This window comes from Grus americana, chromosome 25 (assembly GCF_028858705.1).
Source record: "Grus americana isolate bGruAme1 chromosome 25, bGruAme1.mat, whole genome shotgun sequence".
NCBI lineage: Eukaryota > Metazoa > Chordata > Aves > Gruiformes > Gruidae > Grus > Grus americana.
This window is the reverse complement of record NC_072876.1, coordinates 5,263,345-5,368,170: the sequence shown is the minus strand read 5'-3', so window position 1 is coordinate 5,368,170 and position 104,826 is coordinate 5,263,345. Positions and strand designations below refer to the sequence as shown.

Sequence of the window (104,826 nt, the reverse complement as noted above, 5' to 3'; positions counted from 1 at the left end):
TGCAGGTCGCTTTTTTTTTTTTTGCACAAAGCATGGTTATGGTCAAAGCTGCATCCTCCAAAAAGAATCAGTGTTCTGCAGTGAACATTCTCCTTTATTTTTGTTTGTTCTTTGTAGAAAGGCAAGAACAACATTCCTCAGTTCAGGATCCGCTAGACACCCAAAAGCAAAGCTTAACCTTTCTGCTTTAGACGGCACCAAGACACTCAGGAAATTTCAGTGGAAGGTCTGTTGGTGACACACAGACTGCAGAAACAGAGCAGCACTGCCATTACTGCAGCTTTGTAGCTCCCGTATTATATCCTTATGACTAAAAGCAGGCTACAGGGAAAAGATTTGGTTCTATTTTCAAAAATTCTTCCCTGTCCACAATCAGCTTTTCCAAAGGGCTCCTGCATGGCCAATACTACACGCTCAAAGCAAGTGGAATGCCGCGTCCACAGATGTTGTTCCAAGACAAAGCCTTTTGCAGCAATAGCCCTGAAGGGCTGTGTAAAACAACTGTCACTGTGTTTTATCTTTTAATCTTCATCCGACAGCCTCTGATTTCAGCAGATCAACTTTAGCATGTCACATATTAACCACCACTCAACTTGATGGCAATAGCCAAAGGCTTCCACATTAAGCAGATTTGCTAATACTGTTCAGACTGAACAGCAACCATTGCCAATTACTCTTTAATTAAATTCAAATCAAACCATAAAAATTCCTGTTTAGGCAAGACATACTATACCTTATTAAAAGATCCCAAATAGCTTCTAAGCAACATGACTGCAATTCTAGTGGATTTTCAACTTATTTGCCGAGTGTAAGGTCCCGTGGGGCTCGGGCTGTTTGTTTGCAATACTATGCTCCGTGATTATTAAGACAAAATAATCTATCCATACCCATGACCTCAGAGGCCAGAAGGAACGTATATTTCTTACACAGGAGAACTGAGGAACAAAATAGAACAAAATTATCATGGACACCCAGAACTTGAACATCAAGTTTTGAAATACCTGTCAGCTTTGACAATGTTCCTTAACTACTGACGTAGTTTATTTTCATAGCTGACAATACCAAGATAGCCTCTTGATACAACACTGAGATGTGTCTTGTAAACAAATATGCATTAAAAATGGAAGAGGTTAAATTGTATAGTAAAACATGAGTACATACAAAAATGCTATAAAACAGTAGCAAAAGGTAACTAAAAGATATATGAATAAACCATGGGTAGCCAACAGATTGTCAGAATTGTAGGTTCTGACCTCAGCACTAGAAAAATGCTACAGAAGTGGACCAGAACTCTGCGCCTGTGCTCACCTGAGAAACTGCATCAATGTGCTAGGCTAGCTCTTTCATCCGATCTCAACCTGCAGAAGTTCTCGCATGAAAGTTGAAGTCATGAAGGAATCTGACATTAATGCATCTCACTGCATTTTGAAAAGCCGTGTAAAGGAAGATATGCACTTAAGCAGCCTTCACTGTGGTTAAAATGAACGCTAAAAAAACCAGGAAGAATCTATTTGCTAGATATCTGAGGTTTGAAAACATACCAGAGGGAGAAATTATCCCGAACAAACCACTGAACAACCAAAGCCTTTCATATTATAACGCACGGTCCATTATACCAAAGACTGCATGGATACCAAAGTCTTAGGATGCTCCAAGTTAAAACAATGAATTCTCAAATTCAAGGCATTTTATCACTTCCTGACCTATTGCAAAACGCAACTTCAATGTGCCAAAGACAGTGCATAGGAACTACATTCAGCCGTCACTTGCTGAAGACAGATTTCTGAAACAAGGATCTAGACTTAAGCTGCTGTTAAGGAAAAAACCAAAACACTTCCCTCCATCATTACTAGGATCCCATTCTCTGCAAACAGGTAAGACAGAACAAGTATGGTTCTCCAACCGCAGGGTATTATTAACACATTTCTGCTTTCCATGGATTGTTTCTGCTAGCTGCACGTGTCGCTAGTGGCATCCTGACAGTTCAGGATCTCAAACAAAGCCAGACATAGCACACACAGCAACAGCAGCGCAAGCTTTTCAACTCTGCAGTACTATTATACAGCAGCAGTGATATGTAAAAGATTTCCAGAAGCAAGACAGATGTTCAACTTCCGTGCTCATCCAGTCTAATTCTACCACCATCTATGAATTAACCAATGCAAATATTATCAAGCATTCAACAATACCATGGCTAATTCAGCAACATGAATTGCAGTGTAATAAAATGTTTCCATAATGCTGCGTTATTATTTTTGTAAACCAACACAGTACTATACCCATATTACAGACTGCTAACATGATAATTAAAAAAGAGCCTATATTAACCCCCGCCTTCCCTACACTAAATTAAAAACAAGTTGCAACGAGCTGCAAACTGCTCCTGAAGTGAGCTAGTGAAAGTACCAGCAATTCACATAACCAAGCTCCAAGAAGCCACAGCGACACTGTGCTCTGTCAGGAATGTGGTCCAAAAAAGCTGGCAGTTCTATCCTTGTTAGTAAGTGTGTGTTTAATGAGGCAGCATATATACAAGATCATATTACCTTAAGTGACCTGAAAGTTGTAATGGAGAAAAGGTGAGCAAGCCTCTCCTCTCACACCTCCCCTCCCTTTCAACTTGCTTTCCCAACTGCCTCCTGAGATTACAACCCTAGCTGGGACTTTCATTTTCCAAGGCAGGTGCTCAAGAAGCAAAAGCAATCCTCTTCTCAGTGCTATCTGTCAGGAAGTTGGATCTTACCAGACTGAAACCAACACGTACAGGCTGCATTTTCATATTAACTTTCTCTGAAGAAGGTATTCCCAAAGGAAACGTGTATCTCATCAACCAGCTATGGCAGTGCAATCTTACGAAGCTACTCGGAGAAGAGCGTGAAATTAGGCCAAGCACAACTGACAAGCTATTAGCATTTGGTTCTCTTGCATACCTATGCTGAAAGTGATACAGTTTACAAAAAATTAAGTGCATGTGTGCACATACACAACTTTTAAACAAATAAACTTGGCTTTTTTCCATAGGGGACAAGGAAAGGGAAGCAATTAAATTGCAAGTCTTTAGTGCTCATTAATTATTTTTAAATTCTAATCCTAGTCTGCAATGTTGCTCAAGTCCACACACGTCGTGGGCATAAAATTGGCCAACCTAAAACAACATTAAAAGTGCTGCTATTTATACATAGCTATATATATTTTCTAGAGCAGACTCACAAGCTATCATGCAAACCAGAAAATTCCAGGTGCCTGCTCTTAATTATGATCCACAGCTTGCTTTCTGCATCTAAAAACAAAAAAGGTCAATATTGCACATTGTCATTTTAAGAGCCACTGGCACAAGAACTTTATCCTGCATCTGCTGCTGTCTAAAACGCAAAGCAGTATTATACCCCTGGCATAACCGAACAGGAAGACAGTTCACTACACGAACTCACTCCCTGCTATCTCCACCTAAAGACAGGCATACCCTTTTCTCCCACCGGGCAGGGGACTTTCTGGATGTACAATGCCCAAAAAGCAACTCCATTACACCCACCTGCCTCGGGTGGCATGTCAGGAACATACTAAGTGGTTTACATATTTCAATGCTATAATAGAAAAAGATAACGTCACTGCAGTAAATTAAGTCTTGGGTATTGTCATACGCTTTAAAGTGAACTCAGAGTCTGCAAAAGTGGCAAAAGGAAAACTCTGGAAAGCTCGAGTTCACCACTTATCCGTAAGACAGGTGCAATATATACAGCGTACACTGCCAGCTCCTCCTGCTGTAAAGGTACAATCTTCCTCTGCTCATTAAAACTTTGAGGACAGCCAGTGAGGATGCCAAAGGAAAGAGATGGTCTCCATCTGTCTTCTAGTGCGCATTTTATGGAGATTATCTCATGTCACCAACTCAATGTACACAGTAGCAAACAGAAGTTGCTGCCTGACTTCAGATGCCCAAAGTGGAAGGGCACAGCGCCCAGCACCAACAGACCAAGACATGCAGTCTCCGAGGGGCCATGAGAGGAGAGCGTTTCTTCTTCCGTGCCTCAGTTCTCTTAAAAGGCCTCCTGAGGTCTAAAGATCTAACTACAAATTTCATTTCATCAGTGTTTCAAATGCCTCTGGATACTAATCTTGTTCTAACCCATACACACACGGCCACCAAGAAAAGCAATGCAAGCACAAATTTACAGTAAGGTTGATATGCCGTGGTACCTCTCTCAGCTAGCTGTACACACTGAGCCTAACTTTGGGCTTGAGCGCTTCTTCAAATAAGAAAAGCAGTAATCTGTAGCAAAACTTGAGATAAGACTGGTAGAAGAGGAGCTTCTCCACTTCGACTGTGGGAAAAGAGCAGTAACGTTAATGCCGAGACGTTAGTGTTCTCACCCACTGTTTGGGTCTGAAACTCTAGCATCAGGCAGCAACCTCAAATACAGACACACCCTCAAAACCTCATGTAAAATCCACCATCCTGCTAATCTTCTAGCAGTGAGATTACAGGCTTTCTAACAGGTCTCTGGCACAAGAAATGTTTGGACTTCAGCATTCAAACTTTCTGAAAACTGAAAGGAATTAATCACACCATTCATCCATCTCCAGACCTCGCCTCCTCACCGAAGGGAGGGCAGGGAAGCATCCAGAAGCTAGCCAGACAACTTCTCTGAGGGGCTGGACTGTCGGTATACAATGCCATTCAAAAATTGTCCATATCTCAATAACACAATCATTGAATATTCCTTGAAAATTTCTCCCTGCAAAAAGACAAGATGTTTTTACAGCAGAAAAGACGCAGGCTGTTTTGTTGCTGCAGAAGTTATCGGGCCCCAAGGCAAAGCCGATGCACACACCCCTTTCCCAAAGCATTTCCTGGAATGCCAGCTTCGATCGTGATTAGATTTCTTCTTGCCAAGCACAGGAAGCAGAAGAACAGAGGGGTTTTCCAAGAGTCACAGAGAAAAGACTTCTCTGATACTGTTTACTGCAATCAGTGCAGACTCAGTTACTGCAACACCAGTCAAAACTCCATTAAACCATAGTGAAGTCTTCCAAACCAAGGAGGGAAGAGAAGAGACCGGAGCTTCAGCTCCTATTAAGGCGTTTGCATAATATACATTCCCAACCTGGGTCTTCAAAAAAGGGAATTTTGCAAAAAAGGCATTTTATTTGGGAATGGCAAAAACTATGATTGTTGATAATCTCTGTGGAATTATAAATTGTTCATTTAAAAAAACATGGTTAAATGTAAGTGTCATATCTTTCCCTTGCTTGCCAATATGTCCTTTCCATGAGTTCATGTGCTATGTCTTCTGCAGATCAGGGGAAAACGGGCCAGGGGTAGATGGTCCATCCAGTCCAGACAGAGTAAATGGGCCATGACTGTTCAGCACTGATGGAAACTAAGAGACAAAACAAAAATTATTAGGGAAGAAGCCATTTTAATTTACTGTTCCTCTCATCTGTGCATGTGGCAGCTACCCCAGAAAAAAAAACAACAACAAAACCGACACACAACCACAACTGAAACACAACAACAAAAAAAAGCCACCCCAAACTTTCAAATAATCTTCTTGGCTTCCCCCAAGTAATTTACTTTTTAAATGACACTGCATCACCAACTGCACCGATGCAGCTACTATAACCAGTGTCACCACGGGGACCCACTCTGGAACCTCTGCACTGAGCACCGCCTATGTCCTAAACTAGTGTGTGACTTTAAAACAGGTTGGTGGGAACGACGATCTAAATTGTTCCTCAGTTAATTATCAGCTATTTATAGAGAAAAATGTCCAATGCATTTTCAGACCTACTTGTTTATTCCCTATCCTCATGGTACATGTAAGCTACTTCCTTCATCTCCATGGTGATGACAGAAAGAAACCCAAAAGCCAACTAGTTAAATTTTACCCTTTCCCTGTGCAGACTCAGGCAACAGATATGGTTATTCCAATTCCAAAGTAGAAGGTGAAGGAAGAACATGAGTAATTACAACTAAAGGTTTTTTTTTTAATATAGGGGATTTTTTCTTATTAAAGAAAAATATTTATTAAAAACAGTGAAGCTGACAATTTCCAAACAACAGAAAACAGCAGAATATAGAGATCATAAAGAACTGTGCTATATGTTGCCACAGACATCACACACACAATCTTCCTTCTTACTAGTACTGAGATTTAATTAATATCTTTCAACAGAGGAGACTTAACAAATGATTAAAACCACCAAGAGAGTAGCAAAATTCAATTTCCAGGAAAATCTCAACCAGTGAAGTTACAGGGAAGCAAGTTTTATGGGAAAGACAGACCTAAAAAAAATATATCTAACTATAGCACAGACTACTATTACTTTAAAACATTTCTGAAATACCAACATTTACAATACACTTAAATAAAACTAGGTAAACACTACAATTAAATGCTCTGAAAAGCCAACATAGGGGACAGAAAGGCTCAAAGGGAGAGATGGGCTAACCTTGCTGGGACTTACCTGAAAGAGTGTATTAGCACCTTGCAACCTTGCAGGACTGAGAGGAGCAACCGGGCTTAGCGTACTCCAGAAGTGAATGCTGGAGAGCAAGGGACTTGGGGTCAGCAAGATGGGAGTCTGCAAAACACATGAAGATTGTCAGCTGCGCAAGACCTGCCCTGTAACGCACAGCACATGTAAATCCAGCCACGATAATCTCAGCTCCTACAGCTGCGGAGGGCTGGGTCTGAATTTCAGGAACTCCCATTGCCTCCTTCCACCTCCTCCCTTCAAACCCCACAACAGCAGCAGCAGCCGCCACCGCCGCCATCCGGCTCTCCCTCCCCTTGCTGAGCAATTGGCCCTCTTTTCCCAGCAGCTGCCAAATCCTGTGTAACCTACAGCAAATCGGCTCCTCCTGCAATTCAGTACACAGCACCTGCAAGTGACTTAGGAAAACTCAGTCCATGAATTTAAAAAAGAGCAGACAGCGGGCACACACATGGTCTGGGTGACACTGACGGTGCAAGCCACAACAAAAGACATTTACATCCAGCTTCCAAATATTCTGGATGTTCCAGATTCACCGGCCGAACACTTCAAAGGGTGCCAAAAGAGCAACTGCACTTGCTTTTTTTCCTGTCTTCAACCATTTTAGTTTTCAATCAGCAGTTTCCCTACAGTTTCACTCTAATTCAAATTTATTACAGGAAAGAGATTAAATATATACAGAATAATTTAACAGCCTAGTTGGATTCAGTTCTCTTCCAAATTTTCCATGAGGCATAAAAGCTTTCCTTTTCCACTCAAGGCTAACAACCAAATTAAGCAGCTGTTCTTATTGCTGTTAAGACACAATACTCTGATCTTAAGTAAATGACTACTAAATCAAGCAACAGAAAGCTGCTAAACAGACACTGCCGTGGTTCTCTATTTTTAAAGCATTTTCAGAATCAGCCTGAAGGATAAGGGCAGGGTTTGGGGTTTTTGAAATAATTCAATACCACCCTGGCAAGGTTTACAAAGGACCCTGCTGGGGCTGGTTTGGGTTTTGCCTCCACATGCTAACGGCGTACAGACACGTACAGCCGACATACCACTTGGGCACACTTTGGGGTGGAAGCCAATGCCAATTATGAATAAAGTTTCTGTTTTATAAGAAAAATGGGAGCGACATCCTGAGCTTCAGAACTCCAAATACAGTCTACTGACTATTCATTTTCCACTTGCCTTCCCTTACTGTTTTAAAATATAACATAACCACTATTGTTACTAAAAAAACAAAACCAAAACAAAACCAAAACCAATCAAAAAGCCCAACAGGAAGGGAATTAGGTTACCTGAGAGAAAAGTGCTGGAGTAAGAGAAGCAGTTGGGAGAGAAGGACTCAGAATCCCCAGTGGACTTGGATCACTGCCTGTAATGACGAGAGTAGGAGCCAACTCCAGCCCTTTGGGTTTTTTAGATCTGGAGAGGTGATTGGCAAATTCCTTCTCCAGCACAGAAGAATCCTGTTCTTTGGGCTCTGGGGATTGATGCTGAAGGCTCTGAGCCTGCTCCAGCTGCTGAGAAGCCACAGACTCTATGTCGGTGTCAATGTCCAGGTCAGGATTAGAGCTCAGGGGCGGCGACGGGGGTGTGGAAGGAACTTGCAGAGTAGGAGAAACTGAGGATATGGGTGGAGTTGGGGTGAAGCTGGTGGTTAAGTTTGGCAAAGGTGCTGGAGCTTCAGGGACAGTTAACTTGGGTAGAACAAGCGTCTCCAAGGTCTGGAGAGTTTCTTCCGATCCCATGGGAAGAGAGGATGTGGTTGAAGTGGCAGAAGCAGTGGAAGTGGCAGAGACCGTTGAAGTGGTAGAGACCAGGGGGACAGATGAAGGCTTTTTGGAGGGCATGGTTACAAACTTGATGACAGAGGGCGTTGGATCCTGAGCAGGTTTCTTCTCTGTTAGTTTCTCAGCTGGATTCTCAATCTTGATGGACCTGAAGAGTTTTATGCTGGAAGAGTTCAGGGAGTTCAGAGTAAAAGAGGAGTACAAGCCTGAGTGGATATAGTCATTGCGGCTGGAGGATTTAGCACAGGACTGAGACTTCTCCTTCCCGCAGTTTTCCACATCCTTTGGAGCACTGCTAACTTCCGCAAAACCAGTCATTTCAGGGTCTCCTTCTATACGGCCCACGACAAGTGGATCCATATTTAAAATCTCCGGATAAGAAACAAACTTGTACACAAACTTCTTACCATTCACTTTTTTAATGATATTCTGCGGGTAAGATAGATAGATATATTTAGACCTTCTTCAGATTAGTTTTCTTCCTACAAACACTGCCTAAAACAGACTGAGGAATTAGATAGTCTGTAATCTTTCAAAAAGTTGTTTTTTTTTTTTTTTTTTAAAAACACACTGCATTCTTGCAATCCAGTTATGGTCCCGAAGTATCACTACCAGAGCTCGCAGACAAAATGCTAAAACCAGGTGAGCTTAACCTGATGCTAAATATACTAACAACAGAGTTAAAACCGCCAAGCAATTCTGTTTAACATTTTAAAAGATGAGCTAAGAAACAAAAAAATACCCGATACCCCCAAAGATCACTGACCTGGGTACAGTAAGCATAATCTAACAGGAGAACCTGCAGAATTAAAGCTTACAGGTTTGCAGAATTAAGAGCTAATACTTCAAATCAAGCCACCTTTATTCTTAATAAGAATAAAGCTGAGTAGCTGAACTAGTCAGCAGAATGTAAACTAATCAGCTATTTCAATACCACAAAATAACATGTGTCAAACTTGGTTTGCTCCTAAGCAAGATGCCACACACAATTTGGACCTAATAACTGTATGACAAATAAGAATCATCTTATTATTGAGACCTCTCAGTACAAAGTCAGATTTGTGCTACCTAATAATAAACTCCAAGCAGCATACCACTTGCTACAACTGACAGGTTCCTCTGAAATTGTATTTTATTTTTTCTCTCCTATACTCACACAGTAACAGTTGTGGGATAAATGGCTTATTGACACAAAGGTAAGACTCCCCCACTGTGGTTCTAGTTCAGCTTTTGGACACTACCTGTACACTAATGAAAGGCTCTCTCAAGTTATTAGAAGACACTAGCTAAACGGTAGCATCTTATTCTGCTGGACTACACTCACTGACCACATCAGAGGTGAGATTCTGAATACACGTAAAAAAGAAAAATACTTTGGGCTGCTTCACTGAAAATCCTTATTTTGATAGCCCCTTTGTAGAGACAATTGCAGAAGAGATCTCAAGGTGGTGCAATATTCACCACCTCAATCATCATAATCATTCTGTTGCTTAAAGTGGAGTGTTGAGGATTTTAACTCTTGCAAGGGCACGTATTTTTGGAAAGGGGATTAGCATTCAAAGACAGATTTGTATTAGCAAAGACATAAATCACAGACAGTAACATTTTGCACAAAGCTACCCAGAACCTTATGAAATAACCACCGTGAAGGAAATGCAGCACAATAATAATGTAAAGAAAAAACAACACCTCTACACATACAACTAGTACACCTTACTTAAGTCTGGGAGACAGAAGTGACACCTATCTCCTTGAAGAGAATGAAAAAGGAAACAAAGCTCATTAGGCAGAAGCTGGTAAGATGGATAAGGATTTGAGGTGGATTTATGGACTCTGTTACCTTCACATAATAGTATCTGAGAGCACGGCTGAGTTTATCATAGTTCATACTGGGCTTGTTCTTGCGGATTCCCCAGAGTCTGGCCACCTCCTCTGCCTGCAGCAGTTTGAACTCCCCGTCGCTGGAGGTCCAACAGATGATATTCTTGTTCTGAGGCTCCTGGAGGAGTTGGAGGAGGAACTGCCACAGGGTGATAGCACTGTCCATAGCAGTAAGCTGAAATTCAGAAAGGCAGATAAAAGGCAACAGATTAGGACTAGCGCATTTTCTTCATCTCCCTAGAAGGGGGTGATGGAGCAGAGATGTTATTTCCAAAGCCAGCAAGAGTAAAAATTATTAGTCACCAGTCGTGAAAGATGTTCCTTGCAGAACAGAGAGGCTGAGAGCCAACTGCTGTCGTCTCCTCCCACATGTCAGTACTTTTCACATGGGTTATATTTAGATTCATTTAACTAAATCAGGTCACTTTGGGTAAGTTGCTATGAGTCACTCTCCAAAAAAAATTTTCTAAGTTGTTCCATGCTCACCCACTCTGACTTGTACTGCTTTATGAGAAACAGCTCAGGTGCACCCAGGTAAAAATCAAACCACCCACTCACCACCTCCTTTCCTTACCTGCACCTTCCTCCAGCCTCCGTATCTTTAAGAAATCAGAGAGCAAATCAAGTAACTGCTTAAGTTACCTGAAGATGCCACAGAACAAGCCCATTTTCCTTCAGTTCACGTTTGTACTGCCTCTTCATAAGCAGCCCTCTCTACCAACCCCCAGCCTCCTCTTTCAAACCTCCTTTCTTTGCCAGTTTTTATCCCTGACTTTTCTAAGAGAGTAAACAAGAAAGTAAAATGATTTCAAATGCTGCCTTTGCTTTTCTCTTGATTCCTGCCATCTCTTACCTACATCAGTCATTTATGCTGAGACTTTCTAGGACTAGTATCTGTCAGTTGATTCATGCACTTCCAGCATGGTTTTCTTGCACTGAAGCTGTCGATGTATAAATTCATCAAGGACAGACAAGGGAGTAGAGATGACGTTTTTCCTTGACCACATGAACCAGTACTTCCACAGATATTTTTAGGCAGAACACTAATAATCCTGTCTGCACAAGAGAAGTATATGATACATAGTGAATTAAACCAGGTAAAATTATATTAATTCAGTATCCCATACACATTCTCTTATTTCAGAATAGAATGGCTTCTATTAGTGCAGCTTAAACTTCTTCCAATGAAACAAAAACAAACCCAGCCACTCTGGAATAAGAGCCAGCCTGATATATTACACTAAAAATGTTTTGATGTGCATAACCACTAGATAATTTTTTCCCCACGCACAGTTAAACCTCAGTATAGGCAAACGTAAAGAGTACAGGGCTTTCCATCGGGGTGAACCTGCAGCCCAAGCAGGGCTACTCACAAGCACAAGCTCCAAAACAGCGGCATCAAGTCTGACTTCAGCAAGCAGGAGTCGCGCTCGTATTGTTTGAAGTCCATGTATATGCAGGGATAAGTTTAAGATTCAGTTGGGACTGCCAGTTCATCTTCGTTACCAAAGCCTTTTATTCCAATCTCATTACTGCCCAGCACTTATCCAGCCCTATATAAGGAAGAGAACGGGTCTACATGTCAGAGCTTCAGAATTTACTCAGCCCTGTAAAAGGATTACTGCTGACAGTTTACACAGGGCTAGGTATTCTTATTTAAATAAGGTGCCCTAGGGCAGGTACTTTTTTGGGCAGAGCCCATTGCATTTAACCTATTTTTAAGAATACCTGCCTAATGGCATGCTTACATGACTACACAGGGGTGTTACATTGATCAAGTCAGCTAAATTGCTGCAATTACATGGAACAGTCTCAAAATGTAGGACACCCACACCACCTTGTTATGCTGGCCTAAGGTGCTTTCCTTGTTAATTACTGTATGCATACAACTCCATGCTTGCCCAAATTAATTGCTCAGTACTCTAAGAAAGTATCAGAGACTCTTCCCACATTGCACCGTGGCACGCCAGCTGAACCTTACAGGAACTCGGGACCAGGCAGCCACGTTAAAACTCTTCCAGGATTTCTCCTCTGACTTGTATTCACATTTGCCAATAACATTTCATATCTGCCTACTGGCAACGCAGAGGACGTGCACGCTGCGGAGCCTCATTATCCTGTCAGGATGATGCACATGCATGGGGTGTTGTGTAGACATAAGGGCTTGATTCTACCATTCTGCAGAGCTGTCAATACTAGTGACATGTGTTAACAGAGAAAGAGCAGGAAAATGAAGTTGAGTGATTATTCCCACGCTACATTTATCTACAGCACTTTCAAAACCCATAAGCAGCACTGCACCAAATAGCGCTGACTGATGCAATGGGAGGCAATCACGTAGAAATTAGATTAGCAGCAGAATTTCAGAGCGGCAAAAGCTTTTTCCCCCCCCCTCCTAAAAATCCATACAGATTTCATCCCAGAATTTAAATGCCATTACTTCAAAGGGCTGCTTCCCTTTAGTAAGCAGTACCTTGCCATTATCTCAAAGCTCACCACCCTCTACCGCAGTCAAGCGTTACTGCCTAGGTCACGGCTGGTTTTGAGTCGAGCTGGAGATGCACAACGCTGACAGAACGGCACTCTGGCAGCACAGACTTCAGCAATACAGAGTAAGCACGGAGTGACGGAAATGATGGAAGATACGAGATTTTTTCTTTTTTTAAAATACCTTTCCCAGTGATGAGCTATGTTGTTCTGAGGAGCATTTACCAAAATAAGAGTTCATGCTGCCTAAATCCCAAATACCGCAGCTTTCTGGCTGGAAGGATCCTTCTCCCAGGGGCAGAGTTACAGACTGTACCGGAGTGTTGATCTAGTTACTACTTATGTTTCTAGCGTTTACAGGCTTTAGGGTTGTCATGATTCTGTCCATCACTTGAAGGATACACTGCATATCCTCAGCACTCTCTGCTTTCAAAAGTCTTATGTCAGACACATTAACAACAGGGTGGAGAATTTTTACTTATTCCTTGGCTGTCATTAGAACAGGAGCAGGGAACACTTCGGAATTGTTAATAGAAACGTTATCGCGTATGAGACAATGAATGTCCCTCTTTATTAAATATTTATTGAGCGCATCTACAGGAAACAATGGAGAGATACCTCAATGGAACTGAGGGCATAGAGTTTTTCTGAAGATTGTATACAAAGGGAAGGCCAGAAAATAACCCTCCAACCTGGTCAATGAAATGGGATCACAAGCAGATCTTGCCCCTTCAGAGTCCAGGAGTAAGCTGTAACTGGGAAAGAATAATATGTATATGGGAGACAATGTTGTATTATGAATTGAAACATCTAATTTAACTTTTTTTTTAAAGTTGCTTTGATACTGCATAAGAATACATCAAAGAACTGTTCCTTCTGCAGGAAAAAGCAGGATAAAAAAACATCACACAAGATGCAAAATTAAAACCAGTAGAGGCGAGATGAGCACTTCTCTTTAAGAAGAGATGAGTAACACGTTAAAAAGGTTCTTCCTTCTTCAGCACCTGGGGCAGAAGGCAGCTGATGCTTTTCATGAGCCTTTACCTTACAACCACAGGGACTGAGCTCCTTGTGCTCTCTGCGTTTTGCAGAACACCTTCAGCTGCCCTGGCACGGCGGGACCAGCTGTTACAGAGGCTCCCCTCCACACCACAGCCATCTTCTGTGCTCAAAAGCATCCACCTCCTGCACTGACACTGGAAGGAATTCAGAAGATCCTCTTGTCCTTTATATTCAGACATACAGCAAACCCCACGCTCTTCAGATATGTCACAGGCCCATTAGTTAGAGAAGCTAAAGAAATCAGGATGAGGACAGGAACCCACTGTCTCACTCCCACTCCACATTAACAATGGTGAGATGTTACTTCTCTCATGATTTGTAAACAGCATTTCAATTTCTTTCAAAGCTATGTCTCCTTTCATGAAAAGGCATGTCTCCCAGCACAGCTCCCCGTCAGCATAAAAAGCCCAGTAGTTTGATTGCTTTTTCTTCAAGATGAATACACCAATAATTACAAGCACGCCACGGCAAAGCATCTTTTTGCTGAAGGTTATTTTCCTTATACGAGTCCACAGAGAAAGAAAAAGGTCTCATTTAAGAAGACAATGAGGGAATTAGGCAGAGAAGCAATACTGCTGCTTATGACAACGGCCTTTCCACTTCTGCACCATTTGAGTATGAGGAAAAAATAGTTGCTAGAGGCAGAGAGGGCAGTTACACTTTGTAATGAGTATGCTAAAATAGAGCACTATTATTGTCTTGAGATCTTCTCTGACGCCTACGAATGACCCTTGAAGTATACTGAGTGGCTGACAGAATTTGGCTGCAGTACTCTAAATACAAGCACTGCAAACTTGAGCTTTCTCATGTTGCTGCAGCTTCGTCTGAGGTTGCTGTAGCTTTGTTTGAGGCTGCTGTAGCTTTGTTTGAGGCCTTGACTTTACAAAGCCTTGAGTTTACAAAAAAAAACCCCAGGACAGCAGATACGTATCTTTTCGGGTGACTTCTCCTCCTGCATCTCTGCCACAACATGTTCCATGCAACCCATTTGATTACAGAGCCTCAGGGCTTTGCATCTTCTGTGGAAGGAGAGTGCACAATCACTGGGTGGCACAGCAGACAGGAGGAACAGTTTAGGAAGTGGCATATGGTAATCTCTCCCATGGCCAACAGCTATACTTACTATCGCAAAACAAACTCAAGAGTTCATTCCTTTGCGCTCAAAAAGGAGAGGGACACCTCACTATGCCCCAGCAAGGCAGCAGCCAGCCAAGCCCTGAGAAGGGAGCAGAGGCAGAACCAGGGAGGGGGGGATCTGCCCGAACCCCTTGTCTTCAAGGTCTTCTGGCAGACTTCCTGTGCTTTGACTCAACACCGAGAACAGCTCAAGTACTCTTTCACCTCAATTTGTTCCAACAGCCTCTTATAAGCATCTGCAGCCTGATGACTTCTCCAGATGGACTGAATAAAGCAGTCGGGTCTGCAGCCTTGTCAGAACCCACACAGAAACGGAGGGCGGTGCAAAGGAAAGAAAGGATGTCACACAGACGTTACACAGCGAGGACAAAATCATCGCTACCATGTATTTAAATGGCGTGGTTACAGCCATCCAGGTATTTACACAGAAGTGACAACTCAAAAGATGACTCTGGAAGCAGCACAGAGCAGAAGCAAACACACAGGGTGACACAGAAACATCTTCTCAGATCACAAACACTTCTGCTAAAAAACCAACCAACCAAGGCAGTAACAATAACTTAGGGACGCTCTCAGGGCCCTCTCACACTTAATGGTACAAGTCAGCCATTCAGCAGGTGAGCAAATTAAGTCTTTACACAATTCCAGGAAAGCTGGACTTGCTGTGCGTCCAACCCACAAGCCCTCCACACATGCGCAAAGCTGGACTGTTAAGACTTTACTGTGCAAAACCGTTCCCATGGTTTAAGATGGACATGGTGTGTGAACAGAAGGAATTTGTAGACAATAACTCCTGCTACGTTGTGCAATATTCCTGTGGGCACAAGGCCTTAGATAGTTGTTCCAGGAAAACAAACAACAAAATAACTTTGGTTGAAGGAGATTTTTGGAGGTCACAGGCCCAACTCCTTGTTCAAAACAGGGTTAACTTCAAAGTTACATCAGGGTTTTCAGTGACTTTGTGCAGGCAGCTAAATAAATAAATAAATGGCTGCCCTACTCCTTTTATTTTAGTAAAGAGACAAAGAGGCATAACATTGCTGATGAAGGGTCTAATTAAGTGGTTATCAACACGCAACCAAGCAGCAATTTCACTAGCACAGCACTTAAAATATCCCATTACTAATAAACCTTTCATAAAATATTTTCAAGCTCCTGGGACTGCGATTCACCTGAACTAGTACTTTTAGGATTTTATCAATTCTGATTCATTTTAGAAGGAGCCTGCTGCCCAACATGTATGATGAAACCTACTGTCCAAAAACCAGCCCCTTCGGGGTGCTAGTATCTACCTATCGACATACTCTGATGTGGTGGGAAGCTGTGTAAAGGTATTTAGTCCTTTTCCAGAACACACAGAGCATTGTAAAAGCACTTTAACTACGGGCACTATCACTTGTTTTGTTAGCTTACTTCCCAAAGACAGGTGAATTACCAGTTAAAAGCCAGTTATAAGTGTAAAATAAAGTTACTATTTACATGGAATTAAACTAGAGATGCAGGTTTCTACATTTGTAAAACTATCATTAAAAAAACCCCACAAATCCTGGCAGCTTCCCAAGCAGTAATCAAATTATACCTTCCCTAATGAATACTAAAATTGGGTAAGAATAAGGAAAAAAAAAAAAACAACACGCCACCAAAACACCCTAGACTCCAATAAATGTCTTCCCCCCTGGCCCTGGCATTCACTGCACCGTTGTTTCCAACCCGGTCAGGAAAATCAGCTTGTTCTGAAAGAGGCTGTGGTTATCACAGCAGGAAGCTCCTTGGAAGGAAACGCTGGAGGATGTCCTCACGATAAGAGCCGCTCCAGAGTTTTCATTGCTTAATCCCACTACGAGTTTGACAGTTGTATTTACTTAAAACAAATGTTGCAATAAATTTTGGGCTCTTGGCTCAAAAATTAAGTAGTTCACATGAAATTAAGGTGTTCGCAAATATTTGGGGGGTTTAGGAGCAAATTGTTTCAGCTTTTTCACTCCTATCTGAGAAGTAAGTATTTTCTTTTCTTAGTATTTTCTAGTCTTCTCCACCTTTCTGTATTAGCAAACAAGTGCTAGAAAACAAGCCATGAAGGAGAACAGCAGCAAGGATTCCCACCATACGATGCACACCCTGACACTTAAAAACGCTTAACGTGTTTGAACATGGCCAGTAAGGGGACTTCAAAGCACAGTCCATGTACTTCAAAGCACAGTCCACGTACTTCCTCCAGTTGCCACCATCACTCTGGTCCTCCATCCCTGGCTAAGGATGGCCGACATCCCAGCATAGTTAGTTTTATGGACAGCAGATCTAATTTCCCTGCTTTTCTGTACTTTGATGAAGAGTTTCCCTTTTCTACCTCTCCTTTTATAGGATATGAGGCCAAAGAGAACATGGGAAGGTTTAGGACAAATAAAGAGAATGGTAAACTTCAAAAATTAAATGCCTTTGATCAGTTACTCGGTTGGTTTCTGACACTGCTGTGTCTCTGAGTAAGCCATAAAAATACCGATTTCTATGGAAGCTCCTCTAAGCAGATTACACTTGCTTCCTCCTTATCCACCACCACAATGGGCTGAGGGGAGTGTTTACCAACAGCAGATTAAATTAGCTTCAATAGGCACAATGCATCTGCTGAAAGTAAAAGCATCCCTGTTTAAGATTAAGGGTCAGGTCTCCACATCACGCTATGGAGTAAACCCTGAACAAAAGGTTAAATGTTTTATGTTGATCCTAACTTTATTATGAAAAGGAAGTCTCATTTAAGATGGAAAAGGTTTCCTTTAATAATGTTTATAATACACTCAGCCTGGTTGCTATGACGATGGAACAACTATTCTCTACAAACAGGCGCTAAGACCCTAAAAATAAACAGGCCGACAAAAATCACGAACACGCAGCTTTGTCAGGCAGGCTGTGCCTGGTGCAGGGATCGTGTTTGTTCTGAATATGATGAAGATAAAGAAATGCTAATGACTACATTCTGCACCCACTGCACAGAGCGCTCGCCTACAAAGCGATTCCTGTATTTCTCAGGAGCTGCTACTTAAAAACGACACCACCGAAGCCAGAACTCTGGGTTCCACCCCCCCACAGGCAGCAGCACAACAGGGATTAGTAGAAGTCTGCTGGTGAAAAGAAGGTAAGCGCTGTGGAAGTAACACACACATAAACGTATATATGTTTGTGTGAATGTATATATGCATACAAAATAATAAAAGTAACAGCATGTATTTGCATACTTTCTCCATGGCCTCACTTATTGATGTGGGTAGGCATCCACCCATTTCACAGAGAGATGTGTACACAAGTATTAAAAAAAACCAAAAACCACCCAGTAGCAGAGTGAGGAACTACAAGAACCCAACGAAGCGCTCGGTCCCAGCCTCTCGCTCTCACCTCCCAGCAGACACACAGTACCGAGCGGCAGCAGCCCGGAGACCTCTCCATCCCGCCCCCGGACTCTCCCCCGGCGCACAGCCCGCCCGGGCAAACCCAAAATCGAGCCGGGAAGACGCGCACCGGGGGAGGCTGCTCCCTCCTCCGGCCCTGCGTGAGAAGCGGCTCCGGCGCGGAGCGGGGAAAAGGGCCCCGGGGCGCCCCGCAGATCAAAGTCCCGGGGCGCGCTGCCGCCCTTCACAACCATCGCTTTCGTTTCCCGGCTTCACGACAGAGGCGAAGCCCCGCACGGAGACCGACCCCCCACGCACCCCCACGACGGGGTCCCGCGGCCCCGACGCCCGGAGAAGCCCCCGAGGCGGCGACTTTCCGCGGTGCCCCCAGCCCCGTGCTCTCCGACCCCCTCAGACCGCCGGCCCGGCCCCCGCAGCCCTGCCTGGCTCCCCGCCCGCCCCGGGCCTCCTCAGCCCCCGCAGGGGTCCCCTCCGGTCCCTCCCCCGCGCAGCACGGAGCCCGCTCGCTCCCGGCCCGGAAGCCGCCCCGCTGCGCCCGGCCGCCCCCGCTCACCGAGGAGGAGCCCCGCCGGTCCCCGGGCGTCGCGGTCCCCTCGCGGCGGGCAGGTGCTGGGAGCGGCTCCCCCGCCGCCCTTCATGGCCGGGCGCCCCCCCGGCGGGCCGGGCGCCGGGCCCCCATCCCGGGCGGGAGGAGCCAGGCGAGCAGCGAAGGGCAGCGGTGAGGAGGCGACGGCGGCGGGGGGGGGGGGAAACGGCGGCGGCGCGTTACATGGCGGGACGCGGAGCGCCAGTCCCTCCGCCGCGGAGCCTCCGCGGCCGCCGTACCCCACACTTCCGCCCACGGCCCCGCAGGGGCGCGGGGCGCTCGCGCACGGCGGCCAATCCCCGCGCGGACCGGAGGCGCCGCCGACCAATAGGGCGGCGCTACCCGCCCACCGCTCGCAAGGCCCGCTGGGGACTGTAGTCCGCGGGGCCTAGCGCCCGCCGGGCCGCTCCCAGCCATGTGCCCGCGGCCCGGCCCGGCCCCCTCAGCCCGGTCCGCCGGGAGCCCGCGGCGTGGGCAGCTCCCTGGGAGGCGTTTGCGTGGCGTGTCACGAATAACACGGAACCCACGGTCTATGGGGGACCGTGGGGAGAGCGGGGCTGCGGGTCCCCCAGCCACAGCCAGGCAAGGAGCACATCAGGAGAGAGGAAGGGGCTGAGGCTCTAGTGAGCCGCAGAACATTAAAATGTTTTTTAAAAAATTAAGAAGTTAAAATTTAAAAGAAAAATAAATAAAAAGAAATCCTGCAAAGCCAGGGAGGTTATCGGGTAGAGCGAAGCAGCAGCCAGGGCTCACTAGAGCAGGGGAAACCCAACACGGCCCCTCCTCACACGCCAGAGCCACCGTGCTCCCCTTGGCAGAGCTCCCCGCTCGTTCCTGCACTGAGAAACCTCCACGTAAAAATAGTTCTTCCCAGGAGAAAGGCGCGACCACGCGCTTACGTTCTCCCTAGGGAACACAGAATGGTTAGGGTTGGAAGGGACCTCAAAGATCACCTAGTTCCATCCCCCCTCCATGGGGGCACCAGGCCGCTCGGCTCAGGAAACCCACCGGGATGCATCGCCCACAGAAGGCCGCGGGGTTCAGCCAAGGCCGCACGGATGTCCTCTGTCCCCGGCTCACCCGATGCCGACACGCTGGTGGCAGAGACATGGTGTCTTCATGTTCCCCAGCCGCAGCAGAAGGGAGAGGCGATCCCGGGCTCGCTGCAGGAGGGAGACCGCACGCACAGCGGGAGCCTTAATCACACTGAAGCTCATTAAAGTCGCCCGTGCACACGCTTGGGTCCCCGGGAAACTGCTCATCTGTGGTCAGGTTGTTCATCGCTACGGTGCGCTGCCTCGGCCTACAGATGAGCAGCCTCAGTCCTGAGGTATCTACTAAAAAGCGCTCTCTGTACCAGTTTAAGAGCAGAGTTATTTTCCATTGGATCAGGCATCGGGAGCAGACGGTGAAGTGCTCTCCCGCTTCCCTCTGACAAGCAAACAGCCCTCTGCCTCACCATCACATTCCCTCCCATGGGCAGAGAAGAAAAAAAAAAAAATTTAAGCAGCACTTGACTGTCAAACACCACACATGCTGCAACACGCAGCTTTCAGTTTCCTAGACACATGCCGGTAAAAGGTTAGCTGCGTTAGCACAAAGTCTTCTCTGCGCATTGTGCCCAACTGCCTACTCGCAAACCTGAGTCCTGCCCGACACGCGGGTACAAGCCAAAGCACCGCACAGCCAGGTACGTTTTTGTTGGGAAGCACCATCATCCCCGAACAACGGCTTGTAGCGTGGTTAAGCCTGAGCAGCTCTGGCTGCAATTAATGCTGTTTCTATGAAGGCAAATTCCATATCCTTGCCAGGTCATCTCTTTTAGCTGGTCCCATTTCATGGGGCCAAATGACAATCAAATGAAGTGAAAAGGAAAGTGTAAACTTGGGAGCAAGACCGGGAACACAATGTTGCATTTCACAATACCTTTAAATAACCCTTTATCAGCACTTACTGCACAGTCACAGGGGATCAAAGGGGAGATGAAAGCAGAGAAAGTAAGGAAGTTTAGGAAATCAAGATGTCTTTTGGCTCCAGGGAAGATGTACAGGGTTTTCCCCCAAAGCGTGCTTTCTCTTATGGGGAGAGAGGAAGTTTATCAGCCAAGCTGACCATTATTTATTTATGGAAATTAACCACTGCATTTAAAAAAAAAAAAAAAAGAGAATGCTTTCCATTTTCCCACCTCCACTTTAAAAAAAAAAAGTGAGACACACACTGGGCAGAGAGGGGAAGAAAAGAAAAAGGTAATGAAAAACGACAAGCAGATCTCCCCTAAAAGTCCAGAGCCAGTTTCTTCAGCTTTCAAAATAATTAATTTGAAATGAAAGCACGTGCTGTTTCCTTCCCCCCCACCGCAGAAAGCATCGATCATTATTTCCACAGAGCCCTTCACGTTATCAGTACCGCTTTTGCCTTGGGACTGCCCTGGCCATGCAGCACTGACCCAGGAGCAGAGGTCTGGAGCTCAGAGGCCCTTTTGCCATGGCACTGAGCCGCAGCCTCCTCACCTCTACCTGATCTGCGCTGCAGATGACTCAAAACACAAACAAACGCTCCCCAGGCAAGCCAGACTTGCTAACAACCACCACAAGCCTTTGGTCAAGCATTTCTCTGCACCCATCCCTCTTATCTTCCTTTGCTCTGCTCCATCCCAACCTCTTGCTCCGTTTAGAGCTTGGACTCCTTCTCCCACACCAAATCAAAAACCAAGGAGGAAAATACATAAAAGCCCCGTGCTCTCTCAGACTCTTCCTGTAGAGTCACACACGGGAGGTTTGCCAACATCCGTGTGCATACCTCAAACAGAGCTAAATCCATTTCTTTGGGAAAGGACCAGCACCTGGGTTTGCACAACCGGCTCAGGGAGCGCTCCTGAAACCAGCTGGTTCCTCCAAGAGCTCCTGTAGCCTTTGGGGTGATGAAAAACCTATGGAGCTGGCGCACACCATGCTGTTTCTTTGAGTAGCTTTTCCTCATTGGCACTGAGCATCACTTACTCGCAAAGTGGGAGAACAATACGGCTCTGAAAAAGGAACATTTCCGAAAGATACGTGATCACACAAACCTGGCGTTTCAGCACACCTGCCAGACTCAAGTGGGGTCCAAACATGTTTTGTGTGGCAAAACAGCCAAGCTCCATTTCCAAGGACACCACCACGACTCCAGATTCTTCCCTGGCTTTGTTTCCACTTGCCATCAGCACAAATCTACCAGCACACCCCCAAATTTCATATTTCTTAGCACTCAGTTAAGAAACAATGCATGAGCTGTACCCAAAGAGGCAGTGCAGGCTGCCACGGAGGAGGGACAGCACACGGAAAAGTCAACTCCACTCTGCCCTGGCATCCAAGTGACCTAAAGGGCTTCAGCTACAGCTGTATCAGCTGGGGTAACTCCACTGACAAACACCCAAAGTGTCTTTTTTAGAGGGATAACACATTTCCAACTTTGTGCAACTCTTACTTTGTTCTGCTTCCCCTGCCGTGGGTTTGCAATCCAACGTGGGCTTGTTCCTATCTTAGACAACATCACAAGGGAAAAAATATAGGACAGACAAAGGGATGGAATAAAATAAAGCAGGCAACAAGGCACAGTTTGGAAAAAGCTCACATGCAAAGGCATTTTAAAGAGAAAGGAGGCAGCAGAAAGTCAAATGAATACATTTCTGTTGGGATTTCTGGTGAAGGTTAATCAGATGGCAGCACCTGGAAATAGATTTTGCAAGTTCTGAGGCAAGGACAAAGTCATGAAGCAATACGTAACTGCCAGTTCTAGGAAAGCACAGAACAACCCAGTCAGAAAAGCGCAGAGATTTCTAAAAGCAACGACTTATCTTACTGCAAGGTTCTGACTTTGCCATCACGTGGTCTTTGGCTTGCAAGAGCGACGGGAGGGAGCGAGGAAGCACAGGCAGCAGGAAAGGCAGAGAACTATGCAACAGCTAATCAGACCCTAACGAGGCCTCGTTCCAGAATTCAGAGCTGGTTTAATACAGCTCCCAACTCTGAGACTGAGCTTTACAATAGTACTGGGAATCTAAAAGTCATGAAATAAGCAGAACAGCTACAAGAGGTTTCGTGCCTCATTAGCGAGAGGATACACTCACAAGGGAAAAGCCTTCAGATGGAGGAAGGGTTGCTTGCGAGTTTTTAAAGTTTCACAATAAAAATCCACTCATCCCCCTCTCAGGAGGGATGCTCTCAGGAAGCTTAACGTTTAACACCTCCTCGGATCACTTCAGGCTTCCGTTACCAATATTAGCACCTTAAGCCACAGCTCCTAAAGACATCCTTGGAGGTGGAAGGAGGGGGGGGGGAAGGTGAGCCCCCCCGCTCGCTTTCGGAAGCGCCCTTGGGAAAGCCAGGCTGCAGGACACAGGCGGCCAGAGCAGCCCGAGGCACGCAGCAGCACGGACACGCAGAGGGAAGGTCCGGCTCCAGGGCTGCCCACCACCCCCTCACCCTACCGAAACTCTACCAAAAAGTGAGTACGAGTGCTAGTTTGCCTACAAGGCCTAGATGGTGCTAGTCATCAACCTGACACATTTACAACAGGAAATCTGCTGTCACTTGGTTCAGAGCAGCTTCACACCCCGCTCACAACAACCCCGGCTTTGCAACCCAGGTAAACACCACGCTCCTCACAGAGATGCCGCCTCAACGTCCCTGGATGTGGTGGCACTTGCTCACACGGGAAGTCATCGCTTCACAGAGCTCCCAAAGATGCTGCAGGATGCCCACTGAGTATTAAGGGGTCCGCAAATACCAGCTGCCTTTGCTGAAGCTAAAGGGAGCACCCTGAAGAGGATGGAGAAGTAACTCAGTGCCCATCCTCGTGTTCTCTTTCACGCCCAAGCTGCCAACGATCTCTTATTTCTCAGACCCAATAAAGCCTTTCTGCACTCAGTTCTCTGGGTTTCCTTTGCAGAGAACAGCTCTGCCTCTGCTTTGGTGTTTGCTGATGCTCTCAGAAAAGCCACAGATCTGTGCTGGTTTTCAAACCCTTGTTAATTCTGAGTCCACGAACACAAGAGCCCCCGCCTCAAGGACTGGGCAATCTGCACGCTCAGGGCAGAGAGGAGGGAGAGGGGAAGTTCAGTGTCCTGCAGCAGGAGCAGGGTGGCTAACCCAGTCCACCAGCCTCCATCTCCGCTCCCCCAGGAGATATTTGACTGGGATAAGTCAGCAGACAGCCGTGCAGCAGAGTTCACTGCAGTAGTAAATGCTCCAGTTACTTTGCCGAGCAGGACATGCAATGCCCAGATTATACAACAGCTGTTAGTATTCAAAGTTACACCCAATAGTTTGTTTCAGGAAAAAGCAGAATTACCCAGTTACATGAGAACTTCATTACACAGCGAGGAACTAGATACAGCAGGAGAAAGGCTTTTTTTTCCCCCCCCCCCCAGAAGAGCTAGTCTCCACTGACTCAGAGGTGCTTAGAGTTGGTCTCAGGTGCTTGTGAAAGTTAAGCCCTAAAGCTGTGCACCAGAGGATCTCTGGTTATTACACAACGCTGCCAAACTTGTTTCCACTGTGTTATCTCTACAGCCCTTCTCCTACTAAAAGCACAATTCCCCTTGTGAAGTTCCCACATCCTGAATAAAATTCCTGGATACAACTCTTAAAAACCTCACTGGTTTCTCTCCCAGCTTGACCTAACAGCACCGTCACAGCTCGTAACCACAGGGCAGAGCCAGGACCCATCGTGACCATTTCAATGGCATCTAGAATTTCATTTCAGAGCCTGTTGTTTGTGCAAACAACCCAAGATCTGAAATAGAAGAGGTGAGAAGCAGACTGCAGTGTGCTCAGCAGTCTTAGTAAGGAGCTGTGAAACTGCAGTTGGGGAGAAATTGGTGTAATTCACAGGGAAAAGCCAATGTTTCCAAAAGTGAACGCAGATCCACGGATGTCGAATCGCATATCTGATTTCCCCCCTCCCACCACATACTTTCTAAGCCAAAAAAGGCTTTATCTGGGTGGATTTTCCAGGGAAGCAGAGAAGGATAAGCCCTTTCTGTACCACTGCCCAGTTCCTGGATCAAACAACAAGAAATAGCACAACTGACCAGACACCATCACCCCCATCCTCTCCTGCAGGGCTCCAGCCAGGGAATTTATCACCTCAGCTGGGAACCTTCCCCCAGCAAAGCAGCTCAGACAAAACCACAGAAAGCAAAGTGTTTTACCTGCACAGGCAGTGGAGAGCAGCTCCTAGGAAAGGTGCATCCCTGCAAACAACCTGTCCGAAGCCCATGCTAAAAACAAGCATCCAGCCTGGGGGTAGAATCGCTGAGCCCCACGGGGTGAGCAACAAACAAAAGCCAACCGCTCCTCAGCCCTATTCCTACACAGAGGTGTTCTTCCCTGCTCCAGCCTCCCTGTGAGTGGACTTGTGCCTGCTTCGAAAGCTGATTATGAAGCAGTAAGTCATCCAGCGTGGCCAGGCCAAATCGATCCAGCCAGCTGTTTTAATTTAGCTCTGCATTAAGCTTCCCCGTGCCCTTAACCCCTCTGTTCCCAGGGCAGCAGCTCCAGGAGCCCCCCCAGAGCCTGCTCACCGGCTGACAGCGGGGAGAGGCGAGCAGAGCATCAGGTGGGAGCTATTGCATCAGCTGCAGCACAAGGCCATGATAACACCCCGCTTCTTTGCAGGAAAACATTGCGTTTTGTGCTTAGCCATGGCTCCAGAAGAGCTTGAACGATATCCCGGATCATGTGCAAACCAACAAGTGGCTCCTGTCCCCTTTGCTTCCAGCTTCAGGCCCACGAATTGCTGTTGAGCCACCCGAGGGTTAACGCCTTGCTGATAGGGCTGCAAACCTTCTCCACCTGTTTCCCATCACCAGCTCCCACCTTTTGTTACTCAGGGCCAGGATCTGGCCCAGCTGGTGGCAGTGGAGGAAAACTCAACTGACTCTCTTTGCTCCTGCCAACGTTTGCCTGTTTTCCAGCCCACGTGGTCCCATGCCCGCAAAGTTCCTGTTCTTCTGAGAAAACTCAAGGCTCCGGTTTGGTCCCTGCCCCAAGCCAGCTTCTGCTGCTTAACCACCAGGTGAAACTTTGCCCAGAATTGCACTTGCTGCAAATAAAACTGGACTCTGGAAGGGAGAATTGTTAATAAAAATCCAGTTCTGATTTTACTGGGGGGAAAAAAAAAAAAGCCCAATGCTATGATCCATCTTTGAGATATATTTCCAAAGGGGCCTTAAACCAAACTGTGGATTTGCACGGGCCCTTATCTCATCCAAAAGGATGAGCAGCCAGCACGAGCTCCACGTGGGCTGCAGCTTGGGGATGTCAGTGCTGTCACTTACGCTGCTGGAGATGGAGGGCTCTGCACTGTGTACTGCTATATCCAGAGCCACAGCCGCAAATTTAGAAACATTGCCTGAATTTCTCTTTGTGCTCTCCCACGTCCTGCCCTGCTACAACTCCTGTCTGTTTGCATTTAATTTCTTAAAAAGCACTGCTTAGCAACCCGACAGCCTTTTCACTTCGAGCATAAGGCAACCAGTTCCTCCCATTCCCTCTCCACCAAGAGGGAGCTGGCAGGCACACGTCCCTGTTCGCTTAACGGCACCAGGGTTGTAACCCAGCAGCCTCGGTGACACGAGGGCAGTCTGTGTCCTGTATTTTTGTCCATGGAAGACAGAAGGGTTCTCATCCCTCCTGATGCCACAGGTCTCATCTGTACTTCCACAATGAATGTTTCTGCTGTGGAGTAATATCCTCGCTGGAGCAAAGGATAGGTAATTACAGAGCCTTCAGTAAACCTTTTAAGCCATTCATCCAAAGTCCCCAGAGGGAAGCAGGTGAGACTAATACGCATTGCACAAGAGATACGTATCTAGTGTATTTTATTTTATAAAAATGTCTCCCCTCCCTTTGCGGTTTGTTTAAAAGGAATGGCAAAACAAACCAGGTAAGCTGCAAGTCACCGCTGCCAGTGCTCCCAGTCCTGTCTTCCACAGTGGATCCACCCCGGGACCGGCGTGGATTCTGCGGGAGCTGCTCAGCAGATAAGCTGCTGGAGAACAGAGGAGGGCCTGGGACTAACGATGAGGCACAGCTCTTCTTGCTCCACAGTTTGGAAACATGCAATCTCCCCGGTCGCCTTCGGCTGAGAGCGGAGGGAGGCAGGATGGGGCAGGTCCAAAATGAACAGGGAGTGCTGTGAAAGAGTCTGGAGTGGGGAAGAAGAGCAAAGGGGGACAGACAGAAGCACGAGACGGGCATGAGTCATGTTGGTGTACAGCCTCTGAAGAGAGCCCTCAAGCAAAGAGGGTATGAAGTAAATTCATAGTCAGGCAAGAATCCACTAAAACAAAAGGCAACCCAAAGCAGGCTCTTGCATACCTGTCTCCTCTGGCTCATCACTACAGGTTCAGCATCACGCAAATTCGGGCTGTGCTTTTTGCTGGCATCTGGTCCCGCTTGGCCAGGGCAGAGGTGGGAGCACTCACCGCACGTTCGGAGAGCGCTCGCTCCCCGAGGCAGGCCCAGATCTCCAGCTAATCCTTGCAAAACCTTCCTTCCTTCCCCAGAGGGGAGAGCTCTCTCCAAAGAGTCAACGGGAGGGTTGCAGGTCTTACACACTTCCACTTGCACACGCAGGAAAGAAACCCCGCTGCAGGCAGCTACTTTCCGTTCAGCCTATCCACACCTACCCACTTATGAGCTAAGAATGAAGGAGTTTAAGCCGGGATCCAGAAACCAGCCCTCCCAGACCTTTGGGGAAAGCCTGGATCTGAAGTCAAGCAGCGTGGCTCCAGCTATTTCTGTCGTAAACCCTGCTCTCCCGCCTGGGGATTAGGAAAGCAAGCAATGCAGGTGTTCTCCGAGAAATGCGCAATCCGGGCACGCCAGCTCTTTGGAAACCTAACAGCAGATCCATTAGCTGTGGGTCACGCTGCAGCCTTGCAGCTGGGTGAGTCGCAAGTCATCGGTTCCCTGCTACACTGCGGCTGGAAGCTGGCCAGCGAGCCTTCCTTCAGCTGCTGGCCTGCTTGTTTTTACAATGAAAAATCCAAACCCCAAGCCAGCTTTAGTAACGTTTCTCCTCTGCGGAAACATCGTTTCTGCACACTGAAGTTTCCACTTTAGACAAAGTTTTTGCTGTTTATAGGGGCCAAAGTTATGGGGGAAGCGGACCCTTCTCTCTGGTGCTTGTATAGTGAACCGCAGCACCAGGTCCTGGGCTGGACCGTGGCCCTGCAGCACTGGAACAGCAAACGGCAGGAGAAGGTTCTTCATGGGGACCCTCAGTGCACCAGAGAACCTCAGTGGTGGAAAGTGCCCTACACCATCCTTCTCCAATCTCCGCAGCAGCTGCATCTCCAAGTATTCTAGACTAAGAATTAATCAAGGGTTTTCAGTTCCCTTCCTCCTTCTTTTCCTGAAGTGACACTGTGGTAGCTTCTCAACAAAGCTGGAAGAACTCCGGTCGCTGCACTGAGGAAGGAGCAGCCACCAACAGCAAACATCTCCAGCCGCACGATGCTGTCACTTGGATGGATTGCTTTGCAAGCTTGTGTTTCTTGCACAGAAGTTTGGTGTCTCGTCCAGAGATGCTTCTACGGGCCCTTAGAGCAGGACACCATATCCATCCCCACCAGTCTGCCTTTTTCCTTCCCCAGAGTCATCACTCGAAAAGGGCTTCAGGGACCAGAGAACAACCTCTTTGCTGCACAAACATGCCCTCCACAGGGCAGGGAAAAGAGTTTAGCTCATTTCCCTGACCTTATTTTGGGTACAACCCAACACTCTTCACTAAAGCCAGCTCAAGGGCAGCTTGAGACAAGTGCGTGAAGTCCTACCCTGGAAGAGCACTGGGGTAACAGGAGAATGGCATGAGCACACCCGAGTTGAAAAGAGCCTGCAGGCGCAAGTATCAGCTTGAGACATGCTGGCAAAGCCACGTAGAAAGGGCACGCTGCCTAGCTCAAACTCCTGACGCTTAGTCTTTGTTTGTGCAAGCACCTAATTCCCTCCCAGATGTTTGCAAAAGCTCGGGAAGTTGGCACAGTAGCAAGGAATTGGCCTTTAATTAACCAGAAGTCAAATACAAAAAGGACGTCAGCAACCTGTGAGCTGCACTGCTCCCCCTGACCGGAGCATACAGCCCCTCTGGGGGCCCGTACACATCGGTGTCTCTCCATACCACTGTTCTTTCACGCCAGCACATAAAAAAGGACTTTGCTGGTGCTGCTGACATTTGTCCTGATCCCCTTTCAACACGCACCATTGAGCGAGCTGAACAGATGCGTTTCCTGCCCCCCTCAAACCGTAGCCGCAGTGTCACACTCCCCAAGGACACCAGTACGCCCAGTACCAATCAGGTGAAAAACCACCAACGCAGAAAAGCAGAGTTAGGGACAACACAACCACCACCTCAACCGCATCGGAAAAGCCGTCCCCAACGTCTGCCTTCGGCCCTGGCAGCTGCTGCACATCACACAAACAGCCCCCATCCATCCGTGGTTCTGCCTGGATGCCACCCTGCCAGATGGGCTCATGCACACGGGTTTCTGAGCCAGTCCAGCCAGAACAAATCCTCTCTGGCTGCCTCAGAAATGCTGCTGACCAAGAGCTTTGGGATCCCGGTGAGACTGGCAGCTGCAGCAGCCCGGGGGATGCTCCACGGCGGGGATGCAGAGCTGTAAGCCAGTTCTTGCCTGTCACCGCGCAGCAGGCAGGCGACACCCCCAAGCTGTGCAAAGGGACCGTGTAAAGCTGTCCTCTACCCCAGCCCCGCTTTCCTACACACACACTCACCCTGAATTAACTTAGGTTTCCATCACATATATTTAAGAGAGGGACAGCAGTATCAGAAACAGGCCCTGTATATAGATCATCCTTGAATAGCAGTCTAACAGCGGATCTTCTATCATTTGTTAAAGAAATTAATTTCTCCCTCTTCATTAGTGTAGTGGGCTTTGCATTCTGTTTGCCTGGCTTTAGGGGCCTCCTGGACTCAGCCTCGCAAGGACGAGCAGCGAGACTTAACTCCTGCTGCCACCCTGAAGTGTCCGCTGGCCGTACGGCTGGCCCCGGTGGATCTTCATGTGTTTGGCTAAATGGTCACTGCGGGCAAACTTCTTCTCACAGGCGGCACACTGGTACGGCTTGACACCGGAGTGGGAACGCTTGTGACGGGAGAGCTCATCCGACCGGGAAAACCTGCAGGAGAAGGGAAGCATGGTGGATCCAGCCTTGGCTGTTAGACAGGACAGGGAACGCGGGGACCCCGGCACGTGGGAGGCTGAGGTCTGTCTCTGCCACAGGCTCTTGGGGTGACCCTAGACAGGTCACTTCTGTTCTGCTCCATCCAATCTACCAGTGAGGCACGGTGGGAAAAAAATGGAAAGAAAAAAAACCCTCCACGGGGTGATTTAGAGATAGGAAAGAGGAAAAGAATTAATTTCTTTCCTTGAAGGACACTGTCCACCTATGTCCTTCCTTTGTTTTAGACTTGCTGAAACCGTTTGGGAGGTGACAGCCCCAAGGGCAGGTACTGAGAGAAATCGCTTTTCGCGGCATCAGCCCAGGCTGGCAGTGACTAAGAGAAGGCGGTTCAGAAGCCTGTGTGGAAAGGTTTTGCTGTAACTTCCCACATCCAACCAAGAAGAGCATCGCTGTTGAGAGAAGGCTTGTTTTTCCTGATAGACCATGGGTTGTCCTTACAAACTCTGAGCATCCCCTTGTTTCTCAGAATGGCAGCGATTTTTCACTGTCAGCCTGGGCTGGTCAGGAGCTGGGGAGAGAGAAGCAGCCTGTGCGCTGGCTTAAATACCAAGCACAAGTGAGGAAAAGCAAACACATCCAGCCTGGAGCACAGAAGCAGAGGTTTCCACACCGAAGCAAGTTGACTGCTGTTCTGAGAATGCACCCAGTGTTCAGACTGCTTGTCTGTGTAATTCCCACACCTGGAGCAGATCAGCCAAACTGCCTGGAAAATCCCTTTAACCACATGCGTGTCCCAAATTAATTCTCCTGCACCCTTTCTTCCACCTGGCACACACAGATCCAGACCTGGGGGCACCTGCAGCCAAATGGTCCACAGCAGTTTTACGAGTGCCACCTCAAAGGTCTCCACACGGCCTGGGAGCTGGTGTGACTTCAGCATGCTTTGCATGTCCGAGAGTCAGGGGGGTGCTGGAGAGGAGGACCGGACAGGATCTGCTCCTGTTCTGCCTCTAAGGAGCCAACACAGATGGCAGGAGTATTAGGACGGAAGGGTTTTTCCACATGGCTGAAACATGCCCACGCAAAGAAGCACAAAGCAAGGAGCTTCAGATGTAACCCCAGACTCCCAGCGATAGGATTTCAGGCTCACACCTGGTACAGTAAATACTGCGCCTGCTCACAAAGCCTTCTGTGAAAATGAAATGCATCCCAAGGCCATCCTCATGTCTTCCGTAGAAACCACTGACTTCTTTTCCAGCTTTATTGCAAGAAGCAAGCTCCAAGGTCTCAGCCCCTCACAGAAAGCAGGGCCAGGAGACATTACATATATATTTACAGTTAGAGCCACATCTAGAAAAGGGAGCGTGGCCCGGAGAACCCCAGCCGCAGCTGAGTACATCACTCGATAGCGTAATTGCTCCCACGGAGGGGGAGGGCAGGGAGTGGAGCAGAGCACAGCAACTCAGCAGACAGCCCGCAGGATGCGATCGTACAGGCTAGCACCATCCCCTTCCTCCTTCCCAGAGGGAAAAGCGATGCTTGTGTGGTTGCCACTGTTGCCTTCCTCAATCCCCACGCTCTGAGCGTCGGGTGTAGGAGAGTTTAGCAGTACTGGTTGGTACCGGAAAGGAGCCAATGCCTGTAAACATGTACTGTGGTTGGAAGTGAAATGGAGGGACAATTGCTGATGGCAAAGGGATAGCAGCTTGCCTAAAATTCAGATCTAGTCTCATACCTTCCAGAGTTTCACCACCCTGAGACAGAAGCCAAAACACACCATCCGGGGAAACAAGGCAGCGAGGTCTGCCAAAGCATTGCATAAGAAACCAGGAAAGCTCAGTTCTGCCAGCACCAGTTTTCTTTGTGATATGCTTTGAGATCTGCTGATGAAAAGCACTACGCAAGACCTGAGGACTATTAGTCCTTCTTGCCAAAGGCTGTACCGAGCATCCTGCCCTCCGGGACAGGTACGCGGTACCAGGAGGAGAACACCGCAGCAGAAAAATAATCAGAGAAGTGCAGCAAGAATAAAAAGCAGGGTTAATTTAGGGAACACAGATGAAAGAAAATGACAACCACCATCACGTGCAGAGCAAACAAAAGTAAACACAACATGGAGCTATGGTACAGGCTCACAGGTGTCTGAGGGATGCAAGTCAGCCAGGGCAGGCAAACAGCAAGAGAAAGCAAAGTGTTGCTAAACAAACACAGAACTATGCACTGGCTGCTGAGGAAGCAGTGAGACTCCTACTTCCTGGGACAAATATTAACGGGAAAAGCCATTTTTGTAGCCCAGCTGCAGAAAATTCCCTGAACTAAGCAGAGAAAGCTTGCAAAATTACAAGATCACTCGGAAAAGCTGTATTGCCAGAGAGTGCTTAGGCATCCAGTTCAAGGGGGATTTGGGGTGTTTGGGAGAGTGTCAGCTACGCTTCCTCAGCTGGGGGTTTGCAGCAGTTTTAGACTGAGTGAAAACTACCCGAAGCGCTCAACAAACTTTACCCCTCCAGGCCTCCTTCCAGCTCTCACCTATAATTCGCTCAGGAAAGAAAATTTGTGATTTTATCCTGGATTTTCACTAGCCAAGAGCTCTCCTGCATCCTGGCAAGCAGCGGTGGCCTTTGGCAGGGACACCCACTCGCACAGAGTCCCGCGGCTCCCACTTACCGCCAGCCACAGTTGGGCCAAGCACAAGTGTAGGGTTTCTCGCCGGTGTGCCGACGAAAGTGAGCCTTGAGGTGGGAACTCTTGGTGTACATCTTGCCGCAGCCTGGGTGCGAGCACTTATGGACACGGAAAGGGGGGGCTTTCTGATATTTGGGGGGTGCCTCCACCTCTTGTTCATCTGCCAGTGCCCCTGGCCTCACGGCGACTGGCAGCGGGGCAATTTTGACGTACTTTTGGTCCACGATGGTCACAGGGGGCTGGACCTGAGGGAGGAGGGACAGGTTTTGGCCCTGCAAGCTGATAACCAGCTGGGCCACCCTGACACCGCCTGTAGCACTCTGTGCTAGCGGGTTGCCACTGTCCATCTGGAGAGGCTGGATTTGGAGGACAACAGGAATGCTCCCAGCAGCTACTGCCTGGTCACTACCATCAGCTGTCCCTCCAGGCTGGGCAACGTTTGAGACTTCTTCTTCTTGAATCACACTGGAGACAGGCTGTCCCCCAGAGCTACCTAAGCTGATCTCAGATTTGATCTCGACCTTCCCTCCAGCTGGGTGATGCTCGCTTGCTTCGTCTTTGAGGAACTCAGCCTTCTCCCTTAGGAACTCCTCGATCTCCTCCAGGGTGGGAATGAAGTCCTGCGAGAGGCTGCCGCAGAAGTCAGGCAGCTTGAGGTGAGCCTCACAGACAGCAACGTGGGGTTTTGCGTCTTCCCCCTTTGCACCGGAGAGGGGGAACGAGGTGCCTTCAGAGTGGCTGGTGCTGCCTGCAAGGAGATGGCCAGAGCCTTCTGGGTGGCCGGACGCCCTCTCGCTGCCGTGCCCCGGCAGAAGGGACGGCGGCATGCTGCGTTGCAGAGCACTGGCAAAGCTCTCTAGCAGGGAAGAGCTGGTCAAGGAGGGTGGCAGCTCCTGGCAACTCACAGAGACCATTTGTTGACTCACGTCCTCTACCCACACAAAGCTCTTGGCTCGGCTGGATCAGAAGCCTCTGTAAGAGCTCAGCTGGGGCTCTTGGGGCTGGGGAAGTCTCCGTGCATCTGCAAGGGAACAACACCAAGGTTATTTCCAAATTAAAAAACAAACAAGAAAACCTCAACCTTTGAATAAAATGGACTTTGCATTAGAAAGAAAACATCAAAACTAGTTAGTGGCCTTTGTTTTTTAAAGAGTCTGTTGCTCAAAAAACACATGCTAACCATTTTCCTATGGTGGACGCCAACAGGCTGCAAACAGCTAGATTCCCCCTAGAAGCAAACTTCTCTGTGGAATTTATTAAAGTAAAAATACACAATGAAACACTTCATCCCTCTTCCACCTACGCCAGAGGGCAGGTATGTGCTGCTAGATGGCAGAAAGCACGACTTGTGGCTTACAACTAGGAGTTAATTGAGATCAAAGAGACGGTGCTGGTTTCTCCACACTGCAAATGTTGGTACAACCACAACCTGATGCAGACCTATCACGCCTGGATTAAAACTAACTAGTTAAGGAATAGATAAGAAGACAGCTATGAGAGTGCCTGCTGCCAAACTGCCCCGGGCTCTGCGCAAGCACCACAGCTGGTGAGTATTCACCAGCAACCACACTGCTGTGGTTACGCTGGCTATCGGTGCCTGAACAAGCGAGTTTAAAGCCAGTTCAGGCAGGTCTGCCCAAGCTCAGTCACACCTCCAGAAAGCATCGCAGACAGCCTGACTGGGGTCAGCTCACAGGGCCCTTGAGGACACAAGCACCACGTTTCAAAATAGGTGAGAAAGATCACGGTATCTCCAGGTTAGGCCTGTGCGGTCCTCAGAAGGGGACTGGTCTCCAACGATTCAACACATCAAACCCCACAGGCCCTGCCGTGGCTCGCTGGGTTGCGAGCACAGTGCCTGAGCACCCACTGAGCAGCCGCACAGCATCCCTGCCCTGGCGAGACAGCAGCTTGGAGGCTGCATCCTGCTCCTGCAGCACCTAAACCACCCAAGAAGGCCGGTACTTTTCACATTTAATGCAGAAAGTGAGTTTCCAAGAGAAAGAAAACCTGTGCCAAAGTCCCTTATGAACCTTTTCCAGAGTGAGTCCATGAGATTTCTGCAGACCTGCAAACCAGTCAAGCCAGTCCTTGTTATCAGTGCTCCTCAGGGTCTTGAGAGCTGGGACAGGGAATTTTTGAGAAGCAGTCTGGATGTGATATAAAAACTTTTCCCCTTAAGAAGAAATAATCCCCACATCATTCAAAATCTGCTAAGCTCAAGATGCCACATTGCTCGGGGCCATCTGCAGTGCTGCCCACAGTCTGTCTCCAGCACAACTCTGTTTCAACAAGTCATGATGAACAGAGACCATTGCTGCTCACGTATGATGTAAGAAAGGTGTTTGGGGCCAATCTCAGCCTTCAGGCTTCAGATTTTCATCACAACACAAATTCATGCTCTGAACCATCACCATCAAGGCAGCACCCAATTCCACTCCTCCCTCCACACCAATGTTATGATCTCTTTCTGATCTCTGCTTCTCTTGTCTCCTCTTTCTACAAGCTTCAGAGGCTAGAAAATCCTTCCCCCTCTGGCTACCAAACACTTCTGTTTACCTCTTCCAGAAAGTCTTAAAACCTGATTTTCCAACAAGGTCTCCTTGCAGAGCAACTCAGGAAGTCTCCATCCCTTCAATATGCCCCCAGGACAACGGTATTACACTATAAACTCCTTAGCTCCGGAGCCTCATTTAGTAATATCTTGCAAATTCAGAGTGAACAGTTCTGTGGAACTAACAACATGAAGAAAAGCACAACCAGAGGGCAGGAAGGTCCGGTGGCGAAGCTGCTGGTTTGGGACTAAGGAGATCAGTGCAGGGTGTCCTGCTCTGCTGCAGACTTCTCGTGCAACCTTGGCGTAGTTTCTGGCGCGCTCTGGTTCTCAGTTTCCCATCTAAGTGGGGGCAATTAGTAACGTCCTACCTTGCAGAGCAGTGCTAAGGGGAAATGTGTAGCCTGGCGGTGTACTCCATTACTAACAGACTTTGTAGATACCTGTTACAGATGTCAGTGCCTTGTCAATCCACGGCATTTTTGCAAAATGCACGTCAACAGTGCTGTCATCCCAGATAGGCGACTGCAAGAAAATGGAGACCTGACTTTGGCCTGCAGTGAAGCATATTGCAAGGCAAGGTCAACGTTGTTTTCAAGCTTCCCTTTGCATTTCTATTCCTACAGTTTTTCAGATCCCTAAGAGCACTCAATTACTGTATGAAACCAGCATGTGTGCAGTTTGAGCACGCAGAGGAAAAGCAATTTGCCCAAGGTCAGCCAACAAGCAGGAGCTGGGAGCTCTGCCGAGGGTTACAACTCTCCTCTCGTGACTAAACAACGAGAACAAACACCTGTAACCTCTTCAGAGCCGTGAATTACATTCGCAGTGTCCGTGCGAAACCCGGATTTGTGAAGCCTTTCAGGACAACTACAACATGCTAAATAAGTCAGACACTTGCAGCCAGTGCCACGTGTAGCAGATCCCTCAGCGATGAAGGGAGGGATGCCCCCACGCTTCGACCCGGCCAAGGACAAGCGAGGGTGAGCAAAGTCTGGCACGGCCGCTGCCCCCAAACCCCACCGCGGGGAACAGGGCCAGCAGCAGGCTGGAAGCCCCCAGGGCCGGGGAGATGGAGCCTGGCCCGGCCGTTCCCTTCATCCCGGGGGTGGGGAGGAAAAAACAACACCCACACCCCCCCCCCCCCCGCACCGCGGTCCGACCTTGCCCCCTCCGAGCCGCCCCTCCGCGGCTGCAGGCAGCGTCCCGGGGAGCGCTGCAGAGCGGGACCCCCCCGCGCCCCCTTACCCGGCTCCGGTCCATGCTGCACGGCTGCTCCCGCAGCGCGGGGGCGGCTCCCGGCCCGCCCCGCCCCGCCGAGGGCTCGGCTCCGGCCGCCGGCCCCATTGGCGGTCAGCGCCCGGCACGGCCCGGCCCCGCTCCGGGCTGAGCTCGCTGCCCGTCGGGGCGGCCCTGGAAGCCCCCCCGGCCCGGGACGGGCACACGGGCCGCCTGGAGTCGGGTTGTCCCGGGCCCGCTGCGCCCGCACGGACTTGTCCGGCTGCCGGAGCCGGTCCTCGAAGAGATGCCTTGGACCCTACCGCCGTTTGCCATTGTTTCCTCTCCCTATTCATTTACACTGGAAACAGCCCAGATTTCTCCAACATTTCAGGGAAAAAAAGTCGAGTCCTAGCAGGTAGCAGCAGCTAACGGTTGCTGCTGGCATCCATTTGGATACAGGTTTTCATTTCAGGAGGAATAGTTTTGGCAGGGCCGCAGCGTTCAGATGCTGCTGCTGTGTTAAGGAGGTGCGTCAGGTCTTCTGACATCATCGCGGCTTTGCAGGCAGCTTGTGGCTTCCTGAGGGAGTCCGTGCGAGGCTGAGCTTGAGGATGGCCTTGGGGCTGCCTTTGACAGTGTGGACTGAGCCCCACTGAACTGTGCAGAGGAGCGGACTTGCAGGCCGCCCAGGAGCAATTCTCTGCCAGCAGCAATGGCTTTCCAGGCTCGCGGAGTCATTCTAAAATGCCCGGAATTCCTTATGGCATCACAGGAGCCACCCCGTGATGGAAAAAAGCATGAGAGTAACAAAAATGTCAGAGTGCTGCCCGACGTGCAGGGCAAACATGCTGATCAGAGAGAAGAATCATGTAGGGTTTGATGGTGACAGTGGTTTGGGGTTAAATATTTCCAAGCAGAAGGACAATTCTGAGGCAGGCAGTTGCCCCTGTATGAAAAAGGGGTTATCTACCTCTTATTGACCATAGCGAGTCTCATAAACCAAGGAAATGAGTGCAGAATTTCTCTGCTTTGTAAGAAGCATGAGATTTTGAGCCTGGACAAAAACTCCCAGACCAGAGCAGGGCTTACATTTGAAAAGCAAAAGCAAAACACCTACACCTCCCTCAAAAAAAAAAAAAAAAAAAGCTGCTCGGTCATTTGGAAAGGGCAGCCGGTAGCTATTTCCCTGACTCACTGCTGTGCCTCTGGGTGTCACTCAACGCCGTGTCTCAACTTCACAGTCTTTAATGTAAGTGCTGATAATACTTAAATTCCTTGCAGGGACTGGAAAAGTCTTAGCTCCTCAAAAATCTTCAGGTCCTACCTACTGTGATACCGCAGGGTTCAACCACAAACGGCTTTGATTCACACCATGTCACAAAATTACTGGGGATAACGACCGGCAGCAATTCTTCCTCTAGGTTTGTACAGCACCTAGTGGAGCAAGTGGGATGTTCACGCCAGAGATCCACGAGTAACACGTTAAAGCAACTCACAGGTAATAGCCGGCGGCTCCGCACCTCCTTGCCCACCTGTTCAGCGGAGAAAGAGGTAAGGACCCGTCCGCCCCTTCCCCGGGAGATGCGCCGTGCACTCAGAGACCCCCCACCCGCAGCACACGGGCTGGCGTTGGGGAGGTGCAGCACCGCAGCGCGATGCTCGGTACGCGGCCCAGCGGCTCCGCAGAGCACGGCGAGCAGGGGCTGTACAGCCGGGCACCCTCCGCACCCCTGTCCCGCACAGCACGGCGAGCAGGGGCTGTACAGCCGGGCACCCTCCGCACCCCTGCCCCGCACAGCACGGCGAGCAGGGGCTGTACAGCCGGGCACCCTCCGCACCCCTGCCCCGCACAGCACGGCGAGCAGGGGCTGTACAGCCGGGCACCCTCCGCACCCCTGTCCCGCACAGCACGGCGAGCAGGGGCTGTACAGCCGGGCACCCTCCGCACCCTCCGCACCCCGGCCCCGCCCCCGGCCCCGCCCATCACCGCCGCAGTCGTGGCGCCCCCCAGCGGCCGCGGCGCATCCCGCAGCGACACACACACTTGTCCCGTTTAAACACCTTTTATTTCCTCCTTTCCATAAAAATTTGTAATAGCCTTCCTCTTACATTGTATACAAAATATTTACTCTACCCAATAAATAAAACACGAACATCTTGCAGACAGTATATGATCTCAAAAGAGCATCCATCCATCCTTCCCTAACCTAGAGGTTCACAATCGTCTCGCATTAAGAAGACTTTCTCCCTTCTCCCCACCTCAACTCTGGACCCCCCCCTCCTCAGGGAAGGAAAGGAGAGGCACAGCACGAGTCACGCGTGAGGAGAAAGCAGAAGTGCACCAGCTACCTGAACAGAAAAGCTCAGGGTAACTGCCTCCGAAGAGCTTGTACCTGGAAGTGTTACAGTATAGTCGTGTCCTAGAGAGATTTCTACGTCCGCACACATATCAGTAACAGCATGTAAGGGATGCGCTTACCTTTACCTGAACACACCTGTGTCCCTTGCTGGTCTATATGTCATCCTGACACAGAGAAGCTGCTCTTAGCAGAAGCACACCAGGTTAGCCAGAAAGGACAATCTTACAAAGAAAGGAGTTTCTCAATAGATGCTCTGGAAAATGCCTCTCCTGTCAGCCCCAGCGACAGTCTGAACTAGGAAGAAAGGCTTTTGGTAATAGCAGAGCACATGGACAGGGCCATCGCAGTGACAGCAAATGCGACACCCCTTACGGGTTTGGGGAAAGCAGCTGCCGACAGCCCCAGCTCAAGCCCCGAGCTCAGACTTCACAGCCAGCTCTTGCGACATGGCTGGGATCACGCTGCACGAGGTTGTAAGCGTGAAGGGTTATGAAGTGCTTTATGGACAGGGTAAGGCCACATCGAGAGGCACGCTCCCACCCGCTGCCAGGGCAGGTCCAGTTCCAGCCAGTGCCCCATACCAGTCCCTCACATTGCTACAAACCTCACGTTTCCCCTGAAGCCCCTCTTCCTCACCCTGCTCTCTCCTCATTCTCCTCCGAGACTGCTGCCTTGTCTTCCTTCCCCGCTGAACTCTTATGCAGAAAACTGCTCCCTTTGCCCCCCGACAGCCCACCACCCACCCAGGACCTGCCTGCACGCGGCAGTTTCCCACACCACTCCTCTCCTTCCACAAACAGTCACGCTACAGGGCAAACGTCCCAAATCTGTTTGGGCTTGAACTCCCACAGGGGACAGGGTTAGTGAAGACAGAGTTGGGTCTTGGCAAAGACTCTTTCCTGTACCCATCTGCCCACTATGTCAGGAGCTGGCAGAGGGCCCAGCAGACTTCTCCTGGTGTAACAGGAGGGTAAGAAGGAAAGGAGCAATTACTGAATTTGCTGGGTTTCACTCCAGATGGAGAAATGGAAAGAAAGGTGCCAGGGGGAGGGGAGAAATCAAAGAGTCTCTTGGTGGATAATCAAGTAAGTAGCTGTTCTCATACTTGCTGAGCTGGCTAAAACAAGAGCAGCACAGCCAGAGGACAAGTGGATAAGGAGCCCCGAGTTCAGGCTGGATCGTGTCTCTCCAGCTGGAACGGAGAATGAGCTGTTATCAATCCAGTCCCAGGTCAGGGCACAGCAAGATGATGGGAGCCTGCCTGGGATGCAGCAGCAAAGAGCAAGAGCAGCTGGCTGCAGAGTCACAAGTTCAGTCGCTCAGCGGTCTCTTTTCTGAACATAAATGAAGTAAATGCAGGCACCTCCCCAGAAGTATATCTGAATTATGAGAAAGCTGGACAAACCCAGCCTGCCCTCTCCTAGGACCACAGAGATCAGAGCCAGCACTCTGGATGCAGACACCAGACTTGCCGAGGAGATCTGGGTACCGAGTCCATGACCCAGCGCAATGAAGGGGATGAGAGAACAGGGTGGCTGAAGGCATGCTTGATCTGTCAACGAAGGACAGGTCTGAGACCCAACCCACACCAACTCATCCCAAACCCTCCAGTTCAGCCAAGACACGCAGCCTGCTGCCGTGCCGTGAGCCCAAACCTACTCACGTCCCCCGGCTACAGCCAGGCTATCGCTGCACCAAAGGCAGCTCAGGGACAGAGGGCAGGGCGGCCGGGGAATTGCCAGGCTTAAGGCTTCTCCTCTTGAGGGACAGATACTAGTTATGGATCAAGAATGGCAGCCTCTTGTTCTTTCACGTTCCAAACCAAAAGCCTTCTCCTCTTGAGGGACAGATACAAGTTATGGATCAAGAATAGCAGCATCTTGTTCTTTCATGTTCCAAAACAAAGGACATTACAAAACAAGGCTGTCTTCCCCGCCAGCCCACTGCTTTTTTCAAGGATCCCTTGGATGTCTGTAATAAGCATTCAAGGCCTTTATCTTCAAACCCATACACCTCAAGTTTGGTGTGAAGGTACTCTTTAGGCACTTAAACAAATGGCTCAATTATCAAAAGCACTTAGCATCGTAGCAGCCTCCACGTGTGAAGGTCCTCCACACTTTAAGTGAGAAAAAAATAAAAATAAAGGATTCTTCAGCACTCAGGTAGGGAACTGTTTGAAAAATCTTGGGTCAGAGGTTACTATTCACTAGGAGCATTCATCCAAGAAACACCCCACCTTTGGCAGTAACATTTTGCCTCAAAAACTTCCTTCTGAAGCCTGAAGTGGACAGAGACCAGGGTAGGAAGCAGACAAAAAACTGTTTCTGTAGGTGGTTAAGCAGCTGCCAAATGCATCCCCAAACCAGCTGCATTTCAGCACACAAACCTTGTTGTGGGAAAGGGAGGCTGGGAGGCATATAATTTGAGAAGAAATAAAACAAAAACAGTCACCCCTTACGGGAAAGAAACGTTTAAAAAACTTAGGAGAAGCCCTCTCAGGACCCATCTGCAGACAGCAGGGGAGTAACTGTGCTTCCATGCCAAGGAATAGGCTGACAAGACCTTACAAAAATAGCAATATTTTGCCCTTCAGCAGAACCTCACCAGTGCATCTCACTGCCCACACAGCTCCGCAGAAAATTAGTCACCAACACTCTGTTTAGACCAGCCAAAGTTAAGGACTGTTGAACTACTGCTGCATACTCACAGCCTGGCCTCCCAACGCCCAGTTCATGCTTTCCTCTACACATTGCAGGCAGAGTTTGGATCACTTCAAAGTCTAAGTGCTGACTGTGGGTCAGGACCTTGCCTCCTACTTGATGCACAGGTTGTCTTCGAGTGGTAGAAATCTGCCACCAACAGAATTATTCCAGCTGGTCCACTCAGTCCACAGGCTGACCCTGCTCTGTCGGCAGAGTGGCTGTAGGCACATTTCATCGTACCTCCCTCCGGTTCATGATGCTGTTTCCAGCAGCCTCCCTGGGTGCGCTGGCAACGCGTTAACTCAGCCACCGCGCTGGGTGCTGCAGCGTGCTCTGCAAGGTGTGCTCATGCCAGCCTGCAAGCACAGCCGAAAGCCTTTCTGTCTGGAAAGAATAGCCTGGTCTAGAAGGTTGCTTTGGGGCACACCTTCAAGGGAAAAGAGACACGGCCAGCAACCAACTCCAGGTACCTACTGCAGCAGTGACTGCTGCTGAGTTCAACTGGCCATCAGCGGACAAGCAATTCCTCCAGCTTCCTCAGGGATGGTACGCTTGCTCTCAGGTAGCCTTCCAGGAGAGCTCCTCCTGTTCTGCTTCACTGTCCCAGGACTGAAAAACCCTCTGAGAACCATTTTTCCTTGTGACATTGCAGCATCTTTTAGGGGCCAGGTGTGGAAAAGACACAACAGTCTAGAGTGGTTAGGGGAGAAAGCAGGCAGCAGTTCGGAGCGCTGAGGAGCGAGAGGTCAGAGTTACGGAGAACTGTGCGAGGAAAGCTAAAAACAATCATTAAAAAAAAAAGTTAAGAAGTCCTTTCCATCTGATGAAACTTGGTACATAGGTAAAAGATAAGTCACCTTTTGGAATTGGTCCTAATGACACATTACTTGTTTTTCCAAAACAAGACATAGTAACTTTTCTCCTAAATGGTTTCTTCCAGTCAGAGCAGAGGTGGGGAAGGACAGAAGCATGCATGTACACATATGCATCCCTTTGCTCCATGGCCAAACCTTAGCCACCCATCTCTTTTTTCCAAGGAAATCTCCTCCCAGTGTCCTATTTGCAGAAGTATTGCTCAAGAAGTTGAGTAAAACTACAACAAGCAGGGGAAGAGGATACAGCTATAACTGGAAAACAGGAGAAGCAATGATTTCTTCCTCCCCTCCCCATACCACTGCCTCTCCTGCCCAGTTTAGGCAGAATTACACAGAAACATGACCCGTTATTGAAGGAAAAGTCCATTTCCTTTCTCTCCCCTGTACAACCCCCTTTGGTGCTGGCTGTGCAGTGCTTTCTTTTGATAAAGGCACCTTTGGAAAGCACTGGTGGCCCAAAGCACGATGCCCTGATGCCTCCTATTTACACCTGAGATTAGCCGTGCTGCATGTCTCCTGCCCCCAGCCCCAGAACTACCCCCCGGGGCTACGGCAACAGCACGGGGAGAGCAGGTACCACACGAGGCTTCCCACCAGTGGCCGCGTGAACACACACACGTCACGTTTTGCCACGCGCAGGCACCCGCGTGCTGCCTCTGCGCCTTCCACATCACACCGAGTACTTCGCCATGTCACTCTTATCAAAGACAACTTTGGTTGCAAAGTAAATGGCTACCAGGCCAAAGCCGGCAGCCGACACCATGTAGGCAGTCACTGACTGCGTAAACTGGACGATGGACCCCATGACGAGGGAGGGGACAACCTGAGAGAGGAGGAAAGCACTGTCCAAAATAGCCAGGTCCAGGCAGATCCCTCGGCCAGGAGCCACCGAGTCCGATTCTCCCACCATCATCATGAGCGAGACGTCGCAGGAGGAGCTGACGCACAGAGCCGAGCTGGCAGCTGGAGGAGAGGAGGAAGAAGAGGAAGAAGAGAAGAGGCTCCCAGCATGTCCGTTCTGGTAAGGCAGCTTCTGGCTGGAAAGGAGGCCTTTAGAGAAGGCTGATTTCTTGTCCAATCGAGCTGCGTCTTCCTCCTCTTTGCTCTTATATTTATGCAAAAATACCTAGGGGAAAGAAGGAGGGCACATGAGGAATGAGTCGTTAGGGTGGAGCCCAGAACATGAGGTGCGGGGGCAGAGGGGACCCCCGCTTTTTGTGCAAGAGAGCAAAACCGCTCCGTGCTTTGTGTCCGTTGGGTCAGGCTGTTAGATGGGGAGTGCCGGCAGTGAGCCTGGCCCACGTGAAATGGCCTCCAGGAGCCAGCCTGGCTCTTCCCAACTGGCACGGGATCCAAAGCAACCCTGACTCACCGGGGGAACCTGGCCAAGTGGTGCCTCTGTTGTGCTGAAGCTCAAAGCCAGCCCAGGCTGTGCCTGGGGACATTTTGCGCTGAGCCCTGGGTTGTCACCTCCTCGCTGGGTGCCGGGGGAGTCTGGGCACCAACTACAGCTCACCCCATCCTGAAATCAGCCGATGCAGACTTGCAGGACAGGAGTGAAGGGCCAGAGCCCGCTTTGGACATATCACCAAGCCAGACAGCGCACTCCAGTGCAAACAGAAGTGTTTACAAAGTGGCTGAGTGGGAACCCGAAGCCTTCCTGCAGAACAGCCCAAAGGGCAGAGGAACGGTTCAGAGTGCTGGATGCACGGCCGCTTCTTCGTGTCTGGGATACTTAAAAGTGACACCAGTTGAGATGGCACAGCACTGGGAACTCAGGAAAGAGCTCTTTTCTCAGCTCTGCACCAGACCGTGCATGCATGACCTCAGCCGAGTTGCTTCATCTGCCAGACCTGAGCCTCCTCACTCAGGCTAGAAAAGGGGGGTGGGGGGAAGAAAAATCTTTTTCTTCTCACCCTTTTTTGCCTCACTCTGCTCAAGCTGTGAGATCTCTGGGGCACGGCTCATTCCAGCAGTATTCACACAGAGTATTTGGATCAAAAAAGCTCTCCACGTTAACACCAACAAATAATGGGCAGTCATGTGCAGACAGTGAAAATGCTGCAGAGCTCCAGCTTTAAAACTCCAGGGCATTTGCAATTATGCACAATCACTGGTCTGCATGGGGTAGAGCAGATAACGAAGGACACGTTAATCCATTCTCCGCACGGTGAGATTGAACAAACAAAGAAAATAAAACGGAAAAAATAGCACCTGTTTGAGAGCAGAGGGCACTGTACCCAGCTGCAGGGCTCAGAGGGGCTTGCCTGAACTATCCTTCCTTTTGCAGGAGGGACCCGGACACAGATCAACAGGAGGGGACCGCTGGTGCAGGCGCATGGGCACTCCAGCTCTGTTGCAGGTCATCCCAAAGCGTTCAGCAGCCTTGGCACCCCCCCAGCTACACCCAGCCCTGCCCCAGTGTGTCTCAGCGGCAGCCAGTCTCTGTTCATGCTGCCCCAGGCCGTGGCTGTAGCACAAACAGTTTCAGATTCAATTGGAGAAGAGAAACCAGATGAGAAGAACTTCAATAAATAGCAATCATCTCCCAAAAGCTTTCCCTGGGCTCTGCTCAGCTGCTGTCCTTCAGCTCCTCAATTCTGCCTAGGCTCATGAATTTACACTTAAATGCGTCAATCCAGGACCATCACTTATCTTATGTGGAGCTTAAAAATCCTCCCACGAGCCTCCTATTGCCATCGGAGTTCAAAGCAACTCAAAACCCAGCACAGAAAGGGCACCGCGTGAGCCAAACAGTTCCAGCCCTTCATATCCGACACTGCTGTTCCCAGAAGCCTGCTCAGCTCCCTGAAGGCCCACGCCACATTTTCTTGGTCCCTATACTGATCCAGGCTAGGACTTCATCGATACGAGTTCTGGCAGGGGTGTCTGAACACCTAGGGTGGAGAATTAATTTAAGTCTAGAGAAAATGACTTAAACACGTACTCACAGGAATGAGCTTAGTGAGAACTTCTGCTTTAAAATCACTCCTTTTAACACAGGATACAACCACGGGAGTCACCAGTGCCTCAATCAACAGCTTCATCTCCCTCTCTAGTTGATGGGGAGTGGTGGGAATGAGGAACCTGGCTCTCCTTAATCTCCTGCAGAAGGTGTGAATGCCCACCATGCATCCCACCTCTACCAAGCTTTCAGGCACTGTTAGAACATGCAGATCTTCTTCCTCCTGTTCTAGACAAGGTTTTAGTGGCCATGCGAAGATGAGAGGGCATGCAGGAGAACAGAGCGACTTACACAGCCTGTGCAAAGCAAGGAGCTCCAGCTGAGGTGGCCTTGCAGGCTTTCGCCAACGATCTTGCACAGGGTGGGAGCAACAGCCACTTTGGATGCCCCTTCCGCTGATTTGCTTCGGGAAGAGTGTTTACAGTTAAAAAAAAAAAAATTAAAAAAAAAAAGTAAAAAAAAAGAGGGAAGAGAGGAAGCAGGAAGGAGGGAAGGCAAACAAAACCGATGACAGATTTCAACAGTAAGAAAAAAAGAAGAGAACAGAAACGGGGAAGATGGAGACTTGTCTGCAAAAGGCATTTTAGGGACTACTTCTTGTGGGGTCTCCCTGCAGCCTGCTGCAAAGTAGCTGGTAAAGGAAGGAGGAACTTTCAAGTCAGGGCAACAGAGAGACCAAATCCAGCTAAACCCCACACCTCACTGTACTAAGAGTGTTTCCTTGTCAAGCCTTTGGCAAACAGTTGGGCATGTGGCCCTCACGTTCCCAGCCAGTGAACCACCTGCCATGGGGATGAAAGAGCTGCTCTCAAACCACAAATTAATTTTGCATTTGCAGCACAAGAGAAACTCCTATTAATCCAGTGTGCAACTCAGGAACCTCCTAGGACTTCTCCACAAGGATAACATCTGTGAGACAGGATTACTAGCATTTGTGTTGCTGTCAAAAGTTTCACAACATTTCTTTTTCTTGCAGCTAGGGGAATAGGAAGAACTTCAGTTTTCATTGTACCGATCTTCATGCTATGGACAAAAACTGGAAAGCAGGACCTCTAAGGGCTGAAAATTCTTCAGGTTTTTAGCACCTCAGGTTGGCAGTGCTGCAGACGTGACTTGGTTGCAGGATGCACAGAGGTATAACTAACCTGCGCCAGTTTCCCTAAAAACGTGCAGAGGAACGTCGGAATCTTTTGATACACCGATCCTAGCCGATTTCTCCCATCTTACCCACTCCCCACTTTTTAAAATTGTGTAACGCTTGTTGTGAGCAGGGGATGCGTAAGGAAGGAGATGCTAAACTCTCTTATCTCTTCCATTTCAGATGAATCTTCAGAGAAGACCCAGCCTGGAGACAAGAGGCACATGTGGAAAACCTTTGCACACAGGCGTGTGTTTCTCTTCCGTGGGCTGTGTGTCTCTACCAGATACAAGTGGCAAAAGAGGCTGGCCAAGCTGTCCTCACCGCTCCCTGGCACCCTCTGGAGCAGATCCCTACCTGTTTTTCGTGATGATACAGTGATGCCAGCGTGTATGGCAGGATCTGGAGTGCAGAGAAGGTGAAGCCCGTCAGAGCAGCCGAGATGGTAACAACGATGACACTGTGGGAAAGGCACATGACGAAGGCAGCCACGGGGAAGAACACCACACTGGCCAGATAGACCGCCCGCGTCCCAAACTGCTTCACCATCCGGTCCATGATTGTCGAAAAGAAGATGGATGTGACGCATTGGAGGAAGAGGCCCAAACTACCCATCCGGACACCTGCAGGTAAGCAGAGGTGGTGACAGATGCTGCCCTGACTGCACCCAGGCTTCACGCAGCCCAACACCTTTGGACCTCCTTCCCTCTCCTTCAGTGCCCAACTCACAGCCACAAACAGCCCCGACAACCTCAGGGCTGGGTCAGGAAGCACAGCAGCATCACCTAACGCATCCCAGGGTTGCACCAGCCAGGCTGCAGCACCCACCCTCCACCAGCAGCGTGTGTTTCCTCTATGTGCTCCTGGGCACCCCGGGCTAACTAAAGGGAGATAGGACTCCAAAAATGCCATTCTTGTCTTGGGAAGCCGTTGTTTGCACCGTCTTACTCTTGACCCAGGATCTGTCACCTGCTCATGAACCAGGATCCGTTGTTATCTGATGCCGAAAACCAGTAACGGAACAAAAAGGAATAAGGAATTGCGCTTAAGCCAAAGTAAAGTACACAACATCCACTAAACGACTAAACGACTGCAGTATCCGGTAGCAATCTGGACCTTACCCTTTGCAAAGATCTATCAGATTTCAGGGAATTAAAACCATTAACTCTTTGAAGCAAGGATCATTACTCAACACATGTTTCTATGACAGCTAGCACAATGGAGTCCTGAACTGCTGGAAGCTATACAGTGCAAGTGTTAAATAATAATTAAGCTCCCTCTAAGTTAAACAGACACTCAGCACAAAGAGGCAGTGTACTGCAGAGCTCACGGAGGCAGTGAATGGAAAACTCAGAGGGAAAGATATACAGCTGGAAGAGGAGGGCCAGGGAGGTGCCTCCAAGAATAAAAGAGTTAGATCAGGGAGAGGAAAAGAAGGGCTGGGCAGGGAGTCGAGACTCTGGCACAACGCAGCAGGTAAAACAGGACAGCAGGCAACAACAGCGAGCAGGTAATGTGCTGCAGTGAGCAGTATCCCATGATGTGGACGTGGCAGCTACAGAGCGCAGTGGTGAGCTCTACCAGAAAGCCCTGGAGAGAGGGGTGAGAACTGGGGAAGCTGCTCAAGGGCTCCCCAGACACAGGTGGGAGATGGGAGTCTCAGCGTAGCATGAAAGGGAGACACAGCAAAGCCCACCTCGCTGCTGCTGAGCATGTCCTGGCTTTCCAACCCCTGCTCTCCAAGAGATGGGGAGCACCATCACCCCTCGTTTAAAAAGGAGGGAAGAGGAGTGAAAGGACCTTGCAGCGGCAACCACAGCTCGTAGACAGAGCCGGATACATCCTGTTCAGCATGCAACCTGCCAGACCGTTCTGCCACTTCACAATTCCCCCCCCGAGGCCGGGTCTGTGCTGCCAGATCCACTTCCGTGCTTGGTAGCTCGGAGGAGAAAGAGACATTTTCCTATTTGGACCACTGTGCAATGCTCTGGGGCCATGGGGGATTGCTTTTTCCTGACCCATCTGCAGAAAGTCTAGTTTCCCGTGATGGTGGGGTTTTTGCATTACTAGCAGAGCTGACCCCATTCCTAGCTCCCACCAAACACTCCTGTCCTCAGGAGCAGGTGCTCCGGGCTCAGAGCAGCTGGTTCACTTCTCACCTTCGTCGTAGTGGCGTCTGGCATCCGTGCCTGGCTTGGCTCTGGGGACGCCGTGGTACAGCCCTTCCCCAACAAAGTCTGTGTAGAACAGCATGAAAGTCATGAGTGCCATCCAGCTGCAGAGCTCGGCCACGAACAGGCGCCGGATGACCTTGGGGATGCGGCAGTAGAGGCTGTGAAGCCGTGGCACCAGCGTGCAGAGGTTTCTGAGGGCCTGCACCATGTGCCTGGCCTGCAGGAGACACGAGCTCCTGGAGAGCTGGCAAGAGCAGCAGGCAGGAGCTGAGGGCTTGGGGGGAGCATCCTTCAGCGCTGGGCCATCCAGAACATCCGCCTGGGCGGCTGCCTCCTCTGTCACAAAGAGCGTGGCCAGCACACAGCCGAGGAAGATGATGGCAAGGAGGCTGAAGAGGCACGTCTCCTGCCCTCCCAAGTACGGGGCCAGAAAGCTGCCGCCCCAGTCAATGGCTGGAAGCAGGTAGCCAATGCAGCCCCCCAAGCTGATCATAAAGGCATACAAAGAGAAGGCCTGGCGGCAGTTGTCTGGCTCCTGGAAGAGGTCTGAGAGCAGAGCCTCCAGTGGGGTGAAGCAGACCTGGCCGCAGAAATCCAGCAACCCGATGCCCAGGATGAGGAAGGCGATCTCCAGCGGGCGAGTGTTGAGGGCAAACAGGCTGGCCAGGCTGCTGGCGTGCGGGATAACGAAGAGGCTCAGCAGGACTCCCAGGCAAAGCATCCAGATGAAAGGCCGCCTTCGGCCGTAGCTGCTGTGCCAGTGGTCACTGGCGGATCCAATCAGCGGGACAAAAACCAAGCCAAGGACAGGTCCTATCCCTGGAAAAGAGAAAGAAGAGGTGTTAGGGGGACGGATCTGAAGGAGACTGGTCTGTATGCACGGTAAAAAAAGCCTGGGATGCTTCAGGAACTCAGTAAGCTTCTCTGGGTCACAGCCCCCTCCTCCAAACACAAGGCTGCCCTTGATACAACAGTAGCCCTGCAGCCACCCCGCAGAGACAAGCCTCCATGCCCTTATCTGCCCCTGCAGACTCAAAGGGGAAACAAGCACCTTGAAGATGAGAGAAAAACCACCTACCCAAAACCATGGTCATGAACTTCTCCTCCACACCCACTTCCAGCAGCAGCGGGGGCACGTAGGTTATCCCTGCAGCCAGGCAGACCTCCAGGCCGAACGTCAGGGAGTTGACCAGCAGGAGCTGGGTCTTGCGGTTGTGGAAGAGCATGCTGGCCCAGGCGCCCTGAGCCATGCTGCCCCGACACCCCTTACTGACAGACGGCTGTGTCGCTCCGGCTGCGGCACTCCCAGGGATGCCCCGCAGACAAGGTCTGGAGCTTCCCTTCCTGGTCTGCTGGGTAGATGCTGCCTCCCATTTTTAGCAACGGTGCACGAACCGTCTTTTCCTCTTCCTCTTATCGCAAGACGTGGCCCCGGCAATGTCGGGTCCGGGCATGGGCAGGCAGGGATCCCACTCCAGGCTTCCCCTTCTGCTCACATGCTGTGGTCTGAGAAGAGAGAGCTTGTTAGACACTGCGGGGTCCAGGGCAGGGGAAAGGGCTAAAACCAGGTACCACACAGACACGTCATGGCTGAAAGAGACAATCCCCATCCCAAGAGGCTTGCAGGCACGGGAGGATGAAGAGGGGACATCTGGGAGAGCGGCAGGGTTCAAAGAACGAACGATGTTGGTGCCAGGTTTCTCTCCAAGGGCTCGTGACAGGTGAGACAGGCACCTGTCAGACATGGTTTGGGAAAATCCAATCCCGCCTCCGGGCTAAGGGAGGTCTAATGACCTCTCAGTTTCCTGTCCAGCCTCATCTTATAGATGGGCAGTCGTAGCAGAGAGACAAAGGATTCAGGGTCCCCTCTCCCAGTGAAATCAATTAAGAGGCCCCTTCCAGGATGCGGGCTGCAGGCACTCGCCTGCAGTCACACGGGGTCATCTCTAGGGACCCACGGCGCTGCTTAACGACCGGGGCATCCCCCGCGCTGCCCCGCAGGCTCCCAGGGAAGCAGTTTCACCCGAATCCTGTCTCTAGCCCCTGAGACGGGGCGCAGAGAACAGATGGTGCCTCCGTGGAGTTTCACAAACAAACCTGACCCACTTTAGCCTCATCTAACAGTGAACGGCAATTACCTTACTCATTAGTCTGAGTCATTTATTTGCCCTGTAACATGCTCCCTCTCTCCAGCCTTCTTCAGAGGGGAGAGGCCACCACATCAGGACAGGGGCTAAGCAGCTAAGGCAAGCGTAAGCAGATGCCTCTTAGTAACCTGTTATGAGCCTGCCACTATGTCAGTCCACAAACGAAAGAAATCCTGCAAGGTTACCAGCAACTAGTCCGCCAAACTGCAGTTCTGCTGAAAGCATCTCGGGAAGATGGTCCCGGTTATGCTGGGAAAGGTAGAATGGGTTAGCAAGACATTAAGCTCCTGCACAGACATTGATTCAGGAGTAAAACTAATTGCTGCCTAATTCTCAAGATTCGTGTGCTCTGACTTCTCCCCCTAAATGAGCCACCATGGAGTTTCTCTGTGGGGACAAGGCAGAACAGGTCCCGCTGGCCCGAATGTGCTTCAGAATGACCCATTTCTGGACTATGCACCGCACTCCCAATTTGCACAGAAGCTTCTGCCTCCTGTTCCACCGCAGCGCAGCCCCCAAGTGCTTTGGGTCCTTTGGATGAAGGAGGCTGAACAGAATGTGAGACACGCAGGCGGAGGAGTTTATCTCCAGTTGCTCCCTCCCTGACTACGGGGAAGCCGAACTGCGTACCTGCCTGCACACCTCCTCCCTGCCAGAGCAGCAAGCTGCACAGAGCTTCCCGTAGCTGCAGAGAGCAAACCCGTCAGAAGAAACAAGGTGAAAACCCAGTTTTGCAGCCCGGTCCCCCTCTAAATTCTTTGCCTCAGTTACAGGGGAGAGGAAAAGACTCCAACAGGGAACATCTCCAGGCCAACACTCGCCTTCCTCCCCAGCAGCCAAGGGAACCGGTGCTGGAGGCCGTGCCGGGCAGAGTGGCTCAGACCTCGCAGAGCTGGAACGGCAGCCGGTCAGCGGTCCGAGCGGGATGCAGAGTGTGTACGCAGGAGGAGCCGCTGAACCGGCGGTCTGCGGGACCATAGCCTTGCCACAGCTACACTGGGCAGAAAGAAAACTTCACGTTATCACCAAACACAGTGCGAGTGAGGGATCCCTGACTTCGCAGAGCACATGTGTTTGACCTCCATCACTGCAGCAGAGTTAGCAGACGGTACAGTTGGGACAGTTCCTGCCTTCTCCCTTTTCTCTTTCTTCCCCCAAATAACCCGCACAGGGATGACTGGGTGAAGCTGGACGTGCGGCGATGAGGTTTTTACAGAGATATGGGCATTTCTCCCTGCCTCTCGCTGCTGCAGAGGAGAGGCACCGCTCCTGAGCTGAGGAGTTGCCAATTACACACAATAAGTACCCGCGATTTTCCTTCCAGGATCCCTCACCTTCCCCCTCCACGCTCACTTAGACCTCGACTGTCACGAAAGATATCTCCTTTTAACAACCATGAACATTTAAATGACTTGCCCAAGGTCAAATAGCAAGCCAGCAGCAGAGGGGGAACAGCAACAGTTTTCCTTTAATCACTAGACGCGGCTTCAAAGGAATACTCCGAGGCCCCAGATAAGCTCAGCGTTACTTAGATGCACTCTATCTGCAAGGAAGCGACTGAGGGCAGCAACCACCTTAGATGTGGGCTAGACACAGGATGTCTCAGCCTTGTTCCTTTAATGGGTGCCCAGCTGGCTGACAGCCTTGGGATAGGAATTTAAGCTGCAGCCCTACAGCTCCAGCAGCACAAGCCTCTGGTGCTGTTAGCTAGAGGAAGCAGACTCACAAGCCAAGATTAACTGAGCCAACATCACTCTGAGCTAGACCTGGGAGGGAGAAGTAATGCCCCCTGTCTGCTGTAGTCCAGGGTCTGGAGGGCTTACAGAGGGGGACTTATCCCAAGGGAAACCTCAAACGTTAAGTAAAAGATGTCTCTCACACACACACGGAGAAAAAAAATTTGGTTTCTTCCCTTTTATCGCAGTGACATCTCTAGCACTGGCGAGGAAACAGGAATCTGTACATCTCCCCGACTGCCTGAGAATTTCAGGTTGAGGCGGAGAGGCTGAATTTCTTACCAGTAGGTAAGAGAAGATCTGTTTCTCCCCCCTTCCACACTCTCAGAGGGCTTTAACGAAAAAATAAATCCCAGTGTACCCAGAGGCAATGCCCGTGCACAGCCAGCAATGAGAAGTTGTCAACAGCAACCAAGTCGTAAGCACAGTTGCAACAGATTATGAACCCTTTTCTGTTTAAATTGCATTTTTGTCCCAATACCCATCAACTTTTTTTTTTTTTATTTTGTTCACATAATACAGAGAGATGGGTTGGCTTAGCTGGCAAGAAATGCCAGTGCAGACTAGAAAAATCCCCTGAACTCCCGATCTGTAAGGACAGGGGCAGAGGGATGGAGAAGGAAGATTCAGGAGGCTCACAGGAGGATGAAAGGAAGGCAGATGCCAGGACTCACCTCCTCCAGGCAGAGCAGTGACAGATGATCCCTGCGGCTCCGAGCTGCGCTCCCCAAAGCCAGCCCAGCCCGGGTACACAGCATTCGGGAAAAGCTGCTGAAGTAGTTTGCAGGCAAGCAGAGGTGGAACCGAGCTGCAGGTACACACGCGGGTTTGGTTTCAGGGCCCTCCCTGCCTCCTGATAACACGGAGCGCCGGTGTGTTATTAGCACCACAATCACGCCTGGGCCCCTCGTGCAAGGTGCTGAGCAAACACAGGCTGCAGGCACCAGCCCTGCGACCCCGCTGCTTGCAGAGTGCTTGGCCACTGCTGCCCCAAACCAGCTCAGAAGGGACCTCCGGGGCTGCACTCAGGGCTGAACTTTGCCCAAAGCCCTGCCCCGGTGTTGACATTTGTCACCTTCCCTTGCTGACCTGCTGGCACTTCACAAACTGCCAGCAGAGAGAGATTTAGTACACGGGATTGTTATTTTCTTCTTAAAGCGAGATGTTCCCTGCAGTTTTGCAGGTAACAGTCTGGCTCTAAATAACAGTCCCAGCAACAAGACCAAACACTTCATTTAAACCGCTGATCTCTTCTAGGACAGTTTATCTGGCAGACTATGCAGGAGGACTGGTTTGGGTCTGGTGCTCTATAACTTTGGAAGGAGTCAGGTAGACAAAGCGTCCCGCTCTAACAGCAGCATTTACACATCCCACCCAAGTGAGCTGGCAACAGCCTGTCCAGCCCGGTGGGATCTGACGTCTTGTGATGGGGAGATCTTTCACAGTCAGATGGGGGGGGGTGGCTGGTCCAAAAAAGCTGCATGAGGACAGGCATTTCTTGCCGCCTGGCCTCAGTTTCCCCAAAATTCTACAACAGGGCCAGTATTTGTCCTTCCCTACGGAGCACAGTGCCAAGCACCTTGACAAGGATAACAGCCAGCCCCCCAAAAAGGGGCATACCAGCCCTTCTGTGTAAGGTTTCCTGCACACAGAAGCAGAAGGGAGCCACATGTGGGGCTTTTTCACAGCTGCTCACTGAGCTGTCGTGCCACGGGGACATCATCTGCTGCTGAGCGTTAAGGCTCTTTCTCTGCTCTTCCTCTCCCTCCCCAAGGAGAAGCAGAGCATCTTTAAACCCGGGGTTTCTCTTTTACTTTGAAGCTTGCGAACCAAACTTTTCCTTTCCTTCCTCTGCAGAGAAACAACAGATCAACCCCGAGAGGCTGGTTCACCTGGCAGCCAGGTAGGAGGGCGGGTCCCGGGGGCAGGAGCAAAGCAGCAGACTGCGGACAAAGGCAACCCAGAGAGGAGAGGGCTCTCGGCCACCCACCTGGACAGAGGAGCCTTTTCAGCAATGGCAACCAAAGCAGAAAGGATCGTACCTCCTGCAGTCCCGGGCTCTCCTGCCCTCTCTCTCCTCTCCCGCTTAAGCACCCAGAAAGACGGGGAGGAAGCCAGGCTGTCTGCCTCCGCGGGGTGCAACTCACCTGGCAGCACTAACAGGGAGCAAGGAGAAGGAGCAGGGATGAAGCCAGGGAAAGCAGCTTCCCAGAGTCCATTTCTCTGAAGGCAGTAGGTCAGCAGATTGGATTCACACACTTCCCCTACTCAGAGTTTGTTCTCTGTTCACACGCTACAGAAAAAGTTTTGACAAACGTCTTCCCGTGCTCGGTGTGGTACAGGGACGCAGCGACGCATCTGAATTTGAGAAAAGCACCAGCAAGCGCACAGACATTCCGGTGGAAACAGGACTGAAGCTACTGGTGACGTGGGGCATACGGACTCTTACACAAAGCAACACCATCACCCGTTCACTTCCCACTTCCTTTCTCACCCGGCGCAGACGTTGCTTTCCGTGCCCTCGCTAACGGACTTTGAACCACACCTTTCACTTTTAGAAGAAACAAAGCTTGAGACACCTGAAGAAAGCAGACTGCGCGCAGGGCGCTGACCGGCACGCACAAGCAAAGACTGGAAGAAGCATCTCCTCCTCCCGAGCTCCTCAAAGCTTTCCAGCATCGGATCTTACAAGTCATTGCATCTAAACAGTGCTTAGACAGAATGAAGATTGAGGGAAAGACATTTTAAAAATAACATTTAGGTGTAGTTAGGTGGCTGGGAAAAACTCATGTATTCCTCAGAAAAATCCATATCCTGCCACTCCATAACCCTTCCAGTCTCTCACATGGGTGCAGAAGGGACAAGACGTTATTAAATGTGGTAGTGGCCTCTCTGATTTATCTATGACGGTTGTGCACCTACGCCGCAGTTCAACAAACTGCCACGGTAACGATCAGGCAACAGAGAATTAGATTCATCAACCATTTGTGACCTGTCAGGGCTCTGTAATAACCTGAGCCCTGTCTTATATGGGAAAAAAATTACCCCACAAAAGCCTTTGCCTTAGCAAAGGAAAAGGAAAAGCCTTAGGTTTTTGGAGAAGCACCCGAGCAGCTCCAGCAGTGCTGGAGGCAGGAGATGGTGCTGTGCGGGGAGCTGAGGCGGGGGCTGCTCCGGTCCAGCCGTCCCCAGGTGACACGGAGCTGCACGGCAGGTCTGATGCAGAAACCTATTCCCAACAGCAGAGAGAGGAGGGCGAAGGGTATCGCTAGCCGTTGGGTTTCCATTCATAACCGCAACATTACACTTCCAACCTTCCAAGGGGCTCTTTATGAATGTTATTAATTCCCCGCTCCCTGGAAGCCCTTTGGAAGAAAGGGTGGGAGACAGCACAAGAGCGAGCGCTTAGGGAAGGGCTGTTCATCCAGTGCCAGATCCTTTCACAGCTATCAGTGTCCATTCACCGGAGCTGAATGTGAAATACACCATGGAGAATAGCTCTGGCAGGCTCGCGCGGGATGCAATGGAAAACTCACCTGACCTCTCCTGACCCTCTCCCTTTCCCCCTCCCCTCCCAAATCTCCTTGACCCCGTTCACAGCGTGGGGACAGCGGAGCGGTCATTAAGAAGGGATGGGAGAACGGCGATTTATTTAGTCTCTCTGAATTAACTCTGCGTTTCCTTTGAGGCTCCATTATATCGGCCTCGGCAGCTCGGCTTAGGGAAAGAGCGGCAGCGGGTGGAAATCCCCTCAGACGAGAACAAGGAAGACTCGGGCGCCCCAGCCCATTTGAAATTCCCTCCCTTGCCCCACAGTGCAGCGTCCAGCAGCGCAGATGCCGGGATACGTTAATCCAGGACAAATGCTAGATGCTACAGACGCATCCAGAGTTACGGGACGGGGCAGGTCCCCACGACAGCTCAGACCTTCCACGCAGTTTGGTTCAAAGGGAGACGTCTGAATTTGTCAGGAGTGGAGGTGGGTTCTTTCCTGCTACGCTGCAATCGCTTCCCTGCAGCACCCGCCCCGTGACCATCCTGCTTTCAGGGCTCCCTAAAAACCAGAGCTGTGTCCTGGCCCTTTTGGGCTCGCTGCTCTCCTGACTGATCCCTGGCCCAGCAGACACACTTGCCGAGACTGAAGGCAGGTCACTGCCCGCTCCGTTCTGTGAGCTGAAAGTAAGAAGCCAAAGGGAGAAGAAGGAGCCAAGTTTTAAGCACCCGCAGCTATCGGCTGATTTTCAGGGGGTTTGTGCTGGTTTTGGCTGGGACAGAGCCGGGAGAGGACACGGCCGGGACAGCTGACCCCAATGGACCAAAGGGACATTCCATACTGTATGGCATCATGCTCAGTGTATCAAGCTGGGGGAAGGAGGAGGAAGAGGGGGGACGTTCAGAGTGATGGCATTTGTCTTCCCAAGTCACCGTTGTGCGTGACGGAGCCCTGCTTTCCTGGGGACGGCCGAACACCTGCCTGCCGATGGGAAGCAGGGAATGAATTCCTTGTTTTGCTTTGCTTGCGTGCACGGCTTTTGCTTTACCTGTTAAACTGTCTTTATCTCCACCCACGAGTTTTCTCACTTCTACTCTTCCAATTCTCTCCCCCATCCCACCAGATGGGAGTGAGCGAGTGGCCGCGTGGGGCTGAGCTGCTGGCTGGGGTTAAACCACGCCAGGGCTGCACCTCTTTCTGTGGGTCACCCAACCAGACTGTTCCCATTCAGACGCCGAGCAAAGCTCTTGTCTCCCATCACCACCACACCACTGCCTTCCCCGCGGATGGCTGGGGCTCGCCGAGATGGACCTTTGGCCCTCCTAACCTGGGAGGCTGGTTAGTCCTGATGGTTAGCAGGGTTGGGCTGGCTCACGTCTGCAGAAGCTTCGGGAGGAATTTGTTTCTGTTATCAGTGATTCCTTCAGGTAAAGGGGCATCTGTGAGGGCAAGGGACTGTTGAGTGTCTTCTGTGTTTTACAGTCAGCAGCAAGGGCACGTGAAACAGGTCACTAATTGTCCCACATTCATCAACTGGATAAAGTAAAGGCACCAGGGAAAGGGAAACGAAGGGTCCTATGAGGTGGATGAGAAAGTCAAAATATTTAAGAACGGGAGTTAGGAAAGGACGCTTTCCCAGCCCGGCAGGCTAACAGCACTGTCCACACTCTGCCTGCCGTACAGAGAGGATGCTTTCCCGGGTGGAGGAAGGTCTGTCCCGCTTGCCCTTTGCTCTGCACGTCTCCGATATTTCACGCTCCTTTCGGGAGCCGTGCCAATAGCTCGAGAGACGCTTTATCTTCACTCTGCAACATGAACATCAAACAGACAGCAGGGCAGCCCACAGGCTCCACTGACCTCCTGTCCCACAACCTGCTTCTTCCTTTGGCAGACAAAGGAATTGCTCCTGGCAGGAGGCTTTCTCCCAGGCTTTGGCTGCCCGAGCTCCCATGCCTGCCTGTTCGACCAGCGGAAAAGAGACAGCAGCAAAGAGTGGCCCGTTCCAGCCTGCCTCCTCCTCCTCCTCCTCCTCCTCCTCCTCCTCCCCTGGCCGTTACAAACAGGAACCACCTGTCTGACTAACCGAGGCCACGCTGACACTTTTGGAGCTTGCTGTGCCTCTCAAAGGGACAGACATCAGCCCGGTGCCCGCCGCGATGCCAGCGGGTGTCATTAGCTCTCCTGCAGCTGACAAGCATCACTGCCACGTTAACCCACCCCCCCTCGGAGCCGAGCGGCAGCAATGGGCTTCAGACTGCCGGGGAGATCCCGCTGCAGCCCTCGCACCTCTCCAGGATGAGACACGATGCAGAGAGGAGCTGGGCACCGTGCTTTCTGCAGACAAGCAGGGGCTGAGGCTAAAACCTTGCCTTGCTGGTCTGGAGCTCAGCCCCATTTCCATCAGGGACACTGCAAAAAGGTGACTGCACCGGAGGGCCAGGTCCAGCTGTGATGTGACGTGATGTGATGTGACGTGATGAAGGACTGAGGGCCCCAATAAACACCCCATAGCTGAGCTCAGCCGCAGAGGGATCTTCAGACCGCGCTGAAGGAACCGCGATGGGACTGCTTGTACCTGCCGGGCGGTAGGATGGTCTCGCAGCATTTTACCTGCTCAGGACCGGCATCTAATCACCAAACTTCATTAAGCACGCGGAAGCCTCGCACACCCCTAAGCGCGTGCGATGCAACCAAAGCAGCAGCATTTTCAGGCTCCGCTCTCAAAAGCTTCGCTCCTTCTAGTCACCCTCCCCTGCGTCGGCGTCAGGTCTGCTGTAAACAGCTCCAGCCCTCCAGACAAGGTTGGCTGGCTCTACATCAGAGCTACGGCTTTGTTTTGCTACTGCATGACCCAAGCTCTTGCTTTTATTCATGAGAGGAGCCCCTGCTTTGGGGCGGGAGGGGAAATGAGAGACGATCTGGTTCTGCTTTTCACTCCTTTTGGGTGTTTAAATACTGTGCCCATCACCCTGGCATTTGGTGTGAGTCAGCCTCTCTCCCACCCCCTCTTTTTTTTTTTTTTTTAATTATTTTTAGCAGAAGAATAAAAATGTAAATTGAACTGGAAAGGGAAAAAATAAGCCCCCTCCAGGTGCCCCCCTTCTCCGCAGCGTGGTAACGGGCACAGATTATATCCGGCACCACATGACCAGGGCCCGTATTTATATGTCAGTGTGTAAAACCCACCCCGCTGAGCCGCCTTTTCTCTGCCTGGGGCTGGGGGGCTTCTGCTACGCGTCTAGTCAAACAGGCCCACAAAGGGGATTAAGGAGAGCCCCTCAGCCCCGCAGAGTAATCCATCAAATTATCCCTTGTTGGCGTTGCTGTCCTCTTCAGAGGGGGGGAAAAAAAAAAAAAGGGCAAAAAAAAAAAAGCAAAAAAAAAAAAGCCCTCCAAAGGCTTTTAAAGGCACTGAAATTACACTTGAGCCTGAAACACTCCACCCAGCTGCTCCAGCCCACAGCACAATGGGCTGGTTGTAAAGGGAATACCGGGAAGCGAGGGGCGAGGAAAAAGAGCCGGACGCTGTGCAAAAGGGCAGCAGCCTCCCCAGGCGTGAAACTCCAACAGGTGGCTCGGACCCCCGCGCTCCCGGGACCCCGCAGCAGCGCCGCGCCGCTAACGCCGGGCTGCACGTCCCGCACACCCGCGCTCCCCTGTGCCGGGGGGCTCTGGGGCATGTTTGGTGTGCCCGGACGGACCCATGGACGTGTCCTCATCAGAGGAGGGGTTTGCAAAGGCAGAGTCTGCACCCAGCCGTGGAGCGGCACCCGACCCCTCTCCTGCCGGGGACCGGGGCCGGGGGCCGGCAGTGCCCCTGACCACAGGCTGTAGCACTGTCACCCCGTGCTACCTACATGGTCGCCAGAGCCCTGCAGCCGGACGGTCCTTCAAAACCCCCGCAGAACACCTAACGCACACAACAGACTTGCCTAAGGCTCGTGGCATCTTCAGCAGCGCCCCGCGGGCAGAGCAAAGCCACGGAAAGATCACACTCACCAGAACTCTGCGAATGGCTGCTTGGACACTGAATCTGTATTTTCCCCCACTGCAGCTACCTAAACGAAACAATTGCCCGTGAACTTTTGTGCTGGTCATCACCACGCTATTTTGAGGTATGAAGTCTCATACCTTGCCTAAGGAAGCACGTGGGATTCCATGGGTTTGCATTACTGTAATCCTTCTTAGGGAGGAACGATCACCGGGAGTGAAACGGGGAAAGCGGATAGTAAAGCACTTACCCCAACAACCCGGCAAAGAGAAGAGCAAACCAGTCCTGGTGGAAGTTCGTTACCGCGCTGTCCCACTGCATGCTACACGAGTCACCTTAGCACTGAAAACAGGGACACACAACTTCAGAATTTAACCACTAGCGCTGAGTAGAAGGAAAGTGACCCCATCTGTTACAGAGAAGAGATGGGAAGGCAGAACCCGTAGCTGCTTTATTCGCTCCGCTTTGCAATGCCTGTTCACAGGCCTGGGAAAATGGGAAGTGAAATTGGAACTTCTGGTTTCCAACCAAAGCGCAAATGCTCTGTAACGGCACGCCTGACTCCGCAGCAAGCCAACGCCGTGCTTCAGCTCCTCCTGCCTCCGGCACGCTGTGGCTCCAAGGCAGCCCCAGGACTTCCACCCCATGATACAGCTTTGTCATTTCTGGCTTTATGTGGAAAGCTGTGGCAGTCATGGGGCCAGCTGAGTCTCCGGACGAGCCTTGGCGGGGGGGAGAGGACAGTTCTGATGCCCTAGCAAAAACCAGGGGCCAGAGCAAAGGCCACGGCTGGCATGGACACGTGAGACTGCAAATCCAGAGCATCAGCTACGGATCCCGGGCTAGCGGTGGCCAGGAGCTCTGCAGAAACAAACTGCCGAGCCCCGGCAGGAAGGCTGGCGGGGTGTTCATTAGCCCAAACAGTACCCAACGGGCTGATTATAAAGTAGCAGCGAGGGGTCTGACCAACTCAACCACAGCAGGAGCTGCTGCCACCTAACACTGAAATCCAACCTTCCCTCATTTCGCCAGAAGTAACGTTTGCCAAGGTCTGCGCCTAGGAAAGAGGGAGGAGAGCAACGGGCTAAAACTCCACGCGCAGCAGTCCTCGGAGAGCATCGGGCACAGACTCGTACAGTCCCTTTTGCTTAAAAGTTCTGGGAGCACGACCTCGTGCTCTTCCTCAAAGGATATACTTTGAATCCTAGACACACACAGAGCTAATGGGCTCTTTTGTAATCACATGGTAGTTAGTCCATTTTTTCATGGTAATTTTCTGGTCTGCAATTCCAGTTATTTGTGTCCCTGCCGGAGAAGTTTGATGCTAACATATCTCTCGGCAAGCCCTTTGACCTCCGCTGGCAGGTTGGTGGGTTTCTCCCTCTCTGTTTTCTGTCTCTAAAATGAGGTCATGGCTTTGAATGAGACAAAGAGCCTTTGCAGCGTGAGGAATAGCCCCAAGACAGCTGTGAGTACAGAACCCCCATCAGTCACATCAGACCCTGAGCGCCTGAGAGGCGAGCGAGCTGGGCAGCAGCCCGCAGCTCTCCTGGGAACGGCTGGGTTTTACCCCCCTGCTCTGCGCAGAGATGGTGCAACCGCTCATATCGGAGCCGGTGCAAGAACGGATGTGGAACAGGCAGCCACCCATGGTGGAAGCATTCAAAGGGGGAGGGAATCAAGCAAAAACTCTCCAAATACTACAGATTGGGAGTTGCTGTAAGACACCCCTGTCCCCCTGGCAGAGCGACCGCTTTCCCCCCCCCTTGCTGGCTCTCCAGCCACCCGTGTTCCCAGCCCACCCCGGCTCCAGCGGCCAGCGCAGGCGGGTTCGTGCCAACACACCAGACCGTCAGCGAGGCACCTTCTGTCCCAGCACACAGCCAGCACCAAAGGGACCGGCGAGGAGCACGCGTGCAGGGAGTAACAGGATTTCTCTGGGGTGCTTTAAGGTCAAAGACCACGTATCGGAGTCCTGAGATCTTTCTTGTAAGAACAGCGGTTTTACGTGCCTGGGGTAGCAAAAGCGGCACAAGGTCCGGCTCCGCCTGCAGCGCACCGACTGCGCCGTGCTAACGAGGGTCCTCTGATCACTGCCAGGGCGGAGAGTCTTTCCCTTATCATGACAGCCTGGTCATGAGGCCCGGGTCTGAAGACATGAGATTCTATGACCCTACTTCTGCCTGAAACTGCCTGGGTAATTGCAAAGATAAGAGGCAATCAGATTTTATTTTTTAAGACAGATAAGTTTCACTGGAAGATCTTTATGGGAAACTTAAGAAGCCTTTTCCTTTCCTCATTCTATCAGTTTAATGTGTTATGGACTCCAAACACGCAGGGATTTAACGCCAAGCTGTAGCTGTTAACACAGAACGCACAGCAGCAGCGTGACGGTATCTGGAAGGGGACTTTGCCACTTTCCAAAAGACAGGGCTCAGAGCTGCCATTTCTACAGGAGGTGAATGGAGCAAGGCATTTCACCACCCCCCTCACTCCCCATCCCGTCTCTCCTTACGAACAGGAACCTAACTTCTATTTTGAGCCCTGGAAAGACTAGCAGTCCTAAGTTACTAGCTTTTTAGTAATTAAGCATGGAGTTCAAGTTCAAAACTCCCTGGATTTTGCAGAGCCCTCTGAGCAGGGGTGCTCAGGCTTTTTGTTGCACATGGTTAGTTTCTTGCTGCGATACAGAGTACAGGCTGCATCTATCAAGGAGGACAGGCAGGAAAGCGGTCTGAGCACTGAAGTTACTTAGCGCTTGCTGAAAAAGCCTGCTGTAACGGCAGAGGATAAATGGAAGTTTGTGCATTTCAGGCTCTGAGCAGAGGCAGGATTTTCTCTCCACGCCGGGCTCCCTCTTGCCCATATTTACTGGAGTAAAGTTCAGTGAGCTACAAATGAAGCAGAAAGACCTCTGATATTCCTGCAACATGCTCCGGGCTGTCTTGGGCAGACAGCCAGGGCACCTCGGGCAGGCACAGTGCTGGCTTTGCCCACTGAGAGCTTATCACCAGCACCGTCCCGGGCCATTCTGGCTCTGCATCAGCATGTGCTAACTAGCCTTGGTAACAGTCTTCTGCTAGCAGAGGGGATAGCTAGCATTCCCTGCTCTTGCCCAAAAGGCTTACACGCTGCTATCAACGTTGGCCACAGACAGTGATGAATGGGAGTATCTGGGGGCAGCACAAATGTAGGCTGTGTTCGCAGAAATCAAAGATGAAAGAGGCCCTGTTGAATCATCTTCCCCGGGGCTGCTGCACGACTGCTCCCAACAGCACATTCTCCAGTGATTTGTCCACTCTGGATGGATGGATCTCAAGCACTGAGGTTGCAAGAATTTCCCCTGAAACAATATCCATGGGCTAAGAGATTTAATAGCTGGGACGCATCCTGCGTGCCTTCCCTCTCTCCCTCCACTTATCCCCTGTGCAATTCCTGTGCTCTCCTTTTTATATGCATGGTCAGACCCCTCTCCAGACTACATTTAGCCACTCTCCTAAACCTAGCTTTAGTCAATCCTCATGAAAAGCCACCCTTCCAGGCCCATTAATTGCTCAGTCGGCCTTGGCTGTAGCACAGCAGCCTTTTGTTCTAGCATCGCTCCAGCTGCTCCCACCGCCCCTCGCACACAGGAGTCGTTTGTCATAAACATTCCCAAACGCACCTCTGGAGTCCAACAGCAACAGCGCCCGCACAAAGCCCTCCCCTGTCACACCAAGAGCCAGTACCTGGTACGCACAGACTGCTGCCCTGGAAAGCCACTGTCCTCTCATTGTTCCTTTGTGCTCCATCTCTTTGTATTTATGAACTGCCTCTCGCCACAGACCTACAAGGAAGCTCTCCCTGTGACCAGAACAATCCTTTATTCTGTTTGCACAGCTCCAAGCAAAGGGAGAAATTCTTCCAAAATCCAGACCGAGGTAGCGCAGCGATAACCAGCAAAGCGCACGGGCAGGGAGAGCACTAACAGAGGACGCTCGGCAACGGCAGCGTCAGCTCAGGTCTTGCGCATCACCGAAACGCTTTGGGTAGCCCCTCTCCAAACAGGAGGTCACAACAGAAGTGGCATTACAGCCCTGGGCAGCAGGAAAGGAGAGCAGCATAACACGCAGGATCAGAGGCAGATGCTTCTCCAGAGGCAAAGTACAGCCCAGTATTTCCAGACAGAGCGCTGCTGATGGAAAAAGCATAAAATCACCAGCAGGAAACTCACGCACAGGTTCCACAGTCACGTAGAGGCTTTTGGTGCCTGTGCAGAGAGGACAGAGTGAGTACGCTGACGTCCGCTCGAATCCAACCCCAGAGCCAGCTCTGCCCATTGCTCCTCAACTCGAAGCAGGCAGCTGGGGGGAGAGGGCAGAACGGCGTTAGATTTGAGGTCTGACCACCACCTCGGTTTCTGGGATGGAGCGGGTCAGATCCCAGCAGGAATCACTCCTCATGTTTGGTAAAGAAAGCGCGATCCACAGAATTTATTGCACATACCATTTCACCCAAAGTCTTAACCCATAAATCTAAAGCAAGATTTAGATGTTATCCACAACTATGCACACATCATTCCTGCAGTTGGCTCTAGCCTGCTCTGCAAGAACATTAATGTCTTCTGAGCGCTGACAACTTACACGGATTTGAGTCACTGCACTCATTATATTTGCATTTTTCTTGAAGTCCTAGCTCCTGGAGACAAACCACCGTAGAGAACTTCGGCTTCCGACAAAATGAAAGTGGGAAAAAATCTGCTCCCTTGGCTGAAGAGAAAAACCTTAGACCTCACAAACCAAACCCAGTGCCCGTCATTGTTTTAAGTTTCTTTTTTCAAACAAACCTCATTATTTTGCCAGAGGCCATCCTTCCACCTTCTGAGTATTCAAAACCTGGCAATTAAGAGAATTCATCTGCAGGGCCTTGAGATGTGGACTAGAGGCAGTTTCTTTTAGTGCACGTACAGTAACATGGAGAAAGAAAAACTGCTCAGAGCACCTGCTTATTGCTGTGTGTGTTCCAGCCGCCCTCCAGCACCGAGACAAAGAAGCCATTCGGACCACATTCCTACATCACATCTCGTATTTTGCCAGACAATATTCACGGGGGTCTGTTTCTCCTCTTATGCAGGCTGGCAAAATGTTAAACAAATATTTTTGAACTGCAAGAGGAACTGACATTTTAGGATACAAAAACAAGGAGGAAGGGCACAAATTTGAGGACCTCCAATGAACAGCATGAATAATAATAATAATAATAGGTGACTATAGTTCCACTTATTTACATTTTTTGAACAAGCAACTTGATAGCTTAGTTGGTGGACTCACAACCAACTTTCTGCAGTGCTGTAATACAAGATCAGATGCAGATTCGTACAGCAGCGAAGAGCAACAGCAGCACAAGAAATAGAACAGGATTCAAGGGCCATATGGATTCAACATATTGTTAGTCTTAGATGGAGATAAATGTTGTTTGACTGAACAATGCAAGTATCAGGACAGAGAACTGGAAAAATAATCCTTTGGTTTACTGTCTTCCTATTCTTTTGTTTGTGGTGAGTGCAATATTTCCTTTCTGTTATGCAGATCCACGCTTACAGGCAGTCTTCTATGAGCACATACATTGCTTGACTACGCTGCAGAGACTGCTTTAAAATATCCCCGTGTTTTAAAAGCCAGGATTCCTCCGTGAGGGTCTCTGTCCCCTTTCTTAGCCGAGCCCTAGGGTTCCTGTTTTCACGTGGACAGTTTCGATGTCTGATATTAAACATTCAGAAATCAAGTCAACATCGAAAATAGCTGACAGCTGCTCACACGCTTCTCATGACTCCCTCGCTCCACTCATAGAGCAACCTCGATCATGAGTTTAACTGCACAGATCACAAGACTCTGCAGGTTGGCTGTCTAGGGTTAGGTGTAGTTACAAGCAGCTGCCCTATGCTGGGTGCCCCTCACGTGCTGCAGAAGCCATGGGGCACTGTCATACGATGGAATTATTTGCAACAGCAGAAGTGAACGGAGGTTCACCAGATATAACTCTTCTTGGTTTCTGCGCATCCCGCTCTAGCATCTCACTTCTCTCCATCCATGCTTACTTGTCCTGAGGTACAAGGCTTTACAACTATCAATGCCTGGTCACCCCTGCCACGACCTGCAGCTGCTCTCCTCCCATCCCTCTGGTCCTTCTGCTTCTGCTCCCTCAGAGCCTTGAAGCCATCACAAACCTCCACAACTTTCACCCAATGGGTCAAGTGTTTTGCTTTGATGTTGCCTTAGCCAAAACAAGGAGATGGCAACACACGCATTAAAGAAAACCCAAAACAGTCAACTACCAAAACAAGACACTCCTTGGATGAACTGGTCCAACATAGAGAAAGGTGGAGGATAAACACAAACAGATGTTACTCATGCTTATAGCTTGTCTGAAAAGCTCTATAATCCCACAGTGACAAAAGCGGTATAAACCTCTGAAGAGGCTAAAGTCAGAGGAGCGCATTAGTACCATCTCCATCGCTGGGTATGAAATACGCTTAAATTGCCTGAGAAGAAGAGAGACCATCAGCAAATTACCATCAGCAATGTCTGCTATGTGTTTTTTCTTGTCCTTTAAGCAAGCTCCTAGCACTGGTCTAGCCTGGGACCAGACCTGACAAACAGGCAGCTTGAATCAAACCAGCCACTAGTCATGTCCAGAGAAGGCTACCCAAACCCAGCAGCATTCTGAACTTCTCCGCCACATCTCCCTCTGCAGCACTCCTGAGAAAGGGAGGAGTCAGGAGACCGCCACAGGCGTAACTTTTCACACTGCATTTGTCAGTGTAAAACTATGAAAGCCAGAGATTGAGACTAATACAATCTAGTGGATTAGAAACATGACGTATAAAGACTGCTTTTACAGAGCATCGACATTTGACTTCCTTTGCTTTTGTACCTTCCTCAGAAGTAATTTGCAAACCCTCAGAGCTCCTTGTGGATCCAACACAAAAGGCTCTGGGTTAAGATTTTCAGAGTGATGCAGGCACTCTGCAGACAGGCTGCTATTTCCAAAGAGGCTTTGCAAAAAGACACGCGAGGAGACCCATGCAGTTACGTTTGAAGAGCAGTTTTTACCCTGTCACTTCATCATACAATGGATTTGATGTTTTTAGGACCAGCTCTTTTGGTCCATACCCTGAACAAAGCTTCTACTAGCAGCTTCATTACAGAACTGAGCAGCTAAGGTTATTTTTTTATTATTTTTAAGAGTGTGCACTCTCAATGCCATCAGCCACAAGAGTCCAGCCATCACCCTAAACTCCATACGGAGGCTTTAGTCAAAGAGCAGAGATGTGTAACTCAGTGGGAAAAACCAAAACCAACAACCCCCACTGCCCAAACACTGCCACTTGAGTGCTCCAGCGAAATAAACAGTTTGGGGAAAAGGTTAGCGAGAGTTTACGCTAGCCATCCATATTTTCTAGGGACTCTGGCAAAGATAAAGCAGACCAAAAGCTATATTTTCCAACTCAGCGATCAGTCCAGTGATTTCAGCTTCTCACGCTATGGATAAAGCATTTCTCACTGGCAACAAAAGTTGACTGCACACCTTGAAAAAAGATGCTGCTGGTGGAGTATGCCTGGAGTACACCGCAGGACCTACTATTACTCTATTATATTACAGTGATGATAATCTTAAGAGTCTGTTGGTAACGTTATCTGTGAACAAAGCAGTAGTCTGTCACCTCTAGGCAGCTTCTACACAAAGCCCTGTGGCTTGGTCTTCTAGCAACAGCTCGATGTTGGGAAACACCTTGAGGTTCAGGTACTTTAACTGGAACCTCTTCAAGACAAAGACGCTCTCACAGAAGACACTGCACAGGCTACGGACATAACTAGCTGCAGGGGAATATACCCACCAGCAGACAGTGCAAGAAAAATCTCCCTACAAGGAGAAGTTTCCTACTAAATCCTAAGATTGGTTTACGCCCTGAAATACAGGGATTTATATCCCTTGTAAAGCTCTCACTTAATTTGCTATTAATTCTGGAGATTCTTGTTATCCATATCAAATTTCTAATCCTTTCTTCAAATCCCATAAGCCAAGCTCTCTTGGCTTCCACGATGCTTTGTGGTAATAAGTTCCAGAGTTTAAGGCACTGCCTGGAATCCAAGCACAGGGCTGGGAATCTGGCATTCCTGGCTCCGCCACCACAGCCACTCCCCACCGAGCGGGAGGGTAGCAGCTACAGATGATGCAAGAAAGCCCAGGTAGCATCACAGATTTTTCAAGGAGTGCCTGCATGACTTCAATGCCCAGGTCATTTGGGTACTTTTGAAGTTCTTACTCATGTTCTATTTCTATAAATTTCTAGTTATTCTCATGTTACACATACAAGCGCTGCTCTTTTGAACGCACACCTAGAACTAGCCCAGTGCCAGAACGGGATATGGTTTGAGCCTGGCCACTTTCTCTGTACTGCTCACGAGTCTGACAGATCTAGATGAGGACCAGGAAAGCTGTTCCCAATACACGTCCCTTCCAATTTTCTATTTCTTTTTAAACATAAGCATGAAAATCAAGCATCTTGCCAAGTCCGGCCATCACCAGTATAAAAGCATTAGTTTATCCTAGTGCTTTTCTCTTCCTCCTAAAGCTGTCATCCACAGGAAGACAAATTAGTCTTTTAGTTTATGTTTACCATAAACAACGAAGGCATTTTGCCACCAAAGTCTCCAGTCATGCCAAAGTCGGCAATTTATGGCACAGCCACATTAAGATATTTAGGTACCACTTTTAAGACGACAGCCGCCTCAAGCTCCCGCTGCAGCTGAAGGCGAGAGGCAGGTTAACCTGGCAGCAAATCTAAGCAGAGCCTACAATCGGGTGCAATGAAAACTTCCTTTTGTCAAGTGCTGGCTTCCTCCGATTCTAAGGATTCACTGACCTGTCCCCACAAGTCTCCAGGATTTCTGGAAGTCCACGGTCACATCACGCTCCCCAAACTCTTTTCCCGTTCGATAATCTTTAAAATGAACTCGGTCGCAGCAGACGTCTCTGTAACAAGGAAAAGTACGGAAAGAACTCACGCCACATCCCCGCGTTACCACGGCGCAGGGAGGCCAGGAAAGGTGCAGCCCTACCTGCCGCCACTCCTGCTCCGCTTCCTGATGCGAGAGGGGGTTTGGGGGTTTTTTGTTTGTTTTCCCACAGCACGGCGAGCGCCGGCTCGCCAGGAGCATCAGCAGGACCACGGATGAGTCTGCAACTGCCTCGTCCGAGCGGTCGTGCCCGGTCGGGACCCGGCGGAGCCGCGCTCTCTCCCTTCCCGGCTCCAAGGGCAAGCGCTGCTCTGAGCCCCCCGGCCGCTCCCCCCGTGCGAGCCGCTCCCCGGGACCACCAACTCCGGCGGCCGCGGAGCCCCGCGGGTCCCGGTGTCCCCCCGCTGGCCCGTCCCCAGCCCTACCTCAGCGGCGGCCGGGGCTCAGCCCGACACCCGGCCCCGGTGCAGCGCCCGCGCCTCCGCTGCCGTTTAAATGGGCAGGTTCAGGCCCGGCAGGGAGCATGCGCTGCCGCGGGCGGAGCGGGGCCGGGGGGGGGGCCGGACGGCCGGGACTCTGCCGCCCCCCCGGCGGGGAGAGCAGCCCCTCTGGCCCCGAGCACCGGGGCATGGCCGCCGCTGGGTCCCGGAGCGGGGCTGCCCCGCCGGGGCGCTCACCGTGCCCGGAGCGGGTCCCGCCGGTGCCGCTGCCCTCAGCCGCGTGGGTTAGTCATTCGGCGGGGACGAGTCTTCACCGCAAACAACTTGCATTTGAGAAACAAGCCCTGCCTTTTTTTTTTTTTTTTCTTTTTTCTCCCCCCCCCCTTCTGCTCCAGAATTACCGACAGTATGAGCAGTTTCTTGTTTTGTTTGGTTTTACTAATCTATTCATTACTTGTAATTGCTTGGATTGTATGCAAATGGATTCCGTGCTATGGGAAGCTTGTGACCTGGCCCCTGGACATTATTCATGGTAGATGACTGCTTAAAATCACATGGCGTGTGTGTGCGTCTCAGGGAGAGAGAGAGGCGGACTATATATGCTTATACACAGAAACCTAGACATTCTATGGGTATCCAACTTGTCTCACTATAGCTGAACGGAACTGTGAGTTGAGGAAAAATGAATGCCCGTATTCATACGTACAGCCCTTGAGATGAGAACCCTCAGAAAGAACAGGCTTCCTTAAACATCTGCATCAACAAATATCTTTTTTTGTGTGAATGCTCACGAGCAGAGGATAGGAAAAAAGAGACAAGAATGCGGTTGACAAAACCAGCTGTTCTTAAATTAATGTTTGCAAATGCTTAGGCCAGTTCTTCAGCTGACAGGTCATCAAAAAACTTGTGCTAGTTTGTACTATTTAAAGACTTGGCCTTCTGTTTTGCAATATATTCATCCAGCTCTACTAGTTGCAGAACCATTACAAAGATCTAGTTATTTTTAATCTTCACAGGGTCCCTCCTTTGAGCAACTTCGTACCTCTCAAGGTCAAAAATCCCATTTCCATGTCGCGTTTCAGCTTGGATCAGGAGGATAGTCTTGTTTTTACTGTGAGCAGCTGTTCCCTCCCAAAGTTTGCTGAAAGGACTCACCCTACATGGAAAAAGCAGAGAAGCACCTGCATTTGTTGTCACTTGAACCGATGAGAACTCCCTCACTGGGATGGCTGACAAGGAGAAATGACACTGTTTCCTGCAAAAAAGTTTTTTGGCACTCCAGATGCAGCTAGGAACTCATTAAAAAAAAAAAACCAACAACAAAACCCCACCACCACCAAAAATCACTGAAGAGGAGCTAGGCTATGACTTAACTTGTTGGATAGGGAGAACTGCCCCTGTTTTCTAGTCAGGGAAGTTCACAAGCAATTAAATAACTATTAGTGCTGGGCTTTTTTTTTTTTTTTTTTTTGCAGTGGAGCGTATGACTCTCCCTAGGTGAATTCCCGAGTGCTGTGCCTACACTGAGCCGGAGGAGCTCGGCATCGCAGGGCTCAGTGATTGAGCTCATGACTAGCAGCATGAACTTGAGCTTCCTGTCCTCTGTTCCCGGCTCTAGCTCTGACTCACTGTGTGATCTTGGTGTAGGCACAAGCGGCCGGTTTTAAAAAACCAAGAAATTGCAGGCTGTGGTGGTGGGTACTCCTGGACTGTCACTACGAGGAGGCTGTACTCATTTCAACGCCACAGCGCGCTGGCACTGTTTCAACAGGACGGGAGTTCTGCGAAGCTTTGCGAGTGGGAGAGCAAAAGAGCAGCTCCATGTATCATCTACTCTATAGGAACAACAAGAGGAGACAGGGCAGGTCATAGAAAGTCTTGCTCGTTACTGTCAAAAGTCATGAGATAGGTTAGTGTTTACGGTTCCGTACCAGTACCAAAGACCAATACCTCCTGGAGATGGAGGTTTGTGCCTCTCCGAAGTGGTGGTCCAGACCAGAGGCAGGGGAAATTGCGTTGCTAACAGGCAGACCACATTTTCTAGATTTACCAGACAGAAAGTGGGTTTAACTACGGCTTAATGGCAGATGAGATTCTGAGTCACAACAGAGCAGATTAGGACAACCGGTAGCCTATTCATGCTTCACTTAAATTCCTGGCACATATGACCAATTCCCTTCAATTGATGTGCTATAAAAGTTAGGTGCTACTCAAATATTTCAGCCTTTCCATCTCTCATCTCATTTTCCCTTTAACAAAGCAGCGATAACCATATTTACGGACTCTGACAAGCACTTGGCAACTTGTTGATAAAGGCTCCAGTTGGTGGAACATATCTTTATTGCAATAATCTCTTTGAATTCCAGGCAGACACTCTGCCCCTCCGGAGAAAGCATTCGTGGGTTCTGGCTGCAGGTAAGCACAGCTCTAGTTCCCCCTCTTCACACTCAGCTTAAAGCACACCTTTATCTCACCTGGCTCCTGCTGACCTGCTACGTCTTGTACCCGGTACAAGGAACGCGCAGGGAAGCCTGAGCTCTTCCACACGTTTTTATTTTGCACAACTTTTGTCCCTTCCTCTCCATAACACCACTGCTTTCACTTACTGCCTCTTGCTCCTGATGGTTAAGTTCTTTGGGACAAAGCCACGCTTTTTTCTCAGCTGACAGCAAGGTATTAGTCCTGCATAGATAAAGAAAGAAAAAACAAACAAAAAAACCCCCAAAATGACTCCCCTCTGCAGGAATCAGCACTGGAAGTGACAGCCAGTGACATACATAATGGAGACCAAGGTGGTGGCACATCAGGGACAGCACTTGCATAGGGGTGAGTGAGCACAGATGTGAGTTTCTTGGTCCCCAGGACAGCAGGGGCAGTTCCAAGGGCAGCTCTTCCCCTGCTGCCCCCTCCCCAGCTCACGCAGCGTTCGAGTGCCGATTTCCAAAACACCGATGCGGGACTCCAGGGCCCGAGCTGAGGCCTTCCACGGTCATTTCATAATCATTACCGGGGGAAAAGGCGGCACACATCACCGTGGGAAGTAAAATACGGCCAGGCACGGGTGGGACTTCCACTCCTCCCTGCTCAGGTCCTCCTTCCTTCCACGACAGCTTCACAGATCTCACATCTACTGGATGACAACTCCCGACAGCCGAGCAAGCCCAAAACACCAGGCATTTCCTGAGCTGCCTGATGCGCTCCTGTAACTCAGCCACCAACCAGCCAAGGGTTTCAGAGCACGTTACACACTTTCCTGTTGCAGGGCTCCGTGCTGACGGCTGCTGGGGATCCCAGACCTAGTTCCTAGAAGCACTTTGGCAAGAGCCCAGCGGGATCTTCTGTGGGATCAGCAACTCTGATAATTTAGACCATATACTTGGGTACCTAAACACGGCAGTAAGAGCCTGACATTGTTTATACTCCTGGTTTCAGTAGATCCAGTCCTGGGCTTATAAATGGACCTAGTAACTTTGCTGAAGTAGGACTAGAAGGTTCAGGAGGGAGTAGGACTAGAACATTGCAGGACTGAGCCACCATGGGAATCTGCAAAGTAGATTAATTTATCAAAGGGGGAAACACAGAGTCAACTGCCATCTCAGCTGCTCATGCCTGATTAGATCACAGCATAGATTTGCCCTGGTCTTATCTAAGTCTCATGTGCCCACCAAGCCGAGCTCATGGTATCTGATAGAACATTGACAGGGGTTAGGTACCATCCCATGTGGCAACTAAAACAAGGAGCCAGAGAGCAGGAGACCATCTCAGCTTTACCCTGGGCGCAGGGCGCACCATAGCAGCTCAGACCCTTCTGCTGCGCTACACAGCGAGAACGCACAATCCTGGTCTCCTCTACAGATCTGAATCTTGCTGCACAGAGGGATTTCATGGATGCTCTGATTTAGTCTGGAAGCCACAACAGCCCCAGGTTGGCCAAAGGTAGCTTTAAGCCCCTTTTGTGCTTAATTACAGAAAACGTGAGACTTGAACTTGACTGCAGACTGTCTGTTGACTCACAATACAAACCTTTCGCTCCGTAAGCGGAGAAAACAAACCTGTCCTCAGCACCCCACCCAGGGAGGTCAGGAGTGACTATTTACGGGCGCACTCAGATACTGAGGTGGAAAAGCTTTAAGAGAAAGGCAAAGTAGAAACGTACTTTGCTGGTGCTTGGTGTTGCCTTGAGAACAAAGGTGGGAATTTGTGCTGGACACTCGGGGCTCTTAGAAGGCTCTTTCCTGACAAGCCGACAGTCCCAGACCTCTCGTGCCAGTCAGGAGCGATGCTGCCAGAAGATGGACTTTGTATAATTGTGTCTAATGCACCTTTAAAGAGAAAAAGCCATTAGAACAAACAAAAGCAGCGCCCGGCTGCACAGGCTGTTTATACTTGAGGTAGCCAGAGCAGGCGGCTGCACTTTAGGGCTTATCTTCTCTCTCTCTCTCTCTTTCTAAACAGGAAATGTATTTTTGTCTCAAGCATTTCAGGAGAAGCCACGAGGCTGAATCATTCAGAACATGGGGTGCCAAACCCGAGCGTTTCAGCTCCCTCACAAGACCCGAGACACGGTGGGTGGGTGCCCGGCGCAGCAGGGACATCCATCACCTCCGACCGCAGCGAGAGGGTGTAAGCGGGGCTGCCAGGTCAGCCCTTGCACGAGCAAAAACTGCCCCAGTCGGCATCACTGAGGAGGGAGGACCTGGGGCAGGGGAGCTGCAGGAATTGCATTGTCCACGGCAGCAGGCGTTCCCCAGTGGAGGCATCACCTCTGGCTGGAGATGGCCGGGCTCGGCCGTGCCCGCTCCGGAGGACTGATGAGAGCAGCACACGGTCTGGTGGCTTCTCTGACGGCAAACTGAAGCTGCAACATCCCACAGGTTTACTACCTCCTTGCTCAGCGCCGTCATCCCTGACTAACGGTGCAAGCAGCTCGTTTTCCCTGTGTAGGACTGCGGGGAGGGCACGGCGTCGGCACTATACTGGCTTTGAACGATTTTTAGCTCCCCCAGTTTTGCCATAAATTTCACAATATTTAGTCTCAAAGCACTTGGAGTCATGGCTTCAGTGAGGTGGGGGTTTTTTGTTGGTTTTTTTTTCTTTTTCTTTGTAAAAAGATCCATTTCCACATCTTTTGGTTTTAGAGAAAAGCTTGAAAACGTGATTGGCCATAAACTGCCAAAACCAGAGGGCAGTTAATTATTTTTTTTTTTTAATTGGGAGTTTCAAGACTTAAACAATCTCATTATTTTTGAGACGCTGCAAAGTTTGTCTCGTATTGGAAGGGCTGGGTTTGGTTTGAGAGATTTTCTTGTTTGGGAGATGGGGTCACTGTGTACCACTTTCTGGGTTCCAAGGCCTTTGCAGCCAAGCAAACTTGTTCCCTTGTCAAAATCCGTATTGATACTGGAACAGCTCCCACTGTTTGCCGCTTAGCATCAACGTTATTGTCCCTGCAGGCGATGCAGAAGGAAGCTGTCCGTGAAAACTCTGTGTATATATGCGTGTTGCTAAACCGGGTTTGAAATCCGGGCATATCTGCTATATTTACAGAGCGCAGGACAAACATTTTAGCATTCCCCCTGCTGTTCCCTGGGCTGCATTCTTAACCTCTGCCTCTTCTAGCCAACCTCCTTTCCCCAAACACAGCATCACGTGCTCAGCAGCCTGCCCTGCCGTTCAGGATGTAGCCAGAGTTTCGAACCGTCTGCCACACGCCAAGCGAGCTGCGGGTGCCCCTTGTCCTGCCAGGAGGACGCTGCGGAACCTGGCAGGGAGGGATGTCCTTGCTCCGAACGAACAAGGAGAAACAGCCAACCACGACAGCAGCACAAAATCCAAACAGCTTCACTCAGAGGAAGTTAGAGACAAACCAAACAACGGCTCTGCTGGATCCTCTTACCCCACTGTTGCTTTGCTTTTTTTAATTTTTTTTTTTTTTTTTTTGCTGTTACCTCTGGTGTGCAGGTAAGCCCAAATTGCCCGTGTAAAAAGGAAGCACAGCTCTGTTTCGGTCCCCTGCCTGGCAGCGGCCACTGACTCCAGGAGTGCAGACTCCAGCTCTCCGAACCTCTGGCTACTGTGAACTTTAATCCTTCGCATTGCACAGCCCTGCCCCACGCCTGGCCTCAGCGAGCTCCTTAACCCTCCGCACCCCAAGGACAGCCAGGTGTCCCATAGGAAGGCCACTGTAAAGACAAGGATCACTTTGCACCACCTTATTCTACAGCCTACAGCACATCCCTGATGCCACCCTGCCTCTCCTCCCCTGATACATCCCTCCTCACCCAACTCAGTCCTACAAATGAGGCAGGGGAGAATTCTCTGGCCAGTGCCTGCAGGAGTGGCTGGTAGACGCCGGGTTAGGAAGGGTCCTGCTGTCCTCTGACATAGCTCAAGCTTTCCTCGTCAGAGTAATAGGTAATTGCTCACATCCTGCCCACTTCTTTTCCACTCTTACCCCAAGGGTAAGTAAGCCCAGAGTCACATTGCCATAGGGCAAAGCAGACAACTCTGGTGTCAGTTTATGATTTCTAGCTCACAGGGTAAGATTGGAGGGTCTTCATTGTGAAACAGCCTGTTTTGATTCAAATCTGGTGAGAGAAAGCCGCCTATGGATTGAGCTTCTTCCCACCCTGCGTGTTTGGTACCTGCAACTTAAAGCTACTCTCCGCCTTGCCACCCTTTAGTTCTGCTAAGCTCGAGACAAAGCAATGGATTTCTTTCTGGTTCGGGCGTCAAGGAAACTGTCAGCTCCCATTCAGTCTCCAAGCCGTTCCCTGCAACACATTTGCTCAGCCACTTGCAAACGACGCACCCCATGAGCCATCCAGGAGATTTCCCAGGACAGCATCAGTGACAAGCGCTGGCCACGGGGCGCTGGGACATTAGGGAGGTAACAGATGAAACCAGGGGCCCTGGTATGCAAGAGGCTGATGACCTTGACTGAACAATCGCTTACTGATACGAGTCCCTCTTCAATGAGGACAACTAGATGAAAAAGCAGGTCTTGCTGGTTTTGTTCCAGTTGGGGGCCATCTCATTCCTTTAATGAAATTCTACTTATTTGCAAAGGGACATAAAAAGTTCCAGTTCCTTGAATAAAACAGGGCTTAAACAATGAGAAATGCCATCTTTGATTAGAGATCCAAACCCTCTCCCCAGGCAGTACCTACTGCCACAGCACCCAGCTCACACTGGAGGTGGCCCAAGACTTGTTCTGACCGTGCCCTTGGCTTTTCTGCTCCACTCTGATTTATTTCTTCCCATCCCTGCTTCTCTCCCAGAGCCACAATCCCTCCCGTCCATGTCCTTGGCTTCTGCATCGGCACGAATCACGCTGCTTGCGTGACGGTTCGCAGCTTTGCCAGGGAGTTTTGTGCAGAACTTGGAGTCAGTTCTTTCAGAGTAATTCTTTGGCTCCATCACAGGCTCGTGCGCTTCTGGAGCCGATGTCCTAACAGAAAACAAAAAGGTGGTCCTAGGGCTAGGTCTAGCCATCTGAGCGTCGGAGATGGGACAGATGGGAGTTAAACTGGACCACTGGGCCTCCTGTGCGGCACGTTGTGTCCCACTGCGGGGCACACAGTGGGATCTGCGGTCAGGAATCATTGCTGGAAATGCGGTATCGAGGGCCTCGAGTGTGAGTTAGCACTCATGCCTAAGACACTGCTCATCTGCCGCCCCCTGAGGCAGCAGGAGATGTTCAAGGCAAGTGATCCCAGCCAGAAGGGAGGAGGGTGGCCATCTGAAGGGGGAGAGATTAATTCTGAATGAAAGCCTCATCCACTCTCAAGCAAAGCCACTGATACGGTCTGAACCATCATCAGCTTCTCAAGGGAAAGCCCTCAAACCTCCGGACTTCCAACCTCCGGGAGCCTTGTAAAATCCCCTGGCCCACCTGGTGGGATATAGGCTGAGAGGAAGAATTGCCTCTCCAGGGGAGGAACAGGTACCTGCTAGCCAAGAAAGTCAGATACCTACACGAAATGCGCCACGTTCAGACGGCACTCACGCTTCTCATCACTGCGGGCTGACTTGCGAGATCCCGTTCGTTACTGCGGACATCCACGTGCCCGTATGCAGCACACCACGCACAGGTACAAACCCGAACGGTCACAAACCCATTCGCTGCCTTTCAGCCTGCCATACCGAACAAGGCCTGAGTTATAGGAAGTTATATGTGCCTAAATCTCAGTTTAGGCTGTAAAATGTATATCGAACTCCACCCATGAGGTGAAGAACTATGCGTTGATGTGGATACTGCCAGAACAAATAGATTTCCAGGAGTATTTGCTCCAGCAGCTCAGCTGTTAAGAGCGGTGAGAGAGAAGGCGGAGAACTGCCACAATTCATCATTATTGGATGAAGCAGGAAACCTGAAACAGAAAATAAACTATAAAATATTTACGGAAACCACCCTAGCCATATTTGCTGAAAAAGAAATTTCTTGTCAAACCAGTCGATCAAGAGTTATTATCTATGAAACCGTATATGATTAAAATTTCCCTTTTCTTGACTATTTTATTATATGATTGATGGACAGATATTTGCTTCAGGTAAACAACATGCACCCTGTTTATAGCACACAGTGCAAATATTTCCCAGTGTGTTTATTCTGAAATCCTTGTACCGTACAGAGAGGAAGTGATTGCAGAAGACAGGCACTCCAGCTCTGCTCCTTTCCAAAGCACGGGGTGGAAGCAGCTGTTAGATAAGCTGCATCTTTGCTGGATGATGAATGCTGCCTTAGAGGCCTAGGATACCAGAGAGGGAGAAGGATGAGGCCATACACCTGTCTGCAGAGAAACAGGAAAGCGATCCTGTAGGATTGGGAGAACCTTGATTCTATTTCCCTAATTAAAAAAAGGAAAAGAAGGAATCATCAAAAGAATAAGAGAGTGTTTCACTCAAATCTCACAATGACGGAAGAGGGCAAACATGGCTATCTCATTTCCTTACCATCATCCCCGGTTTCTGTGTCTTCACCGGTCTTGCCCTTCTCTCCCTTCAATCTCCCTAAAAGCTATTTTTCTTTCTGTGTCACACTTCTCTAGAATTTTTATTGCTATTCCCAGCTCCAGGAGTCAGGAACGAGGTACCAGTAGAACCAGCCAAGGTGTCAGCCCCATTGCTCCTGCTATTCCCAAAATAATAAAAAATTAGAGTGAGTGTGCTTTGACAACTTTGTGACTAATTCACCTCCTAATCAGCCTCACTATCTTAAATTCTAGGGATGACTTTGACCTGAATGTTAAAAATTGTTCCATGATGAACCCTACCAGATATTATTCTGACAATTCCGTGTCACTCCCAGCCCCAGCAGCTCAGGAGACTTCAGGGGTCACTGGCCTTGAGCAAATCACTTGTTTGACAAAGGAAGAATGGAAGAATTGCCCCGGGGTCGAGACACACAAACAGCACTGGAGACTTTCCCCAGCAGTGGTCCTAGGCACAGTCCCCCCTTTTTCCACATGGTAGAGCGACCGCTCAAATTTGACCTAACAAGCACTGTCAGAATGGGAACTACACAGCACCCCCACACACACCTTATTCCCTTTTTTTAACTAGCCAAGAAACCTGTTCCGGAGTGGATTTAGCTGTGACTTGCCCTGATTTTTATAGGGGATTTTTTTATCTTGCAGAAGCCTAAACATCAGAGCTGGAAAAGATCAGCCAGCCTCACCAGCAGAACTAACGTGGGACCGCTCGTTACTGTGCCTCCTCTTGGCAGCTCCCAAGTCACCAGCTGACGGGCCACGGCCACTTCTCAGTCAAATTCAGAAGGAACATCTTCAAGTGCTCTGCTGTGTACCGAGACAGGACACATGCTGAGGTTCAGACAGCGTCGAGTCAGCCTCACGAGAACAAGTCTCCTTGAGGTTCTTTCTCCTTTTCCTGACTTTTATACAGCATTTCTCAACTTTTCTACCACATGACCCCCAGTTACAACGAGAGAGCAGCTTCTCTCTTTCGGCTGTAGCAAAAGGGTAGGGCAGCAGGGGTCTGACATTGCTCCTCAGTTAGATGGAGAAGATTGCCAAGAACACAAGTTAGCTACTTCTACTGGTTTGCTTTTTTTTTTTTTGTCAGGGCAACTTCAGCTATATTTCAATGAGGAATGTGCTGTAACTGGCAGCAGGTTGAGTGCAAGTTTAGTATCAAGGCTCACTACACACCAGCAGATGCAACATGTGCCTAGACATGGCATTTCCCACCCCTTCCTTGCTGCAGAACGACGTACTTCAGAGGAAAGCCTGGAGATCAAAGTTAGTTTTGAGAAATGCTGCAGTATCAGTGAGGAAAAGGAGGTGGTGGCTTTTTTTTTTTTTTTTTTTTTTTTTTAAAGCACATTATGCCAACAGCTATTCTGCCAGTGCTGCCAGATAGACCCGGTTTATGTTTAAAGCTTGGTTATTTGTTTTGGTGTCAGCAACACCTTCAAGCATTTAAAGTCTTGGGAATTTTTGTTTATTTTAATTAGTACAGTGTTCTACCATCACATCAGAGAACTCTTCCTTGTCGGGTTTGAACTAAAATGACTGAACGTGCAAAGAGAATAATTCCCTACAGCCTACTTCCCACGCTGCACTCGTCGGGCACGTTGGTCTCAGTTGCTCTCTGTTGCTCTTTCCAACCGTGTGGAGTACTACTTCAGGGCATCCACACAAAGTTGTGCCTGGGGGAGCAGTACTAAGAGGATAGCAGAGAGCTATCCTTCAGTGCGCCAGGTTTGCCAGGGGCCAAGGGAGCTGGTTTCTCTTCCCCAAATTGTCTCAAGGTCCAAGCTGTAACTTGGCTTGGGCCCCTCTTAAAGGAGACTTTTAATTTCTGTCCTCACTGACACTCAGCACAACCGTCCAGCAGAGACCTGGCCAAGTGGAAGGCAGAGTCCATGAATTTAAAGCAGAACAAAGACTTTCTTTGGAAAGAAACAAATATCCAACAAGCTCACCTTAGATCTGAGCCAAGATAGCAATATTTAACATTCATATAACAACTCTCTTTTTCAATGTGATCTATTTACGTTAAGAATATTTACGTTTGCATTGAACTGACTTGGGAAAATGAAATATAAGGGGCAACACAAGTTGTTAAACTCTAGAACCTGGTCTTTTACACTTAAAAGCCCTTGGTGGCGTGGGGAGAAGGAGATGCAAGAGTGGGAACAAGGACTTGCACCCGAGGATATTTTCTTTTTCCTTTTGGCACCCTTGCTCAACAAAAGAAGGAAATGCAAAAAATGTTTAAAAAGTCAATTAAGAAGCGTTATGCATTTTAAGGTGCAAAAACAGTTTAATGTGAATGAGACTGAAAGAAGCTGACTCACTTCCAAATATGAGACCTAACTTGCCTTTGAGAAATGTGTCACCTATTAGTTTAAAACTAATGTACGGAACTGTTTCTGGGAACAGAAAGAACTGGTTCTCATGCAGTATCATAATCAGCAGTGAAGTAAAATTGAAAAAAAAAAAAAAGCCAGTTGAGAGAAAAAAGAAGTGATGACTCAATATAATAAATAGGATTATACTCAAACTATTCCTTCCCTTCATTCACTTCTCAGGAAGAGAAGCAGAAACAGAGTGCATGCTTTAGGAGAGACTACAATAAGATCCTCTTTATAAAACATTCAGAAGACCATTTAGCTAAAAAAAAAAAAATCCAAGCAGAAAGAGACAATTTTTTTAAAAAAAACATACTAACTTCATCTCACAAGAGGAGGACAGAAGATCTCAGACATAAAACACTCCAATTCATCAGAAATGTTTGAAAATGATTGTAATGAACAAAGCTAACAGACCCCACTGTTAAGGAAAGCCACTAATTGATAATGCTAACCAAAACCTCCTAACAAGGCCAACTGCTTAGTTAGAAAAGCTCGAGGAAAAAAGATAGTGTGACAACAGGAAATTTATTGCTGCTGGAACCGTTATCTTATCTCCACAAAACACAAATGTTATTCAACCTGAAAGACAAGAGATTATTCAAATAAAACACCAGTCTCTCTTTGAGCTACAGAATTTGCAAGCTAATATAAAGCAAACCCTTGAATATAAACCCAGACTTATCATTTTGAAGGGTAAATGAAATATTATTGAAGAGAACGGGAAATGGCTTTGAGTTTGTGCAAGATTGTTTTCATTCGTTGGCCATCAAAAACCACGCACACATGGGAGAGCAAACTGCAACCACAGTTTAAGGCCAAGGCCTGAATTTGACCTAGAGACTTTAATTCAGTATTGACTTTAAAAAGGAGCTATCTCTCACTGGTCCTTTTCATTCGTGGGGGGAGAGTGCATTCCCGTGCCAGCACACAGTGGGATAACAGCACTTGAACTTGAGCTATATCTATGGAAAGAGGAAAAAATCCCAAAACACACAAAACCGTTTCCTGGTCTACATAAAACTGTAAAGCTGGAGATGTGTATTAGTTCATAACCACATCCTGGGCTAACAAGCAGCACTCCCAGATCAAATTCAAGTCTAACGTATCACAGGTTACAGACGTTTAGTGCTTTTCAATCAATGCACGACAAACAGACGCAGAACAGACACCTTTCAGAGCTCCACACTCTCCTCACCCCGCACACCTAGGACAGCCTTTGTACCAACCCTGCAGGAGTTTGTTAGTGATATCTTTCTGTACTGGATTTATCATATTCCATGGCACACAGACCCCAAATACCAGTGAAACTATTAAAAAAACCCCCTGTTCACTTTGTGGTTTGCTGCATCAAAACTATACCTAAAAATATGCTTTTAAAGTACAGGGAATTTGCTGGGAAATCTCTCCGTTTCCACAATTCTTCCAAGAGTGGAAGATGAGCAAGAACAGAACAGCAGCTCTTTAAATCAACTTTGTCCCATTTACTTACTTTTTCAAGGTCACCTATAGGGCCAAACCAAGCTGTAGTGCAGAAAACAGATCTAATCTTGAATTCCACCTTTTGACTTTATTTTCATCCCATAACCAAATACTACCAAAAGAAACACAAACAGGATATTCCCAAGGCAAAATTCTGTTAGATTAAAACTTGACAGCTAGTATTCTTTGCCAAGGGAATCTTATCCCCCCCCCCCCCCCCCGCCCCGGGTTTGGCAGCACTCACTGTAGTAACAAAACCCTTGCGTGTCCACTTCTCAGATGCGCATCCATTAAATGGGAAAACGAAGAATTTGTTTCTGGTATTAATTCCCTGTAAATACTACTACAAAGCCAAGGAGGAACTTTTAACTTAGGTTGGCAGAGGATCTGCCTACAGGACTGAGCATTCAGTAATACATGGGGTTCAAAAGAGCGATACTGAGGAGAAAAGCAGCGTATACTAATAGCATGGCCAAAGACTAGTGGCAGCGGGGAAGAGTAGCAGCTCTTGAAAGAGTTCACAAATGCTAGTCTTGCACCATTTCTTACAGAAAGTAGTTTTTATTTGTGGGGACAAAAGGAGTGCCCACCTGCTAACTGCTAATTAATCCTAAAACTGAAATAACGTAGCAATACCTGAAGGTAACTCTACAGCTGCTCCAGATAAAGAATCCACGTCAAGACTGCGGCATCTAACTGCAGATACCATAGTAGTGAGGTAGAAATACCTGTCAAGGTTAATTGCCTGGTATGTCTGAAAAGAAAAGGCAGGAATGCCATAAGCTGCATTGTTAAACCACTTTGTCCCAGAAGCCTGGAGCATCACCGTCCAACACCAACTGCACCTATGTCACAATAATCTCAATTACTGCACTATGAAATAGAGCAGAGAGAAGCAAAATCTGCAGCCAGGCACCAGCTTACAGCCATCAATAAGCGTTTTGTGTTGGGCAAAATCCCAAAGAGATGGCATTTCACAAAGTACCCAAAACAGCCTCTGAAAATAAAGACATTAACCTTCCGATGCTGCAGCCTGTCCTGTGCAATTGTATCGAGCACCAAACGTCTTGGAGAGTGTGTGGAGTGGGCTATTGAACCATGGCGAGTACAAGCCATGCCAAAACTCCCTGCTCAATAAGGTCACAAGCGTGTGTTGCTATACCATATACCACACCCTTCGGAAAACCGGGTCTCTTAGGATGCCAGAAGCTTCGCCCAAGCCCTATTAGAGACAAATGCCTTCAAGGCGTTCACCCTGAAGAACCCTAACTTTTTCACGCTGACACACGCAACCAAAACCACAAACCTAACTACAAGATCCGAGATTTACCGTGCCCGTGACAGTCACCCGCTGTCACCGCCGTTCGTTTCGAGCCGTCCCCCCCCAGACCCGAGCGGGGCAGGCAGGAGCCGGGCTGACCGCGCTGCAGCGGCCCCGCCTGCCGGGCGCCGGGAGTGGAGCAGCGCCGAGCACCCGAGGCCGACGGGGAGGGCAAAACCCGAGCGAATGCTCCTCAAACTGCTGCTGAGCTTGCTGTTGTATTACGGTAGAACTACGCTTCTGCAGGAAATTAGATGAAATCTGCTGTAATAGATTTCTTTAAAGCACAATCTCACCGTGCACAGTAACCTCCAGTGCAAGGGACAACGCAACCTGTACCTGGGTCAATTCATCTGCATCGGAAATGACAACCAGCTAACGATGATTTAGTGCACGTTCCCAATGAACACAGCTGTCCTCTTTCATACAATACCTGCAGAGAACAGGCTGTGTATTTATTGCCACTGCTGGGGCATAGATGGCAAAATAGCAAGGCTATCGATTGCTGAAGGAAAGCTCAGGGAGGCGAGCGCAACGTGTACAAGGCTTTGTCTCTCCTCGCCATCGATTGTTGTAATTGGTTTTGAACCTGACAACTCACAACTCTCTCGTGGAACAGCCTGTGAAACCAAGGATTGTGTTCTTTGCTGCCAATATGGCTTAATTCTTTAAATCATCCCCTCAACTCATAGGTAGTAATGGGAAGGTCGTACTTGCCCAACTGTCCCGGCCAAAACCCGGCTTCTCCTCCTCAGAGGAGGCACAAGCTCTGCAGAGCAACTACTCCCCAAACTATCAAACATTGTGAAAGATGAGCACGTTTTTACACCTCACTAACGTTCACAAAACAAAAAGCAACCACAGAAGAATAATACCTTTGAATAGCAGAAAAATACACAAGTCATGTTTATGGGTTATAAAAGCCCTTTTATAAAGCCATTTTTAAACAAAACCAAAAAGTTTACAAAAGAAAATAAAAGATACAGAAGAATGAGTTGCTTAATATATTCCAAAAAGGAGAAAAATAAAAGAGGGGACACAATTCCAACATGCTGAACAATAAAGGGTTCTTTTTCCTTGTGTTTTTTTTAATACAAAATACAAGCGAAGGATACACATACTTAAAACAGAGCTCAGGAGCAGGTATGCAGTCCTGGGAACCCTTCAATAAAAGCAAAGCAGGGTTTTGTTAATTTTTTTTTTCTTTCTTTCTTTGCAGGTACATACAGAGACTGGAATATGTAAAATTAAGTAGCACAAAAGACCATCACACAACTCTACCAATGAATGTTTGCATCTATAAATTCACGAACATGGTCAACAGTCATGTTCACTTCAACCCTTAAAAAAAAAGTTTGTTTTTATTTTAAATAAAGCATTAATGTTACATTCAGACTTAACTCCTAGTACCATGCGGTAGATCTCAGTATTGTCAAGGTATTGCAAGAGTCGCCAGCCCTGCGGGGCCCAGTGATGACAGTCACGTCCGCGCACACACCGACTGTGGGCCAGCAGCACTGGAGCACTGTTTGCAGCAGCCCCTCTTTCTGCTCTTGAGATTCAAAACAAAAAAAAAATTAAAAGGGATGGGGAGGGGAACTGCAAAGAGCCCGATTTTTAGAAAAGCTCAACAGGGGATTGCAAATACTCGAGACAAATATTCATTGCATACCATATAATGATGCCTTGCTGATAGCCAAAGGCCCAAGGCCCTACCTGGAGTCTCCTCCTCTACCTTCAGAGTGATTATTCAGGGTTTGCTGTGACACGATTTCATGGTTAAACAAAAATTATGTAGCTCTTATTTACAATTTTTTGTAACAATTGCTTCTGCAGGGAAAAAAAAAAGTAAAACTCACAAATCTTCAGAACACAAAGGGAATAAGATGTCAGACGCTCCCATGCGCGCACTCACACCCGCGCACTCACACACAAAATACTTCAGGGGCTTTTACACACATTATTCTGGCTTAAGCTGATTGAGTATTTCTCCATCCCACCCACTACCCCTCCCAAAATATATATATAAAAAACCCTTAGCCCCAATATACAAAGCATATGCACAATGGTGTTTTGCAGTCACACTGAGCATGCTCAGGCCGATGGACCCACTCGATTCACCGCGGCTGAAGGGGGCAGGCAGTCTAGAGAGTCGTTTCCAGTAGTGGTTGATACAGAGTCAGCACATTGTGAGAACTTGACTAGACTTAGAAATATTTGTGTTTTGTTTTTAATATAAAGAGTTCAATGAAAAGACATTCAAATGCCAGTCATCTACTGAAGTGGGAAGTCTAAAACGAGGATACACTTGATTCGGGGAGGTCTCGAAAGGACACTGTCATCTTTCAGAGCTCTGATACTCCTCACAGCACTTTAAAAAAAAAGTCATCTTGGACAGTAAGAACATAATAGTTTTGCTTCCTAGTTTCATTAGCGGAACTTGCATTTAAACCTCCCAAAACTGTAGGAAAATATTCAAAGTTCAGGGAAAATTTTATATTTGATCATATACATATAGAATATATAATTTCCACATATAGATGTGAGTCCCCCCAAACTAACATATCCTATATGCCAGCAACTATTTTGTGACAGTGTCCCTTTAAATATCCATCTGCTTACATTTTCATATCCTGCCTCCCCCAACAGATGAACATCCACTTCTCAAATATTAAACTCATGGATCAGTTTGTAGTTTTTAAGAACCATGTGTTCAACAATATGATCTGTTATAAAAATAAACACTTCACAAACAAATTACATAAAGCAAAGCACCAGTTTCTACAGCTCAAAAGCTTCCAGCATGTTACAGTTTACTTCCCTCCCTCCTTAACCTGGGTGCCTCAGTGTCTATTGTACCTTTGTGACCATCACCAGCGGAGGGGGGGGAGGAAAAAAAAAAAAAGAAAAAAAGAAAAAAGGAATTCAAGCACATCTTCTGCCACTGCCCTGGTGGTCCAAGGCCTGCGGGATGCAGCCGTGTGGTGGCACGGGAGCGGAGCACGCTCAGAACCGTTACCTGGCATCGGTGAGGCTCCCTAGCAGAAGTCACCCAGGGTGTGCTGCTTCTCTCCCCACGCACTCTTCTGCTTTGATGAAGTTAGAACAAAATTAAAAGCTTCTTGGCTGCCCCATTTCTAAGTCTTGCTCTCACCCACAATCCATTCTGAAACCCATTTAGCTTGACATGTTTGGCATTCTCATGCTGATCAAACAGAAACTGAAGGAAATAATCTTTAGTATGAAATTCCAATTGAAATCACAAGGTTTTTCTGATCAAGCCTCGTGGCCCGTTAAATGCAGTGTAGTACTATTGGCATGTAACTGTGAAACTGAGTGTGGTGGTGTGCATTCATACGAAAGGATAGATAATGGACATTAGTTATGAACTACCATTTTAAGAGAAAAGACCAGGGCAGGGCACTAGATTAACTGAATTTTGGAATAAATCCATTTACCTCTCTGCACGGGCTCCAAAACTACAGCTGTGTAACAGAAGACAATCTTTTCAAAGCCTTCTTCTGTGAATGAAACTTTCTGTTCCATGAAGAACTATTCATGCTCCTAAAGAAAGGCATTTTTACAGCTTTCCTTCAAGAAATCAGAATGCTTAATACAAATTAATTAAAAAGGACATTTAAAAATGTTCAGTCTGCCGCTACTGAAAAATGGTGTGTACTAAAAAAAAAAAAAGTATTAACCCTTCACAATTTTCTTCTATCTGTAAAAATGTAAACTGCTGCATTTCTAACAGAGTAACCAAGAGACTGTTAGGGCTTAGTGTTTGCACAAATCAGCAAAACAGTAAGATATAGAAAAAGTTACAAAATCCCAGTAGTAGTACAGGATTTACATAGTGTTTGGGTTGTGACAAACTCAAAGATAAGCATCATGCAGCCTGTAACAGCTATTAGAGATGAACATATGAGAAAGCAGAACAGTTTTGTAAGATAAAGGGCCAAAATTGCCAGGCATAAAATAATCCAGTCCAAAACCTGAACCGAGAACGATGGAAACATTTTTCACAACCTTAACTTTAGTTAACTGTGTTAGAAAAAAAAAACCAAGAATATATTTAAGTGGAACTTACAAAAGACACTGTTCACAAAAAATCTGGTCTAGAGTGTAAAGAAACAGCTGTTTGACCAGATCAGCTAGAGGTATTCTACGTTTAAGTAATCCTTGTACATCATAATACCAAAAAAAAAAACCCCCAAACCTTAAGAACCCAATAGACAAAAATAGCTTGCAACAGTCTGGACTGAAGGGGAACAACTATGTGGACCAGACATTCATAAAAGTGTATGCTACCCCCAAATTTAATCTAAATGTTTTTTAGAACTTGGCCATTTATTTTCCCGTATTACCCAAGTAGCACTGGACTAGGAGTAGAGGGAATGCAAGAGACTCTGCTCTCCCAAAGATCTGGAAGGTGGGAAGAGGGTGGGAGAGGAGAGGGGATTACATTCGCTTCTTTTTCAAGACTGATATTTCACTCCAGCCTTAAGCTGTTCTGCAACATTAAACCACTTAAAAAAAAAAAAAAAGATTTACAATGGAAACACCGATCATCTTTATTGTAACGGCAACAGTAGTTTCATTATAGTAAAGAATGTTAGAGAACTTAATTTTTTATAAGCCAAGGTAAAGTAATTTACCAGCCTCAATAAAATCCATGGCTATGAATCACACAAGACAATCACTCGGCTGTCATATTAATATTCCGTTCCACATTTTAGGCTCCACACTGTGCTCGGCATCTTCAGGCTCCCTATGCCATTCAGCCAAGTGTCCTTCCTGGTCATATTAGTGTATCACATCTATAAGCTCTCTAAAATCCAAACAGGATTAAAAATCCGGTAGCATGTGCACCAGAAATCCAACTAATTAGCTGCCTTATGTTACCTTCAAGAGGCTGGTTACAAAACGTGTAGTTCTGTGACAAAAAAAAAAAGATGCAAAGCTTGCCAGCTATAAGATAACTGTGAGCAACATACAGAAAGCACAAAGGGTTTAAGGAAAAAGAAAAATGGCAGGTCCAGTTTTCAGTATTTCCACCAACAAACATGGCAGCAACCTCTGTATTAGGGTTTGAAAACCAAGGCTTGTGTACTTTAATTAAAGTTTAAAAAAAGGATATGGCTGCTTTGATAAAAACACATTAAAATGCCACCACACACATCTCAAGTGTCTTGTATTTAGAGGGACATCCTGCTTTTATTATAAAATGATAGCCTTGCTACACTGCTTCCAAACTCCACTTCCTCCCAGCTTCATCATTTAACACTGTTCCCTATTCAGCACTTCCGAGGCTTCGGGAGCAGAACGGTGACCAGCAGTTAGAAGCAGACATGTCGATGTGGGAGGAAAGCCTCCCACACTGTAGGATGGAAGGATGAAGAAATGGAAGTGGTATCGGGGTGATGTTCGCTATCGATGGAAGTCTGCTGTCCAACACTAGCTGGAGAGGCTGAGAGGTATGACTACATTGCCTTTCTGAAGACAGATGGCGGGAGAGAAGAGAAACACTTAAGCATGACTCATGGGATCCGAGACTGACCAGAGCATTACAGGAATCCTTTGCTTCACATTTATAAAAGGACATCCCTCGCCCCAAAAGCTAAAGAATTGAGTTTTACACTACCCAGCATTTTTTTTTTCCTTGGAAAAACTTTAAAGACATTTTCCACAATACCAAATGGAAACCAGAGTTTTAAAAACTGTTTTCAATTTCTCTTCCCTGTTCTGCCCATCTATAGCCAACCTTAGAAGAAATAAACTAGACTCAATGGATGTGAGAGGCTTGTAGGTTGTATATCTGAATTTGCGTAGAGTGAACTGCAATTTGCCTAAAGCAGAATAGTATTCTATCCAGCAAAGACAAAAGATCTTGCATCCTAATTGGAGGATCTTTTCTAAATAAAAGACAGTGGACCATCTACAAGTCTCTTGATTGCTTTCCACAAAAAACGTGCCTGAATCCAGGAAACACAGGTTTCCTCCCCATGTTTCCTCTTCCTCAATTGGAATTCATATCAACTACATTTTTTTTTCTGAGTGTGAACTTGTATCAACAAAAGTCTGTTAAAGCATAGGTTCATTTTTTTCCACATATTCAAATACAGAATAATAGTTTTAAAGAACTCTTACCAGCACTGGGAAATCTACTCTACTTAACGATTTGTAAGTATGGTTTCCACGTATCAGTCTCAAACCTTATTGCTTCACAACTGCAGTATCCCTTGAAAAAAAATATATATTTAAATGGTCTGTTAATTTGTCTCAAATGGCTTTCAGATTTGGTGGGGGAGGGAGAACGGAATGGCCAACAGAGAACATTGACTTCAAAATATTACTGTATAAGGGTTTCCTCTTATTAAAAAAAGGATACACTGTATTAAACAGCTGAAAGTAAAGACAGCATTCAAAGCCCATGAGTCAAGCCACAGTCAAAACCGTGTTCTACCCCTAAGTATGTTTTCTTTTCCTTTTTCTTTTTTTCTTTTTTTTTTTTTTTAAACAAAGATTTCCTCAACTGCCATTTAATCTTCACCAGAGGGTGCTTCATCTTCAGATCCCTCATCCCCTGACTTCTCTGGTGGAGGGCTGGCTGATTTTTTCTTTTCTGGGGGACTTTCAGGCTCTTCATCCTCTTCTTTGGGGGATGGGGTCTTTTCTTTTGTTGCCTTGGAAGCTGTGGGGCGGCCTGCCTTCCCTTTGCCTTTCACTGGACTGGGGGTCACTGAAAAAAGAAAAAGCTCATAAAAGTTATGATCAAAGACAAAAAAAGTCACATGGCTTTATACAAACAGGATTTACAAGACACTTCGGTAGCAGATTTCATTTTGCTTTGACCATACCACATGCATGGTGGTTTTGGCACTCTGTATTAGTAAAGCTGAACTGAAAAGTTAGCTAACAAGATTTTAAAACTATTTCAAGTCCTGACTAATTTACTGGATATGACATCATAAACTAAAGTAGCTAGCCTCTCGTCAAACCAGTACATACGTTGCTATTATGATTTTAGATTTCCTGCAGAAATGCATCAAATGGTTCAGATTTCTCCACCTTCCTCCGCCCTGAAAACATCACAAAGTCCATGAGTCCCAAACAAAGCCACAAATTATATTATTCGGCTATGATACATAGGAAGTCAGACTGCAGCACTTCAATAGGGAAGGTTTTGCAGCCTACGCAGTTTTTGTCAATGAGACATAGATACTAACTCAATCTCCTTAAGTAAGAATTAAAGCCACCTTATTACTTCGTAGTGCTGCTTTAAATCATAGCAAGTTATATGAATTAGCCCTTCAACATTATATGCGAATGCCTACCGACCCCAAGATTTCTATTGAGTCTTCTATAGTAGAAGAAGAAAGTACTTGCCTCTAAAGCAAACTGAATAACTTTCTTTGCACAGACTCACCTGTAGCCTTTAGCCGGGGCTTCGGCATTTTCTTTTCTTTCCTCTCTGGCTTGGATTTCTTAGAGACCTTTTTATTTTTCTTTTTTGAACTGCCATAGTCACTATCATCATCATCTTCCATGAGAAAGTCTTCATCGCTTCCTGAATCTGCTGAAAGCATAAAGAAATTTAAGTTTTTGGAAAAAAAGAAAGGGAGCAGAAGATACAGTTGAGAGATCTGCCAGTTAAACTGTGGAGATGGGAAGCTAAGACTGTGACCTTATGAGCTTTCACCTATCTGCTGCACTAAAGAAATTTGATGTAGCAGAAGATTTTACACTGGTAGATAAAGTAAGAGTATGATGAAACACACAAGTGTTTCGAGGTCCTCAAAACATGCTCCATCTCCTTAATAAGTAGCCCATCTCAAAACAAAGAGAATCTCTTGAGAGCGATAAGTTGAGTAATCTTTTCAATGATACTCTTACTCCATTCCGAAATCATGTTGGCACTCAGTATTTCAGGAACTTACTGCTGTTCATTACCAGCTGAACCCAACTCTTCCTACTTTGATCAATCGAGGATAAAGCACTTTTACATCATCTGAAAGTAGCATCAATGCCTCAGAACCAATGGGATAGCAAGAAGCAGCAAAACGCACTAAGAACTTGACAATAAGCCTTTAGGGCTGCTTCTGAAGACATACACCTTTGCTGCAAACTTCAAAGATTCTAGATGTGAAAAATGTAAGCTTGGTCCATTGGACAGATAGGCAGTATCAAATAAGTTACCAAGAAGGACAACTCATGTCTTCACTGTCACAGTCAAAAAGCAAACTGTGTTCCTTTTGCCGTCTGGCCACACCCATAAACTCATGGCTGGTCCTATATTCACGTCACATTGATGTTGGACTTTTTACAATCCCATTTACTCACTCTCCTGGAACTGTGCCTCATCATCCTCCTCTTCTTCCTCCTCACTACCCACATCATCCATGAGCATCTCTCGTTGTTTAGAAGCTGCTTTGGATGCTGCCTGTCGTTGCTGACGCACATTTTTGTGGTCTTCTTTCTCGTCCTCACTGTCCTCTGCAGCAAAAGTCATCAAGTTATAATGAAGAAACAGAATACAGACCACCTAACTGTCTTGAGGTAGCATGTAGGCAAGACAAAGGTCAAGTCATTCATAAGAAAGTTCATCAAGACACTCACTGAATAACTGAGCTGTGAGGAGAATACGGTCACATTCAACCCAATAAGCACATTTCTGTAGTTCCCCAACAATGATCTTGTGCAATATCTTTCACTGCAAAGACTAGCAACTATTTTTTTTTTTTTTTTTTTTTTACCTGCAGGCCTTTTCCTGGATTTGGAGGCTGCTCTCTTATTCTTTTCTGGTTTAGCCTTTTTCCCTTTTTTGCTTTTTTGAGAGCTCTCATAATCACTGTCAGCTTTGCCATCATCTGCTCCTAAGTCATCATCTTCACTGCCAAAATCTTCATCTGGAAGGAAAAGGTACAAATATGAAGTTTCTTATATCATTCTGAATTATGGACAAGAACTACGGGAAAGAAATTAACATGCATCTATCTACCCATGAAGACAAACTTTACGGAAGCATCATATTACACACAAAAAAAAAAATATTAGTTATCCCAAACCAGGGCCGGAAGTAGCAGCAGTAGAGGCAGCATCCAACTTAAGATAAGTGTATTAGGAAAGTGAATGCTTCTCTAGTCAGAACCATTTCTTTTCTATGTCAAATCCTACTCCTGTAACTCTTACCAACTGGTCTTTCTTTTGAAAATACTCTTATCAGTACAATGTAGTTAGTTACCTGCTGAGTGCGAATCATCTTTCTTAGTCTTCACATCTTTTTCTTCTGAATCCTCACTGAAAATGAGGGAAAGACAGGGTTTGACTGCTGTTTTAATTTCAATTTCAGTCACTGCTGTATGGAAAACATCAATTTTCAGAGCACAAACTAATCTCTAGGCTGGGAATATGCACTTTTCCTGGACATTACCACATTATACTTCAGGATTACTCAGCTGTTTACGTAGTTATCACGGTTGGAAAGATAATGTTCAAACTCTGCACCACACACAAACTTACATGGAATCAAATGAACCAATCAGGAAATAATAAGGTTGAGATGAACCACGCACTTCACACTGAAAGCTACCAATAATCCAAGTGTCTTCTATTTTACAGTTAGAATTTTGAAGTTTTACATGCTAATGCACAACAGTCTATAAATGGAATAAAGTTTTATTCTCAATAGATTCATAGTCATCACTTGTCTTTATGTCATTGTTTTCTTTGGACTCCTTCATTCTGTGTGTACATTGCTGCACAGCACTTAACTAGCACATATTTGGTCTACAATCTCTCAAATGATCTGATCTCTGATGGAATTTCACCACTCCCTTCTAGTGGTTTCAATCCTCATCAGAGGGACCCCTATCAAGGAGGTACTAATGTTCTGTTCTTACCCAAACCCCCATTGTTAGTCATTACCACTGTCTGGAGAGGGTTTTCCTTCCAGCACGTAACAACATGCACTCCAATCAGAAAATAAACAAGTGTTTTAAACAGGAACTGTGAATACTCTGTTGAGGACCACTGATGTACAACATATGCTTCGGGAATGGCTGAACTGCAGATTTTGCCAAGGTCAAGAAATACAATAGATCAAACCTTTGCTACTTTCAAATTTGGCAGCTGGAGCTGACACACAACATTTCTCAAGAACTCTAATAGTTTAGATAACTTGTCACATTACAGCCCTCCGGCCCATGTTTTCAGTCTTATCCAGACAACTGTGGATTTCAAACACTTAAATACATGAGTTTGCTTTACATGCAAGCCCTCTCACATACTAAAAAATCCCTAAAGCTAATAGGACATAAAGGTAAATTATTTAGTTGCTTTGGGGGCTGCCTAGCCCAATTTCTTTGCATGTCATACCCACTAAATCTTTGATTTCAGGAATTACAGGCATTTGAAAATAGTCTCTCCCTCTCAGGTCACAATAGCAGGTGGACCATGCAAATATTCCCATGCCTACATTCAGCTTCCAACTTACGGAGCAGGAGCATGATGGGGAAGCTTCTTAAGCATACCTGTGGGTAAGTTATCTGTATTCCAGCAAACAGTGCATCAGAACAAAAAGACATCTTGGGCTTATAGAATAAGAACCAGCTGGCAGAACCTCCATCCCCGAAGCTGATGTCTGTCCTGAAAGCAGTCAACAGGTCTCAGGGCAACCATTTGCTGACCGCAGTTGTTGTGAAAAGGAAGATACCTTCACTCTACAGGAAAGACTTTCACTGTCGAACAGAGCATCACTTAGAACTGAGTCCTTTCACACTGCTGGAGCAACTCAGTTATCAAAACAAGTTACTTTGTTTCTCGTTTCCTGTTTTGTCTAATTCAGAAACAAAGAACCACAAAACTAACAATTGGCCCATACTCCTAACTGCTACTATACTGTCCCATTTAATCTTTAACCACAGGAATGCTCTGACTATACCAAAAAAAAAAAAAAAAGGGAAAATGAAATGCATCTTGTCACTAACTTACCTGGATAATTGTACTAGTTGCCAATTTTTGTAACTTGGATCATATTCCTTCCCATTCCAACTGTCTACCTCTGGAAAGCTATTTTAAATGATGAGGTACTAGCGACAAGTACTTTACACATGATTTGTCTGTCTACTCGGATAAGAAAGAACCACCTCAATGTCCAAGCTGGTTATGCAAGCCTTGTGATGGAGAGCTCTGGATATTACACTGCAGGCTTTGAATTCCACTTACAATCGTTCCTCTTAGAAGATACTGCTCCCCACATACACAGCAAGGTTTGGAGACATGTTCGTAACAGACGAAGTGCTTCTTTTACCTGTCCTCCTGAGAATTCTTCCCAGATCGCCTCTTGTTTTTAGCCTCCCGGGGAGATGAACGGATTTTCTTGGATGGGGGACCTGAATCTCTTCCATAATCTTCATCTGGACGGGACAGTACAAAATGGTTTTGAATCAAACTCCTAGTTCCCAGCAAACTGACTTCCTCAGCTATAACTTAAACTGACCATTTCATGCACATCAAAAAGAAGCCCTTCAAAAAAAAAAAGAATCAAAGCTTCAAACAAAACTTTATAGAAGCAAAGTCCTTTCTTAAACTAGCGATTTACCTTTTCTTCTGCCAACAGCACAATAAAAACGCTGTGTACAATCAAGTCTGACACAGAAATACTATGAAACATACTAAAAGCCTCACAAGAGGACACAGTATCTTAATTTTACAGCTAGTCAGAAACACAGTTAATATATAAACCTATTAAAAGTTAACATCTATACATATTTCTACGTGCTTTTAACAGCAAACACTTTATTTACTGTCCTATGATGGGAAAAAGTATGTCATTATATAGTAATTTACAGTGTAACTTTTTACAACTATTACACAATACCTTATACAATATGAGTAACAGGACTGCAATTAAGAACTATGCATATTTGTTTCCATTAATTATCAATGCAATCTCACTTAGCAAACAGTAGCAGTATGTCTATTTTCTAAGAACACAAAACATATTCCATATGGCTCCCAGAAATATTTTGTTAATTCATATAGAACATACCAAGATTTTTTTTTTAGATGCAATTCACAAAAATGCCTGACATTACAAGATTAACTAGAATCCGCTAAAATAAATTGAAAACATATTTTACTGTAGAAAAAAGTGGCATCGGGGAGATTCTGCCACAGAACATAACATAGACCAAGGAAGAAGACACTTGCTGCCAACAGCCTCAAGGCACTACAACAATACAAGCATTAAATAATAAGATTTCTATCACCATTGTTTGTTTAACACAAAACATATGAGAATCATTATATTTTAAAATACTTATTAACAGTTCAGAGACTGTGAAGAGCAGAAACTCCTTAGAATTTAAGTTAAAGATATGACTAGAAGCAAAACAATTAATGTGCAAAGCAATAAATAAACTGCTCTAGCTCAAGAATATTATATTGTTAAGAAAAAAAGTTATTTACCAGCATCATCTGATTCCTGAAACTGGGAGTAATCGACCACCTTCCTGTTCCTGTTAAAAAGCAGGGGGGGGTGGGGGGGTGGAAATTAGCAATTCATAATCTCAGATATACAAAAGCTTTCTTCAAGTAACAAGAAAGTGCCATATCCTTGCTTCCAGTGCAGGATTTGTAGCCCAAAAACATCCCAAGAAAACTCTCATAAATAAGCCACCTATACCTTTGAAGTCAGAAATGAACACACAGTATATTCTAGCATTTTCCTAAGGAGTTATTATAATAGACTGGATTATATTCTCAGAATTTGAAAGTGCTTTTGATAGGTAGCACTCTGTTATGGCTCATGACTGCAGTGAGGAAGAGCCATCTTAACCTATGCTACATGTTCTTTCATTATTAAAACTACACATCTATCGTTATTACAACTATACTAGTGAAAACACTATTTTAAAGCAGTACCTGCACCCCAAGACTAAAAACACATTTAAACAATGCATCACCCTGAACTTTAAGCCAGAGCTGCCTCCCTAACACCGTCTCAAAGCTGTGATATTTAAGACTAGGATTCCAGGTATAAAACAAGTACACAAATATTATCATGAATTAGATAAATATTTCCTAACTGCTCTTTTTTAAATTTCTGCTTCTCACAGCTCAATGTAATCATGCTTGCTCTCATACCTTCTCCTCAAGATTTTTGTTTTCCCATGTGTTCCCTGTTTCTAAAGCATTTTAAGTTTTCACCAGGGGCTTCTAGGAGTTCTCTCAATTAGTTACTTTGATGCTCTAACAAGATGTAAAAGAGCTGTTACAGTGCTTAACTGTATCACTACGCACAACAATGGAAGAAGATAAGCATTTCACCCAACCCAGGTTTTTGGGCAGCAAATGAGCACTGCCCCATACCTTCTTTACCTCACCAGCACCTTCTCTGCTCTCTAACCAAACTGAAAGTCGCACAGGTAACAAGGTATCATTAACAGTGCAAATGCAATGGCCAATTCCAGACAAAATTAGTTAACAATACATGTAGCTATTACTGAAATCAATGCCTCACTTGCCAACACAATTAGATGTTTCTCTAATTTACTGGAACCTAAAAACCAAAATAAGTAATTGTTGGCTACTTTCTCAGCACCTGTCCCAACTACTTTATTGACAAGACAAAACTGCCCCATAATACAGCTATTCAAGGGAACCAATACAGCTACGTAATTGAATTATATTTCAGTTCTAGATGGTAACGCCTCAAACTCAGACTCCAAACATCCACCTCTTAAAGCTGACATGCAATGGGAAGAGGAGGCACAGCTGAAAAAAGCACCAGAGATTCAGACACCCCTCCATGCATACTGTTTACAATCCCTCTGACCCAAAGCCAATGATGAATTTGATTCTGTAGTAATCATCATGTGAGCTCACTTTTAGTGCTAGAAAAGTCAAGCAAGCGATAGATTAAGTGACCTACCCAGCATCACAGACCTGAGAGCCGCTGCAAAGAGAAGCCAACACAAACTCCGTCCAGCACACGAACCACAATGCCCTTCCCCTCTCCTGCACTGCAGAGCACGACTGCTGAATTTCACATTCAGTTCCCATAACTGAACTGCACTTTGTGATTAATATCATGCATTGCTGATAAGACTGTTTAGTTGAAAGACACCCCAAAAATCATTGTTGTGTTCTGGCTGTTGATCCATTTGAAATCAATTATAAGTTGCCCTCCCGTGCAGGTACATTCATAGTTTACAGCAGCAGCCTTCAAAAGATGAAGGAGCATAATTTTATTTCAACCCTACATCAAGCCTCTTAAAAACCTCCAAAACCCCCAACTCCTCAACAACAAAAAAAAAAACAAACCAAAAAAAACCAAACAAACAAACAAGCAAACAAACAGAAGGCATGACCAGCCATTAGATTTCTACAGGCTGAATTCCATCCAAACTACAGAGTGTGTGTGAGTGGAACAAAGTACAACAGCAACGTGCTACAGAGCACTGCTTGCTCGCTTGCAGTCCGAATATGGTAAAACGCCAATTTAGGAATACGGCTTGTTATGGTGTACCATCCAGTGACTCAAATTCCTGTTCGAACAGGTAGTCTTTCTGACGATTGCCTTCTGACCCACCTCACACACGAAAACACTCATTTTATTCTGGCGAGCATCTGAAGAACAATAAAGTTACTAAATAAGATGTTTGATTTGGTGTAAGTATCAGGTATTAGGGTTTTTCCCTCTAAAAGTGTAAACAGGGAGAAAAAAGTAAAATTGCCACATATTCTGTTCTGGCAGCTTTGTAAACAATGGTTTCTGACATCACTTATCTAACAAGCAAGGTGGAAATTACAATATTGCCACCTTGTAGTAAGTTGGTCATATACTGCTTCATCTTGCTTAGATCAGTCAGAGACCCATACTAAATCAGGTACTGAAAACGTAACACAGATAAAAGAATAATGAAAATCACGGTTTATGTCCTTCTTTCTACACACTGTACCCTATGTTTTCAGCTGGAAAGTAAATTCTGCTAGGCTCTCACTACCTGGTCAACAGGAGTAGTGATATTTGTATCAAAAAACCAAATCACTACAGCAGAAGAAAACAAGAGAGAAGACTGTTTAGCTTGCTTTATGTTATTTTGCAGGGCAAGGAGAAGGGTGGAGGAAGGAAGGAATATCTACACCAATGTTACTGAAGATAGAAACTTGCAAGTCTTCCCAACAGAACCACAGAAGCTCACAAGGGCAGAAACATCAAACTGCTCTTGCATCTGCCATTCTCCTCACTACACTCATCATTCACCCCATTTAGATCAACTTAGGCTTTTCTTTAGAACTGTCAACAGCACTGATGTGCAATGCTTAATAACTACTAGCTTGCAAAGAGAGATTGCATCTTTTATTACACCAAGGTGATAAAAACACAGGAGGTTAAGTTCACTGGAGTTAAGAGCCAGAAAAAAAAACCTGCTGGTTTTGTCAGCGAAAAGTATCTCTTTGCCACAGGCAAAGACTAGAAGATGTTAAGGCAAGCAAGTTAATAGTTTAAACTATTTGTTAAATCCAGTTAGACTGAGCATAAAAAAACCAGTCTAGTAGACATCTGGGATGGATATTATTCAATCTGGTTTAAAATATGGGCTGAAATTTTAAGATAACTTACTTGCTAATTCAGCTTAACGTTTAAAGTATGCATGTGAGAAGGAACTGGGGGAAAAAAGGTATAGAGGGAGGTCCCGATAGCGTAAGCTTTTAGTAACAGCTGTCAGTCCAATATTTGTGGAATAAAGAATAACTCATCTAGTAAGACATCAACACATTACGTCAGAAGCACTTACTTAGCGAAGTAATACTCAAGTAATTTAATAAGAACTCAGAAATGCACAGTAATTTTTACAACACATACTCGATGCCTACCTGAAATTTTGAAATGATGAAAAGCAGTATTAACATTTAAAAGGATCACTAAATGCCTAGACAACTGAATAAGGATTGCATAGTAACACCCCAACTTTACCTAGAGAGGTTCCTAAACCCTCAGCCTTTCTAAGTCAACACGTCAGAATACAAACTAACAATGTTAGAAAGCTTTTGGTTTTTTAAAAGGGAATGCTTAGATCCCCAGGTATTTCCATAGGCATTAAAATCCACAGATAAAATCCAAGTTTTAAAAAAACCCAACATATACTACTGAAAAGCAATGCTAGCAGGAATCTTCAAAAAGCTAGTAACTGATCTCACCAGAGAGAGGAATGTTTAGGTCAAATGATTACCAGCAGCAGTAATGACCTATCATCTTATACAATATGGCAAATAGAATGAATGACAGATTAAACAGTTACTGAGATTTTTTTCTTTTTTTTTTTAAATTACAGCATTTAACTAATATCACCATCAAACCAAGCACTTGTGAAAAAAGTTACGGCCCTTTCTCGGCTCCAAAGGCCGGTGCAGGCCTGGCACAGAGCGGTCAGTTTCACTTTCTGGTTCTCATTCCAGGTGGTAAAGGCGGCCCACTGAGATCAACCTATCATCGATAAATAGTGCCGTTATAAGCACCCCTTCGGTGCCTTTTTTATACATAGATAGGGAAAAAGATAGACAGGAAATATTTCTTATAGGTATTTTCAAAGTTGTGCAAAACAAATATGCAGTGCTAGATTTAGGCCTTAAATGAACATTCACTTACAATTATGCATCAGAAGTTGAAACATCGAAGCCTAGTGACAGTTATGTACCTAAAACACGTCACTATGGTGTTAGTCTATTTAAAAATTGGCACAACTATACTCAGACAAGACTCACCGACTAGAGGTTCCCAATTACAGAGGTCATTGTTTGGGTCTGGACTTGGTGTAACTCCAAACGTCTGTAAGACTAGGCACTGCTCATGGTATCTGCAGAATTTTTAGGGATACACATGACTTGAAACTCCATAAAACAATTAAATGATTTATGCAGCAACAGTTTAAGCAGTCTTGTGCCCATCCTCCATTTGAGCCTAACTACAGTTGAGAAGATTTTTAAAATACAATATAGAAATGTTCTGATGCAGAGCAGGGAAGAAAAACAAACCCCAAAACACGCAAACACACCCAAAAAATTCAATTCTGCAACCCTTGTTGTTGCTGGTATTTTGATTTTTATTGTACCTCTACCTTGCTCTCTGTTTCTCTTTAGACTGAAAATTTTCCCAGCAAGGATCACGCCGTTTCACTTATCTGAAAAGTGTCTACAGCTTATCTCTGGACATTGCCACACATTATTACTCAAGTTCAATGCCAATCCCCAAGGAAGTGTTGCTTTCCTGCTACCCCATGGAAGTTTTCCAGAATCACAGTATTTAAACTTTACATTGTCCAAGTACAACATCAGCAACAAGTTAGGTTATATTTAATAGATAAATGTTTTTTCCTGCAAGTAAAATTTCAAGGGACCACCCTTCCACTGTAGTGCCAATGCAAGACTGGGATTCAAGAGTTACTAATAAAGAAAAATTGAGGAAGTAAAGCCTTGAAGCACTGAGATAGATCGATTCATAACTGGCTTTAATCTTAAAATGAAGAAACAAAAAACCCCCTGTGATTTCCATACCTGCCCACACCATTTCATTTTGCAGTGCCTGCAGGAGAGGAGTACCAGCAAGTGAAAGTGACCAGCGAGGAAAAGCAGAAGCAAGCTCTATCAAAGTTCTTACTTAAAACTTGATGCTGTATATAAAAATAGTGGCTCAACATGTTTTATTTAATTTGTACTCAAGCACAGACAGGGATATAGCTCCAAATGCTCTTTGCAGTACTTTGGAAGAGTTAGCCACAAGATGCAGAGGTTCAATAACTCTTAAGTTCTTTTACTTTTTACTTCTTGCCATTTTCTAACAATAGTGCAGATACCATCATTACCCACCCAGGAGAAGTTAAATTGTGTAGAAAAGTACTTGGCTCTGAGTGCCAGGCACATGAAGCCTGTAAATACCAGAACTTTATTACTACTTCTTAACAATTTTAAGACACTGGCTTCAACCACCAGACTCAGCCTTAAGGCAGTCTTCTACTGACAAGTGGGGTAGAAACTGGGGATACATGTTGGATTTTATTAAGTTCATTGTTTTAAGTGAGTATATATTCACTAGAAACTAGCAGACATAATAAATTAATTCAAAGACCACTGAATAGAGGAAAATTTTTCCAATGCTAAATCTTACTCTGATAAGGAACCTTCCACAAGACTTCCATATTACCAACAATAAGCTATCCAGAAAAAAAATTTATAGAATTTTAGAAGTTTTGGGTTTAAATCTATTAGGAGAGTTCTCCAGTTACTACCCAGTAGAGCAATATAACGTACTAGCCACTGAATATTTACACTTTTTCCCCTGAAAGGGCTATTAAATACAGCTAGATAGCGGATTGTTAGATCTATTCCCAACATGTGCCAAAAGGTTTTCTGCTTCTAACAGCCTGCTGGACTTTGGCACTTAATTTTCCTGTAGACTACCACCTGTCAATGGAGGGTAAGACAAGTTAGATCTTTCACAACCCTGCAGGATTGTACAGATTATTTTTTTGATTCGTTTTAAAGAAATGACTGCTTACAAAGTTACTTAATACCAGAAACCTTAGAAGCTATACTTTTAAAGATACGACACTTTCCTTACCTGTAGCAAGACTCCAGTGCTGGCAAGTAAATCACCAGCAGAACGTACACTGAAGTGTCACCCTGAGCAGCAAAGTCACAGCACCACTGTATTTCAGAACACAGGCACTGTCATTCAAGATCAGACCACTAGTCCATCCAGTCCAACATCCTGCCTTGCAAAAGACCAAAGCCTGATGCTTCAGAGCAGGGTATACCCAGTCCTGCTAATCCACCTTTCGGACCCAAGACAATTCCCTAAGACTGGAACTTTTCAGCTTTATTTACCCTTACCTTCGCATGCAGGAATACGCTACTGGTAAAAAAAAAAACAAAACCCTATGAAAAATAACTGTTTCACTAATCACTGTGGCAAACCTTCCCACTTAGCAAAGTAGTCCTAATTTCCATTTACTTCTTAAACTCTTGTATATTAGAGATATTACTTAAATACAGAAGCTATCACCTATAAATGTATATATCTAAGTTTTATAGCCGCAATTAATTTCCTATTTACTATTCCAAAAGATCCAAAATACCTAGGATCCACACCCCAGATCAGGCTTACTGGGAATAAAAGTACAACCAGTTACTTAAAGTATCCTGAGAATGAGAAAGTTTCAGAGCATTCAAGGAATACCTTATGAAACCTCTTACCTTTCCTATAAAGACAATTCAAATGACAAGTTCACCCTCTGAGTACTTTCTAGAGAAAGGTAAAAAAAGAATACACTCCTCCTCCCTAAGCAGACTTTCAGATACATGGCAAGTTCCCTATGCAGTGGATTTTCAAAGTTATCGCAATTCAACCACGTAGTTGAGATTCCCCAGCAACTCCACGCTCCAGGTCCAACGCTGTTTAACTAAAGACACAAACACCACGACCTACCTCCTTTACCTCCCTTTAGGGGGAGAATACAGCCCGTTTAGCTAAATGGCCCACGGTTTCCTTCTCCCAACGACCTAAAATCAGTCCTCGAGGGGGAGAAATGGTGGTGGTGGGGAAACACCAGTAGGAAACCGACCCGGGGAGAGCAGTTAGCTGCCAGGCGAGAGGAAAAGGGCGTGTGTTCAATGCTGTTCCCACCAGAGGGGGCGGCTCCTCCGAACTCCTCCCCTAAACGTGGTTTAACTTGTATGCACAGCCCCTCTTCTCCAGACCCTCGCTGGTCACGGCGTATTGCATGCGTGTCCCCTCCCCCAACCCGCGCGGCGTGGTCTGCTCTGCCCCCCCCCCCCCTTTCCTGCAAGGGGGTGCAGGGGGCTGCGACAGAGGCCTGCTAGCGAACGCCGCCTCTCGCCCGCCCGCTCTGCACGAAGTGGGTCACGGTGGATCGCAAAGATTCACTTTTCCCGTTACAAAATGTGGGACGCTGCACGCAGCCTCTCTCAAGGCCTCTTCTTTGCACCCCCGTAACGGCGCAGCGAAACGCGCTGCCGCCTCCCTGCTCCTCCGGTAAGGCCAGGGCGATGCACATCACCCTACGCCAGGCCAGCAACAAGGCGCGTTGCAAATAAAAAATAAATATAAAAAGTTGTAAGGAAAAAAAAAAAAGAGGGGGAGAAGGAAATACAGGAGAAAACGGCCCATGCTGCATCCGCGCGGCCTCCCTGCCCCCTCGGCCGCACACGCTCTCCTCCCCACGGCCACACAGCCGCCCCTCGCCCCGCGGGAGCCCCGCCGCACGCCTGCCCTCCAGCGAGCGCGCACCGTCCTCCCCGCCCCTCCGCTCCGCGGCGGCTCGGCCGGGCCCGGCCTGGCCCGCCTCGGGCTGCCCCTGCCCAGGGCAGGGCCTGCAGCGAGGCCTACTGCAGGGCGGGCGGGAGGGCCTACACCGCCGGCCCGCCGCCGGGGGCCGGGCCCAGGAGGAGGGAGGGAAGGAGGCAGCGCTGGCGCCGCGGGTGGGAGGAGAGGCGGGAGCGGGGCCTCCGCGCTCCGCCAAGGACTCACCTGACAGGCCTGGACATTTTCCCCGGCGGTTCGGGCCCGGCCCGGGGGACGTCGCCCAGCGCTGAGGGGAAGGAGAAAAAAAAACGGTCGCCTGGTGCGGGCTCAGCGTCGCCCGTCCCTTCCCCGGAGCGAGCGGGAGCCCTGGGCCCAGCGCCTCAGGCCGCGCCTCCGGAGCCGCCTCTTCTCCCTCAGGCGCTGCCTCCGCCGGCCCGCGCCCCGCCGCGGGAGACACCCGCTCCTCTGCGTGGGCCGCGCGGCCCCCCCCCGGCCCCGGTCACCGCTCCGCCACCGCCGCGGTCGCCACCGCTCGCCGATCCCCCCCGCAAAATGGTCGCGTTCGCACCGCCGAGAGGATGCGAGCGGGGGGCGGTGCAGCCTATCTCGCTGGCACCACCTCCTCCCCCGCTCATTGGCCGCGGCGGGCGGATCGCCACGTCCCATTGGCTAGTTCGAACCATCACGGCGGGCAGACCCTGCCCACTCTCCCCGCGGGGAGGGGAGGGGGGCGAGGACGCCCCACACGCTCAAGCTGCTGTGAGCGACAGAGCGGGCCGCGGCGCTGCCGGCAGATTCGCCACCGGCTG

General features: G+C 47.9%; 4 protein-coding genes across 18 annotated transcripts; all 4 read right to left on the bottom strand.

Annotated features, from left to right (window-relative positions):
* Positions 1-117: 117 nt before the first annotated feature.
* On the bottom strand, positions 118-25,379 carry ELK4 (ETS transcription factor ELK4). Of its 8 annotated transcripts, none has more exons than XM_054803618.1 (7): positions 18,804-19,135; positions 11,537-11,716; positions 11,017-11,219; positions 10,123-10,338; positions 7,788-8,711; positions 6,469-6,585; positions 118-5,381 (listed from the first exon to the last, which is right to left on the bottom strand). In XM_054803618.1, exons 4-7 carry the CDS (start codon positions 10,327-10,329, stop codon positions 5,283-5,285), a joined length of 1,347 nt encoding a protein of 448 aa, XP_054659593.1. In that variant the 5' UTR covers positions 10,330-10,338; positions 11,017-11,219; positions 11,537-11,716; positions 18,804-19,135; the 3' UTR covers positions 118-5,282. The 8 variants fall into 8 exon arrangements, with proteins under 8 accessions (XP_054659593.1, XP_054659590.1, XP_054659594.1 ...); XM_054803615.1 differs by having other exon boundaries at positions 11,021-11,219; XM_054803619.1 differs by lacking the exon at positions 11,017-11,219.
* Positions 25,380-29,627: 4,248 nt separating this feature from the next.
* On the bottom strand, positions 29,628-36,572 carry LOC129196456 (Krueppel-like factor 15). Of its 2 annotated transcripts, none has more exons than XM_054803972.1 (3): positions 36,516-36,572; positions 32,696-33,734; positions 29,628-30,022 (listed from the first exon to the last, which is right to left on the bottom strand). In XM_054803972.1, exons 2-3 carry the CDS (start codon positions 33,625-33,627, stop codon positions 29,845-29,847), a joined length of 1,110 nt encoding a protein of 369 aa, XP_054659947.1. In that variant the 5' UTR covers positions 33,628-33,734; positions 36,516-36,572; the 3' UTR covers positions 29,628-29,844. The 2 variants fall into 2 exon arrangements, with proteins under 2 accessions (XP_054659947.1, XP_054659948.1); XM_054803973.1 differs by lacking the exon at positions 36,516-36,572 and adding an exon at positions 35,711-35,815.
* Positions 36,573-38,542: 1,970 nt separating this feature from the next.
* On the bottom strand, positions 38,543-69,546 carry SLC45A3 (solute carrier family 45 member 3). 6 transcript variants are annotated; one of them, XM_054803966.1, is made up of 6 exons: positions 69,494-69,539; positions 68,975-69,084; positions 49,781-50,208; positions 48,688-49,521; positions 46,886-47,151; positions 38,543-43,551 (listed from the first exon to the last, which is right to left on the bottom strand). In XM_054803966.1, the coding sequence occupies exons 3-6, from the start codon at positions 49,950-49,952 to the stop codon at positions 43,096-43,098; spliced, it is 1,728 nt and encodes a 575-aa protein (XP_054659941.1). In that variant the 5' UTR covers positions 49,953-50,208; positions 68,975-69,084; positions 69,494-69,539; the 3' UTR covers positions 38,543-43,095. The 6 variants fall into 6 exon arrangements, with proteins under 6 accessions (XP_054659941.1, XP_054659940.1, XP_054659945.1 ...); XM_054803965.1 differs by lacking the exon at positions 69,494-69,539 and adding an exon at positions 69,171-69,338; XM_054803970.1 differs by lacking the exon at positions 68,975-69,084 and having other exon boundaries at positions 69,494-69,546.
* A 15,048-nt stretch (positions 69,547-84,594) lies between these two features.
* On the bottom strand, positions 84,595-104,608 carry NUCKS1 (nuclear casein kinase and cyclin dependent kinase substrate 1). Of its 2 annotated transcripts, none has more exons than XM_054803716.1 (8): positions 104,243-104,608; positions 96,160-96,209; positions 95,000-95,105; positions 92,933-92,988; positions 92,445-92,597; positions 92,032-92,184; positions 91,118-91,267; positions 84,595-90,430 (listed from the first exon to the last, which is right to left on the bottom strand). In XM_054803716.1, exons 1-8 carry the CDS (start codon positions 104,257-104,259, stop codon positions 90,231-90,233), a joined length of 885 nt encoding a protein of 294 aa, XP_054659691.1. In that variant the 5' UTR covers positions 104,260-104,608; the 3' UTR covers positions 84,595-90,230. The 2 variants fall into 2 exon arrangements, with proteins under 2 accessions (XP_054659691.1, XP_054659692.1); XM_054803717.1 differs by having other exon boundaries at positions 91,118-91,264; positions 104,243-104,607.
* Between the last annotated feature and the right edge of the window lie 218 nt (positions 104,609-104,826).

What these genes read in the sequence shown, in the direction of transcription:
- ELK4 (XM_054803614.1), bottom strand. Translation starts at nt 24,188, where the DNA reads ATGAAGTTCTCATGTAACTGG. An exon ending in TCAGATACTATTATGTGAAG is followed by an intron (nt 8,712 to 10,122) that starts GTAACAGAGTCC and finishes TCTTACCCGCAG; the next exon opens with AATATCATTAAAAAAGTGAA. An exon ending in GTGCTAATACACTCTTTCAG is followed by an intron (nt 5,382 to 6,468) that starts GTAAGTCCCAGC and finishes TTTGTCTCTTAG; the next exon opens with TTTCCATCAGTGCTGAACAG.
- LOC129196456 (XM_054803972.1), bottom strand. Translation starts at nt 33,627, where the DNA reads ATGGTCTCTGTGAGTTGCCAGGAGCTGCCACCCTCCTTGACCAGCTCT. An exon ending in TGGCCCAACTGTGGCTGGCG is followed by an intron (nt 30,023 to 32,695) that starts GTAAGTGGGAGC and finishes CTTCTCCTGCAG; the next exon opens with GTTTTCCCGGTCGGATGAGC.
- NUCKS1 (XM_054803716.1), bottom strand. An exon ending in TCAGGAATCAGATGATGCTG is followed by an intron (nt 95,106 to 96,159) that starts GTAAATAACTTT and finishes TGTCCCGTCCAG; the next exon opens with ATGAAGATTATGGAAGAGAT. An exon ending in AAGAATTCTCAGGAGGACAG is followed by an intron (nt 92,989 to 94,999) that starts GTAAAAGAAGCA and finishes CCTCATTTTCAG; the next exon opens with TGAGGATTCAGAAGAAAAAG.
- SLC45A3 (XM_054803970.1), bottom strand. Translation starts at nt 49,952, where the DNA reads ATGGCTCAGGGCGCCTGGGCCAGCATGCTCTTCCACAACCGCAAGACC. An exon ending in CAGACGCCACTACGACGAAG is followed by an intron (nt 47,152 to 48,687) that starts GTGAGAAGTGAA and finishes GCTTACCTGCAG; the next exon opens with GTGTCCGGATGGGTAGTTTG. An exon ending in TGTATCATCACGAAAAACAG is followed by an intron (nt 43,552 to 46,885) that starts GTAGGGATCTGC and finishes TCTTTCCCCTAG; the next exon opens with GTATTTTTGCATAAATATAA.